The sequence below is a fragment of the Pleurodeles waltl genome, chromosome 6 (genome assembly GCF_031143425.1).
Source record: "Pleurodeles waltl isolate 20211129_DDA chromosome 6, aPleWal1.hap1.20221129, whole genome shotgun sequence".
Taxonomy (NCBI): Eukaryota; Metazoa; Chordata; class Amphibia; order Caudata; family Salamandridae; genus Pleurodeles; species Pleurodeles waltl.
This window is the reverse complement of record NC_090445.1, coordinates 1720924101-1721068279: the sequence shown is the minus strand read 5'-3', so window position 1 is coordinate 1721068279 and position 144179 is coordinate 1720924101.

The window sequence follows — 144179 nt, the reverse complement described above, 5'->3', positions numbered from 1 at the left end:
GAAACATACTGACACTGGGACAGTAAGCACACTGACACCGGGACAGATAACACACTGACACTGGCATGGGAAACACACTGGCGCAGGAAACACACTCACACTGGAACAGGAAACAAACTGACACCGGGACAGTAAACACACTGACACTGGGACAGATAACACACTGACACTGGCATGGGAAACACACTGGTGCAGGAAACACACTGACACTATCACCGGAAACACTCTGACACTGGTACAGGAAACACAATGACACTTGCGCAGGAAACACACTGACACTCACACAGGAAAAACACTGACAGTAGCACAGAAAACATACTGACATCGGCATGGGAAACATACTTACACTGGAACAGGAAACACACTGACACTGGCACTGGAAACATACTGACACTGGCACAGGGCACACACTGACACCGTCACAGGAAACAACCTGACATCGGCACAGGAAACACACTGACACCGGCACAGGAAACATGCTGACACTAGAACAGGAAACACACTGACACAGGCACAAGAAACACATTGACACCGGATCAGAAAACACACTGACACCAGGACTGCAAACTTACTAGCATCAGGACAGGAAACACACTGGCACCAGGACAGGAAACACAGTGACACCAGAACAGGAAACACACTGGCAGTGGCAGAGGAAACACAGTGACACCAGAACAGGAAACACACTGACCCCAGGTCAGGAAACACACTGACACTGGCACAGGAAACACACTGGCAGTGGCACAGGAAACATACTAACACCGGCACAAGAAACACACTGACACCAGAACAGGAATGACACCAACACTGGAACAGGAAGGACACTGACACTGGAAGAGGAAAGACACTGACAACGGGACTGGAAACATACTGGCACCGGGACAGGAAACACACTGGCACCGGGACAGAAAACACACTGACACTGGAACAGAAAACCCACCTGGACCAGCACAGAAAACACACTGACACCGGAAGAGGAAGCACAGTTACACCGGAACAGGTAACATACTGACACTGGGACAGGAAGCACATTGACACTAGCACAGGAAACACACCGGCACAGGAAACACCCTGACATTGGCACAGGAAACACACTGACACTGGCACAGGAAACTTACTAACACTGGAACAGGAAACACACTGACACAGGCACAAAAAACACATTGACACCAGAACAGGAAGGACACTAAGGCCCTCATTACAACATTGGCGGTTAATCCCGCTTACCGCCGTGCAGAAGACCGCTAACACACTGCTGCAGCGGTGGAATTCCGCTACAGCTAATATGACCCAAAGCTCGGAATCTGCCAAGTCCGCCACACCAAAGGTCAGTGATAAACTAGCGATAACAAAACCTCCACCGTCACGCCAACAGGTATCTACCCACATTATCATGACCCACGAATCCACGCGGCGGTCTTTCAACTGCGGTATTCCATTGGCAGTACACACCGCCGCACACACATTTACAAAACACAACCACATTGGACAAATCGAAATACACACACCTGATACACATACACACACCACTCCCACACACCCAATCCAACATAAAACACACACCCACATTACCCACAAACCCTTACTACCAAAATTGAGAAAGAAGGCCAGAGAGAGACACCACCAGAAACAACACTAGCATCCACAGGCACAATACACCATCACTCACACATCATCCACGCATCTCAGACAACACACACAATTACATCCCCTCACACATCACAACCGACACCACCTCTCCCTTCACCCACACCACATCAAGGCACCTCAACGACACCCCAGGTTCTCTGAGGAGGAGCTCAGGTTCATGGTGGAGGAAATCGTCCGGGTAGAGCCACAGCTATTCGGATCACAGGTGCAGCACACCTCCATTGGTAGGAAGATGGAGCTATGGCACAGAATCGTTGATAGGGTCAGCGCAGTGGGACAGCATCCAAGCACACAGGATGACATCAGGAAGAGGTGGAACGACCTACGGGGGAAGGTGCGTTCCGTGGTCTCAGGACACCAGATTGCAGTACAGAGGACTGGCGGCGGACCCCCACCTCCTCCCCCACAACTAACAACATGGAAGGAGCAAGTCTTGGCTGTACTGCATCCTGAGGGCCTCACAGGAGTAGCAAGAGGAATGGACTCTGGTAACTCAACTCCCAACTATTACATCCCCCACCCTACCTGCATGCTATCACATACCCCCACCCTCACCCTCACCCCCATCACTCCAACACCTCACAAATGTCCCACTATCACAAACCACCCATCCCAACACCAAGCCCTGCATGCAACACCAAAGCATGGACACCCATCACCCACCAAAGCATGTCCACAACAGATACCCACACAGACCCCAAACCAATTATCACACAAGGTCCTAGACAAGAATGCAAGCACTGGAGCAGGGTCACTCACCCATTGCACACAATGGCACACACAGATGCAATAATCATGCCTTCACACCCCTGCAGGACCCCACCCAACGTTATCCTAACAGGAGGTTCCAGACATGTCCAGTCCCCCCACAGAAGAGGCCCACAGTGAGGACAGCAGCTCTGTCCAACTGGATCAAGATGACCAGCCAGGCCCATATGGGACCTTGGGACAGTCGGTTTCCCTGACACTGGCACATGCCACCACAGATCCTCCCCCCTCAGGAAATACCAGCACCTCACCCACCCAGTGGGCCCATCCCTCTGTCCCCAGGACTCGTCAAGCAGCAGTGTGTCCACCACTACAGGGAACCCAGGCAAACCCACCACCCCAAGAACATCAGGGACCTGGGGGCAGTGGCAGTGGGCACACGGTTTAGGGGACAGAGGCACAGGAAAACAGGGGAACTGGGAGGACAGCTGTGCGACAGGGAGAGGACAGGCCCAGGGAACCCACTCTCCACAAGGCCCTCTTCAACATCAAGGGAGCATACCATCATTCCCAGGAGACGATGGCAACGGTACTGGCCAACTTTCAGGAGACCCAGTGGCTGCAGGAGGAACACTATCTGGGGATCAGGGAGGAACTCAAGTCCATCAACACTACCCTGGTGACCATCATAGGGGTGCTGAAGGACCTTGTCAACACCAGGAGGGACACTGTGGCACAACAAGGGGCCCCTGACACTAGCCTGGATGATGAACTGCCCACCACCTCCACCGGCGCTAGTGAACAGGAGGCACCGCCACAGGCCCACGACACCAGCACCCCACCCCCTGTAGAAGGAGAACCACCCCGCAAACAGTCCCTGAGATCCAGGAACAAGACAGAGAACAATGCCAAGACCCCCGCCAGGAAATGAGACCCCCCCCCTGAATGTCATCCTTCTGTCCCACTTTGTCACCCTGTCCATCCTTAAACTGCCCTAGCTCCACTTCCTATGCCCCTTTGGACAATGCACCTGTGAAACAAATAGACTGAACTCTGCCATGGACATTCCTCCATCATCACCCCAGCCCATTTAACAACCCCCTCCACTTATTTGCACAGAAATAAACACCCTTAAATCACAAAACAATCTGGAGTCAGTCTGTGCTTTCACAAAAGTGTATTTGCAATAACTATGGAATATAGCAATGTCAATTTTATTGTCAACCTACCGATGTAACACAGCTCTAGTCCATTAGGTAATATAGCAGAGGTCACACAGTGGGACCCACATCTGTTAAATGGAAAGGCAAAGTGACAAGTCAGGGTCCACACACTAGGTGAAAGTGACAGACTTATGATAGCTCAAACAATTGTATGAGCTGTGTGAGGCAGTGATATCTTCTTACCTGTGTCTCACTGGAAGTATTGCTGGATAACGTTGTTTCTGTTGTCGATATCCTCTTCTTCTGCCTCCTCTTCTTCACTGTCCACAGGCTCCACAGCTGCCACAAGACCTCCATCTGGACCATCCTCCTGCAGAAAAGGCACCTGTCGTCGCAAAGCCAGGTTGTGCAGCATACAGCAGGCCACGATGATCTGGAACACCTTCTTTGGTGAGTAGTAGAGAGAACCACCTGTCACATGGAGGCACTGGAACCTGGCCTTCAGGAGGCCGAACGTCCTTTCGATCACCCTCCTAGTTCGCCCATGTGCCTCATTGTAGCGTTCCTCTGCCCTTGTCCTGGGATTTCTCACTGGGGTCAGTAGCCATGACAGGTTGGGGTACCCAGAGTCACCTGCTAATGCCGAGGGACACACTAACCCGTAGGGACAACCCCAGACCCAGGCAACTATACACAGGGTATAGGGTTCTTGTCCTCACCTATTAGCCACACACGGTGCCTCTGGAGTTGCCCAATCACATAAGGGATGCTGCTATTCCTCAGAATGTAAGCGTCATGCACTGAGCCAGGAAATTTGGCATTCACATGGGAGATGTACTGGTAGGCCAAACACACCATCTGCACATTCATCGAATGGTAGATCTTCCGGTTTCTGTACACCTGTTCCTGCGGGGGGTACCAAGGCCACATGTGTCTTATCAATTGCACCTATGATGTTGGGGATATGTTCCAGGGCATAGAAGTCACCTTTCACTGTAGGCAAATCCTCCACCTGAGGGAAAACGATGTAGCTGCGCATGTGTTTCAGCAGAGCACACCACACTTTGGACAACACGTTTGAGAACATTGGCTGGGACATCCCTGATGCAATGGCCCCTGTTGTTTGAAAAAACCCACTTGCCAGGAAATGGAATATTGACAGGACCTGCACTAGAGGGGGTATCCCTGTGGGATGGCGGGTTGCTGACATCAGGTCTGGCTCCAACTGGGCACACAGTTCATGGATTGTTGCACGATCAAGTCTGTAGGTGACTATTACGTGTCTCTCTTCCATTGTCGACAGGTCCACCAGCGGTCTGTACACCGGAGGATGCCGCCATTTCATCACCTGCCCCAGCGGACGTGCCCTATGGAGGAGAACAGTGAGCAGAGAGTCAGCCAACACTGAGGTATTACAAAATGTCATTTGCACACATTTGTTAATCCGCAATGTGCCTGTTACTGTGTGTATGCAAGGCCTAGATAGGTGTGACGCACTTATTAATAATGCCATGTGGCCCCCTGAAATGGCGGCTGCCTGACCAGTAAGGTGGGACAAGGGGATATGAGGTAACTGCGCTGGCATTCTACACCGTTGCGGTAGGTGGTCGAAGACCGCGGCGCAATCCTGCATTGGTTAACATTGGACCCTATGGGTCCCAGGAGCCAATGACGATGTACGCCGGCGGTGACAATACGCACCGCCGCGGACGTGACCGCCATTTTCTATCTGTACACTCACTTGATACCTGACCTTCAACAGGAGAGGACCTACACTGCAAGTGCTGCTGTGACCTCAGTCTGGAAGCGACAATGGCTCATGTGTCTGGGGAAAGGGTCCCTGCCTTCACTTCGGAGGAGTTGGAGAAGTTAGTGGATGGGGTCCTCTCCCAGTACACGCTACTCTACGGTCCTCCAGACAAACAGGTGAGTACACTGTGAGCATGCTGCATGGGCAATGCCTGTTTGGAGTGGTGTGGATGGAAGATACATGGGGGGGGGGACTGAGCCATGCATGAGCGGACGGTGAGTGTATGTGCGTTAGGGCAAGGGTGGGGACATGGCCCAATGACTGTGATGGTCCGGAAAGTTAAAGTTTTTCCTTTTCCCCTGCACTATTCCTGTAGGTCAGCGCCCACCAGAAGAAGGATATTTGGCGTGCCATCGGCAAGGACGTCCGGACCCTGGGGGTCCACCACAGACGGAGCACCCACTCCCGGAAAAGATGGGAGGACATTTGCTGCTGGAGCAAGAAGATGTCGGATGCCCAGCTGGGGATGGCCTCCCAATGTGGGAGGAGTGCCCGTCGCACCATGACCCCCCTGATGTTCTGGATCCTGGCTGTGGCGTGTCCGGAGTTGGATGGGCGCTTGAGGGCATCACAGCAGCCACAAGGGGGTGAGTACAGTCACATCCATCTGACTCTGCGCGCATTACGAGGTGTCTGAGTGGGGGAGGTAGGCAGTGGGTTACCCTAGGCCAGGGCGAGCTTTGTAGGCAAGGTTCCTTTGTGAGGCAGGCTATGTGGCACCCCAACCCCACCAGTGGTAAGAGTGATCTACACTTAGTCAGGCTCCTGTGACTTCCATGTGTGCAGCAATCGGGCATAGTCCTTGTACCCCATGGCCCTGTGAATTATCTAGGAACTATAAGTGCATGGCGTAGTGCAGAGGGCTGCTGTGTCTGTAGTGTCTGCCAACGGAGTGGTATAGCATGCACTGAACGTGTCTTTCTTCTGTCTCCCCCCCTTTTTGTGGTCTCCCTGTTCTTCTGTGCAATAGCATCATCAGGCGGAGGAGCAGTGGCACCGGATCCGGAGGGAGCTGCATCCCATTTGGCCCTGGAGGGCGAGACAATGGAGTCTGAAGCCACCAGTGGGACGAAGGGCGAGGGGAGCTCCATGGCGGGGACAGGAGGTGACAGCAGCAACAGCGACTCCTCCTCCTCTGATGATAGCTTCCTTGCGGTGGCGGGCCCCTCTGTGCCCCTGCTTCAACAGGTACAGCTGCCACCCCCCCTACCAGCACCGCCCTCCCAGCAGCCCCCAAGCGTGTGTCCCGTGGCCACTCACCCAGGACGGTGGGCATCTCCTTTGCCCCAGGCACCTCAGGCCCTGCCCCAGTCAGCCCTGCAGCCCTCAGTGAGGAGGCTATTGACCTCCTGAGATCCCTCACTGTTGGGCAATCTACTATTGTGAATGCCATCCAGAGTGTCGAGAGGCATTTGCAACAAACAAATGCATTCCTGGAGGGCATTAATTCTGGCCAGGCAACTCAACAGAGAGCATTTCAGACTCTGGCCTCAGCACTGATGGCAGCCATTGTCCCTGTCTCTAGCCTCCCCCCTCCAACTTTCTCCACCCAGACCCAATCCCCTGTACCTCAGCCTATCCCAAGCACACCATCATACCAGCATGCACACACCTCAACACACAAGGGTGGCTCAGACAAACAAAAGCACCACACATCCCACAGGCACTCACACAAGCATCATACCCATGCAGACATACCAACATCCACTGCCTCCACTGTGTCCCCCTCCACCACGTCCTCCTCTTCCCTCCCTGTCTCGTCTCCACTCACACCTGCATGCAATACATCTTCAGCCACTACCTCCATCACCAGCACGCCCATCACCACACACCGCTCACGTGCACTCACCACCCCCACTACCTTTCACAAATTCCTTGTGTCCTCTCCCAGTGTGTCTGTGAGCCCTCCTCCCAAAGTACACAAACGCAGGCACCCACCCACCCAACAGCCATCCACCTCACAACAGCCTCCAGCCCATGCACCTTCACCCAAATTCAGCAAACGTACACCTCCTACAACCACTACCTCTTCCTCCACTCCCAAACCCCCTCCATCTACCCGTCCCAGTGTGTCTAAAAAACTTTTGCTGGCTAATATTGACCTCTTCCCTACACCTCCCCGTCTCCCGTCCATCCCCTAGGGCCAGGCTTTCCAGGTCCCAACCCAGCACCTCAGCCTCCACATCACCAGGCACAGTGGTGCCAGCAACTGCGGGCTATTGGAGTGTGCCAACCAACAGGGCTGCCAGTGTGCCACGGAGCGAGAGCAAGGACATTCCGCCACCTGAAAAAGTTAAAAAGTTGCCCACATCCCGGAGGGAGAAGGCGAAAACACCTGCCACCAAGGGCTCAGGGAAAACGAAAGGGGATAGTGGCAAGAGAGCTGCGCCACCATCCAAGGTGGGGAAGGGCTGGAAAAGAAAGGGCAGGTCAGGAGAAGGCATGGTGGCACCGACAATGGGACCAGTGTCACACCTTCTGTCCATGTCGACGCCAACCTGTACGGCGGAGAAGACCGCCACCTGCACCGCCCACCTGCACCGCCACCTGCACCGCCACCTGCACTGCCACCAGCACCGCTGTCATTGAGACCGCCACCAGCACTGCAGTCACTAAGCCGCCACCAGCACTGCCGCCACAGAGCCTGCCACCAGCACCGCCGCCACAGAGCCCGCCGCAAGCACCGATGCCACAGAGCCTGCCGCAAGAGCCGATGCCACAGAGCCCGCCGCAAGCACGCAGCCACAGAGCCCGCCGCAAGCACCGCTGCCACAGAGGCCGCCGCCAGCACCGCTGCCACCGAGGCTGCCACCAGCACCGCTGCCACAGAGGCCGCTGCCAGCACCGCTGCAACTGACCCCACCGCAAGCACCGCCAGCGGCACCACAACATCCTGAGCCTGTGGCACCACCGCAGACATGGCTGCCATCCCCAGTGGTCAGTTGTCCGAGGCTGGTGGTCAGTTCTAGGAGCCTGGGCAGCTTCCATGATGCATTACTTTCAGTGGAGAAAGGCATCCACTACCTCAGTCCTTGGCAGGATGAAGCACTCTGGGCACAAAGCCCCCTCCAGAACCAGTGGAGAAAGACATCCACTACCTCAGTCCTTGGCAGGATGAAGCACTCTGGGCTCAAAGCCCCCTCCATAACCAGTGGAGCATGTTATCCACTTGAGAGACTGTGGCTTTGCACTCCCCAGCATATAGCAGTGGGCAAACCACCCACTTGAGAGACTGTGGCTTTGCACTCCCCAGGATACAGCAGTGGCCATGGAGCCCCCTCGTGGAGCAGTGGTGTTGTGCATTCATCAGGCTGATGCCCCTGCAGTGTTCTCTCCGTTGGAAGTCTGGTATCATGTGTGGGCCTCGCCCATGCATTTTGGGCCCAGTGGTCCACGGACAATAAATGGTGCACTATCCGGACTTGTGTAGTTGGTGTACATAATTGTATATACTGTATTTCGAGTTTTGACTACTGGATTTTTCATGATTACAATCGTTCAGCTCATTTCCTTTTGTCCTTGCGTTATTCCAGGGAGGGTGGGGGGTGTATATTTAATGTTGCGCCATGTATTTGTGTGTATGTTGTTGTGGGTGAGGGTGGGGGTGTTGCGTGTTGTGTGTGTGTGTCACTCTCTTTTCCCTCCCCTGTGCTGTAGGTGCAGTACTCACCGTGGTCGTCGCCGCCATCTTTGGTGCTCCTGATAGAGGAGCAGGAAGATCATCGTATGGAGTATCTGGAGTTCTGGCTCCATGGCGTCCTGGCTCCTTGTGGGGGTGTGGAGAGGTGAGTGTTTTTCCTTCCAAGTCCTGTTTCCGCCGTGTTTTTGTTCGCGTTGGTTCCGCCCAGGAAAAGGTGGCGGATTGGCATCTTGTGATAGGGTGGGCGGTACATTGTCTTCCGCCTGTCTGTTGGCGGTTACTGCTGCGCTGTTTGTTTGTACCGCCGTGGCGGTCGGAGTGTTAAAGTGGCTGTCTATGTTGGCTGTTTCCGCCATGGTCGTGATTCCATTTTTTTTACCGCCGGCCTTTTGGCGCTCTTACCGCCGCTTTAACACCAACTGCCAGGGTTGTAATGAGGGCCTAACACTGGAACAGGAAGGACACTGACACTGGAAGAGGAAAGACACTGACAACGGGACTGGAAACATACTGGCACCGAGACAGGAAACACACGGGCACCGGGACAGGAAACACACTGACACCGGAACAGAAAACACACCTGGACCGGCACAGGAAACACACTGACACTGGAAGAGGAAACACAGTGACACCAGAACAGGTAACATACTGACACCGGGACAGGAAGCACATTGACACTGGCACACTGACACTGGTGGAAGCAATGCACTGACACTGGGACAGGAAACACACTGACAATGGCACAGGAAACATACTGACACTGGCACAGGAAACACACTAACAGTGGGATATGAAACACACTGACACTGGAGCAGGAAACACAATGACACTATCACAGGAAACATGCTGACACTGCCATAGGAAACACACTGACACTGGCACAGGAAACACACTGACACTGGAGCAGAAAACACACTGACACTGGTGGAGGAAATGCACTGAAACTGGGACAGGAAACACACTGGCACTATCACAGGAAACAGACAGATACTGTCACAGGAAACACACTGACACTGGGACACACTGACTCTGGGAAAGGAAACATTAATACACTGCGGCAAAGAGTGCACTGACACTGGGATATGTAACATACTGAACGTGGCACATGAAATACACTAACAGTAGGACAAAGAGAGGAACACTCTGGCTCTGAACAGGAGCATACTGTATCCCTCTAGCCAGCATCATCTGCTCTCACAGCATCAACGTCTTCTCGCAACTTACTCTCTCCCTCATGGACAACACTCACAGTACCCGGATCAAGACCAATGGCTGCATGACTGAAATCACTCACTGGATGAAGACAAACTGGCTAAAACGGAACACTGACAAAACCAAAATCATGGTCTTTGGGAAGAGACTTCACAGGGGTATTCCACCTGGTGGTAAACAGAGTTAGGACAGGCTCCTACCCTCGCCACCCACACCAAGAATTCCAGGATCATCATCAACAGCAAACTCATCATGACCCCTGTTAGAAATGGGGTTTCTGGTTGGCTAGGGTATGCACCTCAGCCAGGCAGAACCCACCAACTCTAGTCAGGGCAAGGGAGTTAACCCCTGCTCACCCCCTTGGTAGCTTGGCACGAGCAGTCAGGCCTATCCCAGAGGCAATGTGTAAAGCGTTTGCACAACACACACAACACACGTGATGCAAAATGTACACCACAAAGTAAACACAACACTGAGCTATGTAAAAATTATCTGTATTGCACAAAGCATAATTAGACCAACATTACACGTAAGTAATACCCTGCTACCTTAGCAGTTGTCAGAATGTTACACAAGTTACTAATACTCTGCAAGAATATGCAGTTGTCACATTAGAACACGTAAGTACTCAGGATTCTGCAACATAAGCAGTAGTCAGGAATTAAAATAAGAATTATATGCACTTGTCATGAACAATTCCTAAATACCCATAAAAGGAACATTAGCGAATACATCACAAGTCATAAAGATACATATCAGCTAGACCTGCCCAAAAGGAACAGTAGCACATATATGTAAGGTCACCAAAGCAGGTAGAAACCCTATAAACCCCCCCCCTCCCCCCCCAAGGTCTATATTAGGCTCCTGGAGCCAATATCACTGGAAAAATACCTGTTTGGGATGAAGAGGCACTCCCTGTGCCTAAAAGAGGAGGGTAGGGGGCCCCGGCGCTCCTGTGCGCAAAGCGGGACCACGTGGTGCTCCAGGGGGGAGAGGGGCAGTTGGCGCCCTCTCCTCGCAATAAACGGGCCCCTCCAGGGACCCACGCCTTAGGTGGGGCCTGCCTTGGCCCTCTCACACCCTGTCCTCGGGGTGGAGGCCAGGCGAGACCCAAACAATTGCGGGGCGAAGAGGAAGGGACATCTGTCGAGGTCTCCCTTCCCGGGAAGCCAGGTATGCCAAAATAATGTGAAAAAAGCAGCGTCCTGCTCCTACGGCAGCGATAGGGGAAGGGGGCACTTCCCTCGCCTTCCCCGAGTCCTGCGATCTATAGATTCCGGAACTCGGACCCCTCCGGGGGCCCGAGAAGGCACTCGCCTGCACCCAACGTGGTGCGCGAGTGTCCTGTTGTGTTTACGGGCTGCCTCAGGGATCTTAGAACGATCGGAGGCGGCTGGTGCCCCGGGGGCGCTCCTGGGGGCGGACCGTGCCCCGGGGGTGCCGACAGGAGCACGCTTGCTCCGGTTAGGTTTTCCTTGTGCCCTGGGGACACTGAGATGAGCGCGGACCTCGCGCTAAAGAGAATTCAAAAGCCGGGCTGCGGCGGTGATTTTAGGGCTCCAAATAAAGCGCTTTTCACAGCGCTAAGGCCAAATCTGCAGCCTGGGCTGCGGCGGTGATTTTTCCTCAGCAATAAAAAGAGCGCCTTTTAGAGAGCGCTTCTGTCAACGTTGTAGAGATTGATTGCCCCTGGGAGAAAGCCAGACAAGAAGAAGCACAGGGCTGGTGGACCCAGCTACAAACCAGCACAAGGGGTGCAGATGGTGGCAGTTCCTCTTAGTGACCAGGCAGGTCACATGTCAGCACAGCAGCAGCAGTCCAAGGTGGTTTCCTGGTGAATGTTCAAATTGTGGGGAAAATTCCCCTGTACTTATACTGGGTTTAGAGTGTGTCTTACAGTGGCAGGAGAGGAGGTTCCAGACAGTTACAACTGGTTCTGGGAGTGCCCCCGCTCTCCTTTCAGCACAGGCTCCAAAATAGATCTGCCCTGTCCACCCCATCCGATTTTGCAACTGTAACATACATGTCCATCCCCCAACAGGCACCACCACCCATGCCACCCTGATGGACAGGACAAGGAGTGGCAGTGGCCCACATGGAGACAGAGGCACCACTCAGGACACTGGAGAGGAAACTCTTGACAGTGAGGAATACCCTGGCCCTTTACACAGTCCTGGGCTGTCACCATCCAGCAGCCCCACCCAGGACACCACTGACACCCCTACCACCCAGCCAACAACATCAGCTCTGGGCAACCGGCCCCACACCTGTGTATTGAGGCCACAGACTGGTGGAACACAAGGACAGAGGCCACATACCACCATACCCAGTACAGGATGGGCAAGATTGTGGCCACCCTGGAGCCGAATCAAAGGCTGCAGATAGCACACCACCAGGAGGCCATGGAGCAGTGGAAACAGCTCAATGCCACCATGGCCACTACTGCAGGGGCGCTGCTGCACCACTTCCCAACCAAGCCTTAGACCCCCACAGACCAGGAATCCCCTACCACAGACCAAGCTACAGACCAGCCATCAATGGCAGCAGCAGCAACTGGACTGGTGCCACAATCTAAGGACACAGAGAAGACCAGCACCTCCTCCCATACAGGCCAACACCAGGTATCCAAATGGTCCCTCAGGCCCAGATATGGCACAGGAACACCTGCCAAGACCAAGGCATCCTCAAAGAAGTGACTGTGAATCAAACTGTCCCCCTAGTGTGCCACTCAACCGCCATCCCCACCGTGCAATATCAACTCAACAACATGTAAAATACAGATGGACATGTTACCATTGCCAACAATCGCTGAGACCATGTAGCCAGTATGGACATCCACCAGCAGCCCACTCCCATCACTGTAAAGAACACCATGGCATCCCTGACACCTAATAAACACATGTACACCAATGTCAATGTCCCCTGTCAGTATGCTGAATCAAATCGAACTGTGCATGCAACTGTCATGGTAATCATATCATATCTTTATTGCGGGAATGGCACCCCAAGCACAACATGGGGTGGCGTCAACAGAAATGTCTAACAAGTTGTTCATCAGTCACATGCAAACCTTGTTACTGTGAAAATGTTTATTGACCCAACATCCATATAGGGGATAAGTCAGACAGACAGAATGAAGCACAGACAACAACAGCAGCAAATAGAACATCATAGTCACTGGAAGTATAGTTGGATCAACTCTGGAGTGTACATCTTCCCCCCTCTTCATTATCACCATCACTCTCATCCCCTCCTAAAGTGGTCCCCATGGGCATTCAGTTGATAAGGGACAGGTGTGCAGTTCTTCAGGCCCTTCTGTGATGTTGGAGATGGATGTATAGCAGGGTTGTGGCCAATAGTCAGGGGTATAGCCATGAGTATAGCTGTAGGTGCTGGATGATGGTATAGTTGCTGGGTGGGAGTATGTGTGAACCAGTTATGTACATCCATTCAGTTATTTACAAGTGTCTCTCCTGTTTTGTCTCCCCATCCCTGTTCTCCTGTGTTGTCTGTGTACATCAGCATCATCTGGCTGGGGAGCAGTGGCACCTATGAGTGGGGATGCAGTGGCCCACGGTTCCAAGGAGGCAGAGTCGAGCAATTCCAAGGGGACTAGTGGGTTGGAGGGCGAGGAGAGTACCACGGGGAGGCAACCACCACTGAATGGAGTGATTCTGACACCTCCTCCGATGGGAGCTCCCTGTTGGTGGCGGACCCTAGTGGGCCCACCCATTCTTTGTCATCATCCACCACCCCCCATACCATCACCGCCCACCCAGTTGCTCCCCACCCAGTTGCCCGTGCCCGCTCACCCAGAAGGGTGGGCATCTCCTTTGCCCCAGGCACCTCATCCCCTGCCCCAGTCAGCCCTGCTGCCCTCATGGAGGAGGCTATTGACCTCCTGAGGACCATCTCTGTAGGGCAGACAACCATCATCAATGCCATCCAGGGGCTAGAATCACAGGTGCAGCAGACCATTGCCTACATGGATGGCATTCACAGTGCCGTGTCTGGCCTACAGAGATCTTTTCAGGCTCTGGCCTCCTCTTTCACGGCAGCCAGTGTCCATGGTCTTTCCGTCCCCCCACCCAGCACCTCCACCTCTTCCAGCACCCCACTTCCTTCACCCGTCCCAAGCACACATTCTGACAGCCATGCACACACCTCAACACACAAGAAGCACACAGAGGAACACAAGCACCACACTTCCCACCATAGGCATACACACAGCCAACATACAAAGGCACACACACCAACATCCACTTCCCCCAGTGTGTCCACCTCTCCCACCTACCTGTCTGTCAACTCTACATGCACACTCACAGACACTGCACCCATTCACTGTTTCTGGCCCCATTCTTGCAGTCACCACAACATCAGACATCCAGTCATGCACCCCAGACACCACACTTGCACTCACCAAAACAACATTGACTGTCACATGCAGCACACTCACCAGACCTGCAGACAACACCCATTTACACTGGCAGCCTGTCTTGTCCCACTGTGTCCACCCCACTCCTCCCAAGACACTCAAACGTTCCCAAACACCCACCAAACACACATCCACCACACCTCAGCATACTGTACAGTCACCTACATCCACGTCACGCACACCTACACCTGTTACGACCACTCCCTCTACCTCCACTTCCACACCTTCCTCCAGGTCCACCCCGATTGCCCCTAAGAAACTTTTCCTATCCCGTGTAGACCTTTTTGAACCCACCGGCCCACCCCGTCTCGTCCCTAAATGTGCTCACCTCCTTGCTCTGTCCACTCCTCCCATGTACAAGTCCGCCCCTGTCTGCCCTTCACATTCACGTGCACCTTCCCCTGTGAGCAAGAGGCCCCATGCTGGCCCAAGTACATCTGCCGCACCCCAGTCAAAGGCTGCTCCCCCACCATCAAAGACGAAAACCAAACCCCCTCCACCTCCCAAACGTAAGCCCAAGCCCCCCCCCCCAGACGTAAGTCCCCACCTCCGCCACCCCCTACCCCTGTTCCCTGAGGTGCCTGGCTGCCCCACTGATGCCCCTTTATGGTGGAGTTCCATGGGCACATGTGGGAGTCATGTTGGGACCATTTGGACCCGTCAGCATTTTAGCTATGGACTGGCCATTGGCCTAATGTGTACGTTCTGTTGCTCCTTGAGCGCTAATAAAGTTTGTGTGGCCAGTGTTGTTGTTGGCACAATCTGGATCTGTGGTTACTCGTTTCTTTGTGGGGGGGGGGTGTTGTGCACAGGTGTTTACTTTGGGCAGGTTTAATTTGACTTGTGTCGGGTAAGTACCCCTGGCTCTGGGGTGTATGGCTTGTGCAGTTGTGAGGGGTTGTGGGTGCGTTGCAGGGTGGGTGAAGTGGGTGGGTATCAAACAACTCAGAATGATAAATCCAAACTGGTACCAGTACTGGAATGAATATAAAATGTACCCAGAAGTCAACTTAGAGGTGCCCCCTACAAAAACTAACTATACTGGCACGTTGCTGACTGGTCCTTTCCAGCTGGCACCTCCAGACAGTCAATATACAAACCTTGGGGGTGAGCCCTGCCTCTCCAGTTTGTAAGACAATGTCCTGGTTGGAGGAGCTTACAACTCCTCCCTCAGGAATGTGCACTGTTCTGACAGTGAGCTTCAAAGGGTTCACCACCCTTGAAACTCAACCCCCAAGCCTGCTGCTAGCAGCAGCTGGCATCCCCCTTGGCAAATCCCCACTTTTGGCAGGAACAAAGGTGGGAAACCTAACAAAGGGTAGGAGGAGCGGCCTCTCCCAGCATGCACCACCCCGATGGTGTTGCCTTCAAGGTGGACACTCTTTTTCAGTTTCTTCCATCTCAGAATAGAGGAAAATAGCCAATGAGGTTTAGAGAAGTGACCCTTCCCACAGGAAGTGGTCACTATAGTGGGTGTAGCCACCCAAAGATAGTGTCCCATTGGATATTAACAGGTTCCTCCTAACACCCACTAAATTAGTATTTAGTGGGCATCCCTTGACCAAGAAATCCGATTTGAAAGGACAAAGAAGACCAACACCAAAGAAGGTCCAAAAGCAAGAGAACTGTGGACCTTCTGCATCAAGAAAAGGCACTGAACCCTGCCTCCTGCACCCAGGACCCGACAATCACCGCTGTAGAGGAGCTAAACTGCCCTCAAGAAACCAAGAGGACCTCCAGGCTCAACAATCACCCAAGATTTTCCTTCTGAGTGGAGGTACCACTCAACAACTAACAAAGAACCAACGAGCCAGTGAGGGTCACTTTACTGACTGGCTGATATCTCCTGAACTGGAAGTCACAGCCAGACCTGACAGCACACCAACGACTGCCAGGACAAACCATGTAAGTGTGCCAAGTTTGGTGGCATTGCACCCTCCAGTGGCTGAGTTGTGTCAATATCCCTGCTACTGGTCAGTGGATGCCAGACAACAAGAAAACCAGCTCCCTCAGTGCTGAAAAAGGACCAGGAGAAAGCCCCAGTTGACTGACTTTAAGAACACCTTGGACCTCCTGCCAGAGTGTCCCAGTTGTCCTGTAAGCCACCCTCCAAGAGACTCAGCTCCAGCTCCAAGGGACTCCACTGCGCACAGCTTCTGGATCAACAACTTGTCCTGCACCTGGCCGCCTGGCACCCTGCAACGAGGAACCAGCTGTGCCCAAGGGTCCCACACCCCTTGCGACCTTGATACCCCCTGGGGAGCCCAAGGCACCACCCTTAAATCTGCAAGAACTACCTTTTTCCAAGTGGTCCCCCTGAGTGGCCCTGTACCTGCTCCAAGAGACTTTCCAACGCTGCTCCTGACGGAACCGGGAGCCGCCTGAGACTTTCCAGCTGGCACAGTCTGCCCACCGACAACCTCAACCAATCTGAAAAAGCGGAACCTGGTAACATAACTGTACAGTGTTATATGCATTTTTAAAAGTGACTGCCTATTGATTCTTATGGTGCGTAATTACGCACAGAAAGTCTGCATTTAATAGAAATTAAAAAGTTCCTATCTTAAAAAGTACTTTTTTTTATAATTGTGGTCTTCAAAATTACATAAAAATCTGGAGTATTTTAATAAATTGGTCCTGAGTTATACCTTTGAGTGTGTGAGTCGCATGATTTATACTGTGAGTACAACCAATGCTTTGCACTTCTCCATGATCAGCATAACTAGTCAACAAAGCTACTTCAAAAATTAGAACATTAGGTGATCTAGTTTTTGCTTCTGGAAACCAATGTGTGGTTGCCTGGACCCCTTACAAAGTGTGCCTAGCTTTGTACATTACATAGAGGGCCAGCCTTCTACACCCTTGTAAGATGCAAGTTGGACTACAGGAACAACCTCTATGCTGGGATCAACCACAAACTCACCAGAAGGCTGCAGACCATTCAGAATTTGGTGGCCAGAATCACTTGCTACCTCCCATGCTTTACTCACATCACACCACACCTGAAGGAGCTCCACCTGCCCCCATTCACAAACAAGATCCATTCAAGCTCCTCATCCATGCTTTCGAGGCACTAAACAACACAGGCCCAGCATACTTCAACAATCACATCTGCTTTCACAAACCTTTCAGACACCTCCACTTGTCCAGACACCTACTTGCACACGTCCCACGCATATGGAAAAACAAATCCGACAGTCAAGCTTTTTCTTACATCGCTCCTAAAGCTAACCAGGACCCCAGTGACTGTGCTCTCTCTCTCTAAATTTGGTTGTTCCTGACTTAGTACACCCCACAATTGGCAGATTGATGCCCCCTAGTAAGTCCCTATTATATGCTACCTTGGTACCCAGGGCATTGGGGCACCATGGGTTCCCCATGAGCTGCAGCAGTTATTCTGCCTCCCATGGGAGTCCATGCAAAATGTGTCTGCAGGCCTGCCATTGCAGCTTGTGAAAAAAGGTGCATGCACACTTTCACTACAGGTCTCTACAGCAGGTCACTATAAGTCACCCCTATGGTAGGCCCCCCTAGCCCAGAGGGCAGAGTGCAGGTACTTGTGTGTGAGGGCACCCGTGCATGAACAGAGGTGCTCCTACGAACTCCAGCTCCATTACACTGGACTTCCTAAGTGTGGGGAAGCCATTTTACCCATGTACAGGACACAGTCCACTACCTGTGTCCAGCTACTTAATAGTAACTCCAAACCTGGGCATGTTTGGCATCAAACATGTCAGAATCATACCCCAATCCTGTTGCCAGTACTGGCTGTATGATTCCATAAACTCTGGGGGCTCCTTAGAGGACCCCCAGCATTGCTCGTACCAATCTTCTGGGGTTTTTTCGGGCAGCCAGCGCTGCTGCCGCCACACAGACAGGTTTCTGCCCTCCTGCTGCTTGACCAGCTCAGGCAGAGGAAGGTAGAACAAACGACTTCCTTTGGGAGAGGGAGGCAACACCCTCTCCCTTTGGAAATAGGTGTTACCTTCCTTGGGAGGGGTAGCCTCCCCAAGCCACTGCTATGCTTTGAAGGGCACATTTGGTGCCCTCCTTGCATAAACCAGTTTGCACCAGTCCAAGGATCTCCGGTCCTTGCTCTGACATGAAACTGGACAATGGAATGGAGAGTGACCACTCCCCTGTCAATCAACACCCCAGGGGTGCTGCCCAGAGCTCCTATAGTTGGCCACTTGATTCTGACTGCAACTGGACCCTCCAGGAACTGACAATCTGCAACTCCACTGATGTCTCCGCATTGCATCATTGTTTCCCCGGCTCCTTCTAGAACAGCAACATTTCCCTGGCTGTGCATCATCTGAGGGTGATGAGTCTTCAGCCTGCACAAGAAGCTAGAAGGAATCTCCCTTGGAGTGAAGGAGTCACTCCCCTGCATCCGCAGGCACCAACTGCAACGATGTCCAGCTACGTGGATCTTCTCTCTTGCAAAGCTGCGTGGATCCTGCAAAACAGTGGTGGTCTGGAGTGGTCCCCTCGGTCCTCTTTACCAGTTGTCCAACTTTGGAGATGTAAGCCCATTCCTCTACTTGCAGGATAGTACCCCTGTGCACCACGACTCTTGCAGCTACCCAGGCTTGTTGGGTCTTCTTCCAAAGAATCTTTATGGTCTGTGAGCTCCAGTCTCCAACACTCTTCCCTGAAATGCACAGTCTCCTGCCTGCTGCTCCAGCGACGTGGGACTCCTCTTAAGGTGTGCTGAGTGGGCCTCACTGAAACTTCTGTGCCTGCTGTCTGTGAGTTGCCTGTGGGGGCTGCATCCTCGTCTTCTGACTCTCTTTACTGCTGATGGTCACCTGGGACTCCCCTCCTTGGGTTAAATCCCCTTGGATCTTCCTGGTCCCCACCAACTCTGCAACTCTTCACCTGTGACTCTTGCCTTTGCCAAGGCTTGTTGGTGATTTTTCCACACCACTGACTGACTGCAACTCTTGTTCCAATGATGAACATCGTTTGCATCACTCCTGGAACTCTCCTCCTGCTCCTGTGCTGCATAGCTGACTCCTTGTCTACACCGTCGACCTGGTCCTGCACCTCCAGAATGGTGGGCAGTGGTTCCTGCCCCAACCGGACACTCCAACTCAAACTTGGCTTGCTCCCCTTCATCTGCAGATCCTCTTCTATCAGGATACATCTTCTGTTTCTTCTAGTCTTGTCTGGGTCTTGCACAGTCCTTTTCCAAAGTTTACTTGTGGGTTTGGGGAAGAACTAGGTACTTCCCTCTTCTCTCCTGGTTGCTGGGGGGGCACCTTGGTACTTACCTTTTGGGGCGTCCTAGTTCCTCCAGCTCCTCTCTACAGATTCCACTTCCTTGGGCGGGGGACTGACTTTTGCATTCCACTTATTTGGTATATGGTTTGGTCCCTCCCTAGGGTTTCCATTATTTTCTGTCATTTCACTGTTTTCTATTGCTTTCTATGCCAATCCCTGACTTCTAATGTTTATATATAATAGTGTGTTTACTCACCTGCTAATGGGGAATTACCTCTCCAGTATTTACGTAATTGTGTTACCATAATAAAGTACCTTTATTTTTGTATCACTGAGTGTTTTCTTTCAGTGTGTAAGTACTGTGTGACTACAGTGGTATTGCAAGTGCTTTGCATGTCTCCTAGATAAGTCTTGGCTGCTCATCCACAGCTACCTCTAGAGAGCCTGGCTTCCTAGACACTGACTACACCTCACTAATATGGGATACCTGGATCTGGTACAGGGTGATAACACCATAGGTGCTCACAACACAACAGTCGAACATGCGGAATGAAGCAACACCTTGCACTGATTTTTAGTGTTGGGAGCTTGTGCCATGCTGCAAAATCAGTGTAAACTGCACCGCGTGGTTGCCAGCGGGTACAGCTTACGAAGCTGATTTTGCTGCTGCTCAAGTTGATGGTCACGACTGCCCCAGACCACGCTCGTTGGAAAATCTCGCCGGGTGTCCTAGCAACCAAAAGTAATGCTGGGGACCGCCAAATATCACTTGCCAACTTACATTTGGTGAGCTGTGTTTGAGAAAAAACTCCACCATGTGGTGGTTGGATGAATTTGAGCGGAACCCCGTATTATAAGTGTAGCATGGAGTTGCCAAAATTCCCCCAGCTTTGCCGGTGGAGCGGAATTTTTAGCCTACCCATAGTTAGCACTAGGATCTGGGTTAGCGCTCAGCAGCGGATCTTCACATGAGCGGGTCAGTAAATAGGCACTCCAGACACAATCAATCAATCAATCATTAAATTTATAAAGCGCGCTATGTACCCATTAGGGTTTCGAGGCGCTGGGGGGGGTGCTGCTATCGGTCGAAGAGCCATGTCTTGAGGAGTCTCCTGAAGGTGAGAAGGTCCTGGGTCTGGCATAGGGAGGTCGGGAGTGAGTTCCAGGTCTTGGAGGCGAGGTAGGAGAAGGATCTGCCGCCAGAGGTCTTGCGCTGGATTCGGGGAACGATGGCGAGGGAAAGGTTGGCAGAGCGGAGTTGGCGGGAGGGGACGTAGAAGTTGAGTCTGTTGTTCAGGTAGGTGGGTCCGGCGTCGTGTAGTGCCTTGTGCGCGTGGGTGAGAAGTTTAAAGGTGATCCTCTTATCCACGGGGAGCCAGTGGAGGTCCTTCAGGTGGTGGGAGATGTGGCATCGGCGGGGTATGTCGAGGATCAGGCGGGCGGATGCGTTCTGGATGCGTTGGAGTCGTTGGATGTCTTTTGTTGGGATGCCTGTGTAGAGTGTGTTGCCGTAGTCAAGTCTGCTACTGACGAGGGCTTGTGTCACCGTCTTTCTGGTTTCCGTCGGGATCCACTTGAAGATTCTTACAAAGATAAAAAGGTTGAATCGCAGGTAGTGATTCACAAAACACGGTACGGTGTCACCACCAATCAAGATGCCAAACCCACAACAGGGATAGTAACTCAATGCCAGCTAAATGGAGGCATGCGTAGTGCACCCCTTGAGTTCCCAAGATAGTTCCAGGACCTTATGCGTGTCAGTTCTTAGGCCCAGACCTCTGCATGCCCATGAAATGAATGTGAGGTAAGGTTCAACATCCAAGGTTACTAGATACTTGCAGTGGAGCACTCAGGGAAGGAGACCACAACTGCCCCATGAAGGGGGCATGCCTGTCCCAAGAGACACCTCTCCCAGAGTAGAGAATCTGAAGCCTCACTCCACCATTGTAGAAGTCTGGTCATACTATTGAAATGGCAGGAAAGTCAGTTTGCACACCAATTGTTCATTCCAGCTTTGCGCCTTCCTTTGAAATCTAGAGCTTGCGTTGAGATAGATCATCTCTGCAACTTGGGATTTCCACCCGTCATCACCATCAACCACTCATGTGATGTAAATGAACCAAACCCGGGTACCAGATACGGTTGGGATGCTGAGACTCCATCACAATGTCTTCCCCGCCCTCTAGTTTTTTTTAACTCGTCTCTATTGTTACTCCTATGGAACTCCCAGTCGCACTGATTGTGGGCGTCCACCCTCTACAGAAACACAGAAACAGTGACCAAAGTAAGGACAGAGTCTCGAGCCTACCCCGCCACCTCGCGTCTGTTGTGTTGATGTGCAGGGTTTAAGGTGCACAAGTTGGACTTATTGCATCAAACGTTGGACCTGGCTCAGCGGATCTCACCTCACTTGCAGGCAATTGTGAGACCCAACCAATGGACAAAGGGGCAACCAAGGACCGTGGTGCGCCAGCCGTAAGGGCTGGGACCGATTGCCTATTGTGTTCTGAGACCAGTTCTGCTATGGCTCTGTCATCTAGGCCAACTACCACTCCTTCGGCCCCTGACTGTCAGCGGTAGTGATGGTGAGCAGCCAAAGGCTTGCCAGGGAGGTCAAGCGGAGGATCTCCAAGGTCATAGTCCACAGTCCCCGAGCAGTGCATGAGCAGAGATTCCAACCCGGAGTTTTGCTTTGTTAAAGAAAATTACTTTAATACACAAAGAAACCTCAGTACTGTACAAGACAGGGAAGAGATGTGAATGCTTCAGGGGTGGGGTTAAGGCAGTTACATAGAGCTAGGGAGAAGTTACTAACACCTAAACTAAGAGGAGGTAATCAAAGCAAAGTCCGCCACGAGTGATAACTACTTTTTGCACGCAAGCCAAAGAGGTAAAGACGATCTTGCACAAATATTGGGGTTTTCTGATAGCAAACTGGCACACGTTATTAGACATGTCCCTCTGACTACAGTTAGAAGAGCTAGATGCTTAAAAGATGCACATGTCATAAGTTACCTTCCTCTAGATAAGGAGAACACTATTGTGTCTAAGCTGAATGACTTTCAAAGATGCTCGAAGTGTAGAGCATGTATCGATGGACCCGACAGGACAAGTTATAGAACACCCGACACAAGGGAGACTAGACAAATATGAAACTCGCCATATACTGCTACATACAGGATTTACATTTTGAAAACCCATAGAGAGAATGATCTCAGGTTAAAAAACATATTTTCTCACACTGTAGGGCTACAAATAAGAAAGCTTGTACGTATCCCATCGCCTAGCGTATAAAGGAAGTACATGAGTGACAGTAAATTATTCACATATTTTAGCATCGATATGTGGGTTCACAGACAACGTATGCTGAGAGAATTAGAATCTAGATATATCATCAGTCTGGGTACATGGTTGAGAGGAGGTATGAATGCTGATGAGGAATTAGCCTTCCATTTAAAGTAAAGACTGCTGGATATAAATTACATTTCTTTCTGTCTAAACAAATGAACTTCATACTCATATTTTAGCAATTTTAATAAAAAAGACAGAGTTTCGGATGAGTAAGGAATTGTTGCCTCATTTTCAGGAGACCTGAGTTTTGGTGGAAAAGAATTTGTTCATTAGATTCTTAGTTTTGCAGAATGAATATTTCTAGAAAACGTATCGCCCACGTGAGCTTAAGTATAGAGCTACCATGCATGTAGAAAAAAGTGACGTTTTTTTCTCCACTTGTAGTCTATGGCAGAATCTTCTTGTTGCCGATACCTAATTCTGTACCAGATTACAAATGTACGCAGACAGTCCCTTGTAATTACTCCGGGCTGCATTACATTCCTTGTTGTGAACTTGCTTGTCTCATTACAGGCACTAACGAGCTGTATGCAAATCAACCTTGGCCTGCCCCAACAAGGGACAGGCAGCCCAAGCTGTCAGGCCACGCCCCCCCAGAACAGACATAAGTCACCACAGAAGGGCTTCAGCCTTGTTGGGTCTCGTCAGAGGGGTGCAACTTGGGTTCTGGGGGACAGTGACCAGCATATACGGATGTACCCGTCACACTTAGGACGTCCCCTGAGGGAAACACAAAGGTGGAATACGGCCACAATTACTCCGGACTGCTGCACATTCCATCGTTTTGTAGCTCACATGTGCCATTATATGGACCAACCACACCCATCACAGCAGTCTGTGCGTAAAACAAGAATTGGAATAGAAGCCGGGAAGAGTCAGCCGCCGATCCTGCTCCTCATGGCCTTGGGTGGCTCAGACCGTGACGCGCACACATGAAGAATGCACAGAATGTCCTCATTTGCATGCCGTAGTGGTGGAACTGAGAGCCCGGCCACTTGTGCTGTCAAGTGCGGAACTGTGCGTCTGAGGAAACGCCCAGAGTTGCCCAACTGTCTGCAGCCTTCCCTCCTGCACCAGGGTCACCTGCTGGCAGGATCCCTGGTGCAGGATTGCACGGTTCTCTCCGCTCAAAGAATGAGTCAACCTCCCTCTGGCCCCACACCCAGAGGGCCTGCCTTTTGTTGACTTGGGCTAATGTTGTAATTTGGGATATTTCTCGGAGTGTTTGCAGGGACTGACCCAAGCCAAGAAAGGGCTTCTCCTGGGACAACTGTGTGGCACCTTCACAGGAGGATGAACTCCCCTAAGAAAGGGGGCACGCGCCCTGCAGCCCCCTCAAGAGCCATGTTTATTAACGCTGTGTGTGATGAGCGGGGTATGTATACAAGTCCTCTGATGGCAGGTGCTGTGTGTATGGTCACTGATGGTCCGAGTGTGTGCCCAGCCACTGATGGTCCAAGTCTGCACCCAGCCACTACCTGATGTCCTGACCATGTACCCGGCCACCTATGCCCAAACGTGTGCCCATGCACTGCTGCCCTCAGCAGGTGCCTAGCCACTGAGGCCCAACTTTGTGCCCGGCCACTGGTGGTCCAAGTCTGCACACAGCCACTGATGTCAGTGCTTAATTTGTAAATAAAAAGGTGCTGGTGCTCAAAGCCCTCCTCTTAAACACGCGGCTGTTGCAATTAAAAGTGCGAGCACATAATACTGAGGCAGTGTAATCCTGAAGCCATCTTGGGCCTCTTCAATCCATTTACAGCCACTCCCTGCCCCTTCATCTCACTATTGCAGCTTTCTGCTTTTCCCCTTTCTGACGCTTTTTTGTTTTTCTCTTCCTCCGTCTTTCCCACATGTCTTTTGCTCGCAGTAAATGCTTGAGACAGAAAACTAAGCCCCAGTCCTCAGAAATAAGTGCTGTTGCTCAGCACCGGAAACAACAAGCACAAATTAAGCACTGACTGATGTCCTGACCCTGTACCCGGCCACCGATGGCCAACCATGTGCACATGCACTGCTGCCCTCAGCAGGTGCCTGGCTACTGAGGCCCAACTTTGTGCCCGGCCACAGATGGCCAAGCGTATGCCTGGCCCCTGAAGTCCAAACGTGTGCCGGCCACTGATCCCCTGACCACGTGCTCAATAATCCATGAAACGCTTCAGGGAATCACTGAAAGGAGCCTGCCCGGGCCTCTGACCATAAACCAAGCATGAACTAATGTGAAGAGGTATGACCTACCAGTTCTGGGCACTCAGCGGTTTCCTTTGAGCTGGGTTAACAGGAAATGCGTCCTAAAAATATAGCTGGGAGTCAACATAGACAATGAGCGATGACGTCACTTTATCACAGGAAGTGATGACAGACGAAGTAATGTCACAACCCTATTACCCTTTGAATTACTCGGAGTCTTTTCCTGACAAAATAGTACCACAACCTTTAAATGCGCGTTGTATGTCCTTGAAGACGCGTGTGTACTGTGGACTAGTTGGTTCTAAGAGGTTCAGGGTCTCGGTTTGTTGCCAAGCAGTGCTGGAGCCCCTCTCAGACATGCGAGTACCGTCAGACTTCTCTCGGCCATTACCGCCTCCTTACCCAAAACGCCCCCCTCCCCCACCCCCGGCTCAAATCAACAGTGGGGTCGTTGTTAGAAGTTAACACGGCCGCAGGTTATCAGAGCCCACATGAGTTAACAGGGCCGCAGGTTATCAGAGTCCACACGAGTTAACACGGCCACAGGTTATCAGAGTCCACATGAGTTAACAGGGCCACAGGTTATCAGAGTCCACACGAGTTAACACGGCCACAGGTTATCAGAGTCCACATGAGTTAACATGTCAGCAGGTTATCAGACTCCACATGAGTTAACAGGGCCGCAGGTTATCAGAGTCCACATGAGTTAACAGGGCCACAGGTTATCAGAGTCCATGTGAGGTAATACGGCCGCAGGTTATCAGAGTCCACATGAGTTAACAGGGCCGCAGGTTATCACAGTCCACGTGAGGTAATACGGCAACAGATTATCAGAGTCCACATGAGTTAACAGGGCCACAGGTTATCAGAGTCCACACGAGTTAACACGGCCACAGGTTATCAGAGTCCACATGAGTTAACAGGGCCGCAGGTTATCACAGTCCACGTGAGGTAATACGGCAACAGATTATCAGAGTCCACATGAGTTAACAGGGCCACAGGTTATCAGAGTCCACACGAGTTAACACGGCCACAGGTTATCAGAGTCCACATGAGTTAACAGGGCTGCAGGTTATCAGACTCCACATGAGTTAACACGGCCGCAGGTTATCAGAGTCCACATGAGTTAACAGGGCCGCAGGTTATCAGAGTCCACATGAGGTAACACGGCAACAGATTATCTGAGTCCACAAGAGTTAACACGGCAGCAGGTTATCAGAGTCCACATGAGTTAACACGGCCTCAGGTTATCAGAGTCCACAAGAATTAACACGGCCGCAGATTATCAGAGTCCACATGAGTTAACAGGGCCGCAGGTTATCAGAGTGCACATGAGGTAACACGGCAACAGATTATCAGAGTCCACGTGAGTTAACTGGGCCGCAGGTTATCAGAGTCCACATGAGTTAACACGGCCGCAGGTTATCAGAGTCCACATGAGTTAACAGGGCCGCAGGTTATCAGAGTCCACATGAGTTAACACGGCCGCAGGTTATCAGAGTCCACATGAATTAACAGGGCCGCAGGTTATCATAGTCCACATGAGTTAACACGGCCGCAGATTATCAGAGTCCACATGAGTTAACAGGGCCGCAGGTTATCAGAGTCCACGTGAGGTAACACGGCAACAGACTATCAGAGTCCACGTGAGTTAACAGGGCCACAGGTTATCAGAGTCCACGTGAGTTAACACGGCCGCAGGTTATCAGACTCCACGTGAGTTAACACGGCCGAAGGTTATCAGAGTCCACGTGAGTTAACAGGGCCACAGGTTATCAGAGTCCACATGAGTTAACAGAGCCGCAGGTTATCAGAGTCCACATGAGTTAACACGGCCGGAGGTTATCAGAGTCCACAAGAGTTAACACGGCGCAGGTTATCAGAGTCCACATGAGTTAACACAGCCGCAAGTTATCAGAGTCCACATGAGTTAACACGGCCGCAGGTTATCAGAGTCCACATGAGTTAACAGGGCCACAGGTTATCAGAGTCCACATGAGTTAACACGGCCGCAGGTTATCAGAGTCCACATGAGTTAACACGGCCGAAGGTTATCAGAGTCCACATGAGTTAACAGGGCCGCAGGTTATCACAGTCCACGTGAGGTAATACGGCAACAGATTATCAGAGTCCACATGAGTTAACAGGGCCACAGGTTATCAGAGTCCACACGAGTTAACACGGCCACAGGTTATCAGAGTCCACATGAGTTAACAGGGCCGCAGGTTATCACAGTCCACGTGAGGTAATACGGCAACAGATTATCAGAGTCCACATGAGTTAACAGGGCCACAGGTTATCAGAGTCCACACGAGTTAACACGGCCACAGGTTATCAGAGTCCACATGAGTTAACAGGGCTGCAGGTTATCAGACTCCACATGAGTTAACACGGCCGCAGGTTATCAGAGTCCACATGAGTTAACAGGGCCGCAGGTTATCAGAGTCCACATGAGGTAACACGGCAACAGATTATCTGAGTCCACAAGAGTTAACACGGCAGCAGGTTATCAGAGTCCACATGAGTTAACACGGCCTCAGGTTATCAGAGTCCACAAGAATTAACACGGCCGCAGATTATCAGAGTCCACATGAGTTAACAGGGCCGCAGGTTATCAGAGTGCACATGAGGTAACACGGCAACAGATTATCAGAGTCCACGTGAGTTAACTGGGCCGCAGGTTATCAGAGTCCACATGAGTTAACACGGCCGCAGGTTATCAGAGTCCACATGAGTTAACAGGGCCGCAGGTTATCAGAGTCCACATGAGTTAACACGGCCGCAGGTTATCAGAGTCCACATGAATTAACAGGGCCGCAGGTTATCATAGTCCACATGAGTTAACACGGCCGCAGATTATCAGAGTCCACATGAGTTAACAGGGCCGCAGGTTATCAGAGTCCACGTGAGGTAACACGGCAACAGACTATCAGAGTCCACGTGAGTTAACAGGGCCACAGGTTATCAGAGTCCACGTGAGTTAACACGGCCGCAGGTTATCAGACTCCACGTGAGTTAACACGGCCGAAGGTTATCAGAGTCCACGTGAGTTAACAGGGCCACAGGTTATCAGAGTCCACATGAGTTAACAGAGCCGCAGGTTATCAGAGTCCACATGAGTTAACACGGCCGGAGGTTATCAGAGTCCACAAGAGTTAACACGGCCGCAGGTTATCAGAGTCCACATGAGTTAACACAGCCGCAAGTTATCAGAGTCCACATGAGTTAACACGGCCGCAGGTTATCAGAGTCCACATGAGTTAACAGGGCCACAGGTTATCAGAGTCCACATGAGTTAACACGGCCGCAGGTTATCAGAGTCCACATGAGTTAACACGGCCGAAGGTTATCAGAGTCCACATGAGTTAACAGGGCCACAGGTTATCAGAGTCCACATGAGTTAACACGGCCACAGGTTATCAGAGTCCACATGAATTAACAGGGCCGCAGGTTATCATAGTCCACATGAGTTAACACGGCCGCAGGTTATCAGAGTCCACATGAGTTAACACGGCCGCAAATTATCAGAGTCCACATGAGTTAACAGGGCCGCAGGTTATCAGAGTCCACGTGAGGTAACACGGCAACAGACTATCAGAGTCCACGTGAGTTAACAGGGCCACAGGTTATCAGAGTCCACGTGAGTTAACACGGCCGCAGGTTATCAGACTCCACGTGAGTTAACACGGCCGAAGGTTATCAGAGTCCACATGAGTTAAAAGGGCCACAGGTTATCAGAGTCCACATAAGTTAACACGGCCGCAGGTTATCAGAGTCCACATGAGTTAACAGGGCCGCAGGTTATCAGAGTCCACATGAGTTAACACGGCCGGAGGTTATCAGAGTCCACAAGAGTTAACACGGCCGCAGGTTATCAGAGTCCACATGAGTTAACACAGCCGCAGGTTATCAGAGTCCACATGAGTTAACACGGCCGCAGGTTATCAGAGTCCACATGAGTTAACAGGGCCACAGGTTATCAGAGTCCACATGAGTTAACACGGCCGCAGGTTATCAGAGTCCACATGAGTTAACACGGCCGAAGGTTATCAGAGTCCACATGAGTTAACAGGGCCACAGGTTATCAGAGTCCACATGAGTTAACACGGCCACAGGTTATCAGAGTCCACATGAGTTAACATGGCCGCAGGTTATCAGAGTCCACATGAGTTAACAGGGCCGCAGGTTATCAGAGTCCACATGAGTTAACACGGCCACAGGTTATCAGAGTCCATATGAGTTAACACGGCTACAGGTTATCAGAGTCCACATGAGTTAACACTGCCGGAGGTTATCAGAGTCCACAAGAGTTAACACGGCCGCAGGTTATCAGAGTCCACATGAGTTAACACGGCCACAGGTTATCAGAGTCCACATGAGTTAACACGGCTACAGGTTATCAGAGTCCACATGAGTTAACACGGCCAGAGCTTATCAGAGTCCACAAGAGTTAACATGCCCGCAGGTTATCAGAGTCCACATGAGTTAACACAGCAGCAGGTTATCAGAGTCCACATGAGTTAACACGGCTACAGGTTATCAGAGTCCACATGAGTTAACATGCCTGCAGATTATCAAAGTCCACATGAGTAAACATGGCAGCAGGTTATCAGAGTCCACATGAGTTAACACGGCCGCAGGTTATCAGAGTCCACATGAATTAACACGGCCGCAGGTTATCATAGTCCACATGAGTTAACACGGCTGCAGGTTATCAGAGTCCACATGAGTTAACACGGCCGCAGGTTATCAGAGTCCACATGAGTTAACACGGCCGCAGGTTATCAGAGTCCACATGAGTTAACACGGCCGCAGGTTATCAGAGTCCACATGAGTTAACACGGCTGCAGGTTATCAGAGTCCACATGAGTTAACATGCCTGCAGATTATCAGAGTCAAAATGAGTTAACACGGCCGCAGGTTATCAGAGAACACAGGAGTTAACAGAGCCGCAGGTTATCAGAGTCCACATGAGTTAACACGGCCGGAGGTTATCAGAGTCCACAAGAGTTAACACGGCCGCAGGTTATCAGAGTCCACATGAGTTAACACAGCCGCAAGTTATCAGAGTCCACATGAGTTAACACGGCCGCAGGTTATCAGAGTCCACATGAGTTAACAGGGCCACAGGTTATCAGAGTCCACATGAGTTAACACGGCCGCAGGTTATCAGAGTCCACATGAGTTAACACGGCCGAAGGTTATCAGAGTCCACATGAGTTAACAGGGCCACAGGTTATCAGAGTCCACATGAGTTAACACGGCCACAGGTTATCAGAGTCCACATGAATTAACAGGGCTGCAGGTTATCATAGTCCACATGAGTTAACACGGCCGCAGGTTATCAGAGTCCACATGAGTTAACACGGCCGCAGATTATCAGAGTCCACATGAGTTAACAGGGCCGCAGGTTATCAGAGTCCACGTGAGGTAACACGGCAACAGACTATCAGAGTCCACGTGAGTTAACAGGGCCACAGGTTATCAGAGTCCACGTGAGTTAACACGGCCGCAGGTTATCAGACTCCACGTGAGTTAACACGGCCGAAGGTTATCAGAGTCCACATGAGTTAAAAGGGCCACAGGTTATCAGAGTCCACATAAGTTAACACGGCCGCAGGTTATCAGAGTCCACATGAGTTAACAGGGCCGCAGGTTATCAGAGTCCACATGAGTTAACACGGCCGGAGGTTATCAGAGTCCACAAGAGTTAACACGGCCGCAGGTTATCAGAGTCCACATGAGTTAACACAGCCGCAGGTTATCAGAGTCCACATGAGTTAACACGGCCGCAGGTTATCAGAGTCCACATGAGTTAACAGGGCCACAGGTTATCAGAGTCCACATGAGTTAACACGGCCGCAGGTTATCAGAGTCCACATGAGTTAACACGGCCGAAGGTTATCAGAGTCCACATGAGTTAACAGGGCCACAGGTTATCAGAGTCCACATGAGTTAACACGGCCACAGGTTATCAGAGTCCACATGAGTTAACATGGCCGCAGGTTATCAGAGTCCACATGAGTTAACAGGGCCGCAGGTTATCAGAGTCCACATGAGTTAACACGGCCACAGGTTATCAGAGTCCATATGAGTTAACACGGCTACAGGTTATCAGAGTCCACATGAGTTAACACTGCCGGAGGTTATCAGAGTCCACAAGAGTTAACACGGCCGCAGGTTATCAGAGTCCACATGAGTTAACACGGCCACAGGTTATCAGAGTCCACATGAGTTAACACGGCTACAGGTTATCAGAGTCCACATGAGTTAACACGGCCAGAGCTTATCAGAGTCCACAAGAGTTAACATGCCCGCAGGTTATCAGAGTCCACATGAGTTAACACAGCAGCAGGTTATCAGAGTCCACATAGGTTAACACGGCTACAGGTTATCAGAGTCCACATGAGTTAACATGCCTGCAGATTATCAAAGTCCACATGAGTTAACATGGCAGCAGGTTATCAGAGTCCACATGAGTTAACACGGCCGCAGGTTATCAGAGTCCACATGAATTAACACGGCCGCAGGTTATCATAGTCCACATGAGTTAACACGGCTGCAGGTTATCAGAGTCCACATGAGTTAACACGGCCGCAGGTTATCAGAGTCCACATGAGTTAACACGGCCGCAGGTTATCAGAGTCCACATGAGTTAACACGGCCGCAGGTTATCAGAGTCCACATGAGTTAACACGGCTGCAGGTTATCAGAGTCCACATGAGTTAACATGCCTGCAGATTATCAGAGTCCAAATGAGTTAACACGGCCGCAGGTTATCAGAGAACACAGGAGTTAACAGGGCCGCAGGTTATCAGAGTCCACATGAGTTAACAGGGCTGCAGGTTATCAGAGTCCACATGAGTTAACACGGCCGCAGGTTATAAGAGTCCACATGACTTAACATGGCCGCAGGTTATGACAGTCCACATGAGTTAACACGGTCGCAGGTTATCACAGTCAGTTAACATGGCTGCAGGTTATCACAGTCAGTTAACACGGCCGCAGGTTTATGACAGCCACAAAAGTTAACACAGCTGCAGTGTATCACAGTCCACATAAGTTAACATGGCCTCTGGTTATCACAGTCCACATAACTTAACGTGGCTGCAGGTTCTCAGAGTCCACATAAATTAACAGGGCTGCAGGTTGTCCGAGTCAACATGAGTTAACGCGGCCGCAGGTTATTAGAGTCCACATGAGTTAACACAGGAGTAGGTTATCAGAGTCCACATTAGTTAACAGGGCCGCAGGTTATCAGAGCACACGTGAGTTAACACGGCTGCAGGTTATCAGAGTCCACATGAGGTAACATGGCAACAGATTATCAGAGTCCACATGAGTTAACAGGGCCGCAGGTTATCAGACTCCACATGAGTTAACACGGCCGCTGGTTATCAGAGTCCACATGAGGTAACACGCCAACAGATTATCTGAGTCCACATGAGTTAACACGGCAGCAGGTTATCAGAGTCCAAATAAGTTAACATGGCCGCAGGTTATCAGAGTCCGCATAACTTAACACAGCCGCAGGATATAATAGTCCACATGAGTTAACACGACCGCAGGTTATCAGAGTCCACATAACTGAACACGGCAGCAGGTTATCAGAGTCCACATCAGTTAACATGGCCGCAGGCTATCAGAGTCCACATGACTTAACATGGCCGTAGATTATCAGAGTCCACATGAGTTAACACGGCCGCGGGTTACCAGAGTACAAATGAGTTAACATGGCCGCAGGTTATCAGAGTCCACATGAGATAACACGGCCGCAGGTTATCGGACTCCACATGAGTTACCATGGCCGCAGGTTATCAGAGTCCACATGAGTTAACTGGGCCGCAGGTTAGCAGACTGACCATAACTTAACACAACTGCAGGTTATCAGAGTCCACAAGAGTTAAGACGGCTACAGGTTATCAGAGTCCACATGAGTTAACAGGGCTGCAGATTATCAGAGTCCACATGAGTTAACAGGGCCACTGATTATCAGAGTCCACATGAGTTAACACGACTGGAGGGTGTCAGAGTCCACATGAGTTAACACGGCAGCAGGGTATCAGAGTCCAAATGAGTTAACAGGGCCGCAGGTTATCAGAGTCCACATGAGTTAAGACAGCAGCAGGTTATCAGAGTCTACAAGAGTTAACATGGTCGCAGGTTATCAGGGTCCACATGAGTTAACACGGCCGCAGGTTACCAGAGTCCACATAAATTAACAGGGCCGCAGGTTATCAGAGTCCACATGAGTTAACATGTCAGCAGGTTATCAGAGTCCACATGAGTTAACAGGGCCGCAGGTTATCAGACTCCACATGAGTTAACATGGCCGCAGGTTATCAGAGTCCACATGGGTTAACATGGCTGAAGGTTATCAGAGTCCACATGAGTTAACACAGCAGCAGGTTATCAGAGTCCACATGAGTTAACACGGCAGCAGATCCTCAGAATCCACATGAGTTAACAAGGCCGCAGATTATCAGAGTCCACATGAGTTAACACGGCTGCAGGTTATCAGAGTACACATTCGTTAACACGGCAGCAGGTTATCAGAGTCCACAGGAGTTACCATAGCCGCAGGTTATCAGAGTCCACATGAGTTAACAGGGCCGCAGGTTATCAGACTCCACATGAGTTAACATGGCCGCAGGTTATCAGAGTCCACACGAGTTAACATTGCCGAAGGTAATCGAAGTACACATGAGTTAACAGGGTGGCAGATTATCGGAGTCCACATGAGTTAACACGGCGGCAGGTTATTAGAATCCACAGGAGTTACCAGAGCCGCAGGTTATCAGAGTCCACATGAGTTAACAGGGCCGCAGGTTATCAGACTCCACATGAGTTAACATGGCCGCAGGTTATCAGAGTCCACACGAGTTAACATTTCCGAAGGTAATCGGAGTCCACATGAGTTAACAGGGCGGCAGATTATCGGAGTCCACATGAGTTAACACGGCGGCAGGTTATTAGAATCCACATGAGTTAACACAGCAGCAGGTTAGCAGAGTCCACATGAATTAACACGGCTGCAGATTATCAGAGTCCACATGAGTTAACACGGCCACATGTTATCAGAGTCCACATGAATTAACACGGCCGCAGGTCATCAGAGTCCACATGAGTTAACACGGCCGCAGATTATCAGATTGCACATAAATTAACATGCCTGCAGATTATCAGAGTCCACATGAGTTAACACGGCCGCAGGTTATCAGAGTACACATGAGTTAACACAGCAGCAGGTTATCAGAGTCCACATGAGTTAACACTGCAGCAGATTATCAGAGTCCACATGAGTTAATAGGGCCGCCGATTATCAGAGTCCACATGAGTTAACACAGTCGCAGGTTACCAGAGTCCACATAAATTAACAGGGCCGCAGGTTATCAGAGTCCACATGAGTTAACATGGCAGCAGGTTATCAGAGTCCACATGAGTTAACAGGGCCGCATGTTATCAGAGTCCACATGAGTTAACACGGCCGCAGGTTATCAGGCTCCACATGAGTTACCATAGCCGCAGGTTATCAGAATCCACATGAGTTACCACAGCAGCAGGTTATCAGAGTCCACATGAATTAACATGGCAGCAGTTTATCAGACTCCACATGAGTTAACATGGCCGCACGTTATCAGAGTCCACATGAGTTAACATGGCGGAAGGTTATCAGAGTCCACATGAGTTGCCACAGCAGCAGGTTATCAGAGTCCACATGAATTAACACGGCTGCAGATTATCAGAGTCCACATGAGTTAACACAGCCGCAGATTATCAGAGCCCACATGAGTTAACACGGCCGCAGGTTATCTGAGTCCACATGAGTTAACAGGGCTGCAGGTTATCAGACTCCACATGAGTTAACACGGCCGCAGATTATCAGAGTCCACATGAGTTAACACGGCCGCAGGTTATCAGAGTACAAATTAGTTAACACAGCAGCAGGTTATCAGAGTCCACATGAGTTAACACAGCCGCAGATTATCAGAGTCCACATGAGTTAACAGGGCCACAGGTTATCAGAGCCCACATGAGTTAACACGGCCGCAGGTTATCAGAGTCCACATGAGGTAACACGGCAACAGATTATCTGAGTCCACATGAGTTAACACGGCCGCAGGTTATCAGAGTCCACATGAGTTAACATGGCCCAGGTTATGACAGTCCACATGAGTTAACACAGTCGCAGGTTATCACAGTCAGTTAACATGGCCGCAGATTATGACAGTCCACAAAAGTTAACACAGCAGCAGTGTATCATAGTCCACATAAGTTAAAATGGCCGCTGATTATCACAGTCCACATAACTTAACGTGGCTGCAGGTTATCCGAGTCCACATAAATTAACACAGCCGCAGGTTAACAGAGTCCAAATGAGTTAACATGGCCGCAGGTTATCAGAGTCCGCATAACAACACAGCAGCAGGTTATCAGAGTCCACATGAGTTAACACGGCCGCAGGTTATAAGAGTCCACATGAGTTAACATGGGCGCACGTTATGACAGTCCAGATGAGCTAACACGGTCACAGGTTATGACAGTCAGTTAACATGGCCGCAGGATATGACAGTCCACATAAGTTATTACAGCCACAGTGTATCACAGTCCACATAAGTTAACATGCCCGCCTCTTATCACAGTCCACATAACTTAACGTGGGAACAGGTTATCAGAGTCCACATAGGTTAACAGGGCTGCAGGTTATCCGAGTCCACATAAATGAACACAGCCGCAGGTTATCAGAGTCAAAATGAGTTAACACGGCCGCAGGATATCACAGTCAGTTAACATAGCTGCAGGTTTTCAGAGCCCACATGAGTTAACACGGCCGCAGGTTATCAGAGTCCACATGAGTTAACATAGTTGCAGGTTATCACAGTCCGCATGAGTTAATACGGCGGCAGGTCATCAGAGTCCACATGAGTTTACACGGCCGCAGGTTATCACAGTCGACATGAGTTGACATGGCAGCAGGGTATCATAGTCTGTTAACACGGCCGCAGTTTATCAGAGTCCACATGAGTTAACATGGCCTCAGGTTATCAGAGTCCGCATGAGTTAACACGGCAGAAGGTTATCAGAGTCCACATGAGTTAACATGGCTGCAGGTTATCAGAGTCCATATAAATTAACACAGCCACAGGTTATCAGAGTCCACATGATTTAACATGGCCGTAGGTTATCAGAATCCACATGAGTGAACATGGCCGCAGATTATCAGAGTCCACATGAGTTAACACAGCAGCAGGTTACCAGAGTCCACATAAATCAACAGGGCCGCAGGTTATCAGAGTCCACATGAGTTAACAGGGCGGCATGTTATCAGAGTCCCCATGAGTTAACAGGGCCGCAGGTTATCAGAGTCCACATGAGTTAACACTGCCGCAGATTATCAGGCTCCACATGAGTTACCATAGCCGCAGGTTATCAGAGTCCACATGAGTTAACAGGGCCGCAGGTTATCAGACTCCACATGAGTTAACATGGCCGCAGGTTATCAGAGTCCACATGAGTTAACAGGGCCGCAGGTTATCAGACTCCACATGAGTTAACATGGCCGCAGGTTATCGGAGTCCACATGAGTTAACATGGCAGCAGGTTATCAGAGTCCACATGAGTTAACACGGGCGCAGGTTATCAGAGTCCACATGAATTAACACGGCCGCAGGTTATCAGAGTCCACATGAGGTAACAAGTCGCAGATTATCAGAATCCACATGTGTTAACAGGGCCGCAGATTATCAGAGTCCACATGAGTTAACAGGGCTGCAGGTTATCAGAGTCCTCATGAGTTAACACGGCTGCAGGTTATCAGAGTCCACATGAGTTAACACGGCAGCAGGTTATCTGAGTCCACATGAGTTAACACAGCAGCTGGTTGTAGGATGCTGGACTGGCTTGTAGTGAGTACCAAGGGGTACTTACACCTTGCACCAGGTCCAGGTATCCCTTATTAGTGCATAGGGTGTCTAGCAGCTTAGGCTGATAGATAATGGTAGCTTAGCAGAGCAGCTTAGGCTGAACTAGGAGACGTGTGAAGCCACTACAGTACCACAAGTGTCACTTTCACAATATCATAAGAAAACACAATACACAGTTATACTAAAAATAAAGGTACTTTATTTTTATGACAATATGCCAAAGTATCTCAGAGTGTACCCTCAGAGTGAGGATAGCAAATATACACAAGTTATATGTACACAGTACCAAAAATATGCAGTATAGTCTTAGAAAACAGTGCAAACAATGTATAGTTACAATAGGATGCAATGGAGACACATAGGGATAGGGTCAACACAAACCATATACTCCAAAAGTGGAATGCGAACCACGAATGGACCCCAAACCTATGTGACCTTGTAGAGGGTCGCTGGGACTATTAGAAAATAGTGAGGGTTAGAAAAATAGCCCACCCCAAGACCCTGAAAAGTGAGTGCAAAGTGCACTAAAGTTCCCCCAAGGACAAAGAAGTCGTGATAGAGGAATAATGCAGGGAAGACACAAACCAGCAATGCAACAACGATGGATTTCCAGTCGAGGGTACCTGTGGAACAAGGGGACCAAGTCCAAAAGTCACAAGCAAGTCGGAGATGGGCAGATGCCTAGGAAATGCCAGCTGTGGGTGCAAAGAAGCTTCTACTGGACAGAAGAAGCTGAGGATTCTGCAGGAACGAAAAGGGCTAGAGACTTCCCCTTTGGTAGACGGATCCCACTTGCCATGGAAAGTTATGCAGAAGTGGTTTCCCGCCGAAAGAACGCCAACAAGCCTTGCTAGTTGCAAATCATGCAATTAGCATTTTTGGATGCTGCTGTGGCCCAGGAGGGACCAGGATGTCGCAAATTGGACCAGGAGGTAGAGGGGACATCGAGCAAGACAAGGAACCCTCTCAGCAGCAGGTAGCACCCGGAGAAGTGCCAGAAACAGGCACTACGAGGATGCGTGAAACAGTGCTCACCCGAAGTTACACAAAGGAGTCCCACGTCGCCGGAGACCAACTTAGAAAGTCGTGCAATGTAGCTTAGAGTGCCGTGGACCCAGGCTTGGCTGTGCACAAAGGATTTCTGCCGGAAGTGCACAGGGGCCGGAGTAGCTGCAAAAGTCACAGTTACCAGCAATGCAGTCTGGCGTGGGGAGGCAAGGACTTACTTCCACCAAACTTGGACTGAAGAGTCACTGGACTGTGGGAGTCACTTGGACAGAGTTACTGGATTCCAGGGACCTCGCTCGTCGTGCTGAGAGGAGACCCAAGGGACTGGTAATGCAGCTTTTTGGTGCCTGCGGTTGCAGGGGGAAGATTCTGTCGACCCACGGGAGATTTCTTCAGAGCTTCTAGTGCAGAGAGGAGGCAGACTACCCCCACAGCATGCACCACCAGGAAAACAGTCGAGAAGGCAGCAGGATCAGCGTTACAGAGTTGCAGTTGTCGTCTTTGCTACTATGTTGCAGTTTTGCAGGCTTCCAGCGCGGTCAGCAGTCGATTCCTTGGCAGAAGGTGAAGAGAGAGATGCAGAGGAACTCTGATGAGCTCTTGCATTCGTTATCTAAAGTTTCCCCAGAGACAGAGACCCTAAATAGCCAGAAAAGAGGGTTTGGCTACCTAGGAGAGAGGATAGGCTAGCAACACCTGAAGGAGCCTATCAGAAGGAGTCTCTGACGTCACCTGGTGGCACTGGCCACTCAGAGCAGTCCAGTGTGCCAGCAGCACCTCTGTTTCCAAGATGGCAGAGGTCTGGAGCACACTGGAGGAGCTCTGGACACCTCCCAGGGGAGGTGCAGGTCAGGGGAGTGGTCACTCCCCTTTCCTTTGTCCAGTTTCGCGCCAGAGCAGGGCTAAGGGGTCCCTGAACCGGTGTAGACTGGCTTATGCAGAAATGGGCACCATGTGTGCCCATGAAAGCATTTCCAGAGGCTGGGGAGGCTACTCCTCCCCTGCCTTCACACCATTTTCCAAAGCAAGAGGGTGTAACACCCTCTCTCAGAGGAAGTCCTTTGTTCTGCCATCCTGGGACAAGCCTGGCTTGACCCTGGGAGGGCAGAAACCTGTCTGAGGGGTTGGCAGCAGCAGCAGCTGCAGTGAAACCCCAGGAAAGGCAGTTTGGCAGTACCAGGGTCTGTGCTACAGACCACTGGGATCATGGGATTGTGCCAACTATGCCAGGATGGCATAGAGGGGGCAATTCCATGATCATAGACATGTTACATGGCCATATTCGGAGTTACCATTGTGAAGCTACATATAGGTAGTGACGCATGTAATGGTGTCCCCGCACTCACAAAGTCCGGGGAATTGGCCCTGAACAATGTGGGGGCACCTTGGCTAGTGCCAGGGTGCCCTCACACTAAGTAACTTTGCACCTAAACTTTACCAGGTAAAGGTTAGACATATAGGTGACTTATAAGTTACTTAAGTGCAGTGTAAAATGGCTGTGAAATAACGTGGACGTTATTTCACTCAGGCTGCAGTGGCAGGCCTGTGTAAGAATTGTCAGAGCTCCCTATGGGTGGCAAAAGAAATGCTGCAGCCCATAGGGATCTCCTGGAACCCCAATACCCTGGGTACCTCAGTACCATATACTAGGGAATTATAAGGGTGTTCCAGTAAGCCAATGTAAATTGGTAAAATTGGTCACTAGCCTGTTAGTGACAATTTGAAAGAAATGAGAGAGCATAACCACTGAGGTTCTGATTAGCAGATCCTCAGTGAGACAGTTAGTCACTACACAGGTAACACATTCAGGCACACCTATGAGCACTGGGGCCCTGGATACCAGGGTCCCAGTGACACATACAACTAAAACAACATATATACATTGAAAAATGGGGGTAACATGCCAGGCAAGATGGTACTTTCCTACACTGGTTATCAGATTCCACATGAGTTAACAGGGCTGCAGGCTATCAGAGTCCACATGAGTTAACACAGCAGCAGGTTATCAGAGTCCAAATGAGTTAACAGGGCCACAGGTTATCAGAGTCCACATGAGTAAACACGGCTGCAGGTTATCACAGTCAGTTAACATGGCAGCAGGTTATCAGAGTCCACATGAGTTAACACAGCAGTAGGTTATCAGAGTCCACATGAGTTAAGACAGCAGCAGGTTATCAGAGTCTACAAGAGTTAACATGGTCGCAGGTTATCAGGGTCCACATGAGTTAACACGGCCGCAGGTTATCAGAGTCCACATGAGTTAACAGTGCAGCAGGTTATCAGGGTCCACATGAGTTAACACAGCAGCAGGTTATCAGAGTCCACATGAATCAACACAGCCGCAGATTATCAGAGTCCACATGAGTTAACACGGCCTCAGGTTATCAGAGTCCACATGAATTAACATGGCTGCAGGTTATCAGAGTCCACATGAGTTAACACAGCCAGAGGTGATCAGAGTCCACATAAGTTAACACGGCCGTAGGTGATCAGTGTCCACATAAATTAACACAGCCGCAGGTTATCAGAATCAACATGAATTAACATGGGCGCATTTTATGACAGTCCACATGAGCTAACACTGTCGCAGGTTATCACAGTCAGTTAACATGGCCGCAGGTTATGACAGTCCACATAAGTTAAGACAGCCACAGTGTATAGCAGTCCACATAAGTTAACATGGCCGCCGGTTATCACAGTCCACATAACTTAATATGGCTGCAGGGTATCGGAGTCCACATAAGTTAACAGGGCTGCAGGTTATCCGAGTCCAAATAAATTAAAGCAGCCGCAGGTTATCAGAGTCAACATGAGTTAACAGGGCCGCAGGTTATCAGAGTCCACATGACTTAACATGGCCGCAGGTTATCAGAGTCCACATGAGTTAACACGGCCGAAGGTTATCAGAGTCCACATGAGTTAACAGGGCCACAGGTTAACAGACTGACCATAAGTTAAGATGGCCGCAGTGTATCACAGTCTACATAAGTTAACATGGCTGCCGGTTATCACAGTCCACATAACTTAACGTGGCTGCAGGTTATCAGAGTCCACATAAATTAAAAGGGCTGCAGATTATCCGAGTTCAAATAAATTAACACAGCCGCAGGTTATCAGAGTCCACATGACTTAACATGGCTGCAGATTATCAGAGTCCACATGAGTTAACACGGCCACAGGTTGCCAGAGTCCACATAAATTAACAGGGCCGCAGGTTATCAGAGTCCACATGAGTTAACAAGGCAGCAGGGTATCAGAGTCCATATGAGTTAACAGTGCCGCAGGTTATCAGAGTCCACATGACTTAAGACAGCAGCAGGTTATCAGAGTCTACAAGAGTTAACACGGCCGCAGGTTATCAGGGTCCACATGAGTTAACACGGCCGCAGATTATCAGAGTCCACATGAGTTAATAGGGCCGCCGATTATCAGAGTCCACATGAGTTAACACAGTCGCAGGTTACCAGAGTCCACATAAATTAACAGGGCCGCAGGTTATCAGAGTCCACATGAGTTAACATGGCAGCAGGTTATCAGAGTCAACATGAGTTAACAGGGCCGCATGTTATCAGAGTCCACATGAGTTAACACGGCCGCAGGTTATCAGGCTCCACATGAATTAACATGGCCCCAGGTTATCAGAGTCCACATGAGTTAACATGGCCGAATGTTATCAGAGTCCACATGAGTGAACACAGCAGCAGGTTATCAGAATCCACATGAGTTACCACAGCAGCAGGTTATCAGAGTCCACATGAGTTAACACGCCCACAGATTCTCAGAGTCCACATGAGTTAACACAGCCGCAGATTATCAGAGTCCACATGAGTTAACAGGGCCACAGGTTATCAGAGCCCACATGAGTTAACACGGCCGTAGGTTATCAGAGTCCACATGAGGTAACAAGGCAACAGATTATCTGAGTCCACATGAGTTAACAGGGCTGCAGGTTATCAGACTCCACATGAGTTAACACGGCCGCAGGTTATCAGAGTCCCCATGAGTTAACATGGCCGCAGGTTATGACAGTCCACATGAGTTAACACGGTCGCAGGTTATCACAGTCAGTTAACATGGCCGCAAGTTATGACAGTCCACAAAAGTTAACACAGCAGCAGTGTATCATAGTCCACATAAGTTAACATGGCCGCTGGTTATCACAGTCCACATAACTTAACGTGGCTGCAGGTTATCCGAGTCCACATAAATTAACACAGCCGCAGGTTAACAGAGTCCACGTGAGTTAACACAGCAGCAGGTTATCAGAGTCCAAATGAGTTAACATGGCCGCAGGTTATCAGAGTCCGCATAACTTAACACAGCAGCAGGTTATCAGAGTCCACATGAGTTAACACAGGCGCAGGTTAACAGAGTCCACGTGAGTTAACACAGCAGCAGGTTATCAGAGTCCAAATGAGTTAACATGGCCGCAGGTTATCAGAGTCCACATAAATTAACACAGCCGCAGGTTAACAGAGTCCACGTGAGTTAACACAGCAGCAGGTTATCAGAGTCCAAATGAGTTAACATGGCCGCAGGTTATCAGAGTCCGCATAACTTAACACAGCAGCAGGTTATCAGAGTCCACATGAGTTAACACGGCCGCAGGTTATAAGAGTCCACATGAGTTAACATGGGCGCACGTTATGACAGTCCAGACGAGCTAACACGGTCGCAGGTTATCACAGTTAGTTAACATGGCCGCAGGATATGACAGTCCACATAAGTTATTACAGCCGCAGTGTATCACAGTCCACATAAGTTAACATGGCCGCCTGTTATCACAGTCCACATAACTTAACGTGGCAACAGGTTATCAGAGTCCACATAGGTTAACAGGGCTGCAGGTTATCCGAGTCCACATAAATTAACACAGCCGCAGGTTATCAGATTCAAAATGAGTTAACACGGCCGCAGGCTATCAGAGTCCATGTGAGTTAACACGCCCGCAGGTTATCACAGTCAGTTAACATAGCTGCAGGTTTTCAGAGCCCACATGAGTTAACACGGCCGCAGGTTATCAGAGTCCACATGAGTTAACATAGTTGCAGGTTATCACAGTCTGCATGAGTTAACACGGCGGCAGGTCATCAGAGTCCACATGAGTTTACACGGCTGCAGGTTATCACAGTCGACATGAGTTGACATGGCAGCAGGGTATCACAGTCTGTTAACATGGCCTCAGATTATCAGAGTCCACATGAGTTAACACGGCCGCAGGTTATCACAGTCAGTTAACATGGCCGCAGGTTATCAGAGTCCACATGAGTTAACACGGCAGAAGGTTATCAGAGTCCACATGAGTTAACATGGCTGCAGGTTATCAGAGTTCACATAAATTAACACAGCCACAGGTTATCAGAGTCCACATGATGTAACATGGCCGTAGGTTATCAGAATCCACATGAGTGAACAGGGCCGCAGATTATCAGAGTCCACATGAGTTAACACAGCAGCAGGTTACCAGAGTCCACATAAATCAACAGGGCCGCAGGTTATCAGAGTTCACATGAGTTAACAGGGCCGCATGTTATCAGAGTCCACATGAGTTAACAGGGCCGCAGGTTATCAGAGTCCACATGAGTTAACACTGCCGCAGGTTATCAGGCTCCACATGAGTTACCATAGCCGCAGGTTATCAGAGTCCACATGAGTTATCAGGGCCGCAGGTTATCAGAGTCCATATGAGTTAACAGGGCCGCAGGTTATCAGACTCCACATGAGTTAACATGGCCGCAGGTTATCAGAGTCCACATGAGTTAACATGGCCGAAGGTTATCAGAGTCCACATGAGTTAACACTGCAGCAGGTTATCAGAATTCACATGAGTTAACACAGCCACAGGTTATCAGAGTCCACATGAGTTAAAACGGCAGCAGGTTATCAGAGTCCACATGAGTTAACACGGCAACAGGATATCAGAGTCCACATGAGTTAACACAGCCGCAGATTATCAGAGTCCACATGAGTTAACACAGCCGCACGTTATCAGAGTCCACATGAGTTAACACCGCAGCAGGTTATCAGAGTCCACATGAGTTAACACGGCCACAGGTTAGCAGAGTCCACATGAGTAAACACAGCCGCAGGTTATCAGATTCCACATGAGTTAACAGGGCTGCAGGCTATCAGAGTCCACATGAGTTAACACGGCAGCGGGTTATCAGAGTCCACATGAGTTAACACGGCCACAGGTTATCAGAGTCCACATGAGTAAACACGGCCGCAGGTTATCACAGTCAGTTAACATGGCCGCAGGTTATCATAGTCCACATGAGTTAACACAGCAGTAGGTTATCAGAGTCCACATGAGTTAACACAGCAGCAGGTTATCAGAGTCCACATGAGTTAACAGTGCAGCAGGTTATCAGAGTCCACATGAATCAACACAGCCGCAGATTATCAGAGTCCACATGAGTTAACACAGTGGGAGGTTATCAGAGTCCACATGAGTTAACACGGCCAGAGGTTATCAGAGTCCACATAAGTTAACACAGCCGCAGGTGATCAGAGTCCACATAAATTAACACAGCCGCAGGTTATCAGAATCAACATGAATTAACATGGGCGCACGTTATGACAGTCCACATGAGCTAACACTGTCGCAGGTTATCACAGTCAGTTAACATGGCGGCAGGTTATGACAGTCCACATAAGTTAAGATAGCCGCAGTGTATAGCAGTCCACATAAGTTAACATGGCCGCCGGTTATCACAGTCCACATAACTTAATATGGCTGCAGGGTATCAGACTCCACATAAGTTAACAGGGCTGCAGGTTATCCGAGTCCAAAAAATTAAAGCAGCCGCAGGTTATCAGAGTCAACATGAGTTAACATGGCCGCAGGTTATCAGAGTCCACGTGAGTTAAAACGGCAGCAGGTTACCAGAGTCCACATAAATTATCAGGGCCCCAGGTTATCAGAGTCCACATGAGTTAACATGGCCGCAGGTTATCAGAGTCCACATGAGTTAACACGGCGGAAGGTTATCAGAGTCCACATGAGTTAACAGGGCCACAGGTTAACAGACTGACCATAAATTAAGACGGCCGCTGTGTATCACAGTCCACATAAGTTAACATGGCCGCCGGTTATCACAGTCCACATAACTTAACGTGGCTGCAGGTTATCAGAGTCCACATAAATTAAAAGGGCTGCAGATTATCCGAGTTCAAATAAATGAACACCGCCGCAGGTTATCAGAGTCCACATGACTTAACATGGCCGCAGATTATCAGAGTCCACATGAGTTAACACGGCCGCAGGTTGCCAGAGTCCACATAAATTAACAGGGCAGCAGGTTATCAGAGTCCACATGAGTTACCACGGCCGCAGGTTATCATAATCCACATGAATTACCATGGCCACAGGTTATCAGAGTCCAATGAGTTAACAGGGCAGCAGGTAAGCAGACTGACCATAAGTGAACACGGCTGCAGGTTAACAGAGTCCACATGAGTTAACAGGGCCGCAGGTTATCAAAGTCTACATGAGTTAACACGGCCGGAGGTTATCAGAGTCCACATGAGTTAACACGGCCGCAGGTTATCAGAGTCCATATGAGTTAAGACAGCAGCAGGTTATCAGAGTCCTCATGAGTTAACATGGCCGCAGGATATCAGAGTCCGCATGAGTTAACATAGCCGCAGAATATCAGAGTCTGCATGAGTTAACATGGCCGCAGGTTATGACAGTCCACATGAGTTAACACGGTTGGAGGTTATCACAATCAGTTAATATGGCAGCAGGTTATGACAGTCCACATAAGTTAACACAGCCGCAGTGTATCACAGTCCACAAAAGTTAACATGGCAGCCGGTTATCACAGTCCACATAACTTAATGTGGCAGTAAGTTATCAGAGTCCACATAAGTTAACAGGCCTGCAAGTTATCCGAGTCCACATAAATTAAAACAGCTGCAGGTTATCAGAGTCCACATGACTTAACATGGCCGCAGGTTATCAGAGTCCACATGTTTTCACACAGCCGCAGGTTATCAGAGTCCACATGAGTTAACATGGCTGCAGGTTATCAGAGTCCACATGAGTTAACACGGCCGCAGGTTATCAGACTCCACATGAGTTACCATGGCCGCAGGTTATCAGAGTCCACATGAGTTAACAGGGCCGCAGGTTATCAGACTCCACATGAGTTAACACGGCCGCAGGTTATCAGAGGCCACATGAGTTAACATGGCTGAAGGTTATCAGAGTCCACATGAGTTACCAGGGCTGCAGATTATCTGATTCCACATGAGTTAACAGGGCGGCAGATTATCAGAGTCCACATGAGTTAACACGGTAGCAGGTTATCACATGGCAGCAGGTTATCAGAGTCCACATGAATTAACACAGCTGCAGATTATCAGAGTCCACATGAGTTAACAGGGCGGCAGATTATCAGAGTCCACATGAGTTAACACGGTAGCAGGTTATCAGAATCCACATGAGTTAACACGGCAGCAGGTTATCAGAGTCCACATGAATTAACACGGCTGCATATTATCAGAGTCCACATGAGTTAACACGTCGGCAGGTTATCAGAGTCCGCATGAGTTAACATAGCCGCAGAATATCAGAGTCTGCATGAGTTAACATGGCCGCAGGTTATGACAGTCCACATGAGTTAACACGGTTGCAGGTTATCACAATCAGTTAACATGGCAGCAGGTTATGACAGTCCACATAAGTTAACACAGCCGCAGTGTATCACAGTCCACAAAAGTTAACATGGCAGCCGGTTATCACAGTCCACATAACTTAATGTGGCAGCAAGTTATCAGAGTCCACATAAGTTAACAGGCCTGCAAGTTATCCGAGTCCACATAAATTAAAACAGCTGCAGGTTATCAGAGTCCACATGAGTTAACATGGCCGCAGGTTATCAGAGTCCACATGTTTTCACACAGCCGCAGGTTATCAGAGTCCACATGAGTTAACATGGCTGCAGGTTATCAGAGTCCACATGAGTTAACACAGCCGCAGGTTATCAGACTCCACATGAGTTACCATGGCCGCAGGTTATCAGAGTCCACATGAGTTAACAGGGCCGCAGGTTATCAGACTCCACATGAGTTAACACGGCCGCAGGTTATCAGAGTCCACATGAGTTAACAGTGCAGCAGGTTATCAGGGTGCACATGAGTTAACACAGCAGCAGGTTATCAGAGTCCACATGAATCAACACAGCCGCAGATTATCAGAGTCCACATGAGTTAACACGGCCACAGGTTATCAGAGTCCACATGAGTAAACACGGCCGCAGGTTATCACAGTCAGTTAACATGGCCGCAGGTTATCATAGTCCACATGAGTTAACACAGCAGTAGGTTATCAGAGTCCACATGAGTTAACACAGCAGCAGGTTATCAGAGTCCACATGAGTTAACAGTGCAGCAGGTTATCAGAGTCCACATGAATCAACACAGCCGCAGATTATCAGAGTCCACATGAGTTAACACAGTGGGAGGTTATCAGAGTCCACATGAGTTAACACGGCCAGAGGTTATCAGAGTCCACATAAGTTAACACAGCCGCAGGTGATCAGAGTCCACATAAATTAACACAGCCGCAGGTTATCAGAATCAACATGAATTAACATGGGCGCACGTTATGACAGTCCACATGAGCTAACACTGTCGCAGGTTATCACAGTCAGTTAACATGGCGGCAGGTTATGACAGTCCACATAAGTTAAGATAGCCGCAGTGTATAGCAGTCCACATAAGTTAACATGGCCGCCGGTTATCACAGTCCACATAACTTAATATGGCTGCAGGGTATCAGACTCCACATAAGTTAACAGGGCTGCAGGTTATCCGAGTCCAAAAAATTAAAGCAGCCGCAGGTTATCAGAGTCAACATGAGTTAACATGGCCGCAGGTTATCAGAGTCCACGTGAGTTAAAACGGCAGCAGGTTACCAGAGTCCACATAAATTATCAGGGCCCCAGGTTATCAGAGTCCACATGAGTTAACATGGCCGCAGGTTATCAGAGTCCACATGAGTTAACACGGCGGAAGGTTATCAGAGTCCACATGAGTTAACAGGGCCACAGGTTAACAGACTGACCATAAATTAAGACGGCCGCTGTGTATCACAGTCCACATAAGTTAACATGGCCGCCGGTTATCACAGTCCACATAACTTAACGTGGCTGCAGGTTATCAGAGTCCACATAAATTAAAAGGGCTGCAGATTATCCGAGTTCAAATAAATGAACACCGCCGCAGGTTATCAGAGTCCACATGACTTAACATGGCCGCAGATTATCAGAGTCCACATGAGTTAACACGGCCGCAGGTTGCCAGAGTCCACATAAATTAACAGGGCAGCAGGTTATCAGAGTCCACATGAGTTACCACGGCCGCAGGTTATCATAATCCACATGAATTACCATGGCCACAGGTTATCAGAGTCCAATGAGTTAACAGGGCAGCAGGTAAGCAGACTGACCATAAGTGAACACGGCTGCAGGTTAACAGAGTCCACATGAGTTAACAGGGCCGCAGGTTATCAAAGTCTACATGAGTTAACACGGCCGGAGGTTATCAGAGTCCACATGAGTTAACACGGCCGCAGGTTATCAGAGTCCATATGAGTTAAGACAGCAGCAGGTTATCAGAGTCCTCATGAGTTAACATGGCCGCAGGATATCAGAGTCCGCATGAGTTAACATAGCCGCAGAATATCAGAGTCTGCATGAGTTAACATGGCCGCAGGTTATGACAGTCCACATGAGTTAACACGGTTGGAGGTTATCACAATCAGTTAATATGGCAGCAGGTTATGACAGTCCACATAAGTTAACACAGCCGCAGTGTATCACAGTCCACAAAAGTTAACATGGCAGCCGGTTATCACAGTCCACATAACTTAATGTGGCAGTAAGTTATCAGAGTCCACATAAGTTAACAGGCCTGCAAGTTATCCGAGTCCACATAAATTAAAACAGCTGCAGGTTATCAGAGTCCACATGACTTAACATGGCCGCAGGTTATCAGAGTCCACATGTTTTCACACAGCCGCAGGTTATCAGAGTCCACATGAGTTAACATGGCTGCAGGTTATCAGAGTCCACATGAGTTAACACGGCCGCAGGTTATCAGACTCCACATGAGTTACCATGGCCGCAGGTTATCAGAGTCCACATGAGTTAACAGGGCCGCAGGTTATCAGACTCCACATGAGTTAACACGGCCGCAGGTTATCAGAGGCCACATGAGTTAACATGGCTGAAGGTTATCAGAGTCCACATGAGTTACCAGGGCTGCAGATTATCTGATTCCACATGAGTTAACAGGGCGGCAGATTATCAGAGTCCACATGAGTTAACACGGTAGCAGGTTATCACATGGCAGCAGGTTATCAGAGTCCACATGAATTAACACAGCTGCAGATTATCAGAGTCCACATGAGTTAACAGGGCGGCAGATTATCAGAGTCCACATGAGTTAACACGGTAGCAGGTTATCAGAATCCACATGAGTTAACACGGCAGCAGGTTATCAGAGTCCACATGAATTAACACGGCTGCATATTATCAGAGTCCACATGAGTTAACACGTCGGCAGGTTATCAGAGTCCGCATGAGTTAACATAGCCGCAGAATATCAGAGTCTGCATGAGTTAACATGGCCGCAGGTTATGACAGTCCACATGAGTTAACACGGTTGCAGGTTATCACAATCAGTTAACATGGCAGCAGGTTATGACAGTCCACATAAGTTAACACAGCCGCAGTGTATCACAGTCCACAAAAGTTAACATGGCAGCCGGTTATCACAGTCCACATAACTTAATGTGGCAGCAAGTTATCAGAGTCCACATAAGTTAACAGGCCTGCAAGTTATCCGAGTCCACATAAATTAAAACAGCTGCAGGTTATCAGAGTCCACATGAGTTAACATGGCCGCAGGTTATCAGAGTCCACATGTTTTCACACAGCCGCAGGTTATCAGAGTCCACATGAGTTAACATGGCTGCAGGTTATCAGAGTCCACATGAGTTAACACAGCCGCAGGTTATCAGACTCCACATGAGTTACCATGGCCGCAGGTTATCAGAGTCCACATGAGTTAACAGGGCCGCAGGTTATCAGACTCCACATGAGTTAACACGGCCGCAGGTTATCAGAGTCCACATGAGTTAACAGTGCAGCAGGTTATCAGGGTGCACATGAGTTAACACAGCAGCAGGTTATCAGAGTCCACATGAATCAACACAGCCGCAGATTATCAGAGTCCACATGAGTTAACACGGCCTCAGGTTATCAGAGTCCACATGAATTAACATGGCTGCAGGTTTTCAGAGTCCACATGAGTTAACACAGCCAGAGGTGATCAGAGTCCACATAAGTTAACACGGCCGCAGGTGATCAGTGTCCACATAAATTAACACAGCCGCAGGTTATCAGAATCAACATGAATTAACATGGGCGCATTTTATGACAGTCCACATGAGCTAACACTGTCGCAGGTTATCACAGTCAGTTAACATGGCCGCAGGTTATGACAGTCCACATAAGTTAAGACAGCCACAGTGTATAGCAGTCCACATAAGTTAACATGGCCGCCGGTTATCACAGTCCACATAACTTAATATGGCTGCAGGGTATCGGAGTCCACATAAGTTAACAGGGCTGCAGGTTATCCGAGTCCAAATAAATTAAAGCAGCCGCAGGTTATCAGAGTCAACATGAGTTAACAGGGCCGCAGGTTATCAGAGTCCACATGACTTAACATGGCCGCAGGTTATCAGAGTCCACATGAGTTAACACAGCCGCACGTTATCAGAGTCCACATGAGTTAACACCGCAGCAGGTTATCAGAGTCCACATGAGTTAACACGGCCACAGGTTAGCAGAGTCCACATGAGTAAACACAGCCGCAGGTTATCAGATTCCACATGAGTTAACAGGGCTGCAGGCTATCAGAGTCCACATGAGTTAACACGGCAGCGGGTTATCAGAGTCTACATGAGTTAACACGGCCGAAGGTTATCAGAGTCCACATGAGTTAACAGGGCCACAGGTTAACAGACTGACCATAAGTTAAGATGGCCGCAGTGTATCACAGTCTACATAAGTTAACATGGCTGCCGGTTATCACAGTCCACATAACTTAACGTGGCTGCAGGTTATCAGAGTCCACATAAATTAAAAGGGCTGCAGATTATCCGAGTTCAAATAAATTAACACAGCCGCAGGTTATCAGAGTCCACATGACTTAACATGGCTGCAGATTATCAGAGTCCACATGAGTTAACACGGCCACAGGTTGCCAGAGTCCACATAAATTAACAGGGCCGCAGGTTATCAGAGTCCACATGAGTTAACAAGGCAGCAGGGTATCAGAGTCCATATGAGTTAACAGTGCCGCAGGTTATCAGAGTCCACATGACTTAAGACAGCAGCAGGTTATCAGAGTCTACAAGAGTTAACACGGCCGCAGGTTATCAGGGTCCACATGAGTTAACACGGCCGCAGATTATCAGAGTCCACATGAGTTAATAGGGCCGCCGATTATCAGAGTCCACATGAGTTAACACAGTCGCAGGTTACCAGAGTCCACATAAATTAACAGGGCCGCAGGTTATCAGAGTCCACATGAGTTAACATGGCAGCAGGTTATCAGAGTCAACATGAGTTAACAGGGCCGCATGTTATCAGAGTCCACATGAGTTAACACGGCCGCAGGTTATCAGGCTCCACATGAATTAACATGGCCCCAGGTTATCCGAGTCCACATGAGTTAACATGGCCGAATGTTATCAGAGTCCACATGAGTGAACACAGCAGCAGGTTATCAGAATCCACATGAGTTACCACAGCAGCAGGTTATCAGAGTCCACATGAGTTAACACGCCCACAGATTCTCAGAGTCCACATGAGTTAACACAGCCGCAGATTATCAGAGTCCACATGAGTTAACAGGGCCACAGGTTATCAGAGCCCACATGAGTTAACACGGCCGCAGGTTATCAGAGTCCACATGAGGTAACAAGGCAACAGATTATCTGAGTCCACATGAGTTAACAGGGCTGCAGGTTATCAGACTCCACATGAGTTAACACGGCCGCAGGTTATCAGAGTCCCCATGAGTTAACATGGCCGCAGGTTATGACAGTCCACATGAGTTAACACGGTCGCAGGTTATCACAGTCAGTTAACATGGCCGCAAGTTATGACAGTTCACAAAAGTTAACACAGCAGCAGTGTATCATAGTCCACATAAGTTAACATGGCCGCTGGTTATCACAGTCCACATAACTTAACGTGGCTGCAGGTTATCCGAGTCCACATAAATTAACACAGCCGCAGGTTAACAGAGTCCACGTGAGTTAACACAGCAGCAGGTTATCAGAGTCCAAATGAGTTAACATGGCCGCAGGTTATCAGAGTCCGCATAACTTAACACAGCAGCAGGTTATCAGAGTCCACATGAGTTAACACGGCCGCAGGTTAACAGAGTCCACGTGAGTTAACACAGCAGCAGGTTATCAGAGTCCAAATGAGTTAACATGGCCGCAGGTTATCAGAGTCCACATAAATTAACACAGCCGCAGGTTAACAGAGTCCACGTGAGTTAACACAGCAGCAGGTTATCAGAGTCCAAATGAGTTAACATGGCCGCAGGTTATCAGAGTCCGCATAACTTAACACAGCAGCAGGTTATCAGAGTCCACATGAGTTAACACGGCCGCAGGTTATAAGAGTCCACATGAGTTAACATGGGCGCACGTTATGACAGTCCAGACGAGCTAACACGGTCGCAGGTTATCACAGTTAGTTAACATGGCCGCAGGATATGACAGTCCACATAAGTTATTACAGCCGCAGTGTATCACAGTCCACATAAGTTAACATGGCCGCCTGTTATCACAGTCCACATAACTTAACGTGGCAACAGGTTATCAGAGTCCACATAGGTTAACAGGGCTGCAGGTTATCCGAGTCCACATAAATTAACACAGCCGCAGGTTATCAGATTCAAAATGAGTTAACACGGCCGCAGGCTATCAGAGTCCATGTGAGTTAACACGCCCGCAGGTTATCACAGTCAGTTAACATAGCTGCAGGTTTTCAGAGCCCACATGAGTTAACACGGCCGCAGGTTATCAGAGTCCACATGAGTTAACATAGTTGCAGGTTATCACAGTCTGCATGAGTTAACACGGCGGCAGGTCATCAGAGTCCACATGAGTTTACACGGCTGCAGGTTATCACAGTCGACATGAGTTGACATGGCAGCAGGGTATCACAGTCTGTTAACATGGCCTCAGGTTATCAGAGTCCACATGAGTTAACACGGCCGCAGGTTATCACAGTCAGTTAACATGGCCGCAGGTTATCAGAGTCCACATGAGTTAACACGGCAGAAGGTTATCAGAGTCCACATGAGTTAACATGGCTGCAGGTTATCAGAGTTAACATAAATTAACACTGCCACAGGTTATCAGTGTCCACATAATGTAACATGGCCGTAGGTTATCAGAATCCACATGAGTGAACAGGGCCGCAGATTATCAGAGTCCACATGAGTTAACACAGCAGCAGGTTACCAGAGTCCACATAAATCAACAGGGCCGCAGGTTATCAGAGTTCACATGAGTTAACAGGGCCGCATTTTATCAGAGTCCACATGAGTTAACAGGGCCGCAGGTTATCAGAGTCCACATGAGTTAACACTGCCGCAGGTTATCAGGCTCCACATGAGTTACCATAGCCGCAGGTTATCAGAGTCCACATGAGTTATCAGGGCCGCAGGTTATCAGAGTCCATATGAGTTAACAGGGCCGCAGGTTATCAGACTCCACATGAGTTAACATGGCCGCAGGTTATCAGAGTCCACATGAGTTAACATGGCCGAAGGTTATCAGAGTCCACATGAGTTAACACTGCAGCAGGTTATCAGAATTCACATGAGTTAACACAGCCACAGGATATCAGAGTCCACATGAGTTAAAACGGCAGCAGGTTATCAGAGTCCACATGAGTTAACACGGCAACAGGATATCAGAGTCCACATGAGTTAACACAGCCGCAGATTATCAGAGTCCACATGAGTTAACACAGCCGCACGTTATCAGAGTCCACATGAGTTAACACCGCAGCAGGTTATCAGAGTCCACATGAGTTAACACGGCCACAGGTTAGCAGAGTCCACATGAGTAAACACAGCCGCAGGTTATCAGATTCCACATGAGTTAACAGGGCTGCAGGCTATCAGAGTCCACATGAGTTAACACGGCAGCGGGTTATCAGAGTCCACATGAGTTAACACGGCCACAGGTTATCAGAGTCCACATGAGTAAACACGGCCGCAGGTTATCACAGTCAGTTAACATGGCCGCAGGTTATCATAGTCCACATGAGTTAACACAGCAGTAGGTTATCAGAGTCCACATGAGTTAACACAGCAGCAGGTTATCAGAGTCCACATGAGTTAACAGTGCAGCAGGTTATCAGAGTCCACATGAATCAACACAGCCGCAGATTATCAGAGTCCATATGAGTTAACACAGTGGGAGGTTATCAGAGTCCACATGAGTTAACACGGCCAGAGGTTATCAGAGTCCACATAAGTTAACACAGCCGCAGGTGATCAGAGTCCACATAAATTAACACAGCCGCAGGTTATCAGAATCAACATGAATTAACATGGGCGCACGTTATGACAGTCCACATGAGCTAACACTGTCGCAGGTTATCACAGTCAGTTAACATGGCGGCAGGTTATGACAGTCCACATAAGTTAAGATAGCCGCAGTGTATAGCAGTCCACATAAGTTAACATGGCCGCCGGTTATCACAGTCCACATAACTTAATATGGCTGCAGGGTATCAGACTCCACATAAGTTAACAGGGCTGCAGGTTATCCGAGTCCAAAAAATTACAGCAGCCGCAGGTTATCAGAGTCAACATGAGTTAACATGGCCGCAGGTTATCAGAGTCCACGTGAGTTAAAACGGCAGCAGGTTACCAGAGTCCACATAAATTATCAGGGCCCCAGGTTATCAGAGTCCACATGAGTTAACATGGCCGCAGGTTATCAGAGTCCACATGAGTTAACACGGCGGAAGGTTATCAGAGTCCACATGAGTTAACAGGGCCACAGGTTAACAGACTGACCATAAATTAAGACGGCCGCTGTGTATCACAGTCCACATAAGTTAACATGGCCGCCGGTTATCACAGTCCACATAACTTAACGTGGCTGCAGGTTATCAGAGTCCGCATAAATTAAAAGGGCTGCAGATTATCCGAGTTCAAATAAATGAACACCGCCGCAGGTTATCAGAGTCCACATGACTTAACATGGCCGCAGATTATCAGAGTCCACATGAGTTAACACGGCCGCAGGTTGCCAGAGTCCACATAAATTAACAGGGCAGCAGGTTATCAGAGTCCACATGAGTTACCACGGCCGCAGGTTATCATAATCCACATGAATTACCATGGCCACAGGTTATCAGAGTCCAATGAGTTAACAGGGCAGCAGGTAAGCAGACTGACCATAAGTGAACACGGCTGCAGGTTAACAGAGTCCACATGAGTTAACACGGCCGCAGGTAATCAAAGTCTACATGAGTTAACACGGCCCGAGGTTATCGGAGTCCACATGAGTTAACACGGCCGCAGGTTATCAGAGTCCATATGAGTTAAGACAGCAGCAGGTTATCAGAGTCCTCATGAGTTAACATGGCCGCAGGATATCAGAGTCCGCATGAGTTAACATAGCCGCAGAATATCAGAGTCTGCATGAGTTAACATGGCCGCAGGTTATGACAGTCCACATGAGTTAACACGGTTGGAGGTTATCACAATCAGTTAATATGGCAGCAGGTTATGACAGTCCACATAAGTTAACACAGCCGCAGTGTATCACAGTCCACAAAAGTTAACATGGCAGCCGGTTATCACAGTCCACATAACTTAATGTGGCAGCAAGTTATCAGAGTCCACATAAGTTAACAGGCCTGCAAGTTATCCGAGTCCACATACATTAAAACAGCTGCAGGTTATCAGAGTCCACATGACTTAACATGGCCGCAGGTTATCAGAGTCCACATGTTTTCACACAGCCGCAGGTTATCAGAGTCCACATGAGTTAACATGGCTGCAGGTTATCAGAGTCCACATGAGTTAACACGGCCGCAGGTTATCAGACTCCACATGAGTTACCATGGCCGCAGGTTATCAGAGTCCACATGAGTTAACAGGGCCGCAGGTTATCAGACTCCACATGAGTTAACACGGCCGCAGGTTATCAGAGGCCACATGAGTTAACATGGCCGAAGGTTATCAGAGTCCACATGAGTTACCAGGGCTGCAGATTATCTGATTCCACATGAGTTAACAGGGCGGCAGATTATCAGAGTCCACATGAGTTAACACGGTAGCAGGTTATCACATGGCAGCAGGTTATCAGAGTCCACATGAATTAACACAGCTGCAGATTATCAGAGTCCACATGAGTTAACAGGGCGGCAGATTATCAGAGTCCACATGAGTTAACACGGTAGCAGGTTATCAGAATCCACATGAGTTAACACAGCAGCAGGTTATCAGAGTCCACATGAATTAACACGGCTGCATATTATCAGAGTCCACATGAGTTAACACGTCGGCAGGTTATCAGAGTCCGCATGAGTTAACATAGCCGCAGAATATCAGAGTCTGCATGAGTTAACATGGCCGCAGGTTATGACAGTCCACATGAGTTAACACGGTTGCAGGTTATCACAATCAGTTAACATGGCAGCAGGTTATGACAGTCCACATAAGTTAACACAGCCGCAGTGTATCACAGTCCACAAAAGTTAACATGGCAGCCGGTTATCACAGTCCACATAACTTAATGTGGCAGCAAGTTATCAGAGTCCACATAAGTTAACAGGCCTGCAAGTTATCCGAGTCCACATAAATTAAAACAGCTGCAGGTTATCAGAGTCCACATGAGTTAACATGGCCGCAGGTTATCAGAGTCCACATGTTTTCACACAGCCGCAGGTTATCAGAGTCCACATGAGTTAACATGGCTGCAGGTTATCAGAGTCCACATGAGTTAACACAGCCGCAGGTTATCAGACTCCACATGAGTTACCATGGCCGCAGGTTATCAGAGTCCACATGAGTTAACAGGGCCGCAGGTTATCAGACTCCACATGAGTTAACACGGCCGCAGGTTATCAGAGGCCACATGAGTTAACATGGCCAAAGGTTATCAGAGTCCACATGAGTTACCAGGGCTGCAGATTATCCGAGTCCACATGAGTTAACAGGGCGGCAGATTATCAGAGTCCACATGAGTTAACACGGTAGCAGGTTATCACACGGCAGCAGGTTTTCAGAGTCCACATGAATTAACACGGCTGCAGATTATCAGAGTCCAGATGAGTTAACATGGCGGCAGATTATCTGAGTCCACATGAGTTAACAGGGCGGCAGATTATCAGAGTCCACATGAGTTAACACGGTAGCAGGTTATCACATGGCAGCAGGTTATCAGAGTCCACATGAATTAACACAGCTGCAGATTATCAGAGTCCACATGAGTTAACAGGGCGGCAGATTATCAGAGTCCACATGAGTTAACACGGTAGCAGGTTATCAGAATCCACATGAGTTAACACGGCAGCAGGTTATCAGAGTCCACATGAATTAACACGGCTGCAGATTATCAGAGTCCACATGAGTTAACACGTCGGCAGGTTATCAGAGTCCACATGAGTTAAGACGGCAGCAGGTTATCAAAGTCCACATGAGTTAACACAGCAGCAGGTTATCAGAGTCTACATGAGTTAACGCGGCCGCAGGATATCAGAGTCCACATGAGTTAACACAGCCGCAGATTATCAGAGTCCACATGAGTTAACAATGCCGCAGGTTATCAGAGTCCACATGAGATAACACAGCCGCAGGTTATCAGAGTACACATGAGTTAACACAGCAGCAGGTTATCAGAGTCCACATGAGTTAACACAGCCGCAGATTATCAGAGTCCACATGAGTTAACAGGGTCGCAGGTTATCAGAGTCCACATGAGTTAACACGGAGCAGGTTATCAGAGTCCACATGAGTTAACAGGGCTGCAGGTTATCAGAGGCCACATGAGTTAAGACGGCCGCAGCTTATCAGAGTCCACATAAATTAACACCGCCGCAGGTTATCAGAATCCACATGAGTTAACATGGCCGCCAGTTATGACAGTCCACATGAGTTAACACGGTCGCAGGTTATCACAGTCAGTTAACATGGCAGCAGGTTATCACAGTCAGTTAACATGGCCGCAGGTTATGACAGTCCACATAAGTTAACACAGCCGCAGTGTATCACGTTCCACATAAATTAACATGGCTGCCGGTTATCACAGTCCACATAAGTTAACAGGGCTGCAGGTTATCCGAGTCCACATAAATTAACACAGCCGCAGGTTATCAGAGTCAACATCAGTTAACACAGCCGCAGGTTATCAGAGTCCACATGAGTTAACACAGCAGCAGGTCATCAGAGTCCAAATGAGTTAACATGGTCGCAGGTTATCAGAGTCCGCATAACTTAACAGAGCCGCAGGTTATCAGAGTCCACATGAGTTAACATGGCCGCAGGTTATGACAGTCCACATGAGTTAACAGGGTCGCAGGTTATCACAGTCAGTTAACATGGCCGCAGGTTATCACAGTCAGTTAATATGGCCGCAGGTTATGACAGTCCACATAAGTTAACACAGCTGCAGTGTATCACAGACCACATAAATTAACATGGCCGCCGGTTATCACAGTCCACATAATTTAACGTGGCATCAGGTTATTAGAGTCCACATAAGTTAACAGGGCTGTAGGTTATCTGAGTCCACATAAATAAACACAGCCGCAGGTTATCAGAGTCAACATGAGTTAACATGGCCACAGGTTATCAGAGTCGGAAAAACTTAACACAGCCGCAGGTTATCAGAGTCCACATGAGCTAACAGGGCCGCAGGTTATCACAGTCAGTTAACATGGCTGCAGGTTTTCAGAGCCCACATGAGTTAAAACGACCGCAGGTTATCAGAGTCCACATGAGTTAACATGGTTGCAGGTTATCACAGTCCGCATGAGTTAACATGGCCGCAGTTCATCAGAGTCCACATGAGTTTACACGGCCGCAGGTTATCACAGTCCACATGAGTTGACAAGGCAGCAGGGTATCACAGTCTGTTAACATGGCCGCAGGTTATCAATCAGAGTCAACATGAGTTAACACGGCCACAGGTTATCAGAGTCCACATGAGTTAACATGGCCGCAGGTTATGACAGTCCACATGAATTAACACGGTCGCAGGTTATCACAGTCGGTTAACATGGCCGCAGTTTATCACAGTCAGTTAACATGGCCGCAGGTTTTGACAGTCCACATAAGTTAACACAGCCGCAGTGTATCACAGTCCACATAACTTAACGTGGCAGCAGGTTATCAGAGTCCACATAAGTTAACAGGGATGCAGGTTATCCGAGTCCACATAAATTAACACAGCCGCAGGCTATCAGAGTCAACATGAGTTAACATGGCCGCAGGTTATCAGAGTCCACATGAGTTAACACCGCCGCAGGTTATTAGAGTCCACATGAGTTAAAACGGCCACAGGTTATCACAGTCAGTTAACATGGCTGCAGCTTTTCAGAGCCCAACCAGAGTTAACACGGCCGCAGGTTATCAGAGTCCACATGAGTTAACATGGTTGCAGGTTATCACAGTCCGCATGAGTTAACATGGCCGCAGGTCATCAGAGTCCACATGAGTTTACACGGCCGCAGGTTATCACAGTCCACATGAGTTGACATGGGAGCAGGGTATCACAGTCTGTTGACATGACCGCAGGTTATCAGAGTCCACATGAGTTAACACGGCCGCAGGTTATAAGAGTCCACATGAGTTAACATGGCCTCAGGTTATCAGAGTCCACATGAGTTAACACGGCAGCAGGTTATCAGAGTCCACATGAGTTAACATGGCTGCAGGTTATCAAAGTCCACATAAATTAACACAGCCACAATTTTTTCAGAGTCCACATGAGTTAACAGGGCAGCAGATTATCAGAGTCCACATGTGTTAACACAGCAGCAGGTTATCAGAGTCCACATGAGTTAACACTGCAGCAGGTTATCATATCCACATGAATTAACACAGCCTCAGATTATCAGAGTCCACATGAGTTAACACAGCCGCAGGTTATCAGAGTCCACATGAATTAACACGGTTGCAGGTTATCAGAGTCCACAAGAGTTAAGACGGCGGGAGGTTATCAGAGTCCACATGAGTTAACACGGCCGGAGGCTATCAGAGTCCACATGAGTTAACATGGCAGCAGGGTATCAGAGTCCACATGAATTAACAAGGTTGCAGCTTATCAGGGTCCACATGAGTTAAGACGGCAGCAGGCTGTCAGAGTCCACATGAGTTAACACGGCAGCAGGTTATCAGAGTCCACATGAGTTAACATGGCTGCAGGTTATCAAAGTCCACATAAATTAACACAGCCACAATTTTTTCAGAGTCCACATGAGTTAACAGGGCAGCAGATTATCAGAGTCCACATGTGTTAACACAGCAGCAGGTTATCAGAGTCCACATGAGTTAACACTGCAGCAGGTTATCATATCCACATGAATTAACACAGCCTCAGATTATCAGAGTCCACATGAGTTAACACGGCCACAGGTTATCAGAGTCCACATGAATTAACACGGTTGCAGGTTATCAGAGTCCACAAGAGTTAAGACGGCGGGATGTTATCAGAGTCCACATGAGTTAACACGGCCGGAGGCTATCAGAGTCCACATGAGTTAACACGGCAGCAGGGTATCAGAGTCCACATGAATTAACAAGGTTGCAGCTTATCAGGGTCCACATGAGTTAAGACGGCAGCAGGCTGTCAGAGTCCACATGAGTTAACACAGCAGCAGGTTATCAGAGTCTACACTAGTTAACACAGCCGCAGGTTATCAGAGTCCACATGAGATAACAGGGCAGCAGATTATCAGAGTCCACATGAGTTAACACGGTGTAGGAGGCTGGCCTGGCTTGTAGTGGGTACCAGAGGTACTTACACCTAGTGGCAGGTCCAGTCATCCCTTATTAGTGTAGAAGAGGTGTTTCTAGCAGCTTAGGCTGATAGAAGGTAGCTATGGCAAAGCAGCTTAGGCTGAACTAGGAGACATGTAAAGCTCCTACTATACCACTGGTGTCATATGCACAATATGATAAGAAAACACAATACACAGAAGTACTAAAAATAAAGGTGCTTTAATTTTATGAAAATATGCCAAAAGTATCTCAGTGAGTACCCTCAGTATGAGGATAAGTTATATACACAAAATATATGTACACAAACCAAAATTAGGTAAGTAATAGCAGAAAAGTAATGCAAGCAGTGTAAAATTTCAGTACATTGCAATAGGAGCACATAGGTATAGGGGCAACACAAACCATGCACTCCAAAAGTGGAATGCGAACCACAAATTGACCCCAAACCTATGTGAGCTTGTAGAGGGTCACTGGGACTGTAAGAAAACGGTGAGGGTTAGAAAAATAGCCCACCCCAAGACCCTGAAAGGTAGGTGTAAAGTGCACCTACTACCCCCAGAGAGCACAGAAGTCGTGATAGGGGGATTCTGCAGGAAGAACAAACACCAGCAATGCAACAACAGTGGATTTCTGGACCTGAGTACCTGTAAGACAAGGAGACCAAGTCCAATAGTCACCACAGTTTCGAGAGTGGGCAGGAGCACAGGAAATGCCAGTTGAGGGTGCAAGGAAGCTGCCACCTGTTGGAAGAAGCTTGGAGTTCTGCAAGAAAGAAGAGGACTAGGAACTTCTCCTTTGGAGGATGGATTTCCCAAGTCGCTATGAAACTTGCAGAGATGTTCCCATGCAGAAAGACCGCAAACAAGTCTTGCTAAATGCAAGGGTCATGGTAGAGGTTTTTGGGTGCTGCTGTAGCCCAGGAGGGACCAGGATGTCGCCACTTGGAGGAGGAGACAGAGGGGGCACCCAGCAACTCACAGAGCCCTCATAGAAGCAGGTAGCACCTGCAGAAGTACCTGAATAAGCACTTGGAAGAAAAATGAACTGGAGTCCACCCGAAGTCACAAAAGGGAGTCCCACGATGCCAGAGGACAACTCAGAAGGTTGTGCACTGCAGGAAGGAGTGTCGGGGACACAGGCTTGGCTGTGCATGAAGCAAATCCTGGCAGAGTGCACAGGAGCCGGAGCAGTTGCAAATCACGTGGTACCCAGCAATGCAGTCTAGCATGGGGAGGCAAGGACTTACATCCACCAAACTTGGATTGAAGAGTCACTGGACTGTGGGAGTCACTTGGACAGAGTTGCTGGGTTCCAGGGACCACGCTCGTCGTGCTGAGAGGGGATCCAGAGGACCAGTGATGCAGTCTTTTGGTGCCTGCGGTTGCAGGGGGAAGATTCCGTCGACCCAGAGGAGATTTCTTCAGAGCTTTTGGAGCAGAGAGGAGGCAGGCTACCCCCAGAGCATGCACCACCTGGAAACAGTTGAGAAAGCCGGCGGGATGAAGCGATACAAGGTTGCTAGCAGTCGTCTTGCTACTTTGTTGCGGTTTTACAGGCGTCCTGAGCAGTCAGCGGTCAATCCTTTGGCAGAAGGTGAAGAGGGAGATGCAGAGGAACTCTGATGAGCTCTTGTATTCGTTATCTGGTGAGATCCCCAAAGCAGAGACCCTAAATAGCCAGAAAAGTAGGTTTGGCTACCTAGGAAGGAGGATTGGCTACCAAGAGAGGTAAGAGCCTATCAGACGGAGCCTCTGACGTCACCTGCTGGCACTGGCCACTCAGAGTAGTCCAGTGTGCCACAAACACCTCTGTTTCCAAGATGGCAGAGGTCTGGGACACACTGGAGGAGCTCTGGACACCTCCCCTGGGAGGTGCAGGTCAGGGGAGTGGTCACTCCCCTTTCCTTTCTCCATTTTTACGCCAGAGCAGGGCTGGAGGATCCCTGAACCGATGTAGACTGGCTTACTCAGAGATGGGCACCATCTGTGCCCATCAAAGCATTTCCAGAGGCTGGGGGAGGCTACTCCTCCCCAGCCTTCACACCTTTTTCCAAAGGGAGAGGGTGTTACACCCTCTCTCAGAGGAAGTCCTTTGTTCTGCCTTCCTGGGCTAGGGCTGCCTGGACCCGAGGAGGGCAGAAACCTGTCTGAGGGGTTGGCAGCAGCAGCAGCTGCAGTGGAGACCCCGGAAAGGCAGTTTGGCAGTACCTGGGTTCTGTGCTAGAGACCCGGGGGATCATGGAATCCAAGATCTTAGACATGTTACATGGCCATGTTCGGAGTTACCATTGTGACGCTGTACATAGGTAATGACCTATGTACAGTGCGCGCGTGTAATGGTGTCCCCGCACTCACAAGGTCCGGGGAATTTGCCCTGAACGATGTGGGGGCACCTTGTCTAGTGCCAGGGTGCCCACACACTAAGTAACTTTGCACCCAACTTTTATCAGGTGAAGGTTAGACATATAGGTGACTTATAAGTTACTTAAGTGCAGTGGTAAATGGCTGTGAAATAATGTGGACGTTATTTCACGCAGGCTGCATTGGCAGGCCTGTGTAAGAATTGTCAGAGCTCCCTATGGGTGGCAAGAGAAATGCTGCAGCCCATAGGGATCTTCTGGAACCCCAATACCCTGGGTACCTCAGTACCATATACTAGGGAATTATATGGGTGTACCAGTATGCCATTGTGAATTGGTAAATTTAGTCACTAGCCTGTTAGTGACAAATTTGGAAAGCAGAGAGAGCATAACCACTGAGGTTCTGGTTAGCAGAGCCTCAGTGAGACAGTTAGGCATCACACAGGGAACACATACAGGGCACATACTTATGAGCACTGGGGCCCTGCTTGGCAGGGTCCCTGTGACACATAGACTAAAACAACATATATACAGTGAAATATGGGGGTAACATGCCAGGCAAGATGGTAATTTCCTACACACGGCTGCAGGTTATTAGAGTACACATGAGTTAACACGGCAGCAGGATATCAGAGTCCACATGAGTTAACACAGCCGCAGATTATCAAAGTCCACATGAGTTAACAGAGCCGTAGGTTATCAGAGACAACATGAGTTAACACAGCAGCAGGTTATCAGAGTCCACGTGAATTAACACTGTCACGGTGTAGGTACTCCTCAGACTCGGTGTGATGCAAACAAGGTCCACCTCCTGACACCACCAAGTCACTGATAAAAAACCACAGTGCATTGGAGTAATCAAGCGAGGGAAGGAAGGGGAAGGATCAGCAGGGACGGGATAACTGTAAAGAAAAATACACAGTGTTAATTATCACATTGTCTGTCTATTCTCATAAGGTCTCACTAAAACCAAAACGACCTGGCCTGCCCATAACTCATAAGGGCAGAACTAGTCCAAAGCCTGACTATGTTCCATCAGTACCACCAATGGATGCCCCAAGCCAACTACGGCCACTAATAATCACCTAAGGGTCTCACCGCCCTTCCTCCTAAACAATACTACAGTACGTATAACGAAACAAACATGAGGAGAAAGAATAAGGTGAAGAAAATCTATTTTGTACTTCTTCCTATGATTCAGTTAACCCACTAAGCCTTTCGTTAATGTCACGTATATTTGAAGAAGTAACTCGTTCATATCTCAGTGAATGTTGACAAGAATTATTTGTCCCGGCTGTTTGGAATCCTGCAAACAGTAAATCTCATTCTGAATTGCCGCCAACAAAAAGCCAAAAGATTATGGCCCTCATTCTGACCTTGGCGGGCGGCGGAGGCCGCCCGCCAAAGTCCCGCCGTCAGGTTACCGTTCCGCGGTCGAAAGACCGCGGCGGTAATTCTGACTTTCCCGCTGGGCTGGCGGGCGGTCGCCTTCAGACCGCCAGCCAGCCCAGCGGGAAAGAGGCTTCCACGATGATGCCGGCTCGGAATCGAGCCGGCGGAGTGGAAGCTGTGCGACGGGTGCAGTTGCACCCGTCGCGTATTTCACTGTCTGCGCAGCAGACAGTGAAATACATGTAGGGGCCCTCTTACTGGGGCCCCTGCAATGCCCATGCCAGTGGCATGGGCACTGCAGGGGCCCCCAGGGGCCCCGCGACCCCCCCTACCGCCATCCGGATCTCGGCGGTCCGACCGCCGGGATCTGGATGGCGGTAGGGGGGGTCGGAATCCCCGCGGCGGTGCAGCAAGCTGCGCCGCCACGGAGGATTCAATGGGGCCGCGGTACACTGGCGGGACCCCGCCAGTGGTGCCGGTCCGAATCCCCATTGGAGCACCGCCGGCCTGTCGGCGGTGCTCCCGCGGTCCTCCGCCCTGGCGGTCAAAGACCGCCAGGGTCAGAATGACCACCTATGTCTCATAAGATCGCCGTTCCTTTATTATGGTACCTCAAAAAGTAAAGTGCTCCAATATATGACAGTCACCCACAACCTGGCCATAAGGAATGCAGAAATAAAGAAAGGCGATAGCCTCCGGCAAGTAGCAAGCTTGCCGCTTACCACCTTCTTAGTACTTGGAATTCGAAAGGAGGAGCAGCTAGGAACTCCTTCTGCCGGTAAAAAGTCAGTTTCCAGGAGGGGGCCCTGATGAATCTCATTCCTCTTTTCTCTCCGCCGATGAATTCCCCCCTGGGGAACGCCGTCCGCTCCTACTTCGTTGAGGCTCCGACCTGCCTCATTAGCACAAATAACGCACACCCTTTCCAGGGTGCGCCGACTTTTACGCGATCTCTACCGCGCTGGGCTTCATGGGAGGTGTAGTCCCTAATGACTACAATCTCCCGATCGGCCCTGTAGGCGCCGGCTAGCACCTGACAGTACGCCCACCTCCAAAGCGCCTCCTAGGGCCAGGTTTAGTGGGATGACAAGCATGAAACCGTTGCACCGCCCTAGGGGCATGAACATTGCCTTCCGGCTCCCATGAATCCTCCTCGGCCTCATACCCTTTCCACGACACCAAGTACCATAACTTACCCCCCCGTAGTTTGGAATCCAACACCTTGCGCACCTCATACTCCAGCTGCCCGTCTCTAACCACCGGAGGCACCGCCCGCCGGGTCGCGGACAGAGCTGGCTTCAAAAGGCTGCAATGAAACACCGGATGGATTCTTAAGGAAGCAGGTAAGTTGAGACGGTAAGCCACAGGGTTTATCTTGCGTACCACCTCATAAGGACCAATGTAACGAGGATGAAAGATGCTACGCATCTTAAAACGTATATACTTGGTGGAAAGCCACACTCGGTCCCCTGGCTGATACACCGGCCCCTCACGCCGATGTACATCACCCCATTTCTTATACTGTTCCTTGGCTTTATCCAAATTAAGTCGTATTTTTTTTTGCATGGATTGTAGGTTCTTAACCATAGCATGGACAGTAGGTTGATCCGTGACATCCCGAGGTATGATTATGGGCAACATCTCCGCGTGGAACCCTGTGTTAGCACGAAAAGGAGACTCCCTTATCGAGCTATGCCAAGCATTGTTGTACGATAGTTCGGCCAGCCATAGCAATGACACCCACGATTCCTGCGCGTCTTTTGCATAGCACCTCAGATATTTCTTCAGGGTTTGGTTGAGACGCTCCGTCTGGCCATCGGTTTGTGGGTGAAAACTGGTGGATAGGGCGGATTCAATGCGCAGAACCTTGCACCACATGCGCCAAAACCTAGCAACGAACTGGGGGCCTCTGTCTGAAATAATGGTTCTTGGTAAACCATGTAACCGCACCACTTGAGACAGAATTAGATGGGCGGTCTGACTTGCTGTAGGTAGGTTTCTACAAGGGAGAAAGTGACCCATCTTGGTAAGACTATCGATTACCACCATGATAGCATTGTACCCCTGATCCATTGGCAATCCTACCACAAAATCCACGCTGATGGTTTGCCATGGTTTTTCCGGAGTGGGCAAAGGCATCAGCTTGCCCTGGCTCTTCGCGTTTTCTCCCTTGGATCGAGCACATATCTCACACCGAGCTACCCATGTCGCAACGTCCTTAGCCCAACCTTTCCACCTGAAATGTCGTTGAACTATTTGCGCAGTTTTGGTGTACCCCGGATGACCAGCTGTTACCGCATCATGACACCAATTGAAGGCTTGCATTCGAAGTTCAGGTGTTGGTAAATACAAACGATCACCTTGCAACGGTATTCCATGCTTAAGGGTACGGTCCTGACTTACTTCGGCCCACTCCTTCCACTGAGCAGCAGACTTATGCTTAGAGACCTTTTCTAGGAAGTGAGATATATGAAGGGCACAAAGCACTTTTTCCGGTTGGATGATTGCTTCATCAGGTCTTGAAGTGATGTTCCTCGCGTCCCTTTGTCTAGACAGTGAATCTGCCTTGCGATTGTCGACCCCAGGACGGAAGGTTACTACAAACTCATATTCTGAAAAGAACAGCATCCACCTCATTTGCCGCTGGGTAAGCTGTCTAGCCTCCTTCATATACTGCAGGTTTCGGTGATCAGTATATACCGTGACCGGGTGTTGGGCCCCCCAGAGATAGTGTCTCCATTCCTGAAATGCCTTCTTGATGGCTAGTAGTTCTTTTTCTGCCACCGTATAGTTGAGTTCCGCAGCAGATAGCTTCTTAGATAAAAACGCCACCGGATGAAGCTGTCCCGAGGTCTTGTTTCTTTGGGATAACACAGCCCCAATGGCTATATCCGAGGCATCTGCTTCGACTATAAAAGGTACTTCTGGCTGTGGATGCTGAAGTATAGGCGCTGAGCAGAAGGCCTGTTTTAAGAAGCAGAAGGCCTCCTCTGCCTCCTCTGACCAAACAAAAGACACTCCCTTTCTTAGCAACCTTGTTATAGGTGACACAATGTGGGAAAAATGACAGATGAATCTTCTATAGTAATTGGAAAACCCCAGGAAGCATTGCACGTCTCTCACACTAGTGGGCACTGGCCACTCTTGAACCGCCTGTATTTTTCTTGTCGACATGCAGAACCCTTCCGGGCTTAAATCCACCCCCAAGAACTCAACCTTCTGTACATGGAACTCGCATTTGCTCAGTTTGCAATAAAGATGGTGCTGTTGCAATGCCTGGAGTACTAGGGAAACATGTTCCATGTGCCGCTCTAAGGAGGTAGAATACACCAATATGTCATCTATATAAACGATCACAAAGTGGTCTACGTATTCTTTGAGAACATCGTTCAGAAAGTATTGGAAAGCCGCCGGGGTGTTACACAACCCGAACGGCATTACCAAGTATTCAAACAGGCCATAACGGGTCTTGAACGCCGTCTTCCATTCATCCCCTTCACGGATTCTGACCAGATGGTAAGCCCCCTTCAGATCCAACCTTGTATAGATAGTTGCCTCTTTCACCTGTTCCAATAACACAGGAATGAGGGGAAGAGGGTATCTATTCCTTATCGTGTTCTTGTTCAGCATTCGATAATCGATGCAGGTTCTCAACTCTTTATTCGCTTTAGCTATGAAAAAGAGTGGAGAAGCTGCCGGAGAACAAGATGGTCTAATGAACCCGATTTCCAGGAAACGGTCCAGATATCTTCGCAAATGTTTGGTTTCTGGGTCTGATAGAGCATATACCCTACAAGAAGGAAGGAGTGCTCCCGGAATCAGATCTATCTTGCAATCGTATATACGATGGGGTGGCAATGTCTCCGCCTGACCTTCGTCGAACAAATCCTTGAACTTGGCGTAAACAGAGGGCAATATCACCGCTTTCTCCACCACTGTGGCCAACTGTAACCCTTGAGCCAACGCTAACGCGGGGGGGTTATCATATAAGGAACAGACTTTCTCACTCCTCACGGACTGAAAACTAACCGTCTTGGTTTGCCAATCGATAACAGGATTGCTCTTTCTTAGCCAGGGCATTCCCAAAATTATTTCATACTGAGGAGCCTCTATTATATCTAGCCTGATTATTTCTCTGCGTGCCGGAGATACTCCACTGAAAACCAACCCCACATCCTCAGTTTGTTCAGTAAGGGGTCCAGACTTCAGTGGTGTACCGTCAACTGCCAACACAATTTCGGGGTTCTTTCTTGGAATTCTCAGAAGTCCCAGTCTCTTAACCACCCCTTCATCTATGAAATTTCCCGTGGCTCCTGAGTCTATCATTGCCCATACAGGATGGTTTCGATCTTGGGACACCAGCTCTACGGATAACAACAGGTGTGACGCCTTTTCTTCTTGTGGCAAGAGGGTTAAAGAAGTCAACCGGAACCCCGATAGGGGTTCTATAAAGGGCAAATCCTCTTTCTCTGATATCTTCCCTGACGTCACCGCGGCCTTTTGAGTGGGGGAGTAGGAGAACCTTTTTCTTGGTTTTTGGGGACATTCTCTCACATAATGACCCTTCCTGCCGCAATACATGCACAACCCCTGTACCCTCCTACTCTCTTTTTCGGCCTTTGACAGAGGTGCCCTAACGGCTCCCACTTCCATAGGTTCCCCGCATAAATCATGGGAATTAGGAACTGGTCGCCCCTCTCTTTCTGGAATGACCGGCCGCCTATCACCCGCTCTACGCTCTCCCCTTCTCTCTGCTAGCCGATGATTCAATCTCAAGGTAAGATTCACAAGTTCAGTACACGTGGAAGGCTGTGGATCTATTTGGGCTAGGATATCCTTCATGTCGTCTCTTAATCCTTGATAATAGAGAGACATTCTCTTCTCCTCTGGCCACTCTGATTCCGCTACCAGTCTATTGAAGGTGGTAAGATAAGTAACCAGGTCAGACCTCCCCTGTCTCAGTTCCAGCAATTCTCTATCAGCACTAAAGGTGGTTGTTCTGTGATCAAACACCTTCTCAAAGGCCGACCGAAAGGCATTCCAATCCGATAATAATGGGTCATCGTTTCTAACTAACGGCACTGCCCAGTTGGCTGCATCTCCCGAGAGATAAGAAATAGCGAACATTACCCTGGAAAGGTTAGAGGGAAAAGACGCCGGTCTACATGAGAATTGAAGAGACAACTGCGTTAAAAAAGCCTGAACTTTCCTGGGGTCCCCTGAAAACCGTTCCGGACTGGCCAAAGGGATTGGAGGGGAGACGTTCACGGTTATCTGCGGTGTAGATGCTGAGGCATCGAAGGGATTCCTAGTAAGCCTTTCTACCTTGTCCCTTAGGGCCGCTGCCTCCACCCTAGAATCTGCCAACTCTTGCTGCACTAACACTAACGCCTGTAATACATCATCCATAGATGCCATCTTTGCATTACACCGAGCAGGAGGAGTATTATTCGTGGGTGCGTTATTCTGTCACGGTGTAGGTACTCCTCAGACTCGGTGTGATGCAAACAAGGTCCACCTCCTGACACCACCAAGTCACTGATAAAAAACCACAGTGCATTGGAGTAATCAAGCGAGGGAAGGAAGGGGAAGGTTCAGCAGGGACGGGATAACTGTAAAGAAAAATACACAGTGTTAATTATCACATTGTCTGTCTATTCTCATAAGGTCTCACTAAAACCAAAACGACCTGGCCTGCCCATAACTCATAAGGGCAGAACTAGTCCAAAGCCTGACTATGTTCCATCAGTATCACCAATGGATGCCCCAAGCCAACTACGGCCACTAATAATCACCTAAGGGTCTCACCGCCCTTCCTCCTAAACAATACTACAGTACGTATAACGAAACAAACATGAGGAGAAAGAATAAGGTGAAGAAAATCTATTTTGTACTTCTTCCTATGATTCAGTTAACCCACTAAGCCTTTCGTTAATGTCACGTATATTTGAAGAAGTAACTCGTTCATATCTCAGTGAATGTTGACAAGAATTATTTGTCCCGGCTGTTTGGAATCCTGCAAACAGTAAATCTCATTCTGAATTGCCGCCAACAAAAAGCCAAAAGATTATGGCCCTCATTCTGACCTTGGCGGTCTTTTCGCAAGACCGCTGAGTTACCGCCGCGGTGAAGACCGCCGACCGCGGCGGTGTGCCGCTGTGCGCATTCTGACCGCTGGGAGCGTTCCGCCGGAAAACCGCCAGCAGCCACACTGGCGGTCGGCGGGAAAGTGGAGACTGGTCAACCTCCACCGCCACGCCAGCAGAACACCGCCCACAGAATTACGACCCACATTTCCGTGTGGCGGTCTTCTGTTGGCGGTCTTCTGTTGGCGGTCACGTCCCTATGGCTCCCGTCGCCTCCCGGAGGACCAACGCACAAGGTAAGTTGATCGTCCGTGAGGGGAGGGGGTGGGGGGGTGTTGTGTGATGTGGGCGTGCATGGGGGTGTGCGTGTGAGTGTGTAGAGGGGGTGTGTGAGTGCGTGTATGCGGGCGGGGGGTGCTGCTGTGTCTATGGGTAATGTGTGCTGTTCGGCAGGTGCGCATGTCGGCATGTATGTGTGCGGGTATGTGTCCCCGTTGTGTATGTGTGTGTAGGGGGTGTGTATATGTGCATGTTGGGGGTGTGTGCATGTCGGGGTACATGTATGTGCATGTCGGGGTGGGGGTGGGGAGGGGGTTCGTACCACCTCTGGGGGGTGGCAGGGGGGTGGAGGGTGTGGGGGGAGGACTCGGGTGGGTAGTGGGGGGTGGGGGAGACCCCTATCAGTGCCAGGGAAGGAATTCCCTGGCCCCGATAGTGCTTACCGCCATGGTTCGCACGGCGGTTCCCGCCCGCAAGAAACCGCGGCGGTAGGCAGGGTCATAATACCCTTGGCGGTCTTGGGACGACCGCCGGGCCGGAGTGCGCAAACTCCAGCCCCGCGGTCATGACCGCCGTGGCGGTCGGAGTGGAGAAGTAGCGGTCGGTCGCGGCGGGGACCGCCGCGGTCAGAATGCCATTTTTAATACCGCCGGTCTGTTCGCGGTCCAACTGCCGTCTCTCCGCCGACCGCCAGGGTCAGAATGAGGGCCTATGTCTCATAAGATCGCCGTTCCTTTATTATGGTACCTCAAAAAGTAAAGTGCTCCAATATATGACAGTCACCCACAACCTGGCCGTAAGGAATGCAGAAATAAAGAAAGGCGATAGCCTCCGGCAAGTAGCAAGCTTGCCGCTTACCACTTTCTTAGTACTTGGAATTCGAAAGGAGGAGCAGCTAGGAACTCCTTCTGCCGGTAAAAAGTCAGTTTCCAGGAGGGGGCCCTGATGAATCTCATTCCTCTTTTCTCTCCGCCGATGAATTCCCCCCTGGGGAACGCCGTCCGCTCCTACTTCGTTGAGGCTCCGACCTGCCTCATTAGCACAAATAACGCACACCCTTTCCAGGGTGCGCCGACTTTTACGCGATCTCTACCGCGCTGGGCTTCATGGGAGGTGTAGTCCCTAATGACTACAATCTCCCGATCGGCCCTGTAGGCGCCGGCTAGCACCTGACAAACACGGCCGCAGGGTATCAGAGTCCACATGAGTTAACATGGCCGCAGGTTATCAGAGTCCACATGAGTTAACAAGGCCGCAGGTTATCAGAGTCCACATGAGTTGCCATTGCCGCAGGTTATCAGAGTCCACATGAGTTAACAAGGCCACAGGTTAGCAGACTGACCATAAGTTAAGACGGCCGCAGTGTATCACAGTCCACATAAGTTAACATGGCCGCCGGTTATCACAGTCCACATAACTTAACGTGGCTGCAGGTTATCAGGGTCCACATGAGTTAACACGTCCGCAGGTTATCAGAGTTCACTTGAGGAAACACGGCTGCATATTATCAGAGTCCACATGAGTTAACAGGGCCGCAGGTTATCAGAGTTCACATGAGTTAACACAGCCGCAGGTTATGAGAGTCCACATGAGTTAACACGGCCTCAGCTTATAAGAGTCCACATAAGTTAACACGCCCGCAGGTGATCAGAGTCCACATAAATTAACAGAGCCGCAGGTTATCAGAATCCACATGAATTAACATGGGCGAAGGTTATGACAGTCCACATGAGCTAACACGGTCGCAGGTTATCACAGTCAGTTAACATGGCAGCAGGTTATCGGAGTCCACGTGAGTTAACACGACAGCAGGTTACCAGAGTCCACATAAATTAACAGGGACGCAGGTCATCAGAGTCCACATGAGTTAACATGGCCGCAGGTTATCAGAGTCCACATGAGTTAACACGGCCGCAGGTTATCAGAGTCCACATGAGTTACCATGGCCGCAGGTTATCGGAGTCCACATGAGTTAACAGGGCCGCAGGTTAGCAGACTGACCATAAGTTAACACGGCCGCAGTGTATCACAGTCCACATAAGTTAACATGGCCGCCGGTTATCACAGTCCACATAACTTAATGTGGCTGCAGGTTATCAGGGTCCACATAAGTTAACAGGGCTGCAGATTATCCGAGTCCAAGTAAATTAACACAGCCGCAGGTTATCAGAGTCCACATGATTTAACATGGCTGCAGATTATCAGAATCCATATGAGTTAACACAGTCGCAGGTTACCAGAGTCCACATTAGTTAACAGGGCCGCAGGTTAGCAGACTGACCATAAGTTAACACGGCTGCAGGTTATCAGAGTCCACATGAGTTAACACGGCCGCAGGTTATCAGAGTCCACATGAGTTAACAGGGCTGCAGATTATCTGAGTCCACATGAGTTGACAGGGCCGCTGATTATCAGAGTCCACATGTGTCACGCCACGCTCAGGAACGGCATCTCTTTCTGTCCTCGCGGATGGAACGCGCTATCGATACTCGGAGCGCCGTTCCCCGCGTTTTTCGACTACACATTCTGGAAAGCATATATGTTGCTCCCGGTCATGCTACACTTACCTTTAGCCCTTTTTTCTTCTGTTTGTTGTTGGTGGGTTTGTCTGGTCTTGTTACCTGTCTCTGTCCATGTTGTGTCCATCTTGTCTTCTTCGTGTTTTGTCCCAGCATGCTCTGTTTTTCTTTTATACTACTTCCTTTTTGCTATACTGGTCTATGAGCTGTTCCCAATTCAAGATGGTGTTCTTTCCTTTTCCTGTGATGTCACTTCCCTTTTCTCAGTATATAAGTCAGTCAGTCTTGGTCCACCTTGTGTTGCAAACACTTCCTTCTGCTTGTGCTGTTCACTCCTGTTCTTTGTTCCTGCTTTTGGCCTTGGGAGATTTTTGCCTGTTCTTTGTTCCGTCTTTTTGCCTTTGGAGATTTTGCCTGTTCTTTGTTCCTGCTTTTTGCCTTGGGAGATTTTTGCCTATTTTTTGTTTCCTGTTGTTTAGTCTTGTTTTTTCTTGTTTTTCTTCAGGAGTTCCTGTTGAGGTTTTTTCCCCAGTGATGTTTTTTTCCCCTCTGGGACTCCTTCTGGAGGGTACGGTCTGCTTTGGCGTAGCCTGTCAAGCGGCACCGTGGCTACTAGAAGGGGTCGCCCTTATCTGGGAGTATCCAGAACCTGTAGAAGACTTGGGGGGTGATTCTGATTCTGGCGGGCGGCGGAGGCCGCCCGCCAGAATTCCGCCCCCATTATACCGCTCCGCGGTCAGAAGACCGCGGAGGGTATTATGAGTTTTTCCCTGGGCTGGCGGGCGGTCTCCAAAAGACCGCCCGCCAGCCCAGGGAAAAACTCCCTTCCCACGAGGATGCCGGCTCGTAATCGAGCCGGCGGAGTGGGAAGGTGCGACGGGTGCAGTGGCACCCGTCGCGTATTTCAGTGTCTGCAAGGCAGACACTGAAATACTTTGCGGGGCCCTCTTACGAGGGCCCCTGCCGTGCCCATGCCATTGGCATGGGCACGGCAGGGGCCCCCAGGGGCCCCGCGACCCGCCCTACCGCCATCCTGTTCATGGCGGCTTTCCCGCCATGAACAGGATGGCGGTAGGGGGGGTCAGAATCCCCTCGGCGGCGCAGCGAGCTGCGCCGCCTTGGAGGATTCTTAGGGGCAGCGGAAAACCGGCGGGAGACCGCCGGTTTTCCTGCACTGACCGCGGCCAAAGCGCCGCGGTCAGAATGCCCTGCGGGGCACCGCCGGCCTGTCGGCGGTGCTCCCGCCGACCCTGGCCCCGGCGGTCTAAGACCGCCGGGGTCAGAATCACCCCCTTGGTGTATTTGCCAACCCGGTATCCAGAGGTGAGAAGTCCAGCGCAGTACGTAACAGATTGCAACGCCAAAAGATTCCACGTTGCAAGATCGCCATGGAAGATCCACAGGGAGAGGTGTCAGAAAATGCTCAAGCCATGTTGCAGACTGTCCAACAACAAGCCCAAGAGTTACAACAGTTACGGGCAGAGAACACTGCGCTATGACAGATCTTGTCTTCCTGATCAAAGGACATACCACCCATATATGCTACTAATCCTCGATATTCTGGAGATCCTCTAAAGATGAAGGAATTTTTGGACGCCCTGATGGTTTTCTTTGCCTTTCGTCCACTCCATTTTTCTTCGGATAAAGCTAAGGTGGGCTATCTGATCAGCGCCTTGTCTGGCCCGGCGCTTGCTTGGGCGACTCCTCTGGTTTCTGCAGAAGACCCAGTCCTGGCTAACTATTCCGCTTTCCTGACTCTTTTTAAGCAAATGTTTGAGAGACCTGGGGTAGAAGCAGCAGCTGAAGAAGCCTTATGTGACATTCAGTAGGGTAATCAGGATGTTCTGCAGTATATAACCCGCTTCAAACAGCTGGCAGCTGAAACCTCTTGGGTGTAACGCACCTTCATAACCCTTTTCCGCAGAGGCCTGCGTGAAGAAATTAAAGATGAGCTTGTACATTCTTCTCCTGCTTGTTCTTTGAAGGAATTAATGGATCAATCTATGAATATCGATTATAGACTTCGAGAGCGCAAGATGGAGAGATGTAGAACGCGAGCTCCATACCAGTCTGGTACCTTTCGTGCTAGCAGTCGGCGAACAGAAGATATTCCATCCAAAGCCCCTCCAACTCCCCGTGAAGAACCCTGGCAGATAGATCTGGTTTGTGGGCCATTGACGGAGTCAGAAAGAGAGGAAGGATGACGAAAGGGACTTTGTCTGTACTGTGGTAAGGCTGGCCACCTGATCCGTAGCTGCCCGGTACGCCCCTCAAGACCTGCGGGAAATGCCAGCTCCTTTCCCCTGTAAGGAGGAAGGAGACTGGAGCAGCTGAAGTACCATCAATATGTTCCTCCAAAGAAAGCATGTCCACCCTGTTTATCCTCTTGTAAAGTTACAAAGTTCACAAGATCAAGAAGAACACCTTCTGGCTCTCCTTGATTGTGGAGCCAGTGGACTCTATCTGGATGAGACCTGGGCTACGAAGTAAAGGAATTCCCCGCATTCCTAAAGAAACTCCTGAGCAGGTTCACACGGTGGATGGCTCTCTGTTAACCTCAGGACCTGTGGTGGCCTCAACTCCTACTCTTTGTTTGACATTTGGTGAGCATCAAGAACATGTTGCCTTTGATCTCATAGCCTCACCAAATCACATCATGATTTTGGGAATACCCTGGTTAGCCCGACACAACCCCTATATCAATTGGGAAACAAGAACTATATCCCTAACGTCTTCATTTTGTCAACAGAATTGTTATTCCACTACTTCTTATTGGACTCCCAAAAGGTCCTGTCAGTCAACTAAGGATAACACTAACTCTATCAATATGATCCCGAGAGTTCCAGATTGTTATCAGGAATATATCAGGATTTTTCAGAAACCTAGTAATCCTGTTTTGTCGCCTCATCGCAGTTATGACTGTGCTATTCCTTTAATTCCTGATGAAGTCGTCCCCTTTGGTCGAATGTATTCTCTGACAGACCAAGAAAAGAAGGTGCTAAAGGAATATTTAGACGATAACTTGCACAACGGTTTGATTGCTCCTTCCACGTCCCCGGCTGGGGCTCCTCTCTTCTTCGTCCCAAAGAAGTCCAAGGATCTGCGTCCTTGTGTTGACTTTCGTGAACTCAACAGAATAACGATTAAGGATCGATATCCACTGCCTTTAATCAGAGATATATTGGATGCCGTTCAAGGAGCCAAGATGTTTACCAAATTAGACTTACGGGGTGCCTATCATCTCCTTTGGATCAAGGAAGGAGATGAATGGAAGACAGCTTTCCGTACCCGTTTTGGGCACTATGAGTACCGTGTTATGCCTTTTGGACTGACAAACGCCCCTTCTGTTGTTCAACGATTTATGGATTCAATGTTCTCTGATGTACTCAACCAATATGTAGTCATTTATTTGGATATCTTGATATATTCCCGTGATCCTGAGCAACATATAAATCATGTCCTGCAAGCACTGGAAAGACTCAAGAAAAACCAATTGTTTTGTAAATTTGAGAAGTGTGAGTTCCATAAATCTGAAGTAAAGTATTTGGGGTTCTGTATTATTCAACATGGAATATCCATGGATCCTGACAAGGTCAGTGCCATATTAGATTGGCCTTCTCCACGTCCATTAAGGAAACGCAATGTTTCCTTGGTTTATCAAACTTTTATCATCAGTTTATTCAGAACTTTGCCCACCTACAAAGTTTCATAACACAAACAATTAAGAAAGAGAACCTGAACAAGGGTTTCGTTTGGACCAAGGATGCTGAACGCATGTTTCAAGAATTGAAGACAGCCTTTACCCAAGCACCCATGTTGCGTCATCTTGACAGTACCAAGAAATTTATCGTTGTGACTGATGCCTCAGACAGAGCTATTGGGGCAGTTCTGCTACAAAAACAAGACAACGATGGACTGGAACATCCTATCTTTTATCTGTCTCATATCCTATCAGAGGCTGAACGCAATTATTATGTACTGGAACGAGAACTACTCGCGCTCAAAGTAGCTTGTAAAGAATGGAGGCACTTCTTGATGGGTTCCTGAGAGCCTTTTGAAGCCAGGACTGATCATCGTGATCTCTAATGTCTTCGGAGTTTTGAAGTGTCGCAATAGTCATCAGGCTCGATGGGCTTTCTTCTTTAGCCAGTACGATTTCGTGATCACGTACATACCTGGTTCCCAGAATTCAGTGGCAGATGCCTTATCCCGCAGATATCCTGACATAGCCCAGAACTCCTCTCCACCTCTTATTGAGTCTAGCAGAATCATCGGAGCTACTCAATCTTTTCAAGAACGCGTTCAATCCGAGTACCAGTTTCTGTCTGCTTCAGAATGGGATAGAGTGACTCCTTTTTTGCAGAAGAAGGACAACTACTTCTATCATCAACATGCTCTTTTTCTACCTACCAAGAAAGTGCAGACAGAAGCTCTACAAATGTGCCATGATTCTCCTATAGACGGTCATCGAGGTATCAGGAAGACCCAGGAGCTGCTTCAGCGACCTTTTTGGTGTCCTTCGCTTAAGACAGACACTGAAACCTATGTGTCAGCATGCCCAGTCTGTGCTCAGACTAAGACACCCGAACTAAGGTGGCAGGTTTATTAAGACCTTTACCGGTTCCTTCCGCTCCTTGGTGTACTCTAACCACGGATTTCATATGCTCCCTACCTACCTCCTCTGGTAACCAAGTAATCATGGTGACCGTAGATTCATTCACCAAGATGACCCATTTCTCAGCCTTGAAGAAACTACCGACGGCCCCAGAAATGAGTCACATTTTTCTGCAGGATATTTTTCACCTCCATGGTCTTCAGCAAGAGGTCATTTCAGACAGAGGACCTCAATATGTATCACTTTTCTGGAGGGCCTTTTGTGCCTTATTTAACATTGAGATTTCTTTATCCTCTGGTTTCCATCCACAAACTAATGGGCAAACTGAAAGAATAAATCAAGAACTTCAGCAGTATCTGAGATGTTACTGCAATGCCACACAAAGCAATTGGTCGGAGTATCTTGCTCTGGCTGAGTTCTCCTTTAACAACACAATACACAGTGCGACCAAGACCACACCCTTTTATTGTACCTATGGATTTCATCCGAGGACTTTCACTACTGTTTACCGAACATCCTCTTCTGTGCCTGCTGTCACTTCTTTTTCACGACAGATCCGCCGAATCCAGAGCCTACTTCACAAAACTCTCATAGCTTCGAAACAATCAATGAAACGAAAGGCAGATCGTTATTGACAAGCCGCACATTTGTATCAAGTGGGCCACAAGGTGTGGCTTTCTTCCAGATTCCGACCTTCCCGGTTTTCCACCAATAAGTTCAAGCCACATTTTTATGGACCTTTTCGGATTTCGCAAGTCCTGAATTCTGTAGTTGTGCGTCTCCGCTTACCTCATACCTGGAGGGTTCATCCTGTTTTCCATGTGTCCCAGTTAAAACTCTTTGTTCCTGATCCATACCACCGCCAGTTCCAGCGTCCGCCTCCTCTTTCTATTAACGGACAGCCTGAGTATGAAGTCCAAGAAATCTGTGACGCAAACTACAGTTTTTGGTCCATTGGAAAGGATACCCTCTCAGTGACTGTTCTTGGGAGGATGCTTCCTCCGTCCATGCTCCCCGTTTGGTCCTCCCGTTTTTTAACAGTCATCCTGACAAACCTGGTGCCTCGGGGAGGGGAACTACTGTAACGCCGCACTCAGACGTGGCGTCTCTTTCTGTCCTCGCGGATGGAATGCGCTATCGATACTCGGAGCGCCGTTCCCCGCGTTTTTTGACTACACATTCTGGAAAGCATATATTTCGCTCCCGGTCGTGCTACACTTACCTGTAGCCCTTTTTTCTTCTTTTTGTTGTTGGTGGGTTTGTCTGGTCTTGTTACCTGTCTCTGTCCATGTTGTGTCCATCTTGTCTTCTTCGTGTTTTGTCCCAGCATGCTCTGTTTTTCTTTTATACTACTTTCTTTTTCCTATACTGGTCTATGAGCTGTTACCAATTCAAGATGGTGTTCTTTCCTTTTCCTGTGATGTCACTTCCCTTTTCTCAGTATATAAGTCAGTCAGTCTTGTTCCACCTTGCGTTGCAAACACTTTCTTCTGGTTGTGCTGGTCGCTCCTGTTCTTTGTTCCTGCTTTTGGCCTTGGGAGATTTTTGCCTGTTCCTTGTTCCTGCTTTTTGCATTTGGAGATTTTGCCTGTTCTTTGTTCCTGCTTTTTGCCTTGGGAGAGTTTTGCCTATTTTTTGTTTCCTGTTGTTTAGTCCTGTTTTTGTTCAGGAGTTCCTGTTGAGGTTTTTTCCCCAGTGTTGTTTTTTTTTCCCTCTGGGACCCCTTCTGGAGGGTACGGTCTGCTTTGGCGTAGCCTGTCAAGCGGCACCGTGGCTACTAGAAGGGGTCGCCCTTATCTGGGAGTATCCAGAACCTGTAGAAGACTTGGTGTATTCGCCAACCCGGTATCCAGAGGTGAGAAGTCCAGCGCAGTATGTAACAACATGAGTTAACACGGCCGGAGGTTATCAGAGTCCACATGAGTTAACACGGCAGCAGGGTATCAGAGTCCACATGAGTTAACAGGGCTGCAGGCTATCAGAGTCCACATGAGTTAACACAGCCTCAGATTATCAGAGTCCACATGAGTTAACAGGGCCGCAGATTATCAGAGTCCACATGAGTTAACACGGCCGCAGGTTACCAGAGTCCACATAAATTAACAGGGCCGCAGGTTATCAGAGTCCACATGAGTTAACATGGCCGCAGGTTATCAGAGTCCACATGAGTTACCATTTCCGCAGGTTATCAGAGTCCACATGAGTTAACAGGGCTGCATGTTATCAGAGTCCACATGAGTTAACACGGCCACAGGTTATCACAGTCAGTTAACATGGTCGCAGGTTATTAGAGTCCACATGAGTTAACATGGCCGCAGATTATCAGAGTCCACATAAATGAACATGGCCGCAGGTTATCAGAGTCCACATGAGTTAACATGGCCGCAGGTTATCAGAGTCCACATGAGTTAACATGGCCGCAGATTTTCAGAGTCCACATGAGTTAACACGGCCTCAGGTTATCACAGTCAGTTAACATGGCCGCAGGTTATCAGAGTCCACATGAGTTAACATGGCCGCAGATTATCAGAGTCCACATTAGTTAACATGGCCGCAGCTTATCGGAGTTCACATGAGTTAACATGGCCGCAGGTTATCAGAGTCCACATGAGTTAACATGGCCTCAGGTTATCAGAGTCCACATGAGTTCACACAGCAGCAGGTTATCAGAGTCCACATGAGTTAACACGGCCGCAGGTTACCAGAGTCCACATAAATTACCAGGGCTGCAGGTTATCAGAGTCCACATGAGTTAACATGGCTGCAGGTTATCAGAGTCCACATGAGCTAACACGGCCGCAGGTTATCAGACTCCGCATGAGTTACCATGGCCGCAGGTTATCAGAGTCCACATTAGTTAACAGTGCCGCAGGTTATCAGACTCCACATGAGTTAACACGGCCGCAGGTTATCAGAGTCCACATGAGTTAACATGGCCGCAGGTTATCAGAGTCCACATGAGTTAAACAAGGCCGCAGGTTATCAGAGTCCATATGAGTTAACAGGGCCGCAGATTATCAGAGTCCACATGAGTTAACACAGCAGCAGGTTATCACAGTCCACATGAGTTAACACGGCAGCAGGTTATCAGAGTCCACATGAATTAACACGGCTGCAGATTATCAGAGTCCACATGAGTTAACACGGCCGCAGGTTATCAAAGTCCACATGAATTAACACGGCCGCAGGTTATCAGAGTCCACATGAGTTAACACGGCCGGAGGTTATCAGAGTCCACATGAGTTAACACGGCCAGAGGTTATCAGAGTCCACAAGAGTTAACATGGCAGTAGATTATCAGAGTCCACATTAGTTAACATGGCCGCAGCTTATCAGAGTTCACATGAGTTAACACGGCCACAGGTTATCAGGGTCCACATGAGGTAACAAGGCAACAGATTATCAGAGTCCACATGAGTTAACAGGGCGCAGGTTATCAGAGCCCACATGAGGTAACACGGCCGCAGGTTATCAGAGTCCACATGAGTTAACAGGGCCGCAGGTTAGCAGAGTGACCATAAGTTAACAGGGCTGCAGGTTAACAGAGTGACCATAAGTTAACACAGCCGCAGTGTATCACAGTCCACATAAGTTAACATGGCCGCCGGTTATCACAGTCCACATAACTTAACGTGGCTGCAGGTTATCAGAGTCCACATAAGTTAACAGGGCTGCAGGTTGTCCGAGTCCACATAAATTAGCAAAGTCGCAGGTTATCAGAGTCAACATGCGTGATGCATGATGTGTGATGCGTGAGGTGCTTCCTCATGGACCTTACTAAGGCGCTTATTAAAGTTTGGCAGAGACCATACTCCATCCCAACAGCTACACAGTAGCCTCTGTAGGACACTGAAGGGCCACCCCTAGTTTACAGTCGGGCGGAACTTAAGTACGTCAGTGACAGAGAGTACTCCCCTTTTTATCACTGTGACAAACATGGTAGTAAGGGACAGTAAAAGCCTTTAACTGACTCTCCCACGGTCTGGGGGTCATTACAGTTTTTATCCAAAAACAAAATCCACTTTGCGATTTTGCTTTTGAATGAACAAAAACATGTTCAAAGTTGTCCTCAGAGTGGGCATGCAGGGTTATCCTGCATCACCGAGAGGTGAAGGACACATGGGTTTCCATCCTCATGCTGCGTGGCTTGTGTAGGAGAACGTGGATGTTGCACAGCATGGTATAGTGGCCTAACAGTGCTGCGTCCGTGCTGGTGTTCTGCAGAGAGGAAGTGTGAGGTGCTGCAATCAACCGAGGTCTGTGAATTTATTTGTCTCCAGTTCAAACAATCTTTGCAACTGTGTTTTTATGCATATTTGTGTTGTTCTTAGGTTTTTGGTGTTGTTTTTATACACTCACAAGGACATTTGTCACCTGCTTTTGCCTCCAGGTATTTTAGGATGTATTTTCTACTGATTTCAAATTCATTTTTGTATTTATGATTGAACTTTACTTAATATATGCATTGCTTTTCTCATATGGTAATTCCACATGTGCAGTAGCACAAGTAATAAATGAAGCCCTTGGATCAGAGATATGTGGTATTGGGCACATGCGTATAGTTTTCAACTTGTGATTAGATGGGTTGGTGAAGTCATGCACTGTGTAACCTGGCATGCAGTAATTACAGCTAAGCCTAACTTAGACTCAAGGCCTAAGGCTTGGACAGTGGGACTGAAGTCTGCAGTTGTGATAAAGTCTCTCCACAAATGCAGACCAAGGGCCTGATTATGAGTTTGGGGGTCTGGGACCACCATGATGGCGGTCTGCGCACCGACAGTCTTGCAGAGTGGATGGCCATATTATCAGTTTGGCAGTTGAGGAAATAGAAGACTGCCAGCAGTCCGCCGCCATCGCCATGCAGCACAGACCGCTGCGGTCTTCCGGGGGCAAAAACAGGCTGGTGGAGACCATGTTTCCGCCAGACCTATTATGAGGTTGCACATCGTCAATGTGACCCCCACAGTCCAATTGGGAGCCAAAAGGGAGACAGTCACCTGCACACAGCAATACACACTCCTCAGCCGCCATGGAGCCATACCTTAACGTCATGCCGCTGCTCACCGAAAGACAACAAATTCAACGTCGACGTGGACGACACCAACCGTAAGTACACCTACCTACCTGCATTATCAACATGTATAACAAAATTGCACGGCTACCAACCACATTATAGGGGGGGAGGTCGGCAAGGTCAGCAGCTACACCTATCATGCAAGACACACACACATTCACATACTTCAACACAGACACCCGCACATTCGCAACACGCACACTTCAGCCGGCACACACACTGCATGGAAACCATGCATATTCGCACGGCGACAGAACACAGGATCAGGGACAATGGAGATCACACAAAATACACACACACAGCAACAACAACACAACTACTGCACAGATACAAATACATTTCACAAACTCACACCTAACTATTCACCAGGGACTGGCCACACATACAACACACATACATATCCATCTACCATGGCACACACACAACACCTCCATTAAACAACACTGTAATCGACACACACATCACTCACACTCACAGCACAACTGACCAACAATGCCATGCCCAATGCACTCAGAGACAAATAGACAAAAGACACAAAGCGCACCACCACAACAACACCTGCACAGCTGTGATCGAAGCAACAGGACCATACTTGGAAGGGAATGAGGCTTCATTGGCACACATATCATGTTGAACAAGGCCCCAAATAACATGCACACAGCAGTTGCAAACAATTGAATATAAGCAACAAGCAATACCAATATCAATTGTCATGCACAGTCACACAATGGAGGACAAGGCCACAAAGCACACACGACTCACAACCCATGGGACATACCCCCACACCAACCAGCTGCAAGGAATACACATCTGCATGGACACCTTTTCACTCAAATACAAAGCTAACTACCACAACTCAACACACTCCAGGTATGCACTGAAAAAACTCAAGAACACACACACTACATGTAGACAACAGCCATATCAGGGGACAAGTCATACACCATACATGCCCGCATCACACAACACAAAAAGAAACACATACCACTACAAACACAACACAATGCCTCGACACTAACACTCAATCTACATACACATACCCAACACACAACACACATCCTTCCCTTGGGGGACAACAGCACTGCACACAAACTCACATACTTAAAAAACACCACATGGAGCAGCATGGAGGCCAAACACACACAACTACAGTCATACGATCAATGTCAGCCAAGAAGAACAGAAACCTAGGGGAGGAAATGCAGGACAAAGGCGTATCAACAACACCAACAACTGGTTGGGTTTTAATAAATAGATAAACATGTGGAAAAGCTAAGAGCATAGGCCAGTCCATAATAAATAAGGGCCAGAAAGCACAGTCCTGGGCCCCTAACTAACTCCTGACTGACAAGTAACCTCCACAGGTAGGAGCATCAAGGGGCAGGCACCTCAGGGATTATCGGGGGAGGGGGCAGGTTGGGCTTGGGGGGTTTGGGAGGAAGGGAACCTTATTGAGAGGGGCCAACTTCTTCTTGGTGGGGGAGGGGCATGGGTGCTTGCATTGGGCAGAGGAGGCCTTTGAGTGAAACGCTTGGCCTAGGGGAGAGAAAATGACCTTTTTGCGGTGGTAAGGGGGAGAACAGGGGTATGGTTGAGGTCACAGAGGAAAAATGTCTTTGACACATGGGGATGGTCATCTGAAGGTGGTCGGGATTTGAAGGTTGATGGAGTGGTTGTCTGACGTGTTGGTGTGGATGTTTTGGGTGCATGTTTGTAGGAGATGTGCTTGTGTGTGGTTGGTGTATGTTGGGTGGGTGAATGAGGGCGTTTATGTGTTTGGGGATGAGGGGGTAGAGGTGTTTGGGGATGCTGTGGTGGGTGGTTGGGTGTCTGTTGGTGTGATGACTGCAGGTATGATGGATGTGCTGCAGGTAGGTGTCTCTTTGGTTGTGGTGTATGCAGGTAAGATAGGTGTGTTGGCTGGATCAGTGACAGTTGATGTAGTGTCTCTAGATATGCCAAATGGTGTGTGTGTGTGATGCTGGGGGTGGGGAGTGTGTGAGGAGAAGGCATGACTGTTGCTGTGTCTGCAGGTTGATGTTGTTTGTGTGCGTGCCAGTGGTGTGTCTTGTGGTGCTTACGTTTGTGTGCGCTACCTCATCTGTTGAGGTGGATGCATGTGAGTCTGTGTGCTTTGAGTGGGTCAGGCAAGGGGGATTTTGAATGGGAAGTGGAAGGATGAGGGGGGACGGAAGACAAGAGGTGACTGTCTGCCATTAGTGTGGAGGCTAGAGCCTGAAATGATCTGTGTAAGCCAGAGAGTGCACCGTGAATGCCCTCCAATAACACATTGCATGGCCATCTGACCCACAGAGATCGACCTCAGAAAGTCAAAAGCCTCCTCACTGAAGGCAGCAGGGATAGCAGGGGCTGGGGCAGAGGTGCCTTCAGCAAAGGAGACGCCCGCTCTCTTGGGTGAGCGAGCACAGCCACCTGAGTGGGGGAGCAACATGGAGGGCGGTGATCGAATGGGGGGTAGCAGACTTAGATGGTACTGGGGTGGTCCCCGATGATCCACCACCACTAGTGTGTGGCCACTGGAGGAGGAATCCGATGATGTAGATCCAGATCCCGTCTCCCTGTGGCACTCCCCTTGCCCTCCAGGCAACTGGGTCCCTTGCTGTCGGTGGTCTCGTGACCTGAGGTCCCTTGCCCAGATGCTTCCCCAGTTGGCTCGGCTCCTGATTCTACAAAAAAAGTGAAGAAAGGTCATAACATGTACATGATGACACATCAGTCACAACTCTGAGAGACATACCATCATATCAAGTGGCCCACTGCATGAAGTGACAACAAAGTGGAACCATCATGTGCCATTACAGAACCATGCATGCCATTTGGAATCACTAAGGAAATGCATGAGCAAATCTTGGTTTCGGATAACTACAATAGCAAGGATGAAGTCTAGCTACCACACTAACCATAACCCAAGTATGTGACACTCCACTGCAAACTTGTGCCACATGGAGCACACCACACGGAACCAAAACCCAACAACTGGATACCATTGTAAGGTACCCTACCAATTACACTGACACAAGGCTATGCTGACATCTAACTTGCACCAATATGATGTCTCAATAATAAGCGATGTTGGTAAGGAAAGACACACAACACTGGTCCAAACATACCATACCTGGATTAAGTGACATGGAAACATCCATGTCACTATGGACACCTCACAAAAATGTACAGCTTCACAAGTCACACCTTTCCAAAATAAGTCAAAAAGGTAGAAGCAAGGTCACCCAAATGTGCCCCACATGTGATTTTGCATGGAACAACAATTAAGTCAGGTCCCAAACCTCATGGAGAGATGTCTCCAGAATACACATATGAATGGTCCTATTAAGCCCTAGATACCCCCCTACTAATGTCTCACATCCATTTCCATGTTTACTTGTGAATGTGTTTGTAATAGACAACTGTACTGTGCAGGAAGGAGGGGCAAAGACATTGCAACCACTAACTGAAGGACACCAAATTGTTGTACAATGAGAAGCAACATCACTACCAACTTTTCTGAAATGACAAGCATGGCATGTGTCTGTGGATGAATCCCTGACCCCAAACGCATGTTACGCAAACACCACTGCAAGTCAATCCATGATGCATCCCAACAGTCAGGGCACACTGACTAAACATCACACAGATGCTGTGGACCCACAACCATCATGCAACATCAAGCGTACAAATGGTCATGAAGTGGACCCACACCCTGGCCCTACCTGTCATGTCCATCATGGCTACTGCAGATACACATGACTAATGACATACAATGAGGCATGAATGTATCTGTCAGATGACATATGATGGTGACACACTCCTGTCTGGGGCATCACAGTAAATGGACAACCATTGCAGATGTATCATAATGATAACAGGACCCCACGGACATATTTGTGAGAGATTACAGACATCATCCCATCAGCTTGCCAGCACATGCCTACATCTAATGCATAGTCATGTATCCTAGTGGGAATGGAGCACATGCAGACACAAAGGCATAAGGAATGGCAGCTACACTGATGACACATCACCCATGACAATGCACATTCCCCACTTACCAAGGGAAAGCAGTTTGCTACAGCTGCCAAGATTTTGCCATGTAAGTCATGTCACATCTACGATGGACACACATGCATCACAGACTGCTGTGAGGCACCAGCACCCAATATACAATAGAGAAACGTTTCACCCCGTTAGCAGATGTCAACCTACACATATCCACATACACATGCCTGAGGACAGTGACTCACATCCTACTTACCTTCGGACTGTAACATTTGTCAGGAGTGATCTGAAACTAACAGCCACCAGGGTAGTTAAAACAGAATATTTGAACAATAAACACAGTCCTATCTGCTCCACGCTGGGAAATTCGACTGAGGGTTCACCATAGTTTAGTCCTATGTCCCAGCTCCAAAAAGATGAGCATGCCAGTTGGAAATACATTGCCTGTCTACACCAATTTGATCCCAGAAGATATGTGACAAATGACATATCCCGCATTGTCAGGGGAGCAGTCTGTCCCTCACTCAATCACCTGCTAAAAGTTCAAGCATGATTTTTCCATTTACTCATCCCCTTGTGGCTGTTGTGCTGGCCTCAAATGCCCATCCAAGGCCAGGCAGGCCACTGCCAAAATGCGGGCCATTATGGGGGGCCATGGTAAGATGGGTACCCCGTCCTCGTTGAGAGGACATTCCCAGCTGGCCCTTTGTCGTCTTCTAGACAGGGCATCTCAGGTTCTCCCACCTCTTCTGACAGTGGGCCTCTGCTGGCTGTGGACCCCAGGGTCCGCACCGTCTTGGCGATGGCTCCCCAAAACCCCTTCTTCTCATGTGCGTTTACCTGCATGGAAGCAACTGACAAGACAGGATATCATGTCCACAAGTCCCATACAAAATGGCTGAGTCACATACATGTCAGTGCACCTAGTTAATGACATCCTGTGCTAACCATCCTGTCCACCTCTGCACACAGCATGCATTGGATTCAGGGACATGACTGCAAACACTCCCCAATAGGGTGCATTACACACCCCTCAGCTCAGGCGCTGCACTGACTGGGTGGGCCAACTGTGACTTTTGTGGGACATGAACTAATCACATGACATTGACCAGGAACATGTTATGTTATGTTATGAAAATGTATAGAGCGCATAGCTACCCGAAGGCCTCCCAGTGCTGTACAGAAATCTTCGAAAACACTGCCTTGGGACACTAACTAAAATAGTCAGGTTTTTATTAGCCGCCAAAATGAGAGTTCGTGGCTAGTTTGACGTTGGTTCAGTGGTAGTAAATTCCACAGTGTAGCTCTAAGGTAAGATATTGATCTTCACACCCATTTAGCCTTTTTTATTGGGGGAATAACAGCTAGGACCGTGGACGATGATCTAAGATGTCTGGTGGGTTTGTAGAAGGAAGCTAGGGTTCGCAATATTGGCAAGCCTTTGTCATGTAGCGCTCTGTGAAAATAACATAAGGATTTAAATTGTACCCGTTGCTCTCAAGGGAGCCAGTACAAAGTTGATAAAGCTGATCTGGCCGATTCATGCCTGGGTAATTTGAAGAGAAGGCTGGCAGCGGTGTTCTGTACCACCTGCAACTTCTTCATAATGTATTTTGGTGCGCCAAAAAACAAAGCGTTCAAATATTCCAGGTGAGCAATTATTAAGCCCTGTATGATAAGCCTCTTTGCGATAAATGGAAGTATTTTGAAGATCGCATGGCGGTCTGAACCACCATATCATGAACACAGAGAGGGCCGCCTGTGGCAGCACCCGCCACCGCCAGGCTACCGCCGACAGGCAGCCTGAAGATGGCGGATATCATTATCCGCCAGGGCAGCACTGCAAGCAACGCTGCCCTCGGATAATGAACCCTGTTTCCTCCAGCCTTTCCCTGGTAGGTTCCCACGCTGGCTGAGGGGGAGCTCCGGGGTCCCCCCTGGGGGCCCCTACACTGCCCATGCACTTGGCATAGGCAGTGCAGGGGCCCCCGTGCAGTGCCCCGTTGCGCATGTCACTGCCCGATTTACGGGCAGCAATCTGCGCAACTGGTGAAACTGCACCTGCCACACTGAGGCATTGATGGCGGCTCCATGTGGAGCTGTCAGCAATGACCCGGCCCAGCAGAATGTTTGTAATTCAGCCAGCAGGGTCTCAAGGGGGCTGGCGGTCTATGAAAACACCGCCAGCATGAACACAGTGGGGTTTCCCACCGTGTTCATAATGAGCCCCTTAATGGGGTTGTAAAACTGGGGAGATTAAGTTTGGTTTTGCCTGATGACCCAAAAATATAACCTCTGTCTTGTCTTCGTTCAGCTTGAGTCTACAGTCAGACATCCATTTGGATATTGCCTGCAAACAAGGGATGAGAAGAGAGTTGGTTGAATTCTGATCGGTGGAAAAATATACCATGAGCTGAGTGTCATCTGCATATGACACTAAGGAAAGTCCATAGGGCTCCACTACTTTTGCCAGTGGAGCCATATAGATATTAAATAGCGTAGGGCTCAAATAAGAGCCCTGTGGCACTCCCCAATTACTCCTAAAACAGCTAGAATAAAAGGAACGGTCCAGTACTTGAAATGATCTTGCTTCCAAAAATGAGGTAAACCAACTCAGGTCATTCCCTGAGACTCCGCTTTCCCTCATTCTTTGGAGTAGAATATTGGTCTCAACAGTGTCGAAGGCAGCACTGAGATTGAGAAGCACGATTGCCGAAACCAAACCTTGATCCAAACGTTTCCTAACTTCTTCAGTGACTGCAATTAAAGCGGATTCCATACTATGTAATGGTCTTAAGCCCATTTGAGAAGGATGGAGAATGTTGTTTTCCTTCAAAAAACTCGAAAAATGAGTGTTGACATGTTTTTCAAGTATCTTAACGAGGCCTGGCAGCATAGAGATTGGTCTATAGTTGCTAGGTATGAGTGGATCCAGGTTGGGCTTCTTAAGCAACAGCTTCACAATTGAATGTTTCCATTGTGGAGGGACGGTGCCGGCTTACAATGACATGTTACACAGGTCGGTTACAACGGGGACTATTATTGAAGCCCCTTGTCCTAGAATTGAAGGCGGGCCGGATCCTGGGGAGACCCTGATTTAAGAGTGGTCAATAAAGTTATGACCGTTTCTGGAGAAAGGGGAAGAATATGTGTAAACTTTGCTAAACCATTAAAGCAATGCTCGTCTACAGCTTGTGGACTGTGGGTACCTATTGGAAAGGCTGAATAGAGCTCTACAATATTTTCCTGGGAAAATGAGGCTAGGTCGTCATTGCTATGTTTATGAGAGGCTTCTACAGTATCTGTGTATGCCTGGGGAGAGGTAAATTATTTTAATAGGAGAAATATGTCTTTCAGAGAATTAGAGGTCAGTTCGATTTTATCCGCATAATAGGCACTTTGAGCTGCTTTAATTTCAGCATGGAACCTTCTAATAGCCTTCCCATATTCATCTTTAGAAGAAACATCGTAAGATTTTCTCCATTTTCGCTCCAGCCGCCCACAGTCCCTCTTTATTAGGCTAAGATGTTTAGAAAACCAGGGGGCGCTTTTTTTCTTATATCCGCTCGGCCTTGACATATATGGAAGGATTGTATCTAAGCTTTTGCTAATCCAATTGTTAAATAAGTCTAGAGATGTGATCCAAATAGCATACCACCCACTGTACGAGTCATGTCAGTGTTGTACTTCCTGGCCACAGGGTCCTTCCAACACACAGTGGCCCTATCTGCTGGGATGTCCCAGCCTATGTTCAGTTTGGAATTCAAGGATGTCCTCTCAGCACTGTTGAAACACCTGGACAGCTACATCTGGTTTCCTCAATGTGAGGATTATGCACATGGAAAAGCAGAATTCTATGGTTTGGGACACATCCCACATGTTGTTGGAGCCACTGATGGTACCCATGCAGCCTTGGTTCCACCGCTTGACACTGAACAAATCTACAGAACAGGAAAAGCTTCCATTCCATCAATGTCCAAGTAGTGTGTTTGGCAGGCCTCACATTTACCAAGTCTGTGCTCGGTTCCCGGGTTCAGTCCACGACGCCTTCATCACGCAGAACACGGCTATTCCACAGCTGGCGACAGAACTGTACCCAGAGAGGGCCTGGCTGGTTGATAAGAAACATATGACATGTGTGTTTGTATCCTATGTTTGCAGCTAGTGAGACATTGCTCTGGAGTGATGGTTGCACGCATGTTGCACTTCCTTACAGGGGATTCTGCCTATCCAAATTGTCCCTGGTTGTTGATCCCAGAGAGGAACCCAAATACGCCAGGGGAAGCCCCCTTCAGCGAGGCACATGGAAGAACACGCTGTGCCGTGGAATGGGCCTTTGGGCTCCTGAAGGCAAGATTCCGGAGCATAGACAAATCAGATGGAGCCCTCCTCTATTCACCCGCAAACGTTTGTAAGATCATTGTGGCCCGCTGCATGCTCCACAACCTTCTCCTGAGGAGACACATGCCATACAGCCCTGTTAAGGGGGAGCTGGCAGTACCACCGTGTGAGCCAATGAAAATGGCAAGTGAGGATCAAAGTGATGAGGATGAAGGTGGAAACGTGCGGGCAGATCTCATCAACCAGTACTTCACCTGAGTGTAAGTATGTGATGCTCTGTGATTACTGTGACGGCATGGGGTACTGCAGGGGTCAGGATTGTGGAGAAGGGTATCTCCGTCACTATGAGACAGCACAGCTCATGCCATGCATCATACAGCCAAGGTTTGCTGGCTACGTCAGACTTGAAGATGTGACTCTCTTAAGGGTCTCCTTTGTGTGGGGCAGTCACATTGCACTGTCAGAGAAACAACAGAACTTTCAAGTGACCTTTGTGTCTCATGTGACGTATGATAACTGACTTTGTGCAACTTAGAAAGTGATGAAGAAAGAAATATAGCAATTCGGGCACATAGAAGTTCTTTTTTTTTGGAGGAGGTTCAACACTTCACCATTTGCATCAAAACAACATAAATTGGGCACAAGAAAAAATAAACTTTAAAAAACAGACGAGGGTGACACAAATGTAGGTTCTGTGGGAGAAAAAGTACAAATATAATGGACAAGAGACAAGACTTAGGAACCATCAGTAAAGAAAAATTCTAGAATAAAGCTCACACCTAAGAACAAAATGTACAAACTAAAATGCCAGCAATTTTGTAAATTGATTTGCAAATTGTTGGATCACAATGAAATAAATGTACTTTCCAAAAATTGTTGTTCTTCCCAACTATATGATTATACAGATGTTCAAACCGATTTATATCAATTCTTTAGAAAGCTCAAGTTTAGTTTTTTTTTTTTAAATGAAATAGTTGACGTTACTATCAGAGGTTAGAAACATTCATACTTTGATAACCATTAATGATCCTACAATTATTTTAGAAGAAAACGTTTCACAAATAGATGTTGTGACTTTTGTGAGAGAGAACAGTGACTGCAAACCAAAATCTACATTCACACCAAGCTTTCTAGAATGTTGACATTTTCTTACAGTCTTCTGCATCTGTACTGGTGGGAGAAGAAAACTATTCTTACTAACGAAACCACGCCTAAGCCGCCTGAGTAACATACAAAATGATGTTATTTTAAAAATACCTAACTCTGTGGTACAGTACTGCGTGGTAAAGGTACAAGTACATACCTGCGTGTTAAAGATCAAATCAAATCAAATCAAATCATTAACATTTATAAAGCGCGCTACTCACCCGTGCGGGTCTCAAGGCGCTAGGGGGGAAAGGGGGGGTTATCGCTGCTCGAACAGCCAAGTCTTTAGGAGTCTCCGGAAAGCGGAGTGGTCCTGGGTGGTCCTGAGGCTGGTGGGGAGGGAGTTCCAGGTCTTGGCCGCCAGGAAGGAGAAGGATCTCCCACCCGCCGTGGAGCGGCGGGTGCGAGGGACGGCAGCAAGTGCGAGGCCAGCGGAGCGGAGGGGGCGGGTGGGGACGTAGAAGCTGAGGCGTCTGTTGAGGTATTCCGGTCCCTTGTTGTGGAGGGCTTTGTGTGCGTGGGTGAGAAGACGGAAGGTGATCCTTTTGCTGACTGGGAGCCAATGCAGGTGTCTCAGGTGTGCGGAGATGTGGCTGTTGCGGGGTACGTCGAGGATGAGGCGGGCCGAGGCGTTTTGGATGCGTTGCAGGCGGTTTTGGAGTTTGGCGGTGGTCCCGGCGTAGAGGGTGTTGCCGTAGTCCAGGCGACTCGTGACAAGGGCGTGGGTCACGGTTTTTCTGGTGTCGGCGGGGATCCAGCGGAAGATCTTGCGGAGCATGCGGAGAGTGAGGAAGCAGGCGGAGGACACGGCGTTGACTTGCTTGGTCATGGAGAGAAGAGGGTCCAAGATGAAGCTGAGGTTGCGGGCGTGGTCTGCGGGGGTCGGTGCGGTGCCGAGGGCCGTGGGCCACCAGGAGTCGTCCCAGGCGGACGGGGTGTTGCCGAGGATGAGGACTTCCGTTTTTTCAGAGTTCAGCTTTAGGCGGCTGAGCCTCATCCAATCTGCGACGTCCTTCATACCCTCTTGTAGGTTGGTCTTGGCACTGGCGGGGTCCTTGGTGAGGGAGAATACAAGTTGGGTGTCGTCGGCGTAGGAGGTGATGATGATGTTGTGCTTGCGTACGATGTCGGCGAGGGGGCTCATGTAGACATTGAAGAGTGTCGGGCTGAGCGATGAGCCTTGAGGTACGCCGCAGATGATCTTGGTGGGTTCTGAGTGAAACGGAGGGAGGTAAACTCTTTGGGAGCGGTTAGCGAGGAAGGAGGCGATCCAGTCCAGGGCCTGGCCTTGGATCCCGGTGGAGCCTGTGTGGTACAGTGTACTGTTAAAGACCGTGTGGTACAGTACTGTGTGGTAAAGGTACAAGTAAGTACCTGTGTGTGAAAGACCGTGTGGTACAGTACTTTGTGGTAAAGGTACAAGTACGTACTTGCGTTTGAAAGACTGTGTGGTACAGTACTGCGTGGTAAAGGTACAAGTACCCACCTGTGTGTGAAAGACCGTGTGGTACAGTACTGCGTGGTAAAGGTACAAGTAGGTACCTGTGTGTTAAAGACTGTGTGGTAGAGTACTGCGTGGTAAAGGTACAAGTACGTACCTGTGCATGGTAAAGCTACAAGTACATACCTGCGTGTTAAAGACTGTGTGGTACAGTGTACTGTTAAAGACCGTGTGGTACAGTACTGTGTGGTAAAGGCACAAGTACGGGCCTACGTGTTAAAGACCGTGTGGTACAGTACTGCGTGGTAAAGGTACAAGTAAGTACCTGTGTGTGAAAGACCGTGTGGTACAGTACTGAGTGGTAAAGCTTCAAGTATGTACATGTGTGTGAAAGACCGTGTGGTACAGTACTGTGTGGTAAACGTACAAATACGTACCTGTGTGTGAAAGACCGTGTGGTACAGTACTGTGTGGTAAAGGTACAAGTACGTACCTGTGTGTGAAAGACCGTGCGGTACAGTACTTTGTGGTAAAGGTACAAGTATGTACATGTGTGTGAAAGTCCGTGTGGTACAGTACTGCGTGGTAAAGGTACAAGTATGTACATGTGTGTGAAAGACCGTGTGGTACAGTACTGCGTGGTAAAGGTACAAGTACGTACCTGTGTGTGAAAGACTGTGTGGTACAGTACTTTGTGGTAAAGGTACAAGTACGTGCCTGCGTGTTAAAGACCGTGTGGTACAGTACTGCGTGGTAAAGGTACAAGTATGTACATGTGTGTGAAAGACCGTGTGGTACGTACCTGTGTGTGAAAGTCTGCGTGGTACAGTACTGCGTGGTAAAGGTACAAGTACGTGCCTGCGTGTTAAAGACCGTGTGGTACAGTACTGCGTGGTAAAGGTACAAGTATGTACATGTGTGTGAAAGACTGTGTGGTACGTACCTGTGTGTGAAAGTCCGTGTGGTACAGTACTGTGTGGTAAAGGTACAAGTATGTACATGTCTGTGAAAGACCGTGTGGTACAGTACTGTGTGGTAAAGGTACAAGTAGGTACCTGTGTGTGAAAGACTGTGTGGTACAGTACTTTGTGGTAAAGCTACAAGTACGTGCCTGCGTGTTAAAGACCGTGAAGTACAGTACTGTGTGGTAAAGGTACAAGTACCTACCTGTGTGTGAAAGACCGTGGGGTACAGTACTGTGTGGTAAAGGTACAAGTACGTACCTGTGTGTGAAAGACCGTGTGGTACAGTACTGCGTGGTAAAGGTACAAGTATGTACATGTGTGTGAAAGACCGTGTGGTACGTACCTGTGTGTGAAAGTCCATGTGGTGCAGTACTGCGTGGTAAAGGTACAAGTAGGTACCTGTGTGTTAAAGACTGTGTGGTACAGTACTGCGTGGTAAAGGTACAAGTATGTACATGTGTGTGAAAGACCGTGTGGTACGTACCTGTGTGTGAAAGTCCGTGTGGTACAGTACTGTGTGGTAAAGGAACAAGTATGTACATGTGTGTGAAAGACCGTATGGTACAGTACTGTGTGGTAAAGGTACAAGTAGGTACCTGTGTGTGAAAGACTGTGTGGTACAGTACTTTGTGGTAAAGCTACAAGTACCTACCTGTGTGTGAAAGACCGTGTGGTACAGTACTGTGTGGTAAAGGTACAAGTACGTACCTGTGTGTGAAAGACCGTGTGGTACAGTAGTGCGTGGTAAAGGTACAAGTATGTACATGTGTGTGAAAGACTGTGTGGTACGTACCTGTGTGTGAAAGTCCGTGTGGTACAGTACTGCGTGGTAAAGGTACAAGTATGTACATGTGTGTGAAAGACCGTGTGGTACAGTACTGTGTGGTAAAGGTACAAGTAGGCACCTGTGTGTAAAAGACTGTGTGGTACAGTACTTTGTGGTAAAGCTACAAGTACGTGCCTGCGTGTTAAAGACTGTGTGGTACAGTACTGCGTGGTAAAGGTACAAGTACCCACCTGTGTGTGAAAGACCGTGCGGTACAGTACTGCGTGGTAAAGGTACAAGTACCCACCTGTGTGTGAAAGACCGTGCGGTACAGTACTGCGTGGTAAAGGTACAAGTACCCACCTGTGTGTGAAAAACCGTGCGGTACAGTACTGTGTGGTAAAGGTACAAGTACGTGCCTGCGTGTTAAAGACCGTGCGGTACAGTACTGTGTGGTAAAGGTACAAGTACGTACCTGCGTGTTAAAGACTGTGTGGTACAGTGTACTGTTAAAGACCGTGTGGTACAGTACTGTGTGGTAAAGGCACAAGTACGGTCCTACGTGTTAAAGACCGTGTGGTACAGTACTGCGTGGTAAAGGTACAAGTACGTACCTGCGTGTCCCTCTTTCTTGTACTGATAAGACCTTCATTAAGACCTGTCTTAGTGAACTATCATGACTATCATGACAAGAGTTGTGTTGTACACAGCGGCAGTTCTCTGCACAATACACAACAGAGGCGGGGCTTGTTCTACATACATCATATTCAAGATGATACTTAACTAATGTGAAAGACCAGATTGCGCTTGCTCAACACACACCAAACGTACCTCGAAAACATGAATATGTACCATTACAATAATTATTTACAAATTCACATTTTGAACAGACTTTCTTTAACTCACATCCACAGTCTCTTTTATTCAATCAACATAATTTATGATTTATAACATATAAATCACTTTCTGCCCCATTTGGTTCCTCATGTAATATGGTTAGATTCAGTGCCTAACTTCCGAAGAATGAGTGCCGGGGCCACCACATATTACCACCATCAGCGCTGCCAATGGCAGTACCAACACCACTACAAGTGTAATAATTCATGTTGCTTGAGGCCCCCAAAGCTATAAGACTGACTTGGGTGGTAAATATTAGTTGTTTACAATGTAAATTGAATTAATAAACAACTAATGTTCTGGTCATCTTTAAATTACAATAAAGAGCGCCACCATGTGGTAGTTGTCAAGTGCAGCTCTTGGCAATTAAGGGCCACATTAGGAGTACTATGGACTGCGGTACTCCAGGTGGTAGTCCAACCGCTGGATCCTAGGCAATCCCACTGCCAGATTAGGATGCTGGCAGTCAGACGGCCGCAGGACCGCCGTCACCGCCAGGATTGTGGATCCCGACAGGTTGGCCGCGGTGCGAGCCATAGTAAAGCACAACAGTGTCGATGTTGGCACCACCATGCTGATCGCGACTTGCCTTTCCACCGGCCTTTCATGACGGGGACACCACCATGAAAAGGCTTTGCAGAAAGGCAAAGACAGGGCCACAGGGGGAGCCCTGAACCACCAATGACCCGGAGATCTTTCCTGTGAAACTTTAACCATGTGGCAGAAACCTGCTGTTTTCAGCAAAAACGTATCTAATGAGCAGTTGGCAAGATATTCTCCTGAAGATGTACTGGATGTCCTTAAGGAGGTAATATAATTCATAAATACAATACTGGGCTTGTTAGCCTCCAAAAATCCTGCTTCCACTTGTCAGGTTGGAAAGTGAGGTTGCGTTTCTTAGAAATGCGCAAATGTACATCCTCGAATAACATGGCTTCCAGGCCTACTTGAACCATGAAAATGAACAAGGATACCTAAAGCTATTGGGTGTTCCAAACCCTTCTCATGTAGATTTGTGTGGTGCAACTTATCGCCTGCGAGGGTATCCAGACGCTGCAGCATATTGCGTTTGTGTTTCTCCAAACTAAGCAGTCTCAACATGTAACGCCTGCCCAATATGGACCATATGTGATCCATACACCGCTCTCTTATGTAACGTTTCCTGTACATTGATTTACACACTTCAATGATTCATTGTGTCTGTAAATTGTGTGTGTGCTGTAAAGTTCTCTCACACCCTACATTACTATAAAAAATAAAGTGCTATTTAAATCGTTATTAGCATCACTAATTGTACATGACATTCATACTGTGCATGCTGATCTCTTACAAACAGGGGATCAACCGAGTCAGAACTCTGCCTCTAATCAGAGTTTGTCACAAGCACTTGTGAAGTGAAAACAGGCTGAGGGCCAGACGAGCTAAACACTGGTTGGAAAATATTTCCTGACTGATAGTGGGTAAGAAGGTAGAAATGGAAGAGGGACTCATATGCACTTCCCAGAATCCATTGCAGCACAATCCAAGTCCTTTCTCCAGGAAGGGCCCTTATCACTGAGCCAGTCCTGCAGTGGAGTCCTCCATGGGCAGAACCTGCAACCCGTGATGCTCCTGTTCAAGAGACTTCGCAACGGACTCCGCGTAGAGTGCACAGACGTCTAAATCAAGGATAGGGGGCGCCAGCACATCGCTTTTCCTTCCTCAGTGGCTCTCAGCCTCCTGCAGCTTCTGCTCACATTGTTCTGGTAAATGGCGCCGTTTGAGCCTTCTAGTGTTCCAAGAAGTGTTAATATTAGCCCACTAGCAGTGAGATGCTGGTTCATTAACCCATGACAGCCGACGACAGAAAGGGCAGAAACAAAGGAACTTCATTTTATTTTCCATTTCACAAGTCTGCCCAGTGGCATGTTGACATATGATTCCATCAGCCACACCTGGCATTTCAACCAATGCCAAGTTGCATTGTGGGGCTTGTAGTTCTGTCCATAGCACTCCAAACCCTAGCACGCAAAGCGCTGATGGGTTCAAGCAGAAGTGACGGAAGGTGTTATACATGACATGAAGGCACTCATCAGGACCATTTAAAAAACTGTTGCTTTGGCATGTAGAACAACATGTGAACTCTGCCCACATATTTTGTGAGGGTTCACTGCTTGATTCACATCATGCTTTAACACAAGCATTGGCAATGGCAACCATTTAGCCTTTGTGTAGTAGATAGTTTTATACCAAACTTCACAACACAATAGAGGTATAAGATGGACAGAAGCAGAACACCTTTCTATATCCAAAGAATAAGTGACAGACATGCAGCTGTAGCAGAGGGAACAACGCAAGCTTCTCTCACATGTGCAGGGCAGGTGCAACACCGGTAGCTCCACACTAAAGAAAAGATGAACTCAGCTAAAGGACTGTTGCAAGCTCACTGTAAACAGATCTAACCGTACAACAAGTAAAACACCCTTGGAAGACACGGCTAAAACTCTCAAGGGACTCCTGTGCACTCAGATACTCCTATAGAAGGTCAAACACTGACCTGTGAACTGCGGTGTCTTTCTTCAGCAGACGCTACTCCCAGCACTGGAAGCATCTGCGAGTAGAACTGGTCACTCGTGGGCAGTTTCCTAGTTATGGGCTCCTTTGCTTGGGTGAGGTTATGTCTCGTATGTTGACATTTATCTTCACCCTTTATTCAGCTGTTGAACATATTAATCATGGGGGGGGGGGATGATAAACATTTTTTACACAGATGTCTCCCTACAACAAGATTAAACACAAGAAGATTGAGAAATCGACCCTGATTCTCTTTAACATGTTTCAGCAATCACATATTGTCCCTACGGGGTCAGGCACTGTCCTCGTGAATGCAGCCTTGTCAGCTCACACATTTTGAAACATCCCTGGTTCATAGGGCATGTTCTATAAGTTCATTCAATATGTGCTTTGTTTTTTCATAAGAAGGGGCAACAGCAGTAGAAAGACCCCTTTACCACAAAATAGGTGCACCTTGGGCAGTGCAAGCTTCAGTCCTTCAGAGGAACATCAGGGCAATCTTCCCCATCACAGGACACATACAAACTGTGCAGCAGCAGTGCAAGCTTTGCTTCTTCCCAGAGCAGGTTCAGTATGGCAGTAGCAAAGCAAGCTTCCCTCTCTCACAGAAGGCAATAAGTGTAATCTCCCATTCCCTGCCGGACAGATCCAGCGGGGAGGCTAGTACAAGCTTCCCCCTCTCACAGAAGGCAATAAGCGTAATCTTCCATCCTTTGCAGGAGAGATCCAGCGGGGAGGCTAGTACAAGCTTCCCCCTCTCACAGAAGGCAATAAGTGTAATCTTCCATCCCTTGTAGGAGAGATCCAGTGGGGAGGCTAGTACAAGCTTCCCCCTCTCACAGAAGGCAATAAGTGTAATCTTCCATTCCCTGCCGGACAGATCCATTGGGGAGGCTACTACAAGCTTCCCCCTCTCACAGAAGGCAATAAGCGTAATCTTCCATTCCTTGCAGGAGTGATCCAGCAGGGAGGCTAGTACAAGCTCCCCCCCTCACATAAGGCAATAAGTGTAATCTTCCATTCCTTGCAGGAGTGATCCAGCGGGGAGGCTAGTACAAGCTTCCCCCTCTCACAGAAGGCAATAAGTGTAATCTTCCATTCCCTGCCGGACAGATCCACCAGGGAGGCTAGTGCAAGCTCCCCCCCCTCACAGAAGGCAATAAGTGTAATCTCCCATTCCCTGCCGGACAGATCCAGCGGGGAGGCTAGTACAAGCTTCCCCCCTCACAGAAGGCAATAAGTGTAATCTTCCATCCCTTGCAGGAGAGATCCAGTGGGGAGGCTAGTACAAGCTTCCCCCCCTCACATAAGGCAATAAGTGTAATCTCCCATTCCTTGCCGGACAGATCCACCGGGGAGGCTAGTGCAAGCTTCCGCCTCTCACAGAAGGCAATAAGTGTAATCTTCCATTCCCTGCCGGACAGATCCAGCGGGGAGGCTAGTGCAAGCTCCCCCCCTCACATAAGGCAATAAGTGTAATCTTCCATCCCTTGCAGGAGAGATCCAGCGGGGAGGCTACTACAAGCTTCCCCCCTCACATAAGGCAATAAGTGTAATCTTCCATTCCCTGCCGGACAGATCCAGTGGGGAGGCTAGTACAAGCTTCCCCCTCTCACAGAAGGCAATAAGTGTAATCTTCCATTCCCTGCCGGACAGATCCAGCGGGGAGGCTAGTGCAAGCTTCCCCCCTCACATAAGGCAATAAGTGTAATCTTCCATTCCTTGCAGGAGTGATCCAGCGGGGAGGCTAGTACAAGCTTCCCCCCCTCACAGAAGGCAATAAGCGTAATCTTCCATTCCTTGCAGGAGAGATCCAGCGGGGAGGCTACTACAAGCTTCCCCCCTCACAGAAGGCAATAAGTGTAATCTTCCATCCCTTGCAGGAGAGATCCAGCGGGGAGGCTACTACAAGCTTCCCCCCTCACAGAAGGCAATAAGTGTAATCTTCCATCCCTTGCAGGAGAGATCCAGCGGGGAGGCTAGTGCAAGCTTCCCCCTCTCACAGAAGGCAATAAGTGTAATCTTCCATCCCTTGCAGGAGAGATCCAGCGGGGAGGCTAGTGCAAGCTCCCCCCCTCACAGAAGGCAATAAGTGTAATCTTCCATCCCTTGCAGGAGAGATCCAGCGGGGAGGCTAGTGCAAGCTCCCCCCCTCACAGAAGGCAATAAGTGTAATCTTCCATTCCCTGCCGGACAGATCCACCGGGGAGGCTAGTACAAGCTTCCCCCTCTCACAGAAGGCAATAAGTGTAATCTTCCATCCTTTGCAGGAGAGATCCAGCGGGGAGGCTAGTGCAAGCTCCCCCCCTCACAGAAGGCAATAAGTGTAATCTTCCATCCTTTGCAGGAGAGATCCAGTGGGGAGGCTAGTGCAAGCTCCCCCCCTCACAGAAGGCAATAAGTGTAATCTTCCATCCTTTGCAGGAGAGATCCAGTGGGGAGGCTAGTACCAACTTTCATCGTTCACAGAACACCCACAGTTAAGACATGAATGAGAAGTGGGTTAGGGATAGATCTCTGGAGTGGGTGCTTAGCTCACTGAGTGGAATGTAGAGGTGTATGAGTGAGTGAGCATTCAAGATTTGGCAGCATTTCCTCTTGGGTGATATTCTCTGTCGTTATACTGAGGGTCCTGTGTTTTGTGTTGATTCTTTAGTTTTCCATATGTTGAGAAGTAGCCTTTACCTGGTAGGACAGAGTTATTTGGAGCAGCCCAGGTGTGCTAGGTATGCTCCAGGCACGCACACTAGTGCCAGCCTCTTTGAAAAGGTTTTCAATGCACACATTCAAGACGCTGTGAAATCCCAGCCTCGGTCTGCACCTTTTCACGATTCAGAGGCCGCCAGAGCTGTCCTAGAGGGATGGGAGTGGGCGTGGTTGTAACCGGTTCTTGCGGATTAGAGGTGAATCCAGGCCTGTTCCCTGCAGACCTGGCAGGGAGAGTTTGCACCATGCTCCCCTAGCGGGGCGAGTGGAGGACATGAGAAGGAGGCGTCAGACATACTTCTTCACTCCCCTCACCAGCCCCACACCTTGTGATTACTTTCTCCCTCCCAACATTCAAATACGTCCCACAGTCTCCAACTGGGGCATCTGCTCTTCAGATCTCACTCTTCGTGGAAAACAATTCATCACCTGCAGTGACACATTGGGCTCACAGGTTGATTGACTTCAATGGGATCAGACTTCCATGGACTTACAACACAATTAACTTCAATTAACTCAAATCTCCATTAACCTCAATAGAATCAAAATCTCCCTGGATGCTGGCAACTCCCACCTCTATTCACCTCAATGTGACGAACGTACCATTATCTCCAGTAGGAACACATACAACAAGTGGCTGCTTCAACCTCTGTTGAGAGACATGGTCTTAGGAGAGAGGTAGAGAGTGCTTGAATGCTGGCCTAGGGAGACTGTCAATCAACCAATCATACATTTATATAGCGCGTCAAATTACCCGTGAGGGTCTCGAGGCACTGGATAAGTTTGTTGCTGCTTGGTTGTTTGCTCATTCAAATATCCAGGTTTTGAGTTCTCTTCTGAATGGCTGGAGCGGCGGTGTGGCCCCAAGGTGCAGGGGAAGGCTCTTCCATGCCTTGGGTGCCAGGTGTGAGAAAGAGCATCCTCCGCTGTTGGTTCGGCGGATCCATGAGTTGTCGGCAAGGAAGAGGGGGAGGATCGTAGGTGTGTGCTTGGTTGGTGGAAGGTCAGGCATTTGTTGATGTATGCTAGTCCTTCATTGCGTAAGTGTGGGTCAGCATCTAGAACTGGCAGCTCCTCTGGATTGGGAGCCAGTGAGGCTTTTTGAGATGGGATGTGATATGGGTTTTTCTGGGGAGGTTGAGGATGAGTCACTTGGGCCATAACCATTTGGAAACAATGAATTATTGGGGTAATTATTTAGTTGGAGAGAGTCATTGGAGAAATAGAGGGATTGTGGGTAGACACTGGGGCAATAGATTGAGGTACTGGTATGAAAGACGCAGATATTAAAACCGTAGAGGGCTTGGGCCAGTTGATGGATTGCATGAGAGAGAAAATGAGGTACTAGAGAGAATGGGGCAGATAACAAATTTGGGTACAAGAATGGGCAAGGAAGAAACTGGATGACGGTGCTGGAGCATAAGATATATTGACGATAGAGAGTTGAGGCATTAGAGTATTTGACGTAATTGAGAAGTAGGATGGCACGATGGGGTGTTAGAAAGATTGGAGCCTGGGAAAGATGTGGACAAGAAACTGGTACGACAGATATTTTCTGACCATAGTGAGACTGGGGCAATAATGGTGCTGGGGTGATAGACTGGAGTGAGAAAGACATTGGGGTGAAAGATTGAGGTGTTGGGTGGAGGTTGTGGAGGCAATTTAGTGAGACAAAGTTAGGGCACTCTATTTGGAAGTTAGAAAGGCTATGAAAATGGAGAAACTGAAGTCAAAGAGAGGTAAACAAGCACTGGCAAGACAGATTTGGAGAGAGATTGATAGAAGTGACTGAGATAACCGAAGTAACAGAGAGGGCCCCTGGGGAGACTGGGGTGATGCAAATGGACAAAAGACAGGTTAAGGGGGTGGAGGGATTGGCGTGCTAGAAAGATTTTGGGCTATTAACAGATTTTGGGAATAGACCGGACGAGAGATCGAGGCAACAGAGAGATTGGGTGATGGTGTGATGGAAAGATTGGTGTTATAGTGAGATTGTGGTTAAACTTGTGGAGTTAGAGGGGTTATGGTGATGGAAAGATCTGGCAGACTGAAAGATTGGGGTGATCAGAGGAGATAGATTGAGGTGATCAGATGAGATGGATGATAGATTGGGGAGGTCAGAGGAGAGGGATCATAGATTGAGGTCATCAGATGAGAGTGATCATAGATTTGTGAAGATCAGAGGAGATGGATAATAGAATGGGGTTATCAGAGGAAAGGAATCATAGATTGGGGGATCAGAGGCGAGGGATCATAGATTGAGGTCATCAAATGAGAGTGATCATAGATTTGGGGGGATCAGATGAGAAGGATCGTAGATTGGGGTGATCACAGGAGATGGATAATAGAATGGGGTTATCAGAGGCGAGGAATCATAGACTGGGGTGATCAGAGGAGAGGGATCATAAATTGGAGTGTTCAGAGGAGATAGATAATAGAATGGGGTGATCAGAGGCGAGGAATCATAGATTGGGTGGTAAGAAGGGAGGAATCATACATTGATGTGATCAGAGGAGAGGGATCATAGATTGGGGTGATATACAGATTGAGGCAACAAAGAGATTGCTTTGTGCACAGATTTGGGTGATAGGTTAGGAAGTTTCGAGTTTAAGATTTGGGGTAATCAGGAAGTTAAAGTAATGGAGAGACTGGGCGTATGTATTGGGAACATGGAAATTTTGGTTGACAGATTTCGCAGATAGATTGGGGCGATAGAAGGTTTGGGTGACAGAAAGAGTGGAACAATAGAAAGATTAGGCTTTGAAGAGATTTACCTGATTAAGAATGAAGATTTGGAGAACAGTGCAATATATATGAGAGATAGTAAAATGTTGAGAGCGGGATGAAGCGCTGGGATGATGGAGAGACTGGGAAGGTGTCCTGGGATAAAGAGATTGGAGTGACAGAGGCAGGGCTGTAGGAGTGTTTGAGTTTTGAGGCTTTGGAGAGAGTAATATGATGATAAAAGGATTGGGGTGATGGAGAGCATGTGGTGATAAATTGGAGAAACGGAAAGGCTGGGTTTAGAGAATGGAATGATAGAATGATTGGGGAATTAGAGAGGTAGAAGAGGTAAATGGATCAGGGCAATAGAGAAATTTGGCAATGGTGAGATCAGGGCGTAAGTGCAATAACGAGATTGGGAAAAGAGAGAATGAGTTTATGGAGATAAGGAATTGACATGCATTGGGGTTATGAAATGTTCTAAGCACTAGGTCACGGAAGCGAGATACTGTGTTTATGCAGCGTAAGGTGCAAAGTAATGGGGGTTGAGGCAATACAGGAATTAGGGCTATTTAAAGAGTGGGTAGTGGATTTAGGTTAAAGACTTGGGGCATTTAGAGAGCCAAGAACCATCTGAGGGATTGTTTTTCAGCCCTAGATGAGACCTGACTGGTGGCCCAGTCTGGAGCAGCCCAGCTTCAGCAAGAAGGTGCCTCGAGCAGTGGCCAGCGGCTGAGACTTCTGCAAGCGCTTCACTTCTCTCCTTTGTACAGGGAGAGAGTAGGCGGCCCCCCAGACCTGGGTGCAGGTAGAAAGGACTGTGTCCTCTGATGTAAGCTAGCTGCCTCAACTCTTGGTCATGTCACGGACACGACGCGAGGACAGTTGTCATCAAAGACACATCTGAGCAGGAACATATACCGGGTTAGTCAGAAATGTTGAAGCAGGGAGGTGTAGGGTTACCCCACCTCCTGGAGAGTGTGCACACGCTGACTTCTCTCACGCCCTGATTGTGTTTATGGCTTCTGTGCTATATCCATCTTCATGTGACCTAACCTGTGTGGTTCTCTAATCTCTGCCTGTAGTCTGTTGTTGGCTTAGTCAAGAGTCCATTCATTCCAGGGGTGTCTGTGATCTGAAAGGCACAACTCACTCCAGGGTGGTGTGGTGAACGTTTCAGATACATCACACTTGATAAACTCCAATGAGTCAGCAGCTGTATTTCTTGAGGTGATCATTGAGAAAACAAACTCATAGAACATCAGCTGGGGGCAAACTTCTCCTAAACTGTCCCATAGGAATGTTTAAGAGAAACGCCATTGGCCATCTATTAGAAACCAGTTGATAGAATGCCTCTTTTTAACTTATATGTCAAAATTCCTTAGCAGTTTTTCTAACCCCCTGTTACCTGCTGTACACTTCTTTGAATGTCAACTAGAATTCTGAAGGTAGATCAGTAAGCTTTGCTAATGCTGTAGTATTTTGGTCCAAAATCCAATACTATTAAGTTCAAGCTAAATTACAACTTTTTCTTTGATAAACTTGAAGTGACCGAGGGGCAGACAGTTGATCCTAGCATTTTGAACTCTCCCTTGCAGGACCTGACCCCAGGCACTGTACTTCCTAATGTGAAAGTGACTGCCTGCACGACAGTAGGAGTTTGGAGCAGTTTCTCAGGGAGGTTGGAGCAGTGTCTCAGGGTGTTTTGATCAGTGTCTCAGAGTGGCTGGAGCACAGTCTCAAGGTGGTTGGAGCAGTATCTTAGGGTGGTTGGAGCAGTGTCTCAGAGTGGCTGGAGCACGGTCTCAGGGTGGTTGGAGCAGTGTCTCAGGGTGGCTGGAGCATGGTCTCATAGTGGTTGGAGCAGTGTCTCAGGGTGGCTGGAGCAGTGTCTCAGGGAGGTTGGAGCAGTGTCTCAGAGTGTTTTGAGCAGTGTCTCAGAGTGGCTGGAGCACGGTCTCAGGGTGGTTGGAGCAGTGTCTCAGGGTGGCTGGAGCATTGTCTAAGGGAGGTTGGAGCAGTGTCTCAGAGTGGCTGGAGCACGGTCTCAGGGTGGTTGGAGCAGTGTCTCAGGGTGGCTGGAGCATGGTCTCATAGTGGTTGGAGCAGTGTCTCAGGGTGGCTGGAGCAGTGTCTCAGGGAGGTTGGAGCAGTGTCTCAGAGTGGCTGGAGCACGGTCTCAGGGTGGTTGGAGCAGTGTCTCAGGGTGTTTTGAGCAGTGTCTCAGAGTGGCTGGAGCACGGTCTCAGGGTGGTTGGAGCAGTGTCTCAGGGTGGCTGGAGCATTGTCTCAGGGAGGTTGGAGCAGTGTCTCAGAGTGGCTGGAGCACGGTCTCAGGGTGGTTGGAGCAGTGTCTCACGGTGTTTTGAGCAGTGTCTCAGAGTGGCTGGAGCACAGTCTCAAGGTGGTTGGAGCAGTATCTTAGGGTGGTTGGAGCAGTGTCTCAGAGTGGCTGGCGCAGTGTCTCAGGGTGGTTGGAGCAGTGTCTCAGGGTGGCTGGAGCATGGTCTCATAGTGGTTGGAGCAGTGTCTCAGGGTGGCTGGAGCAGTGTCTCAGGGTGGCTGGAGCAGTGTCTCAGGGTGGTTGGAGTTGAGTGTCAGGGTAGTTGGAGCAGTTGCGAGAAAAGGCATCTTTATGAAAAGGTTAGCCCCCACTTTGTGCCTGGTATATGATGTAGCCTAGAAGTTATTAGTGCCCAGGGACCCTCCTAACCAGGTTCCCTGGGCAGAGCTCCTTCCCTAAACTGTTGTAATGCATCGGGAACTGGAGACACCTTTAGCTACCACTATAAGTCCCTAGTAAAAGGTGCTCATGTACCCAGGGCATGGGGTACTAAAGATAGGTCCCTTAAGGGAGCAACACTGATTGTGCCACCCTCTAGGGCCATGCACCCAGGTGTACCCAGTCCTACCACCGTAGTCTGAGTGTTCTGGTGCAAACCTAAAACACAAACTTGACATGGCACACTACCTGTGTGACCTGCCCACCATACCCTGCATATGCTATGAGTAAGACACCCCTCTGGCAAGCCTTCCAGCCCTAAGACAGGGTGCACAATATTTTATGTGAGCGCATAGCTGCATGGGGAATATGCCTCCACTGTGTCCTTGACAGTGTCTCAGGCTGGTTGGAGTTAAGTCTCAGGGTGGTTGGAGCAGTGTCTCAGAGGGGTTGGAATTGAGTCTCAGGGTGGTCGGAGCAGTGTCTCAGGGTGGTTTGAGCAGTGTCTCTGGGTCGTTGGATTTGAGGCTCAGGATGCTTGGAGCAGTGTCTCAGGGTGTTTGGAACAGTGTCTCAGGGTGGTTGGAGCAGTGTCTCAGGGAGGGTGGAGTTGAGTATCAGGATCGTTGAAGTTGAGTCTCAGGGTGGTTGGAGCAGTGACTAAGGGTGGTTGGAATTGAGTCTCAGAGTTGTTAGAGTTAAGTCTCAGGGTGGTTGGAGCAGTGTCTCAGAGGGGTTGGAATTGAGTCTCAGGGTGGTTGGAGCAGTGTCTCTGGGTCGTTGGATTTGAGGCTCAGGATGGTTGGAGCAGTGTCTCAGGGTGTTTGGAAAAGTGTCTCAGGGTGGTTGGAGCAGTGTCTAAGGGTCATTGGATGTAAGTCTCAGGGTGGTTGGAGTTGAGTCTCAGGGTGGTTGGAGCAGTGCTTCAGGGTGGTTGGAGCAGTGTCTCAGGGTGGTTGGAGTTAAGTCTCAGGGTGGTTGAAGCAGTGTCTCAGGGTGGTTGGAATTGAGTCTCAGGGTGGTTGGAACAGTGTCTCAAGGTGGTTGGAGCAGTATCTCAGGGTGATTGGAAGTGAGTGTGAGAAAGTAGCCTCTTTCTAGCCTTGTTACCCCCACTTTTGGCCTGTTTGTGAGTGTATGTCAGGGTGTTTGTCACTGTTTTCACTGTCTCACTGGGATCCTGATAGCCAGGCCCCAGTGCTCATAGTGAAAACACTATGTTTTCAGTATGGTTGTTATGTGTCACTGGGATCCTGCTGGTCAGGACCCCAGTGCTCATGGGTTTGTGGCCTATATGTATGTGTCACTGGGACCCTGTCACACAGGGCCCCAGTGCTCATAGGTGTGCATGTACATGTTCCCTGTGTGGTGCCTAACTGTCTCACTGAGGCTCTGCTAACCAGAACCTCAGTGGTTATGCTCTCTCATTACTTTCAAATTGTCACTAACAGGCTAGTGACCATTTTTACCAATTTACATTGGCTTACTGGAACACCCTTATAATTCCCTAGTATATGGTACTGAGGTACCCAGGGTATTGGGGTTCCAGGAGATCCCTATGGGCTGCAGCATTTCTTTTGCCACCCATAGGGAGCTCTGACAATTCTTACACAGGCCTGCCACTGCAGCCTGAGTGAAATAACGTTCACGTTATTTCACAGCCATTTTACACTGCACTTAAGTAACTTATAAGTCACCTATATGTCTAACCTTTACCTGGTAAAGGTTAGGTGCAAAGTTACTTAGTGTGAGGGCACCCTGGCACTAGCCAAGGTGCCCCCACATTGTTCAGAGCCAATTCCCTGAACTTTGTGAGTGCGGGGACACCATTACACGTGTGCACTACATATAGGTCACTACCTATATGTAGCTTCACCATGGTAACTCCGAATATGGCCATGTAACATGTCTATGATCATGGAATTGCCCCCTCTATACCATCCTGGCATAGTTGGCACAATCCCATGATCCCAGTGGTCTGTAGCACAGACCCTGGTACTGCCAGACTGCCCTTCCTGGGGTTTCACTGCAGCTGCTGCTGCTGCCAACCCCTCAGACAGGCAGCTGCCCTCCTGGGGTCCAGCCAGGCCTGGCCCAGGATGGCAGAACAAAGAACTTCCTCTGAGAGAGGGTGTGACACCCTCTCCCTTTGGAAAATGGTGTGAAGGCAGGGGAGGAGTAGCCTCCCCCAGCCTCTGGAAATGCTTTGTTGGGCACAGATGTGCCCAATTCTGCATAAGCCAGTCTACACCGGTTCAGGGACCCCTTAGCCCCTGCTCTGGTGCGAAACTGGACAAAGGAAAGGGGAGTGACCACTCCCCTGACCTGCACCTCCCCTGGGAGGTGTCCAGAGCTCCTCCAGTGTGCTCCAGACCTCTGCCATCTTGGAAACAGAGGTGCTGCTGGCACACTGGACTGCTCTGAGTGGCCAGTGCCACCAGGTGACGTCAGAGACTCCTGCTGATAGGCTCCTTCAGGTGTTAGTAGCCTTTCCTCTCTCCTAGGTAGCCAAACCCTCTTTTCTGGCTATTTAGGGTCTCTGTCTCTGGGGAAACTTTAGATAACGAATGCATGAGCTCAGCCGAGTTCCTCTGCATCTCTCTCTTCACCTTCTGATAAGGAATCGACCGCTGACCGCGCTGGAAGCCTGCAAACCTGCAACATAGTAGCAAAGACGACTACTGCAACTCTGTAACGCTGATCCTGCCGCCTTCTCGACTGTTTTCCTGCTTGTGCATGCTGTGGGGGTAGTCTGCCTCCTCTCTGCACCAGAAGCTCCGAAGAAATCTCCCGTGGGTCGACGGAATCTTCCCGGTGCAACCGCAGGCACCAAAAAGCTGCATTACCGGTCCCTTGGGTCTCCTCTCAGCACGACGAGCGAGGTCCCTCGAATCCAGCGACACTGTCCAAGTGACCCCCACAGTCCAGTGACTCTTCAGCCCAAGTTTGGTGGAGGTAAGTCCTTGCCTCACCTCGCTGGGCTGCATTGCTGGGAACCGCGACTTTGCAGCTACTCCGGCCCCTGTGCACTTCCGGCGGAAATCCTTCATGCACAGCCAAGCCTGGGTCCACGGCACTCTAACCTGCATTGCACGACTTTCTAAGTTGGTCTCCGGCGACGTGGGACTCCTTTGTGCAACTTCGGCGAGCACCGTTTCACGCATCCTCGTAGTGCCTGTTTCTGGCACTTCTCCGGGTGCTACCTGCTTCAGTGAGGGCTCTTTGTCTTGCTCGACGTCCCCTCTCTCTGCAGGTCCAATTTGCGACCTCCTGGTCCGTCCTGGGCCGCAGCAGCGTCCAAAAACGCCAAACGCACGATTTGCGTGTAGCAAGGCTTGTTGGCGTCCTTCCGGCGGGAAAACACTTCTGCACGACTCTCCAAGGCGAGTGGGATCCGTCCACCCAAGGGGAAGTCTCTAGCCCTTTTCGTTCCTGCAGAAACCTCAGCTTCTTCTGTCCAGTCGAAGCTTCTTTGCAACCGCAGCTGGCATTTCCTGGGCATCTGCCCATCTACGACTTGCTTGTGACTTTTGGACTTGGTCCCCTTGTTCCACAGGTACCCTAGATTGGAAATCCACAGTTGTTGCATTGCTGGTTTGTGTCTTTCCTGCATTATTCCTCTAACACGACTACTTTGTCCTTAGGGGAACTTTAGTGCACTTTGCACTCACTTTTCAGGGTCTTGGGGAGGGTTATTTTGCTAACTCTCACTATTGTCTAATAGTCCCAGCGACCCTCTACAAGGTCACATAGGTTTGGGGTCCATTCGTGGTTCGCATTCCACTTTTGGAGTATATGGTTTGTGTTGCCCCTATCCCTATGTTTCCCCATTGCATCCTATTGTAACTATACATTGTTTGCACTGTTTTCTAAGACTATACTGCATATTTTTGCTATGGTGTATATATATCTTGTGTATATTTCCTATCCTCTCACTGAGGGTACACTCTAAGATACTTTGGCATATTGTCATAAAAATAAAGTACCTTTATTTTTAGTATAACTGTGTATTGTGTTTTCTTATGATATTGTGCATATGACACTAAGTGGTACTGTGGTAGCTTCACACGTCTCCTAGTTCAGCCTAAGCTGCTCTGCTAAGCTACCATTATCTATCAGCCTAAGCTGCTAGACACCCTATACACTAATAAGGGATAACTGGGCCTGGTGCAAGGTGCAAGTACCCCTTGGTACTCACTACAAGCCAGTCCAGCCTCCTACATTGGTTGTGCAGTGGTGGGATAAGTGCTTGAGACTACTTACCACTCTTGTCATTGTACTTTTCATAAGAGAAAAATATACAAAACAAGGTCAGTGTATATACACATAGCCAAAAAGTTTTGCATTTCCTCTTTTCACTCTTTTCTAAGTGCTGAAAAGTACTTCTAAAACTTTCAAAAAGTTCTTAAAAGTTTAAAAAGTTTTTTCTGTCTTTCCAAAAAGTTCTGAAAACTTTCTTCACTTTTTCTATCACTTTAACTCTCTCTAAAAATGTCTGGCACAGGCCAAAATGTTGAACTGTCCAAACTTGCATATGATCACCTTAGCTGGAAAGGAGCAAGGAGTCTCTGCATAGAGAGAGGTTTGAGTGTAGGGAAGAATCCTTCCTTAGAACTGTTAATTAACATGCTTAGAGTACAGGATAAGGCCATAAGTGCCCAATCTGGTGAAAAAGTAGCTAATGGTTCGCAATCTGATCCAGGGACTCCCCCAGGAAAAGATTCAGGAAAGAAACTTCTCAGCCTGCACATTACTAGACAGTCTAGCATAGTTGGTACAGAGGTTGAATCACACCATACTGATGGTGTGCTCTCACATTATACTGTTAGCCAAGCTGTTAGGGTGCCCTCTGTAAGGGACAGGTCTCCTTCTGTTCATTCCCATCATACCTCTGTATCTAGAAATGTCCCTCCCACCCACCCTGATGACAGATTGTTAGAAAGGGAGCTCAATAGATTGAGAGTGGAACAAACCAGACTGAAGCTCAAGAAGCAACAGCTGGATTTGGATAGACAGTCTTTAGAATTAGAGAAGGAAAGACAGAAGTTGGGTTTGGAAACCCATGGTGGCAGCAGCAGTATTCCCCATAGTCATCCTGCAAAAGAGCATGATTCCAGGAATCTGCACAAGATAGTTCCCCCTTATAAGGAGGGGGATGACATTAACAAGTGGTTTGCTGCACTTGAGAGGGCCTGTGCTGTACAGGATGTCCCTCAAAGGCAGTGGGCTGCTATCCTATGGCTATCATTTAGTGGAAAAGGTAGGGATAGGCTCCTTACTGTGAAAGAAAATGATGCCAATAATTTTACAGTTCTTAAGAATGCACTCCTGGATGGTTATGGCTTAACCACTGAACAGTACAGGATAAAGTTCCGAGAGACCAAAAAGGAGTCTTCACAAGACTGGGTTGATTTTATTGACCATTCAGTGAAGGCCTTGGAGGGGTGGTTACATGGCAGTAAAGTTACTGATTATGAAAGCCTGTATAACACAATCCTGAGAGAGCATATACTTAATAATTGTGTGTCTGATTTGTTGCACCAGTACCTGGTAGACTCTGATCTGACCTCTCCCCAAGAATTGGGAAAGAAGGCAGACAAATGGGTCAGAACAAGGGTGAACAGAAAAGTTCATACAGGGGGTGACAAAGATGGCAATAAGAAGAAAGATGGTGAAAAATCTCAAGATAAGCATAGGGATAAGGGTAAAACCAAAGATCCCACTTCAAATCTTAAACACTCTTCAGAGGGTGGGGATAAAACAAATTCTTCCTCTTCTTCCCAACCTGCACATATTAAAAAGCCTTGGTGCTTTGTGTGTAAAAACAGAGGCCATAGGCCAGGGGATAAGTCCTGTCCAGGTAAACCCCCTGAGCCTACCACCACTAATACATCAAGCTCTAGTGCCCCTAGCAGTAGTGGTACTAGTGGTGGGACTGCTGGCAACAGTCAAGCAAAGGGTGTAGTTGGGTTCACTTATGGGTCCATAGTGGAAACTGATGTAATCAGTCCCAAGACAGTTTCTGTCACACCTAGTGGCATTGGCCTTGCCACACTGGCTGCTTGTCCCCTTACAATGGATAAGTACAGGCAGACAGTTTCAATAAATGGTGTTGAGGCCTTGGCCTACAGGGACACAGGTGCCAGTTTCACTTTGGTGACTGAAAACCTAGTGCCTCCTGAACAACACATCATTGGACAACAGTATAAAATTATTGATGTCCATAACTCCACTAAGTTTCTTCCCTTAGCTATAATTCAGTTTAGTTGGGGTGGAGTTACTGGCCCTAAGCAGGTGGTGGTATCACCTAGCTTACCTGTAGACTGTCTCTTAGGTAATGACCTAGAGACCTCAGGTTGGGCTGATGTAGAGTTTTATGCCCATGCAGCCATGCTGGGCATCCCTGAGGAATTGTTCCCTCTCATTTCAAGTGAAATGAAAAAGCAAAGGAGAGAAGGCCTGAAAACTCAGGATCCCTCTCCATCAACAGGTAAAAAGGGTATCACAGTATCCCCTAACCACCCTACCATTCAGGATACTATTCCTGTGGTGGGAGAAACCTCTCCTGGGGTGGCACCTGTTCCAAGGGAATCATCAGCTGGCAAAGCTGGACTCCCTGAGGTGGAAGTACCTCTCTGTGGGATAACTAACATTGGTGAGAAAAACAGCACCATTTTAGTTAACATGGAGCATCCCTCCAACCCTCCCAGAGAAACTTTAGTGCAGAAACCCTGTACTGCCTCACAACACTTAGGACAGCATCCCTGCCCTAGTGTGGAGCTCATAGGACAGCATCCCTGCCCTGCTCCAACTCAAGAGAAACAGCATCCCTGTTCTCTCTTCCAGCCAAATGGACAAAGTTTTTGCCCAGCTATGGCTTTACTGAGACAGCATCCCTGTCTGGCATTTCCATCATTACAAATAGGTTCAGTGGATAATTGCCACTGCTCTAAACTAAAACTTACTGATAGAAACTCTGAAAATACATCTTCACATTGTTGGCTAGCTAAAAAACTTCAAACAGGGTGGTTTACATCCCCACAGGGAAGTAACCATATAGTGGATGATAAAGGGAGTAACCAGTCTATTGCAGAGCTACTCTCTACTTATCACCACTTAGACAATAAAGTCTCAACTGGCCAAGGTTAGCCTTATTGTCCTTCGTTTGGGGGGGGGTTGTGTGAGAAAGTAGCCTCTTTCTAGCCTTGTTACCCCCACTTTTGGCCTGTTTGTGAGTGTATGTCAGGGTGTTTGTCACTGTTTTCACTGTCTCACTGGGATCCTGATAGCCAGGCCCCAGTGCTCATAGTGAAAACACTATGTTTTCAGTATGGTTGTTATGTGTCACTGGGATCCGGCTGGTCAGGACCCCAGTGCTCATGGGTTTGTGGCCTATATGTATGTGTCACTGGGACCCTGTCACACAGGGCCCCAGTGCTCATAGGTGTGCATGTACATGTTCCCTGTGTGGTGCCTAACTGTCTCACTGAGGCTCTGCTAACCAGAACCTCAGTGGTTATGCTCTCTCATTACTTTCAAATTGTCACTAACAGGCTAGTGACCATTTTTACCAATTTATATTGGCTTACTGGAACACCCTTATAATTCCCTAGTATATGGTACTGAGGTACCCAGGGTATTGGGGTTCCAGGAGATCCCTATGGGCTGCAGCATTTCTTTTGCCACCCATAGGGAGCTCTGACAATTCTTACACAGGCCTGCCACTGCAGCCTGAGTGAAATAACGTCCACGTTATTTCACAGCCATTTTACACTGCACTTAAGTAACTTATAAGTCACCTATATGTCTAACCTTTACCTGGTAAAGGTTAGGTGCAAAGTTACTTAGTGTGAGGGCACCCTGGCACTAGCCAAGGTGCCCCCACATTGTTCAGAGCCAATTCCCTGAACTTTGTGAGTGCGGGGACACCATTACACGTGTGCACTACATATAGGTCACTACCTATATGTAGCTTCACCATGGTAACTCCGAATATGGCCATGTAACATGTCTATGATCATGGAATTGCCCCCTCTATACCATCCTGGCATAGTTGGCACAATCCCATGATCCCAGTGGTCTGTAGCACAGACCCTGGTACTGCCAGACTGCCCTTCCTGGGATTTCACTGCAGCTGCTGCTGCTGCCAACCCCTCAGACAGGCAGCTGCCCTCCTGGGGTCCAGCCAGGCCTGGCCCAGGATGGCAGAACAAAGAACTTCCTCTGAGAGAGGGTGTGACACCCTCTCCCTTTGGAAAATGGTGTGAAGGCAGGGGAGGAGTAGCCTCCCCCAGCCTCTGGAAATGCTTTGTTGGGCACAGATGTGCCCAATTCTGCATAAGCCAGTCTACACCGGTTCAGGGACCCCTTAGCCCCTGCTCTGGTGCGAAACTGGACAAAGGAAAGGGGAGTGACCACTCCCCTGACCTGCACCTCCCCTGGGAGGTGTCCAGAGCTCCTCCAGTGTGCTCCAGACCTCTGCCATCTTGGAAACAGAGGTGCTGCTGGCACACTGGACTGCTCTGAGTGGCCAGTGCCACCAGGTGACGTCAGAGACTCCTGCTGATAGGCTCCTTCAGGTGTTAGTAGCCTTTCCTCTCTCCTAGGTAGCCAAACCCTCTTTTCTGGCTATTTAGGGTCTCTGTCTCTGGGGAAACTTTAGATAACGAATGCATGAGCTCAGCCGAGTTCCTCTGCATCTCTCTCTTCACCTTCTGATAAGGAATCGACAGCTGACCGCGCTGGAAGCCTGCAAACCTGCAACATAGTAGTAAAGACGACTACTGCAACTCTGTAACGCTGATCCTGCCGCCTTCTCGACTGTTTTCCTGCTTGTGCATGCTGTGGGGGTAGTCTGCCTCCTCTCTGCACCAGAAGCTCCGAAGAAATCTCCCGTGGGTCGACGGAATCTTCCCGGTGCAACCGCAGGCACCAAAAAGCTGCATTACCGGTCCCTTGGGTCTCCTCTCAGCACGACGAGCGAGGTCCCTCGAATCCAGCGACACTGTCCAAGTGACCCCCACAGTCCAGTGACTCTTCAGCCCAAGTTTGGTGGAGGTAAGTCCTTGCCTCACCTCGCTGGGCTGCATTGCTGGGAACCGCGACTTTGCAGCTACTCCGGCCCCTGTGCACTTCCGGCGGAAATCCTTCGTGCACAGCCAAGCCTGGGTCCACGGCACTCTAACCTGCATTGCACGACTTTCTAAGTTGGTCTCCGGCGACGTGGGACTCCTTTGTGCAACTTCGGCGAGCACCGTTTCACGCATCCTCGTAGTGCCTGTTTCTGGCACTTCTCCGGGTGCTACCTGCTTCAGTGAGGGCCCTTTGTCTTGCTCGACGTCCCCTCTCTCTGCAGGTCCAATTTGCGACCTCCTGGTCCGTCCTGGGCCGCAGCAGCGTCCAAAAACGCCAAACGCACGATTTGCGTGTAGCAAGGCTTGTTGGCGTCCTTCCGGCGGGAAAACACTTCTGCACGACTCTCCAAGGCGAGTGGGATCCGTCCACCAAAGGGGAAGTCTCTAGCCCTTTTCGTTACTGCAGAAACCTCAGCTTCTTCTGTCCAGTCGAAGCTTCTTTGCAACCGCAGCTGGCATTTCCTGGGCATCTGCCCATCTACGACTTGCTTGTGACTTTTGGACTTGGTCCCCTTGTTCCACAGGTACCCTAGATTGGAAATCCACAGTTGTTGCATTGCTGGTTTGTGTCTTTCCTGCATTATTCCTCTAACACGACTACTTTGTCCTTAGGGGAACTTTAGTGCACTTTGCACTCACTTTTCAGGGTCTTGGGGAGGGTTATTTTGCTAACTCTCACTATTGTCTAATAGTCCCAGCGACCCTCTACAAGGTCACATAGGTTTGGGGTCCATTCGTGGTTCGCATTCCACTTTTGGAGTATATGGTTTGTGTTGCCCCTATCCCTATGTTTCCCCATTGCATCCTATTGTAACTATACATTGTTTGCACTGTTTTCTAAGACTATACTGCATATTTTTGCTATGGTGTATATATATCTTGTGTATATTTCCTATCCTCTCACTGAGGGTACACTCTAAGATACTTTGGCATATTGTCATAAAAATAAAGTACCTTTATTTTTAGTATAACTGTGTATTGTGTTTTCTTATGATATTGTGCATATGACACTAAGTGGTACTGTGGTAGCTTCACACGTCTCCTAGTTCAGCCTAAGCTGCTCTGCTAAGCTACCATTATCTATCAGCCTAAGCTGCTAGACACCCTATACACTAATAAGGGATAACTGGGCCTGGTGCAAGGTGCAAGTACCCCTTGGTACTCACTACAAGCCAGTCCAGCCTCCTACAGTGAGTCTCAGGGTTGTTGGAGCAGTGTCTCAGGGTGGTTGGAGCAGTGTCTCTGTGTGGTTGGAGTTAAGTATCAGGGTGGTTGGAGCAGTGTCTCAGGGTGATTGAAGCAGCATCTCAGGGTGGTTGGACCAGTTGCTCAGGGTGGTTGGATTTGAGGCTCAGGATAGTTGGAGCAGTGTCTCAGGGTGGTTGGACCAGGTTCTCAGAGTGTTTGGAACAGTGTCTTAGGGTGGTTGGAGCAGTGTCTCAGGGTGATTGGAAGTGAGTCTCAGGGTGTTTGGAACAGTGTCTCAGGGTGGTTGGAGCAGTGTCTCAGGGTGATTGGAAGTAAGTCTCAGGGTGGTTGGAGTGGTGTCTCAGGGTGGTTGGGGTTGAGGTTCAGGATGGTTATAACAGTGTCTCAGGATGGATAGGGCAGTGTCTCAGGGTGGTTGGACCAGTGTCTCTGTGTGGTTGGAGCAGTGTCTCAAGGTGGTTGGAGTTAATTCTCAGGGTGGTTGGAGCAGTGTCTCAGGCTGGTTGAAGCAGCATCTCAGGGTGGTTGAAGCAGTGCCTCAGGGTGGTTGGACTAGTTGCTCAGGGTGGTTGGATTTGAAGCTCAGGGTGGTTGAAGCAGTGTCTCAAGGTGGTTGGACCAGTGACTCGGGGTGGTTGGAGTTGAGTCTCAGGGTGTTTGGAGCAGTGTCTCAGGGTGTTTGGAGCAGTGTCTCATGGTGTTTGGAGCAGTGTCTCTGGGTTGTTGGACCAGTGGCTCAGGGTGGCTGGAGTTGAGGCTCAGGGTGGTTGGAGCAGTGTCTCAGGGTGGATGGAGGAAAGTCTCAGGGTGATTGGAATTGAGTCTCAGGTTGGTTGGAGCAGTGCCTCAGGGTGGTTGGAGCAGCATCTCAAGGTATTCTTAGGGTGGTTGTAGCAGTGTCTCAGGGTTGTTGGAGCAGTGGCTCAGGTTGGTTGGGTTAAAGTCTCAGGGTGGTTGGAGCAGTTGTGTAGGAAAGTCCCTCTTTCTTGGCATGGGTACCCCCATTCTCTGCCTGATGTCAGTGTGCTTGACTGTGTTCACTGGGATCCTGCTAACCAGGACCCCAGTGATTATGCACTCTCTCCCAAAACTCTGTATTTCACCCACAATTGGCATACTGGAACCCCCTTAGAAGTCCGTAGTATATGGTACCTAGGTACCCAGGGCACTGGGGTTCCAGGAGATCCCTATGGGCTGCAGCATATTTTTTGCCATCCATAGGGAGCCCATACAAAGGGTTCTGCAGGACTGCCATTGCAGCCTGCGTGAAAAGTTCCAAGCACCCTTTCACTGTAATTTTCACTGCGCCAGGTCACTTATAAGTCACCACTTTAGCAGGCCCTCCAGCCCTGAGGGCAGGGTGCAAAGTACATGTGTGTGAGGGCACCCCTGCACTAGCAGAGGTGCCCCAGTGAACTCCAGGACCATTTTCCCAGACTTTGTGAGTGCAGGGACACCATTTTATGCATGTAGTGGACATAGGTCACTACCTATGTCCAGCTACATCATCGTAACTCCAAGCAAGGGCATGTTTGGTATCAAACATGTTGGAATCATACCCCAAGGCTTTTGCAAGCATTGGTTGTATGTTTCCATGTACTCTGGGGGCTCCTTAGAGGACCCCGAGCATTGCCATTACAGTCTTCTGAGGTTTTCCAGGCAGCCCCGGCTGCTGCCACTTCACAGACAGGGTTCTGCCCTCCTGTTGCTTGGAATGCTCACGCCCAGGAAGGTAGAACCAATGATTTCCTTTGGGAGAGGGGTGTTACACCCTCTCCCTTTGGAAATAGGTGTTATAGGCTTGGAAGGAGTAGCCTCCTCAAGACACTGGAAATGCTTTGAAGGGCACATTTGGTGCCCTCCTTGCATAAACCAGTCTGCACTGGTTCAGGGACCCCCAGCTCCCTGCTCTGGCATGAAACTGGACAAAGGAAAGGGGAGTGACCACTCCCCTGTCCATCTCCACCTGAGGGGTGGTGCTTAGAGCTCCTACAGAGGGTCCGTGGGTTTTTAATCTTGGATTCAAGGTTGGCAGGGAACTCTGGGAGCATCTAAGTGATCAGTGCCAGCAGGTGATTTCAGAGCCCTCCCCCGATAGGTGCTTAGCTGGTTAAGTGACCAATCCACCTTTCAGGGCTATTTAGGGTCTCTCCTTTGGGTTGTTCCTCAGATTCAGACTGCAAGACTCCAGCAGGAATCCTCTGCATCCTCCACTTCGACTTCTGACCAAAGAATCTGAATCTGGACCCTCCAGGAACTCCACAAACTGCAACAAAGAAGCAAAATGCCTCCTGCAACATTGTATCTCTGGCTTCTGCCACCAACTGCAACTGTTTCACAGTCGTGCATCCTCTGAAGTAAGCCCATCTTCAGCCTACATCAGAAGAGCGAAGGAATCTCCCTTGGGTTGAAGGAGTCGCCCCCCTGCTTCTTCAGGCACCAGCTGCAACGACGACCGGCTGCGTGGATACCCTCTCCTGCTGAGCTGTGTGGATCCTGCATCACTTGTGGTAGACTGACGTGGTCCATACAGTCCTCTCTTCCAGCTGTTCCACTTTGGTGGAGGAAAGAACTTGCCTCCCTATGCAAGACAGTACCCTCATGCACAGTGTCTTTTGTAGCTGCTAAGGCTTGTTGGCATCCTTCCTCCAAGTCTTTTGTGCATCTTGTAGCTCCGGCCCCCAGCACTCTTACTTGTGATGCACAGCTTCCTGAGTGGTTCTCCAGCGGCGTGGGTGCCTTTGTCGTAGTGCTGCATGGGCCTCTTCTGCAACTTTCTTGTCCCTGTGCTGTGGGACTCCTGTGCACTGCCTGGTCTTCTGTGGGCTCTCTGAGTTGCTGAGAGCCCCTTCTGACTCCCCCACCTGAGTAGAGTTGACCTGGTCCTTCCTGGTCTCGGGCAGTGCCATTTTCTGTTAACCGCAAGCTTTGCGTGTGCCAAGGGTTATTGGTGGACTCCGATGACTCAAACCCAACTGCAATCCTCCATCCAGCATGGGACATCACTTGCACCCTACAGGAGCCTGCCTTCATCTTCTTGGGTGCAGTGCTGACTTTTCTTCTCCACTGGTGGTTCTCCTTTTGCACCTTCATCCGGGTTAGCAGGGACTCCTGCCCTTCATGGACTCTTCAGTGCTTCTTGGACCTGGTCCTCTTCTTCCACAGGTCTTCAGGTCCAAGAATCCACTGTTGGTGTCTTGCAGTCTCCTCTGGGTTTTGCATAATTCTTCTTCTCGTTTCTGTTTGTGTTTTGGGAAAGTTACTGTGATTTACTCCTGCTTTCCTAGTCACTGAGGTGGTTTGTGGTACTTACCGTTGGGGTTTTCTAATACTCCCAGCGCCCCTCTACACACTACACTTGCCTAGGTGGGAGACCGACATTCGCATTCCAATTTCTTAGTATATGGTTTGTGCTCCTCCTAGGCCCATTTCTAACTAGTGTGATTTCCACTAATTGCACTGTTTTCTAACTGTTTTTATGCGTATTTCGGCATACTAGTGTATATAATTTGTGTATTACTTACCTCCTAAGCAAGTATAGTCTCTATGGTATTTTTGATATTTGTGTCACCAAAATAAGGTATCTTTATTTTTGTAAACCTGAGTATTTTCTTCCATGTGTGTGAGTACTGTGTATCTACAGTGGTAATGCATGAGCTTTGCATGTCTCCTAGATAAGCCTTGACAGCTCATCCACAGCTACCTATGGAGAGCCTGGCTTCTTGACACTACCTACACTACACTAAGAGGGGAACCCTGGACATGGTATAAGGTGTAAGTACTATAGGTACTCACTACACACCAAGCCAGCCTCCTAGAGGTTGGAAATAAGTCTCAGGTGGTTTGACCAGTGGCTCAGGATGGTTGGAGTTGAATCTCAGGGTGGTTGGAGCAGTGTCTCAGGGAGGTTGGAGCTGTGTCTCAGGGTGGTTGGAGCAGTGTCTCTAGATATCTTAGAAAATGCATGAATAACAAACTGCTGCAGATTTGGCAATGTACATCAGCTGTGCTGTACATCTCATTCCATCAAGAGGCGGGATGGGCAGGGGTTGTCCACGGGTACCTGGTTGGGCAGGGGTTATCCACGGATACCTGGATGGGCAGGGGTTGTCCCCGGGTACCTGGTTGGGCAGGGGTTGTCCCCGGGTACCTGGTTGGGCAGGGGTTATCCACGGGTACCTGGATGGGCAGGGGTTGTCCACGGGTACCTGGATGGGTAGGGGTTGCCCACGGGTACCTGGATGGGCAGGGGTTGCCCACGGGTACCTGGCTGGGCAGGGGTTGGCCACGGGTACCTGGTTGGGCAGGGGTTATCCACGGGTACCTGGATGGGCAGGGGTTGTCCACGGGTACCTGGATGGGCAGGGGTTGTCCACGGGTACCTGGCTGGGCAGGGGTTGTTCACGGGTACCTGGCTGGGCAGGGGTTGTTCACGGATACCTGGCTGGACAGGGGTTGTCCACGGGTACCTGGATGGGCAGGGGTTGTCCACGGGTACCTGGATGGGCAGGGGTTGTCCACTGGTACCTGGCTGGGCAGGGGTTGTTCACTGGTACCTGGCTGGGCAGGGGTTGTCCACGGGTACCTGGATGGGCAGGGGTTGTCCACGGGTACCTGGCTGGGCAGGGGTTGTTCACGGGTACCTGGCTGGGCAGGGGTTGTTCACGGATACCTGGCTGGACAGGGGTTGTCCACGGGTACCTGGATGGACAGGGGTTGTCCACGGGTACCTGGATGGGCAGGGGTTGTCCACTGGTACCTGGCTGGGCAGGGGTTGTTCACGGGTACCTGGCTGGGCAGGGGTTGTCCACGGGTACCTGGATGGGCAGGGGTTGTCCACGGGTACCTGGCTGGGCAGGGGTTGTTCACGGGTACCTGGCTGGGCAGGGGTTGTTCACGGATACCTGGCTGGACAGGGGTTGTCCACGGGTACCTGGATGGACAGGGGTTGTCCACGGGTACCTTGCTGGGCAGGGGTTGTCCACAGGTACCTGGCTGGGCAGGGGTTGTCCACGGGTACCTGGCTGAAGAGAGGTTGTCCACGGGTACCTGGCTGGGCAGGGGTTTGTTCACAGGTACCTGGCTGGGCAGGGGTTGTCCACGGGTACCTGGCTGAAGAGAGGTTGTCCACGGGTACCTGGCTGGGCAGGGGTTTGTTCACAGGTACCTGGCTGGGCAGGGGTTGTCCACGGGTACCTGGCAGGGCAGGGGTTGTCCACGGGTACCTCGCTAGGCAGGGGTTGTCCACGGGTACCTGGATGGGCAGGGGTTGTCCATGGGTACCTGGATGGGCAGGGGTTGTCCATGGGTACCTGGATGGGCAGGGGTTGTCCATGGGTACCTGGATGGGCAGGGCTTTGTCCACGGGTACCTGGATGGGTAGGGGTTGCCCACGGGTACCTGGATGGGCAGGGGTTGCCCACAGGTACCTGGCTGGGCAGGGGTTGGCCATGGGTACCTGGTTGGGCAGGGGTTATCCACGGGTACCTGGATGGGCAGGGGTTGTCCACGGGTACCTGGATGGGCAGGGGTTGTCCACGGGTACCTGGATGGGCAGGGGTTGTCCACGGGTACCTGGCTGGGCAGGGGTTGTTCACGGGTACCTGGCTGGGCAGGGGTTGTTCACGGATACCTGGCTGGACAGGGGTTGTCCACGGGTACCTTGCTGGGCAGGGGTTGTCCACAGGTACCTGGCTGGGCAGGGGTTGTCCACGGGTACCTGGCTGGGCAGGGGTTTGTTCACAGGTACCTGGCTGGGCAGGGGTTGTCCACGGGTACCTGGCTGGGCAGGGGTTTGTTCACAGGTACCTGGCTGGGCAGGGGTTGTCCACGGGTACCTGGCAGGGCAGGGGTTGTCCACGGGTACCTCGCTAGGCAGGGGTTGTCCACGAGTACCTGGATGGGCAGGGGTTGTCCACGGGTACCTGGATGGGCAGGGGTTGTCCATGGGTACCTGGATGGGCAGGGGTTGTCCATGGGTACCTGGATGGGCAGGGCTTTGTCCACGGGTGCCTGCTAGGCAGGGGTTGTTTACAGGTACCTGAATAGGGAGGGGTTGTCCAGTGGCCAACGAACAACTGGAAATGCCAACTGTGCCCATGGAGCCCTCAGCAATCACCCTGGAGGCGGCCACGGGGCACCAGAGAAGTGGTGAGAGAAGGACCTGTGCGTCCAGAGAAAGCCGTGGCTACAGTTCTGCGTCCTCCCAGCTGCTTCTTTCAGTCACAACAGCTCCTGCATTTATAATGAAGGGTGGCGAGAAGCTGTGAACACAGCAGGACATCCCTTGAGGCCCCTCCCCTCGCTCTCCCCCTTCCCCTCCCCCAGGGGTTTACTGACGACCCATATTTTGTGATGACGCTGAATGTGGGCATATTCTGCACAATATGTGTGCGTCAGATGCGTCCCACAGGTGTGTCCAGTCCACAGGGACCGGGTCACCATGAGCCGCCCTAGTGAGAGGCAGGACCCGCGGCAGGCGGGGGGGGGGGGCCTCACCCCCCGGGGGATGCTGCAGGGCCATGCTGGACTGAAGGAGCCAGGGCTTCACGTGCCCAAGCATCAACACCCGGAGTCTGCTGGGGGCGCCTCCTCGTCTGCAACTAAAGGGCCACGTTTCTTACCTTCATTCTACCCGGCTATTTATTACAAAGTGTAACAGCGTTTGACTGTAACAGTCCCTTATCTCAATAGCCACACCTGCCACCGGGTCCCTGCTGTAAATACGCATCAATGCACAGGGATTGTGGAGGATAAACTACGACCAGGGAATGGCGCAAAGTCAGACAGCTGCCAGCTCTTCACCTCCCAGGCCACCGCCTCACAACCCTGGGACCACCATTCCTGGGCAGCTGGCGAGTGTGGCAGGGCTGGCACAGTTGTGGCCACACTAGAGACACAGTTGTGGCCACACAAGAAACCACTGTAGGGTCACCATTTCTGGAGCAGCTGGAGAAGCCCTGTGTAGGAAAGCCCCCATTTCTGGCGTGGTTACTCCCACCTTTTGCTTGTTGTCAGTGTGCTTAGACTGGTTTTCACTGGAATCCTGCTAACCAGGACCCCAGTGATTGTGGTCTCTCTTCTAAAGTTGGTTGTCTTGGTACCTTTTACATTCCACATTTGGCATGCCGGTGTACCCCTATAAGTCTCTAGTAAATGGTAATTAGGTACCCAAGCCATTGGTACACCAGAGGTCCCCCATTGGCTGCAGCATGTATTATGCCACCCAGGGGTGCATATGCACACTGTCTCTGCAGGCCTGACATTTTCAGCCTATGTGAAAAGGTGCATGCACCCTTTCACTGCTGGTCACTACACCAGGTCACTGTAAGTCACCCCTATAGTAGGCCCTTCCAGCCCTAAGGGCAGGGTGCAGGTCCCTGTGTGGGCACCCCTGCAGGAGCAGAGGTGCCCCTACGAACTCCAGTTCCAATTCCCTGGCCTTCATAAGCTTCATTAGCTATGTACTGGCCATAGGTCACACTCTATGATCCAACTACATAATGGCAACTCCGAACCTAAGCATGTTTGGTATCAAACATGTCGGAATCATACCCTAATACTGATGCCAGTATTGGTGGTATGATTCCATGCACTCTGGGGGCTCCTTAGAGGAGCAGGGGAAGGCAGAACAAAGGATTTCCTGGGAGAGAGGGGTGCAACCCCCTCTCTCTTGGAAATAGGTGTTACACGGGTAACACCTATTTCCAAGCCCCCCCATGCCACTGGTTTGCTTTGAAGGGCACATTTGTTGCCTTCCTTGCATAAACCAGTTTGCACCAGCCGAGGGACCCCGGTCCCTGCTCTGGCATCAAACTGGACAAAGGAAAGAGGAGTGACCAATCCCTTGTCCATCACCCCTCAGGGGTGGTGCCCAGACCTCCTCTATGTGGCCACTTGATTCTGCTATCTTGAAAGCAAGATGGCCAGAGGTTCCTGGGAGCATCTGACTGGTCAGGTTAGGCAGATGACGTCAGTGACCCCCTCTTATAGGTGGTCACCTTGCAAAGTAACCAAGCCCCTTTTTGGGCTATTTAGGAACTCCCTTGTGGGTGGGTCCCCAGATTTGGCATGCAAGACTCCATCAGGACTCCTCTGCAGTGACCTCTTCTGCTCCTAGCCACTGGAACTGATGCTGGACTTCAGAGGAACCAAACACGACTGCAACGCCTGATACAACCTCTCCTTGCAACACTGTTTCAGCGACTCCTGTCAGTAACGTGGCTGTGCATTCAATGGGGTCGGTAAGACTTCAGCTGCACCAAAGAAGGAAGAAGAAATCTCCCTTGGAATAAAGGAGTCACTCCCCTGCATCTGCAGGCACCTATGGCAATGATGTCCGGCTGCTGGGATCTGCTGTCCTCTGGACCTGCGAAGATTCTCCAACACAGGTGGTGGTTCTGAGGGGTTCCCTGGGCCCTCTCTGCCTTCTTTCCAAATTGGGAGATGGTGAGCCCTTCCCTCCTCCTCCAGGACAGAACCCCTGTGCATCACAACTGTTGCAGGACCTAAGGCTTGTTGACTCCTTCTCTGAGGGATATTCAGGCTCCAAGTAGCCCTGGCCCCCAGCACTCTACTACTGCAAGGACAGCCTCCTCTCTGCAGCTTCAGCGACGTGGGACTCCCCTTCAGCTGGGCCTCACCCCGACTTACTGTGCCTGCTGCCTGTGGATTGCTTGTGGGGTTCCGACTGCTTCTGCTGGCTCTCCTGTCTTCTGAGGGTCAGCACAGACTCCTCTCCAAGAGTCGAGTCCCCAGGGCCTTGCTGGTCCTCTTCAGCTCTGCAAATCTCCAACAGCTCTAGTTGCATCTGCTTGTGCTTATTGGTGGTCCTCCTGACCACTGACCCATCTGCAATCCTTCAGGGACTCCTCTGCAGCTTCTGGACTCCATCCTATCCATCTATATCCATCAACGTCGACCTCGATCGTCACCCACAGAACGGCAGGCATTGCATCATTGTAGGAGGCTGGCCCTCTAGGCAGTGTGCAAAGCTAGGCACACTGTGCAGGAGATCCAGGCAACCACACGTTGGTTTACAGGGGTGAAAACTAGACCACCTACTGCTCTAATGTTTAGAGTAGCTTGGTCGAGCAGTTAGGCCAATTTGGAGAAGTGCAAAGCATTTGTTCGACTCACAGCATCAATCTTGCAACTCACACACTCAGAGGAATAAATCAAGACAAATTTATAAAAATACTTCAGATTTTTATGAAAGTTTTAAGACCAAAATCATCAAAATTGGTTACGTTTTTTTTCGAGATATGAATTTTTGAAGTTTAATAAAAGTAGTCTTTTTGTGCGTAGTTACGCACCATAGGAATCTATGGTGGATCACCTTTAAAAATATCAGGCAGAGCAGTTACCAAGGGCCAGATGTAGCAACGTCTGAGTTTGCGACTCGCAAATTGTGAGTCTGAGCGACTCACAATTTGCAAGTCGCAAACCCGGATGCAGGATGGTGTCCCTGACACCATCTACGAATTGCAAGGGGTCGCAAAGACACACCTCATTAATATTAATGAGGTGGGTCGCAATTTGGACCCCCTTGCGATTCGCAGCACTCACAGGGATGGTGGCCTGCTGGAGACAGCAGACCTCCATGTCTGTGACTGCTTTTTAATAAAGCAGTTTTTGTTTGTATTGCAGCCCGTTTTCCTTAAAGGAAAACGAGTTGCAATACAAATGAAAAAATGAAATGTTTTTGTTTCATTTTTGGCCTGCTCTGAAAAAATGTTTGCAGGGCCATTCACAAAGGGGAAGGGGTCCCATCGGGACCCCTTCCCTTTTGCGAATGTGTTACGACCAGTGTGAAACTGGTGGTAACTGCGAATTGCGATACAAATCGCAAATAGGAAGGGGAACATCCCTTCCTATTTGCGAGTCGCATTCCCATTTTGCGAATCGGTAACCAGGTTACCGACTCGCAAAATGGGAATGAGCATCGCGATGTGCTTTTTGCATGTCGCAAACAGCGAAATTCACTGTTTGCGCCATGCAAAAGGCTTCATACATCTGGCCCCAAGTTCTTCTCTTGCAGGTTGGTTGAGGCCATTGATGGCCACTTTCGGTCAGCTGCAGAAGTTTGGGCAGCTCCCGGTTCCAGCAGGAGCGGTGGGAGAAGGTCTCTGGAGCTGTTTTTTGTCCACTGCGGAGGACTACTTGGAAAAGGTCTGCACAGTCGATGTTAAAGATGGATCCTGGGGGTCTCCTTGGAGTGTCGAGGTCACACACACGCACACACACACACAGCTGGTTGCTCGGTGCAAGCCTCAGAGCGACCGGGTGCAGAGGCAGTTGGTGATCTGGGAGCTGCGCTCAAAGATGCCCTCAGAAGCAGGGGGTCGGTGGGTTCAATGGTCAATTGTAGGACAAGGGGGGCACTCTGGTGGGAGGTCTGGATTGTTCTGAAGTCCCTCGACTAGGGCTTCCTTCTGGTCCTTCTACAGTCCCAGGTGGGCTGTTTTTCATGATGTCCGATGTCAGGTGACCAACACCCAGGGTATTAGTATGGTTTAGCCGCTAGCGGGCACAGTGCCGCCAACCTTGGCACACTGGTAGGGTTTGCCCTCACGGTCATCAGGGTGAGGTTTGGTCTTATTGTGGCATCCGGTTCTGGAGTTAGCATCTGGTCAGTGAAGTGGACGCTGGTTTGCAGGTTCCTTGTGAATTTAGATGGGTACCTCCACTCTGGAGGGAGTTCTATGGTGATTTGTGAATCCTGGAGGTCCTCTGGGGTTCTTTAGAGTTTTTCCAGTTGATCAGCAGCTCCTCGGTGGCGATTGTCGGGTCCTGGGTGCAGAAGACAGAGTTTGACGTCTTCTCTTTGTGCAGTCAGGTCCACAGTTCTCGTGCCTTGGATCTTCTTGTTGTTGGTCCTATTCTATCATCAAATCTGATTTCTTGGTCTAAGGTTGCCCACTAAATACTGTATTCAGTGGACATTTTAGGTGAAACCTGGTAGTGATCAATGGGTCATCTAGCTAAGGGTGGCTCCACCCACCAAGTGACCACTTCCGGTGGGTAGAGGTCACTTCCCTACACCTGATAGGCCATTTTCCTTCAATCCAATTGATGTCACCTCGCATGCAACACCTTGGGGGTGGTGCATGCGAGGTGGGGTGACTCCTCCTGTCCTTTGTTTGAATTTCCCGCCATTGCTCCCACCAAAAGTGGGGGTTTGCGACTGGTTGGCCATCTGCTGCTAGCAGCAGGCCTGGAGTTTGAGTTTCCAGGCGGTAAGCCCTTTGAAGAATGCCAGCAGGACGGTGCGCATTCCTGAGGGAGGGGGAGATGGCACCTTCACCCAGGAAGGGCTTTGTTCCGAATCCCAGAGGGCAGAGGCCCTCACTCAAGTGAAGAAGACTTGTGTCTGGAGGTGGAAGGCTGGATGTCACAGGCCCGTAACCATGCCAGGTGTAGCCGGACGTCTGTCGATGCCGGTCCAAGTACGGCTACAGGGGCCGAATTGACATACCCCCGGGGCACTCGAGAGAGCCTCGGGGGTATGACGTCAGACGCAGGAGGCGTCGCAGGAGGAAAAGAAAGGAACGACGGACCCGATAGCGAGGAGAGAGACGGAGGAGACTGGTGGAACACAACGAAACGAAAGTGGGAGCCGAGAGCCGAAGAGCGCCGGAACGAAGTCCGACGCGAAAGGAGAACCACGGAAGAAGGAGAAGGAGAGAAACCCCAGGGCGCCTCCCGCCCCTACCGAAGTGAAGTCGGGAGACCACGGAACAGCCGGCCATGTCCCCGGAGGGGCGTGGCCCCCACAGTTACGTTCATACCGAAACTGGGTATTCTGGCCAAAGTGGTTAAGGGGAACGACGGCACTAAAAGGGAATACGGGGAGGACAGAGGGGAGGTCCTGCCAGGAAGGGGAAACCCTGTGATACGAGGGCAGCCACATTAACTATCCCCCCCCCTCCTTTAACCTCACGGGGAAGCCAAGAGAAAGAAAGAGAGAAACTCACAAAAAGGAGAGAAAAACCTAGGAAACTCACGGGAAGGTGACGCTCACCAATTGAATGAAGATTATCCCCCCACAAACCCCACATATACATATCCTCTCACCCCCTATTAACCCTATATAGACCTTACTTTACCTCAACACTTACCTGTTTTCTGTTCTGCTTTTATTTTGGGGAAACCTCTGCTACTTCCACACGGGAAAGACCGGACCCCTTCCAAATCAGGACCAGACCACAGCGGGACCGCGATAAGAGGCCTGGAAAAGAGAAAGGGGAACTGGATGAACGTAACAGGAAGTTACCTTGTGGAACAAGAAGAGATAAAAAGCCAACCTTAATAGTATCTAAATAAATCACTTATCCCTTCAAACCTGCACCTATCGAATTATTCCAATATCTTTTCCACTTGGAGATAAAGAACCCATTACACCAGGATAGTTAGCTTTTTGAAGGGGCACCTCTAAGGTGACCCCTGGGTACTTTTTATAATAAATCCCGTACTGGTACCAGTTTGGATTTATCATTCTGAGTTGTTTGATACCAAACAGCTCAAGGTTCAGAGTGGCCCTCATGTAGCTGGGAAACTCGTACTGACCAGTGTCTAGCACAAGCATTTCAAATGGCTGCTCTGTTCACTCACTATGTCCTGAGTGTGGCAAGGACATAGCAGGGGCATATTGCTCATGCAGCTATGCCCATGCATACAGTATAGTGCACCCTGCCTTAGAGCGGGAAGGCCTGCCAGAAGAGTGACTTACTTATAGTGCATGCAGTGTGTAGTGGACCGGGCACACAGGCAGTGTGCCATGTTGAGTTTGTACTTTAGGTTTGCATCAGGACACTCAGGCCCTCATTCTGACCCTGGCGGTCGGCGGAGAGACGGCGGTCGGACCGCGAACAGACCGGCGGTATTAAAAATGGCATTCTGACCGCGGCGGTCCCCGCCGCGACCGACCGCTACTTCTCCACTCCGACCGCCACGGCGGTCATGACCGCGGGGCTGGAGTTTGCGCACTCCGGCCCGGCGGTCGTCCCAAGACCGCCAAGGGTATTATGACCCTGCCTACCGCCGCGGTTTCTTGCGGGCGGGAACCGCCGTGCGAACCATGGCGGTAAGCACTATCGGGGCCAGGGAATTCCTTCCCTGGCACTGATAGGGGTCTCCCCCACCCCCCACTACCCACCCGAGTCCTCCCCCCACACCCTCCACCCCCCTGCCACCCCCCAGAGGTGGTACGAACCCCCTCCCCACCCCCACCCCGACATGCACATACATGTACCCCGACATGCACACACCCCCAACATGCACATATACACACCCCCTACACACACATACACAACGGGGACACATACCCGCACACATACATGCCGACATGCGCACCTGCCGAACAGCACACATTACCCATAGACACAGCGGCACCCCCCGCCCGCATACACGCACTCACACACTCCCTCTACACACTCACACGCACACCCCCATGCACGCCCACATCACACAACACCCCCCCACCCCCTCCCCTCACGGACGATCAACTTACCTTGTGCGTTGGTCCTCCGGGAGGCGACGGGAGCCATAGGGACGTGACCGCCAACAGAAGACCGCCAACAGAAGACCGCCACACAGAAATGTGGGTCGTAATTCTGTGGGCGGTGTTCTGCTGGCGTGGCGGTGGAGGTTGACCAGTCTCCACTTTCCCGCCGACCGCCAGTGTGGCTGCTGGCGGTTTTCCGGCGGAACGCTCCCAGCGGTCAGAATGCGCACAGCGGCACACCGCCGCGGTCGGCGGTCTTCACCGCGGCGGTAACTCAGCGGTCTTGCGAAAAGACCGCCAAGGTCAGAATGAGGGCCTCAGTCTGCAATGGCAGTGCTGGGTGCACCTCAATGCATGGCCCTAGAGGGTGGCACAATCAGTGTTGCTGCCGCCAGGGTCCTACCCATAGTACCTACTGCCCTGGGTACCTAAGTACCTTTTACTAGGGACTTATAGTGGTATCTAAAGTTGCATCCAATTACCTTTACCATGTTTTTAGGGAAAGAACACTGGGACTGGGAACCTGGTTAGCAGGATCCCAGTGCAATCCTGGCCAAGTTGCAGCCAGAAACCAGGCAAAAAGTGGGGGGTACTGCAACAGGGTGACAGTTTCTCACACCAACTTTGATAGAGATTCTGGGTCAGTGACAGAATGTGTGCAGCCAGGGAGCCCTCAGACACTCCGGGACTCATTCACAAACTGCATTTAGTAGTACTTGCTGTTCACAAACTGCACTTCTAAAATACTACTGCACACAGTAATAGGTCCAGGACTACACAGGGCAAGGTACTGGTAACCACTGGTGCTCCAACACCCACCCATATGAAATAATTGAGGTTGAGGCTTAAATAAATCTCCATAAGAAATAATGTTATATACAATTAAATGATTTAAAATAGTTAAAAATGTAAAGGCATTTATTGTAATGTTTAAAGCATCTAAAAGTAGAACATATTAATTATTTACTTATAAAACATTTTAGCAACCTTTTTTAATTTAAACATTAAAGTAACTTTTTAATATGCAAATATAATTAAATTCCTTTTAATTAATTCTGTACATCTCTTTTAATAATTATTTAAGCGACTAAAATCACTCTCAACGTCCCACACCACACTCACACAACTTCACACCTGAATGAGCTCCACCGGCACCCCAAATACAAATGAACACAAGTCAAGCTCCTCATCCACAATTTCAAGGCACTGCATAACCCTGGCCCAGCATACATCAACAATCGCATCTGCTTTCACAACTCTTCAAAACACCTCTGCCTGTCCTGACTCCTACTTCACAAATTCTACACATACAGAAAACCAGGGGGCTCTTTTACTGGGACCCAGAGGCACACTGCACAACCGGAGTGCCATTTTATTTTTATAGTCCTGTGGCACAGTGTGCCAGCCCATAATTACAAGGCCACACGAAGCCACTTTGCAAGGCTTTTCATAACCTTGTAAATAGGGACCCCTTTCATGCATAACACTGTGTGAAAGGGGTGCTCCATGGGTGTTGCTTGGGGTGTTCCCACACAACACCCATGGAACCCGAAGGAATCTGACACATTCCCAGATTTGCAAATCCGGTAATACATCAGATTCCTAATCCACCTCCAGGGTAGCATAAGAATGTCGCAACGGGGAGAAACATCTTTATTTCTCCCGTTTGTTCCTCTTTCTATGTGTCCTGCATTCTGCATTCAAAACACCTCTAATGATTGTTTTTGTGCAGGAAGGTGACACTTTCTGTGCTACACTGCACCATGTGCCTCGTAAATGAGACTCATGGTATGTTCTCCTGGGGTCATGGATTCAATGACTCAGGAGACTTATTGGGCCTGATTTAGAACTTGGTGCCACCAGCCTCGCAAATGAGGCCCCAGTTCCGGCGGGCTCGTCATCTCCTATAGTGCTCCTACAGCGTTCAGCGGCGTGCAGCGACATGCAGTGACGTGAGGTAACGTGCAACGACGTGCAGTGGCATGCAGTTCCGTGCAGTTACGTGCAGCAGCGTGCAGCGGCATGCAGCGATGTGCAGCGACATGCAGCGGCGTGCAGCGACATGCAGCGGCGTGCAGTGACGTGCAGCGGCATGCAGCGATGTGCAGCGGCGTGCAGCGACGTGCAGCGGCGTGCAGCTCCACATCAGAGCCTCCTCCTCACTCCTTGGATTCTGCAAGAAGGAGAAGGCCTGGCTTTTCGAGCCATCCCACTAGGCCTCAGGGGCACCTAGAATCACACCCACTCAGTGCCAGGATACCCTCCTGGGTGTTACTGCCCTCTAAAAATCTGCATAACATAACATAATAAAAATTAAATATGTTCTATTTAGGTGGGAATTTATTATTCAATTTAAACTTCAGAACATTCATTTTTATTTAATAAAGTTAAATTAATTAAATAATGAATTCAAGATAAAGTTAATAGAGTTGCATTTTACTTTTCATTTTCCATTCAAAATACATATATATATATTTATATATACATATATATAATTAATTTATATTAATACTTAACATACACTATTTAAAATAATTTTGTAGAGTTTGATAGATTTTTTAATTTTTCTATACACTTTACCACTGACTCCCCGTTTATTTTGAATTTATTCTACTGTTTTGCAGTAGTACTTTAGAAGCACAGCTTGCGGGTAGCAGTTTGTAGTTCTAAAGTAGTAACTGAAACATACTACAAAATGCAGATTATGAATTTGACCCTCAGGGCCGATTTACAATTTTTTATTTAGACGTGAAGTCTAACTTTAGACCAAAAGCCTATCTTTATCACTTCTCAGTATTCACAAAGGTAAATTACTACTAGTTACTTTATTGCTAATAAACTTACTAGTAGTAAAGTTGCCAGTAGTAGAGTTAATACCAGTAAACCTACGAGTAGTAAAGTTATGAGTTTTAAAGTTAATACTAGTAAACCTACGAGTAGTAAAGTTATGAGTAGTTAGTTAATACCAGTAAACCTACGAGTAGTAAAGTTATGAGTAGTAAAGTTAATACCAGTAAACCTGCGAGTAGTAAAGTTATGAGTAGTTAGGTTAATACCAGTAAACCTACGAGTAGTAAAGTTATGAGTAGTAAAGTTAATACCAGTAAACCTACGAGTAGTAAATTTATGAGTAGTTAGGTTAATACCAGTAAACCTACGAGTAGTAAAGTTATGAGTAGTAAAGTTAATACCATTAAACCTACGAGTAGTATATTTATGAGTAGTTAGGTTAATATTAGTAAACCTACGAGTAGTAAAGTTATGAGTAATAAAGTTAATACTATTAAACCTACTAGTAGAAACCTATGTTTGTGAATCGTGTAAATACAGCTCCCCTTTTAAAAGAAGTAGCAGCACTGTGTGAGATGAAAACACAGACCAGTTTGTGCTTGAATGCAGGCCTCTCCATTGTTAATTATCCATCTAAACTCCATCAAGGACCGCAGCACACCTGGCCCCTCTAGTCCCACTACATGACCCCGGCCCAGCGTACGTCAAAAATCGCATCTGTTTTCATGAATCTTCAAAACACCTCTGCACGTTCAACTCCTACTTTCACGAATCCCACACATACAGAACACCAGGGGGCTCTTTTACGAGGCCCTAGACGCACACCGCGCCACTGGAGTGTTGTTTTTTTTCACACTCCGGTGGTGCAGTGTGCCAGCCCATATTCACAAGGCCACGTACAGCCACCTTGCGTGGCTTTTCATGGCTTTGTAAATATGGACTCCTTTCACGCATAACACTGTGCCAAAGGGGCGTTCCATGGGTGCTGCTTGGGGTGCTGAGTAGAAGTAATTTTGGTCACCTAGGGTTTCACTGCTGTAGCCCACATAGGCCACACTACAAATACACTACCTTCTGACCTAGCATCCCCTCACGGTGTAATATTCTGCCTGTCCGACAATACGCTCTGGTGCTTCACAAGAGATATGAAGCAATATCCAATTACAAGCTCAATGTGTGTCACTTTCCCAACGGAAATGTAGCTTTGTTAGCGCAGATATCATTGCAGGAGCTTAAATGTCACTTTGGTGATGTACTTTGGTGTCAGTGATGCACCTATGACTTTGAGGGTTAAATTTTTGTTTAATTGTTGCACGCCTCTTGTTTTAGTAGCTAAGGTGCCTTTTGCTGTTGTTTAGCTGTAGTTTTGATAGTGTGAGCTTTCTGGACATAGTCACATCCGATTCTAGGATTTTGAGTCCGGACAGAGTAAATGTGTGACGCCCCTCTAATTTGCATACAATGTGACATTCCAGGAAGTGCCATAAATTCACTCCTAAACCTCTGGCATTCTTAAAGTGACTTTGCAAGAAGCAATTTTCCTGGTGTTGCAGTAAATAAAACAATAAACACATTAATAACAACCTTAATGAAATAAATACATATATTTTAGAAATATAGTAGATGGCAATCAAAGTCACCACCAGCTCCCAAGACACTATTGACAACACAGAACACATGCACTTCCTAATCCACATTAACAACAACTCCACCCTCAGAGGTACACTAATCTACAGACCACCAGGACCACGCCCCGCCTTCTGCGACACCATCGCCAACACCATCAGCTTGCACGCCCTCACCCTCACAGACTACATCCTCCTCGGTGATTTTTACTTTCACTTGGAGAATCTACAAGACCACAACTCTACCTCCCTCATAGACAACCTCACCAACCTCGGGCTGAAACAACTGGTCACCGCACCCACCCACTCAGCAGGACACACGCTCAATGCAATTTTCACCTCAAGCCAACACATAGCCTACACCCACACCACCGAACTCCTCTGGACTGACCACCACTGCGTCCACTTCTCCTTCACCAACCCCCCACACACCACCATCAACACACCACACCCTACCGCATGTGGGACAAGATCCAGAACGCCTGAACTCCCAACTGGCTCACAACCCCCCCCACACGAAAAACCCCAACACAGGAGCACACAACCTCTCAAAATGGATCACTACCTGCGCAGACACACTAGCCCCCCTCAGAAAACGCATCGCCACCCGCAACATCAAGAACGCCCCATAGTTCACCCCCAAACTCCAAGACTCCAAGCGCAAATGCCACCAAGCGGTGAAAATATGGTGACAAGAACCCTCCACAACCAACTTCTCCACCCTCAAAGCCACCATCCGCACCCATCACCAACTCATACACACCGCCAAAAGAGATCACTCCAAGACACGCCTTGACAACAACTCTCAAAGCAGCAAAGAACTCGTCACCATCATTAAGGAACTAGCCAAACCCAAAACCATCAACATAGACCCTTTCCACACACAGCCCCTATGTCACGCCCTCTCCAACCACTTCCACCACAAACTCCTGGACATCCACAACAGCTTCATACCACACACACCCACCACACACACCCCTCACTCACCAAACTCAACCCCTACTCATGACCACCCCCACCACACTCACCACCTGGGCCCCCACCACACACGAAGAAACCGTAAAAACCATATACTCCATCCACTCCTGCTCCCCCTTTGACCCCTGCCCACATCGCTTCTACAACAAAACCAGCCCAACCATCGCCCCCATACTCTGACATAATCAACTCCTCTTTCGACTTCGCCACCTACCCAGACCCCTGGAAGCACGCGGAAATCACCGTTCTCCTAAAAAAAAACAAAGCCGACCCGGAGACCCTCTCCAACTATCGCCCCTGCTCCCTCCTCCCTTTACCCGCTAAGGTTGCCGAGAAACTAGTCAGCGCCCGCCTATCCCTCTTCCTCGAAGCAAACAACACTCTTGACCCCTCACAATCCGGGTTCCACAAGAACCACAGCACGGAAACCGCCCTCATCGCATGCACTGATGACATCAGTACCAAAGTCGACAAAGGCGAGACCGTCGCACTCATCCTCCTAGACCTCTCCGCAGCCTTTGACACTGTCTGCCACCACACACTCCACTCACGACTCCACAACATAGGAATTTGCCACAAAGCCTTAGACCTCCTTCCTCACCGACTGGACCCAGAGAGTCCGCCTTCCACCTTTCCACTCCACCGCTACCAAGATCATCTGCAGAGTCCCCCAAGGGTCCTCCCTCAGCCCCACACTCTTCAACATTTACATGATCCCCCTAGCCAACATCCTCCTATCACACAGAATCACTATCCTCTCCTACGCAGATGACACCCAACTCATCCTCTCCCTCACCCGCAACCCCACCACCCACCAACCCCGCCAAAACCAACCTACACTCTGCTCTCCCCGACACCGTAAACTGGATGACAACTAACCACCTCAAGCTTAACTCCAACAAAAACGAGATCATCATCTTCGGCCCCAACAAAACCATATGGGACGACTCCTGGTGGCCCACCGCCCTAGGCCCCGCACCCACCTCCGCAAACCATGCACACAACCTCGGCATCATCCTGGACCCTTACCTCTCCATGACACAGCAAATCAATGCTCTAACCTCCTCCTGCTTCCACACACTCTGCACTCTAAAAAAATCCTTCAAATCAATTCCCACAGAGACCAGGAAGACAGTCACCCATGCACTCATCAGCAGCAGACTAGACTACGGGAACGCCCTCTACGCCGGCACCACACTCAAACTCAAAAGCAAACTCCAGAGAATCCAGAACACAGCCGCACGCCTCGTCCTTGGCCTCCCCCGACACAAACAAATCTCACCACACTTCAAATACCTTCACTGTCTCCCCATAGACAAGAGAATCACATTCAAGATCCTCATCCACGCACACAAATCCCTGTACAACACTAGCCCAACCTACCTCAACGACAGAGTGAACTTCCACACTCCCACCCACATCCCCCGATCAGCCGACCTCAGCCTAGCCACAGTCCCCCGCATCCAACGCACCACACAGGAGGCAGGTCCTTCTCCTACCTCACCCCCAAAACCTTGAACTCCCTCCCCACCAACCTCCGCAAAACCAAAGACCTCCTGCTCTTCAGAAAGAACCTCAAGACGAGGTTATTCGAACAGTGACCCTCCTTGCCCCTCCCTCCCAAGCGCCTTGAGACCCTCATGGGTGAGTAGCACGCTCTATACATTTTTTGGATTGATTGATTGGCTATACATCACCCCGGGAGGACAAACTTTTCTTAATACTCAACGTCTTACAACTCCTTGACACCACTCAGTCTGGTATCTTCAGACCCAACCACATCACAGGAAGTGCCCTCATCGCTGCCACAGATGACATCCACCACCACCTTACACCACACCTGAAGGAGATCCACTGCCTCCCCGTTCACACACAAGCAGTGTCCAAACCCCACCCACACTTTCAAGGCATGACTTAGCACTGGCCAAGCTTACCTCGACAATCACATCTGCTTCACAAACCTTCCAGACACCTCCACTCATCCAGACTCCTACTTGGACACGTCCCACACATAAGGAAAATAGATCCGGAGGTTGAGTGTTCTACATCACTTCTGAAGTTTGGAGCAATCTGCGGCTATACGGAAGAGCCTCCTACTCACTTGTTACATTCCAGAAGAAGCTGAGGGCCCAGCTTTCTGAGTCGGCCCTCTGGGCCCTAGATTTGGCTGGTCTCACACCTGCTCAGCTCTACAAATTCACATAACAAAACACAACATAACATTATGTTACATAACAGAAAATAACATAGCATAGCATAACAAAACACAACATAACATTATGTAACATAACACAACATAACATAACATTATGTTGCATAACACAAAATAACATAACATAGCATAACAAACCACAACAAAACATAACATTATGTAACATAACATAACACAACTAACACAACATAACATAACATTATGTAACAGAACATAACTAACATAGCATAACATAACACAACATAACATAACTAACATAGCATAACCTAACATAACTAACATAGCATAACATGACACAACACAGCATAACATAACTAACATAGCATAACATAACACAACACAACATAACATAACTAACATAGCATAACCTAACATAACATGACAAAACATAACATAACATAGCATCACCTAACATACCATAACAATATAACATAACGTAACATAACATGAGTAGTAAGATAACTTCCTGTTCACAAGTAGAAGAGACCGTTTCTTGCAACTGACCAGCTGACCAGTGTCAACTGGGTTGGGCTCTCAGGTTGGGCTGTCTATGACCCTCTGGGACTTAAGGGCCTGATTTATGAAAAGTTAGAGCCGCTTTTGTGTAACTTTTCATAAACCCCGCCCCGCGTGCCTCCCCTGAAGTCACAGTAGGCTTTCGAGAGTCCTCCTGTGGTGGATTCGGGCCCGAAGGACTAAGGCCAGAAGGTAGAATCTTTGACCAGGACGAGTCTGGTTAGTGCACGCGACCCGGGCTCTGTCGCAGTCAGCATTTATTGTATCTGGTCCCGTTTAACGCAGCATTGGCCTATCGTTGGCACCTCATGCGTCTCATTGCTATTTCTACTTAGAACTTTAAAAAAATCACATCTCTTTTCCCCCTTATTGGATTTTTGCCATCTTGGTGTCATTTTGTTTATTAAATTTTACTCTTTTTTCTAATTTGTTTTGGTATTTTTGTGGATTTGCACTTTACCTCCACTACTTTGTTCGTGCTGCAGTCGTACTTGGCACGTGGCCTCCTCGTTACGCCCGTCTGCTCTGTGCCACATTGTAGGAGGCTGGCCTGGCATGTAGTGGGTACCAGAGGCACTTACACTCTGTACCAGGTCCAGTTATCCCTTATTAGTGTAGAAGAGGTGTTTCTAGCAGCTTAGGCTGATAGAAGGTAGCTATAGCAGAGCAGCTTAGGCTGAACTAGGAGACATGCAAAGCTCCTACTATACCACTGGTGTCATATGCACAATATCATAAGAAAACACAATACAGATATACTAAAAATAAAGGTACTTTATTTTTATGACAATATGCCAAAAGTATTTCAGTGAGTACCCTCAGTATGAGGATGCCAAATATACACAAGATATATGTACACAATACCAAAAATATGCAGAAATAGCAAAAGGAAGTAATGCAAGCAATGTAAAGTTACAGTAGATTGCAATAGGAGCACATAGCTATAGGGGCATCACAAACCATATACTCCAAAAGTGGAATGCGAACCACGAATGGACCCCAAACCTATGTGAGCTTGTAGAGGGTCGCTGGGACTGTAAGAAAACAGTGAGGGTTAGAAAAATAGCCCACCCCAAGACCCTGTAAGGTAGGTGTAAAGTGCATCTACAACCCCCAGAGAGCACAGAAGTCGTGATAGGGGGATTCTGCAAGGAAGACCAACACCAGCAACGCAACAACAGTGGATTTCCAGACCTGAGTACCTCTGAAACAAGGGAACCAAGTCCAAGAGTCGCGACAATGTCGAGAGTGGGCAGATGCCCAGGAAATGCCAGCTGAGGGTGCAAAGAAGCTGCCACCAGATGGTAGAAGCTGTGGATTCTGCAAGAACGAAGAGGGCTAGAAACTTCCCCTTTGGAGGATGGATGTCCCACGTCCTGAAGATGCTTGCAGAGGTGTTCCTACGCAGAAAGACCGCAAACAAGCCTTGCTAGCTGCAAGGGTTGCAGTTATGGTTTTTGGATGCTGCTGTGGCCCAGGAGGGACCAGGATATCGCCACTTGGATGAGGAGACAGAGGGGGTGCCCAGAAAGTCAGGGAGCCCTCACAGAAGCAGGCAGCACCCGCAGAAGTACCGGAACAGGCACTTGGATGAGGAGTGAACCCGGAGTCCACCCGAAGTCAGAAAAGGAAGTCCCACGACGCCGGAGGACAACTCAAAAGGTTGTGCACTGCAGGTTAGAGTGTCAGGGACCCAGGCTTGGCTGTGCACAAAGGAAATCCTGGAAGAGTGCACAGGAGCCAGAGCAGCTGCAAATCACGCGGTACCCAGCAATGCAGTCTAGCGTGGGGAGGCAAGGACTTACCTCCGCCAAACTTGGACTGAAGAGTCACTGGACTGTGGGAGTCACTTGGACAGAGTTGCTGAGTGTCAGGGACCACGCTCGTTGTGCTGAGAGGGGACCCAGAGGACCGGTGATGCAGTCTTTTGTTGCCTGCGGTTGCAGGGGGAGTATTCTGTCGTCCCACTGGAGATTTCTTCAGAGCTCCAGGTGCAAGAAGGAGGCAGGCTACCCCCAGAGCATGCACCACCAGGAAACAGGCGAGAAAGCGGCAGGATCAGCGATACAAGGTTGCAGTAGTCGTCTTTGCTACTTTGTTGCAGTTTTGCAGGCGTCCTGAGCAGTCAGCGGTCGATCCTTTGGCAGAAGGTGAAGAGAGAGATGCAGAGGAACTCTGATGAGCTCTTGCATTCGGTATCTGAAGAGTTCCCCAAAGCAGAGACCCTAAATAGCCAGAAAAGGAGGTTTGGCTACCTAGGAAGGAGGATAGGCTAGCAACACAGGTAAGAGCCTATCAGAAGGAGTCTCTGACGTCACCTGCTGGCCCTGGCCACTCAGAGCAGTCCAGTGTGCCAGCACACCTCTGAATCCAAGATGGCAGAGGTCTGGGGCACGCTGGAGGAGCTCTGGGCACCTCCCCTGGGAGTTGCAGGCCAGGGGAGTGGTCACTCCCCTTTCCTCTGTCCAGTTTCGCGCCAGAGCAGGGCTGGGGGATCCCTGAACCGGTGTAGACTGGCTTATGCAGAGATGGGCACCATCTGTGCCCATCAAAGCATTTCCAGAGGCTGGGGGAGGCTACTCCTCCCCAGCCCTGACACCTTTTTCCAAAGGGAGAGGGTGTAACACCCTCTCTCTGAGGAAGTCCTTTGTTCTGCCTTCCTGGGCCAGGCCTGGCTGGACCCCAGGAGGGCAGAAACCTGTCTGAGGGGTTGGCAGCAGCTGCAGTGAAACCCCGGGAAAGGTAGTTTGGCAGTACCCGGGTCTGTGCTAGAGACTCGGGGGATCATGGAATTGTCTCCCCAATGTCAGAATGGCATTGGGGTAACAATTCCATGATCTTAGACATGTTACATGGCCATGTTAGGAGTTACCATTGTGACGCTATACATAGGTAGTGACCTATGTATAGTGCACGCGTGAAATGGTGTCCCCGCACTCACAAAGTCCGGGGAATTTACCCTGAACGATGTGGAGGCACCTTGGCTAGTGCCAGGGTGCCCACACACTAAGTAACTTTGCACCCAACCTTCACCAGGTGAAGGTTCGACATATAGGTGACTTATAAGTTACTTAAGTCCAGTGGTAAATGGCTGTGAAATAACGTGGACGTTATTTCACTCAGGCTGCAGTGGCAGACCTGTGTAAGAATTGTCAGAGCTCCCTATAGGTGGCAAAAGAAATGGTTCAGCCCATAGGGATCTCCTGGAACCCCAATACCCTGGGTACCTCAGTACCATATACTAGGGAATTATATGGGTGTACGAGTATGCCAATGTGAATTGGTAAATTTAGTCACTAGCTTGTTAGTGACAAGTTTGTAAAGCAGAGAGAGCATAACCACTGAGGTTCTGGTTAGCAGAGCCTCAGTGAGACACTTAGTCATCACACAGGGAACACATACAGGGCACATACTTATGAGCACTGGGGCCCTGGCTGGCAGGGTCCCAGTGACACACACAACTAAAACAACATATATACAGTGAAATATGGGGGTAACATGACAGGCAAGATGGTACTTTCCTACACACATGTACCAGGGGCTTCAGCTCGGGTCAGGTAGGGACTGTGGTGCTTCACCCAGACAAGGACTGTGATTATCACTTGAGGAGGGTACTCACCGCTCGCAAGTAACACCCCGATCTCTTGCAGCACACGCCACCTAAAGTGCTGCATTGACACAGTGTGGTGATTTTGATTAACGGGAGTAACACAAAGTTCTTGAAATTGTGCCACCCAGGCGTAGTTTTCACGGTGGCGCGGCCGGGCAGGGGCACCCCGCGAGTCCTCCAGGATGGGGCGATACGGTCATGTCCCTTCAGAGGAGGCGTGCTGCAGCATGTCGGAAGCTCTCAAGGATGGGTCAGAATGGATTAAAATTCCAAGATGGTTTCTCAGACGCCCAGTGCAAGGTGCGGCCCAGAACATCTCTGAGGAATTAAGATATGAAAGCAAACAAGAGTGAAGCCGGCGTGGGCGCTGAGAGGCAGCGCTCAGGTCACGGTGCAGCCAAGCGATGGGGCTCAGTGACATGAACCTGACCTCGGACATTTACCTTTTGACCTGAAAGATTACAGCGCAGGGATCAGGCCTCGGGAAGGGCACCAGAGCGCTACCAGCATTATTCTTGAGGGGTTTTCAGACCGGGATTGGCATTCTGGGATTTTTCAGCCGAAAGCCTACATTGATAAATGTGAGATACCAGAAAGTAATGATATGTGGGCTAA